The sequence below is a fragment of the Rosa chinensis genome, chromosome 5, assembly GCF_002994745.2.
Source record: "Rosa chinensis cultivar Old Blush chromosome 5, RchiOBHm-V2, whole genome shotgun sequence".
NCBI classification, from domain to species: domain Eukaryota; kingdom Viridiplantae; phylum Streptophyta; class Magnoliopsida; order Rosales; family Rosaceae; genus Rosa; species Rosa chinensis.
The window spans coordinates 35,135,239-35,277,230 of NC_037092.1; the positions used below are offsets into that span (position 1 = coordinate 35,135,239).

At 38.7% G+C, this 141,992-nt stretch overlaps 12 protein-coding genes, 2 long non-coding RNA genes and 2 pseudogenes across 26 annotated transcripts in view; 8 read left to right on the top strand and 8 right to left on the bottom strand.

Moving 5' to 3' along the window:
• Window positions 1-3,946: 3,946 nt before the first annotated feature.
• Window positions 3,947-21,309, bottom strand: LOC112165061 (probable LRR receptor-like serine/threonine-protein kinase At1g53430). Of its 5 annotated transcripts, none has more exons than XM_024301453.2 (29): window positions 21,141-21,309; window positions 19,364-19,517; window positions 19,192-19,263; window positions 18,724-18,795; window positions 18,472-18,540; window positions 18,330-18,374; window positions 18,066-18,131; window positions 17,919-17,954; window positions 17,704-17,778; window positions 17,453-17,524; window positions 17,254-17,325; window positions 16,835-16,906; window positions 16,640-16,711; window positions 14,571-14,642; window positions 14,320-14,403; window positions 13,990-14,061; window positions 13,722-13,790; window positions 13,535-13,603; window positions 13,328-13,387; window positions 13,191-13,238; window positions 13,065-13,105; window positions 6,513-6,874; window positions 6,219-6,396; window positions 5,981-6,112; window positions 5,764-5,876; window positions 5,412-5,619; window positions 5,072-5,306; window positions 4,822-4,972; window positions 3,947-4,709 (listed from the first exon to the last, which is right to left on the bottom strand). In XM_024301453.2, the coding sequence occupies exons 1-29, from the start codon at window positions 21,265-21,267 to the stop codon at window positions 4,143-4,145; spliced, it is 3,465 nt and encodes a 1,154-aa protein (XP_024157221.1). In that variant the 5' UTR covers window positions 21,268-21,309; the 3' UTR covers window positions 3,947-4,142. The 5 variants fall into 5 exon arrangements, with proteins under 5 accessions (XP_024157221.1, XP_024157222.1, XP_024157224.1 ...); XM_024301454.2 differs by having other exon boundaries at window positions 17,254-17,285; window positions 17,915-17,954; XM_024301456.2 differs by lacking the exon at window positions 19,192-19,263.
• A 4,874-nt stretch (window positions 21,310-26,183) lies between these two features.
• LOC112203708 (DNA mismatch repair protein MSH5) lies at window positions 26,184-27,952 on the bottom strand. Its single transcript, XM_024344632.2, has 7 exons — window positions 27,900-27,952; window positions 27,658-27,752; window positions 27,349-27,429; window positions 27,200-27,272; window positions 26,767-26,830; window positions 26,405-26,559; window positions 26,184-26,278 (listed from the first exon to the last, which is right to left on the bottom strand). The coding sequence occupies exons 1-7, from the start codon at window positions 27,935-27,937 to the stop codon at window positions 26,203-26,205; spliced, it is 582 nt and encodes a 193-aa protein (XP_024200400.2). The 5' UTR covers window positions 27,938-27,952; the 3' UTR covers window positions 26,184-26,202.
• A 1,129-nt stretch (window positions 27,953-29,081) lies between these two features.
• Window positions 29,082-47,488, bottom strand: LOC121049587. The gene is made up of 3 exons (XR_005800827.1): window positions 47,436-47,488; window positions 42,976-42,980; window positions 29,082-29,210 (listed from the first exon to the last, which is right to left on the bottom strand). It is a non-coding gene; the product is annotated as an uncharacterized LOC121049587 (long non-coding RNA).
• Window positions 29,257-30,456, top strand: LOC112203709 (receptor kinase-like protein Xa21). Its single transcript, XM_040507370.1, has 2 exons — window positions 29,257-29,914; window positions 30,266-30,456. Exons 1-2 carry the CDS (start codon window positions 29,288-29,290, stop codon window positions 30,440-30,442), a joined length of 804 nt encoding a protein of 267 aa, XP_040363304.1. The 5' UTR covers window positions 29,257-29,287; the 3' UTR covers window positions 30,443-30,456.
• On the top strand, window positions 46,187-48,794 carry LOC112202232 (receptor kinase-like protein Xa21). The gene is made up of 2 exons (XM_024343179.1): window positions 46,187-48,151; window positions 48,292-48,794. Exons 1-2 carry the CDS (start codon window positions 46,243-46,245, stop codon window positions 48,687-48,689), a joined length of 2,307 nt encoding a protein of 768 aa, XP_024198947.1. The 5' UTR covers window positions 46,187-46,242; the 3' UTR covers window positions 48,690-48,794.
• A 5,889-nt stretch (window positions 48,795-54,683) lies between these two features.
• LOC112166694 (rab3 GTPase-activating protein catalytic subunit) lies at window positions 54,684-60,096 on the top strand. Its single transcript, XM_024303576.2, has 14 exons — window positions 54,684-54,946; window positions 55,118-55,185; window positions 55,521-55,742; window positions 56,136-56,230; window positions 56,523-56,713; window positions 56,838-57,016; window positions 57,716-58,057; window positions 58,139-58,203; window positions 58,379-58,427; window positions 58,512-58,665; window positions 58,829-58,913; window positions 59,005-59,074; window positions 59,181-59,321; window positions 59,601-60,096. Exons 1-14 carry the CDS (start codon window positions 54,844-54,846, stop codon window positions 59,928-59,930), a joined length of 2,094 nt encoding a protein of 697 aa, XP_024159344.1. The 5' UTR covers window positions 54,684-54,843; the 3' UTR covers window positions 59,931-60,096.
• Window positions 60,097-60,224: 128 nt separating this feature from the next.
• LOC112201584 lies at window positions 60,225-60,928 on the bottom strand. Its single transcript, XM_024342493.2, has 2 exons — window positions 60,595-60,928; window positions 60,225-60,477 (listed from the first exon to the last, which is right to left on the bottom strand). The coding sequence occupies exons 1-2, from the start codon at window positions 60,840-60,842 to the stop codon at window positions 60,363-60,365; spliced, it is 363 nt and encodes a 120-aa protein (XP_024198261.1). The 5' UTR covers window positions 60,843-60,928; the 3' UTR covers window positions 60,225-60,362.
• Window positions 60,929-63,390: 2,462 nt separating this feature from the next.
• Window positions 63,391-65,780, bottom strand: LOC112166798 (ribonuclease 3-like protein 2). Of its 2 annotated transcripts, XM_024303705.2 has the most exons (4): window positions 64,951-65,780; window positions 64,625-64,780; window positions 64,424-64,467; window positions 63,391-64,369 (listed from the first exon to the last, which is right to left on the bottom strand). In XM_024303705.2, exons 1-4 carry the CDS (start codon window positions 65,440-65,442, stop codon window positions 64,018-64,020), a joined length of 1,044 nt encoding a protein of 347 aa, XP_024159473.1. In that variant the 5' UTR covers window positions 65,443-65,780; the 3' UTR covers window positions 63,391-64,017. The 2 variants fall into 2 exon arrangements, with proteins under 2 accessions (XP_024159473.1, XP_024159472.1); XM_024303704.2 differs by having other exon boundaries at window positions 63,391-64,467.
• A 13,093-nt stretch (window positions 65,781-78,873) lies between these two features.
• Window positions 78,874-90,278, bottom strand: LOC112167186. Of its 7 annotated transcripts, XM_040506791.1 has the most exons (15): window positions 89,745-90,278; window positions 89,459-89,585; window positions 89,177-89,351; window positions 88,736-88,805; window positions 87,924-87,993; window positions 86,976-87,024; window positions 86,618-86,705; window positions 82,964-86,250; window positions 82,562-82,864; window positions 80,987-81,270; window positions 80,558-80,820; window positions 80,230-80,460; window positions 79,961-80,059; window positions 79,595-79,696; window positions 78,874-79,512 (listed from the first exon to the last, which is right to left on the bottom strand). In XM_040506791.1, the coding sequence occupies exons 9-13, from the start codon at window positions 82,762-82,764 to the stop codon at window positions 79,961-79,963; spliced, it is 1,080 nt and encodes a 359-aa protein (XP_040362725.1). In that variant the 5' UTR covers window positions 82,765-82,864; window positions 82,964-86,250; window positions 86,618-86,705; window positions 86,976-87,024; window positions 87,924-87,993; window positions 88,736-88,805; window positions 89,177-89,351; window positions 89,459-89,585; window positions 89,745-90,278; the 3' UTR covers window positions 78,874-79,512; window positions 79,595-79,696. The 7 variants fall into 7 exon arrangements, with proteins under 7 accessions (XP_040362725.1, XP_040362724.1, XP_040362727.1 ...); XM_040506790.1 differs by having other exon boundaries at window positions 82,964-86,705; window positions 89,459-89,581; window positions 89,884-90,278; XM_040506793.1 differs by having other exon boundaries at window positions 82,964-86,705; window positions 89,470-89,585; window positions 89,884-90,278.
• A 337-nt stretch (window positions 90,279-90,615) lies between these two features.
• On the top strand, window positions 90,616-91,871 carry LOC112167071 (annotated as a pseudogene).
• Window positions 91,872-93,327: 1,456 nt separating this feature from the next.
• Window positions 93,328-97,175, top strand: LOC112166144 (dihydrolipoyllysine-residue succinyltransferase component of 2-oxoglutarate dehydrogenase complex 2, mitochondrial). Its single transcript, XM_024302916.2, has 14 exons — window positions 93,328-93,520; window positions 93,615-93,662; window positions 93,842-93,905; window positions 93,996-94,023; window positions 94,326-94,396; window positions 94,479-94,553; window positions 94,650-94,705; window positions 94,821-94,865; window positions 94,987-95,259; window positions 95,397-95,491; window positions 95,737-95,827; window positions 95,916-96,026; window positions 96,290-96,484; window positions 96,622-97,175. Exons 1-14 carry the CDS (start codon window positions 93,470-93,472, stop codon window positions 96,811-96,813), a joined length of 1,395 nt encoding a protein of 464 aa, XP_024158684.1. The 5' UTR covers window positions 93,328-93,469; the 3' UTR covers window positions 96,814-97,175.
• A 1,968-nt stretch (window positions 97,176-99,143) lies between these two features.
• LOC112164996 (probable F-box protein At4g22030) lies at window positions 99,144-100,703 on the top strand. The gene has a single exon (XM_024301374.2). The coding sequence runs from the start codon at window positions 99,298-99,300 to the stop codon at window positions 100,582-100,584; it is 1,287 nt and encodes a 428-aa protein (XP_024157142.1). The 5' UTR covers window positions 99,144-99,297; the 3' UTR covers window positions 100,585-100,703.
• A 1,374-nt stretch (window positions 100,704-102,077) lies between these two features.
• LOC112167655 lies at window positions 102,078-102,360 on the top strand (annotated as a pseudogene).
• Window positions 102,361-104,126: 1,766 nt separating this feature from the next.
• Window positions 104,127-104,966, top strand: LOC112203712. The gene has a single exon (XM_024344636.1). The coding sequence runs from the start codon at window positions 104,127-104,129 to the stop codon at window positions 104,964-104,966; it is 840 nt and encodes a 279-aa protein (XP_024200404.1).
• Window positions 104,967-131,215: 26,249 nt separating this feature from the next.
• Window positions 131,216-134,646, bottom strand: LOC112203976. 2 transcript variants are annotated; one of them, XR_002937635.2, is made up of 4 exons: window positions 133,447-134,646; window positions 133,092-133,202; window positions 132,358-132,643; window positions 131,216-131,511 (listed from the first exon to the last, which is right to left on the bottom strand). It is a non-coding gene; the product is annotated as an uncharacterized LOC112203976 (long non-coding RNA). The 2 variants fall into 2 exon arrangements; XR_002937634.2 differs by having other exon boundaries at window positions 132,358-132,674.
• LOC112203713 (imidazole glycerol phosphate synthase hisHF, chloroplastic) overlaps window positions 132,063-141,992 on the bottom strand; it is a 12,026-nt gene continuing 2,096 nt past the window's right edge. The window contains exons 2-8 of the mRNA XM_024344637.1: window positions 141,112-141,174; window positions 140,896-140,978; window positions 140,639-140,708; window positions 137,894-137,999; window positions 132,569-132,615; window positions 132,358-132,469; window positions 132,063-132,079 (exon numbers count right to left, since the gene is read on the bottom strand). Of these exons, the coding sequence (XP_024200405.1) occupies window positions 132,063-132,079; window positions 132,358-132,469; window positions 132,569-132,615; window positions 137,894-137,999; window positions 140,639-140,708; window positions 140,896-140,978; window positions 141,112-141,174 (498 nt within the window). The remainder of the gene's footprint in view (window positions 132,080-132,357; window positions 132,470-132,568; window positions 132,616-137,893; window positions 138,000-140,638; window positions 140,709-140,895; window positions 140,979-141,111; window positions 141,175-141,992) is intronic.

Sequence of the window (141,992 nt, forward strand, 5' to 3'; positions counted from 1 at the left end):
TATTGTATTGCAAAAGGAATTATAGAGTATGATGATATCAAACCTCGCTCTATTGAAAAATGTCAACGAAGAGCTGATTGGCTTAAATGGAAAGATGCGATCCAAGCTAAATTAGATTCACTAGCAAAGAGACAGGTATTTGGGCCTATAATGCAGACACCCCCAAATGTAAAGCTTATTGGCCATAAATGGGTGTTTGTTAGAAAGCGTAATGAGAAAAATGAGGTTGTTAGATATAAAACTCGCCTTGTAGCACAAGGTTTCTCACAACGCCCTGAAATCGACTACAAGGAGACATATTCTCCCGTAATGGACGTTATAACGTTTCACTACCTTGTCAATTCGGTAGTTTCCTAAAAACTTGACATGCAACTTATGGATGTGGTTACACCATATCTCTATGGGGATCTAGATTCATATATATATATATATATATATATATATATATATATATATATATATATGAAAGTTCCAGATGGACTTTAATTACCCAAATCAAGTGGCTCTAAACCACGAAGCGCGTTTTCAATAAGATTAAAACGCTCACTATATGGATTGAAATAATCCGGACGGATGTGGTATAACCGTCTAAGTGACTACTTGATTGGGAAGGGATATATTAATAATGAAATATGCCCATGCGTGTTCATTAAAAGAACAAGTTCCGGATTTGCAATTGTAGCAGTTTATATCGATGACATGAATAATTGGAACTCTAGATGAGTTAAAGGAAACTAATAAGTATTTAAAATATGAATTTGAGATGAAAGGTCTTGGGAAAACACGATTTTGTCTCGGATTAGAACTCGAGCATTGTAGTGATGGGATTTTAATCCATCAGTCTGCATATACTCAGAAAATTCTAAGGCGCTTTAGTGATGATAAAGCAAAGCTTGTGAGTACTACCATGATTGGCCGTAATCTTGAGCCCGGAAAAGATCTATTTCGTCCAAAGGATGAGGATGAAGAATTATTAGAGGCCGAAGTGCCCTATCTAGGTGTAATAGGCGCATTATTTTACTTAGCTCAATGTACAAGACCGAACATCTCATTCGCAGTGAACTTGTTAGCTCGACATAGTTCTATGCCAACATGCCCCCATTGGATTGGTGTAAAGACAATCTTTCGATACTTAAAAGGTACAATTGATATGAGCTTGTTTTATCCCTACAGAGAGAAAAGAAATGACGGAAGTTTGGGATAGGACCCCAGAAGGCAAGTAGCCACCGTCCATAATACCATGACCGGCCAAGTGGCCGGTGCCACCGTCGTCCAAGGTGGCCGGCGTCTTCCTCCTCTCCTCCATCAAAATGACAATGATGTTTTGATCGATTTTGCTGATGCAGGGTATCTCTCTGACCCTCACAAAGGTCGCTCCCAAATGGGTTATGTCTTTATCATAGGAAGCACTGCGATATCTTGGAGGTCTATAAAACAGACTCTTGTTGATACTTCCTCAAATCATGTAGAGATTATTGCTCTACATGAGGCCGTGCATGAATGCATATGGCTAAGGTCTGTAATTAGACATATTCAAGGAACTTGTGGTTTGAAATCTACCACAGATGAACCTACATGCATTTATGAGGATAATGCAGCTTGTATTGAACAAATGAAGTTAGGTTTCATCAAGGGCGACAACATCAAGCATATATCGCCTAAGTTCTTTTATAATCAGCAACAATCACTTCTAAAGATTAAAGTGAATCAAATCCGATCAGAGGATAATGTAGTGGACTTATTCACTAAGTCGTTACCTAAATCCACCTTCGAAAAACATGTGAAGAGCATCAGATTGAGAAAGTTATCCGAACTCCCATGATTGTAGCAATCAGGGGGAGATATCGACATCAGGGGGAGGTATGATGCATGTCTACATATTCGATCTCGAAGAGTGAAGGATGTGTTGTACTCTTTTTATCCTCCTTGAGATAATTTTTGTCCCACAGGGTTTTTCACTCTAGCAAAGTTTTTAACGAGGCAACAGATGAAGCGTCACCACCAAGTTTGAGTGGCACAAAGGGGAGTGTTGAAGAATGTTGACATTTGTGTGCCTTATCAAACTAGGATTAGTTTGTAATGATTGTAATAGGAGAGAAGATTCTAGAATTCTTAGTCCTATTCGGAATAGTTTTCCTTATATCAATAGAATATGTACTTTGTAATCCCTATATATTGGGCTCCTATTATCAATAGTGGAACACACAATTCTCTCATCAATCTCTCTCAATTCTCATATCCTAAAACACTCTTGGATTTATCCCAAAACAATTTATCTAGGGAGATTCCAAAGTCACTAGAAGCACTCATGCACCTCAGCTATTTGAATCTGTCTTTCAACTGACTCCGCAGAGAAATTTCAACAGGTGGACCTTTCAGAAACTTCTCTGCTCAATCATTTGTCTCAAATGGTGCACTTTGTGGCACACCCCAACTGCATATTGCAGCATGCAAAAACAGAACAATCAAGGCTGAAGGATCCATCTTGAAGTATGTTATTCCAGGGATCATGTCAGTGATACTCCTAGTGACCTCTATATCAATGTTGATACTATGCAGAAAAAGTATGTTCAAGAGTTTGTATAGCTCTTGGGTTAGAGTAATCTTTTAGGTTGAGAGAAGGTGTACAAGGGGTATCCGGTTGGATACAAGGGCTTGGGTTGGGCATAAACTTGAGCGGTGTAATCTTATACTTGTGTAATTCTCTCATTAGTGAAAGTGAAACTCTCCGAGGACGTAGGCAAGGATATTGGCCGAACCTCGTTAAATCTTGTTGTCTTTTTGGCATAGTTATTTCTTCTTTCCATCTCTACTAATAGTACTTGCGTGGCGGGAGATTAATTTCCTAACAGGTGAGGGTAGAGGTAGACTGGAAGGACTTGGAGAAGGATATGCCTGTACTTCACTAATGGAGATCAGTCATTGTTACAACTTGACAGGTTTCCCATGTTCGGTTATGGAACCTGAGGTCTGGAGAAAGAATTAAGGTTAAAGGTATTAATGGCTTTGAGATTCATCCGGAGGTGTGCAATAAAAACTGACATACGTGCAAATGGGGGGATACTACTGGTTTCTTCTTGATGTAGTAGCTATATATTGGAGTGCAATATTTTGTTGTTGTTTTTAAGAGTAAGATCGGAACTGATTGAAATGAACTTTTCGTAGCCATTGTATGGTTTCCCTGTTATCTTCAAAACTTGAAATGGCTTGAAGCATATGCAGATGTAAACTATCTTTTGCTTCAGTTATTTGTATACTGGTGATTATGACTTGAATTGTCTTGCACTGCTCTATATATCACTGGTTACAACCTACATTAAAGCATGCATTCTCAATTATGCTCTCTGTATTGGTGTTTTAGGATCCTCCAAACACACAGCATTTGCATTTTAGGCGTGTTCAGTGGAATGGTTCAAGCAAATTAATCTCAGTTGTATGATATACGTCTGGAACATCTATGGCACATGGGGAAGCTAAGGGGCGCAAAGAATTGTTCGAGCAGTCACTGCCAACTTGTTCAAACAATAAAACTGATATGAATTAATTTCACTCTAAAATAGAACTATATAAGCGTATACAAGGGATCTTTGATGGTGAGAATTAAGAATTTACCATCCATTGATTAATTTGATTATTACTGACTTATAAAACTAAATCTTATTATTGCAGTAGTTTCTTTTTTTCTTTCTAGTTGTAAATGTACATTAAGCTCCCCTGCACCAAGATTCAGTGCTTCATCTTAATGAAATGTACCCCAAGCAGACAGTAGCACTAAAACAGAAACTAGAGATGAAAAGAGAACGAAATGAAGCAGAAATATGTACATATTACGTCAATCCATGTCATTTACTGCATAAACTTCATAATTAATTGCTCTAGATAAGTTTGGCATTTGTTTTCCCTCCTTGTTTCTTTGGCTTTCTCAATTGTACAAATTCGGCCAGAGTTTTAGATTAGAAGAATTTCAAATTCATGTATTAGCATTGGTGGTGATACCTAACATCCAATTTGACAAGACAAAGCCAGGAATCTATTCTGTACATGTTAAATACAGATCGCAGTAGAGTCCATCAAGTCCAAAAACAAGGAAAAAAAATAGACAGAGACATTTGACTAGACTACTGTGTTTCATTTGGAAATCTCTAGGGGGTACTCTCAGAAATGTGTTCTCTTTCATCTTCCCCTTTGATCAAATTGGATGGTGTGGATGCTCTCGAGGTTACTTCCATAGAAACAGAGGAATCAACTTGTGCAATGTGACTATCGAAGGAGAGCAATTCCCTAGTATGCTCCCAAATCCTCTCATACACAACGCCCTCGTACTTAGCCACCGCCGAGTTATCCTTGACGGTGATGACGAGCCGGTAATTCTCACCGGGGACGACCCGAGTCTCACCCTTCACCACGCTCTGTAACTCCAGCTTCTTCCCAGATTTCTTGTTGTACTCCGACACTGCGAACTCTGCGATCTCCTTCACATGGGGGTCGTTGATGTCCTCAATCTGATCAGAGGAACAGATCTCCTCAATTTTTTTGTCGCCAACGAGAACACTCACAACTTCAGACATAGTAGGCCTCAGAGTTGGCGATATATTGATGCACTTTACTGCTAAATTCAAGATGATGATGGCTTGTTTTGCATCATACTTGTTAGACAAGGTTTTATCAACCAAGTCCACCAACTTTCCTTTTCGTTGTAAATCACAAGCCTGCATTGCCACACACAACACAGAAGTCGTGTTAAATGAGATTATAGCTTTACCGCACAGTTTGGACAACAAAAAGAAGGCAGAAAAGCATGGCGATGCCAATTTTGCTTACCGTGTCTAAAAGAAATTCAGTTTCCTGGCTATCTCGCTTGTGTCCTGCATTTTTCCTTCCACTAACAGTTTCAAGTATAACCACCCCAAAACTGTAGACATCAGCTTTAGATGTCACAACTCCTCGAACATACTCGGGTGCCATATATCCCCTGCAGAAACAAGAGGTAACTAATCATTACTAAGTCGAAGATTGAAGTAAGTACATATAAAGTGGCAAGGAGTAGGTACTGTTCTATAGTTTTACTTACTCTGTCACTTCTACTTTGACGAACTTGAATTGATCATCTTCGGTGTAAAGGCTTGCCAATCCAAAGTCTGATATTTTAGCCTTGAGGTTTCCATCGAGAAGAATATTAGCTGATTTAATGTCCCTGTGAACCGTCTTCAGCCTGGGATGCTCATGTAGATACGCCAATCCCCTAGCTATTCCCAAGCAAATGTTAAACCTAGCTTCCCAATCAAGTTTCAATTTGGACTTTGAGTCTGCAACCATATAGTCACCACATCAATATATTTTCTCCTAAATAATTATAATATTAGAACAGAAAAAATATAACAAAAAGAAAAGGGCCTGATAAAATTATTTACCAAATAAAGCGTGTGCGAGGGATTTGTTTTGCATATATTCATAGATGAGCAAATGCAGGCCTTTTGCATTGTAAACGTCCAGTAACTGAACAAGGTTCTCTTGACTCATTGATTTCAAAGCATAAAACTCATTTTTCAACTGATTTATCCTTTCCTCTGAATGAGAGGAAAGTTTCTTCACAGCTACAATTTTTCCTTGCAGTTCAGCCTGCACGCAATTACAACCAAACAAATGAAATACATCATTAACTCCATTTCTCCTGAAGAACTGAATTTGCAAGTTAAAGATCGCTAGTTTGTAGGTTGTAGCTGAAACTCCACAATAAAAACAAGGACAGAGAAAATTAGATACCTTGTAAACGGTCCCAAAACCCCCTTGACCAATCTCGTTCCTCTTGCTAAAATTCCCTGTAGCAACTTTTAATTGTTTGAGGGTGACGGGCTTTTCTAGACCTATATCTATTTCTGTTCCACAAACAAGTGATCAGAGATGTAAGCTAAAATTCAGTAAGAATTCTTGAAAGAGTGAATACTTGTCAAATGTTGCTAGCCAGCGTACATTATGTTACCTTGTAAGTGATCTGTACCCAGCCATCCCATCATCCAGGCAAAAAGCAATAAAAGCAATACGAAAGCTATGATTGAGGCCACAGCAATGAGCGCTATATGCAAAGGAGATAGTTGGTTGTGTAGCTTGTACTCTGATTTCTCAATTTACAATTAGTAATTACGTTAGCTTAGGATCAGATCGGACGTCCAAATAAATATAGGCATGTAAAAGGAGGAAAATAATTAATATTTGTTGACCTGGAGTTACGGATATAGCAGATATGAGAGGTCCCTGAAGAGTCCCTTTTCCAGCCGAGTAGAAGTGTATCTGTAATACACCATCATTTACATTAACCGCTGTGAAATTTTCTTCATGTACTAAATTCGGACCTCCTGCCTTCTCTATAATGTTGAAATCCTTTAGTTTCCTCTCACCCTACACCAACCAATCACCATGTATACATAATTAGTTAAATTGACAAAGCATGCAACAGTACTAACTCAAATAAGTGTTGCTAAGTACCGGTGACAAAGTTAAAAAAAAAACATTACCTGAATATATACATCAAATATGCGTTTATCTGTACTTTTGTACCTCATATCCTCGCAAACAATTTCAGCAAAATGAAGTATTACCCTGTATTTGCCTTTACGTAAACAGAACCCGTAATATTTTAGAGAGACCGGAGAACTGCGAGCACTCTTGTATAAAGTTGCTTCAGAGGATAGCCCACATTTCATGCTTTTTAAGAATTCACTGGAATTGAAGGCATCAACGGTGCTTCCAGCACTACTTCGAGCCCAGTTTCCTTTTGGACTTAGGTAAAACTGTGATGTATCATTATCTTGATCATATACATTTCCATCGACTTTAATCGGTTCCCCACCACCACAATTTATAAACAATGAATGGTCTGAAGAAATTAAACACATTTACTATTAATAATATATATATAAATATAAATATATATATATATATATATATATATATATATATATAATTGTTAGATATAGATAGACTGATAGAGTTCAATATAATAAGGAGATATTTTAACCAATGTCCTATTCATTTTTTTATTGTTAATTGCGGTCCAATCACTTTTATCGTTTTCTATTTTGCCTCGCAAGGTAAATTAAGAAACAAATGAAAATTTCTTAATTGGGTGTTTTTTTTCTTTTTTTCAGTTTAAGTCTTTAAAAATTAAAATCAAATTCCTCAAATCTACTCAAGGAAAATAATTATAACAAACAATATGCACTTAAAGTATGTAAACATATCATGTATACCTACATGAAAAATCACTAATTCTCAAACAATATAATGCATTGATATCAAAAGAGTGAAAAAATAAATAAATAAATAACTAAGACAAACTAATTAGCGACCAAAAGCAAAATAATATAGTGAACCCTACAGTTCAAGAACAGCGACAGCGGTAGAGTTGGGACTGGAGGTTTCAATTAATCTCTCCACCTCGAGTAGAGTTAGGTCCCGCGGGGCACCTCGCTGAGGGCCTGGGCGTTTAGTGCGTCGATTGGTGGAGATTGTGAGACCGAGTGCGATATGGGCTTTGCGTCGACGTCGTACAGGAGAACGGCGCGGCGAGCGGTGCTATGCTGGTTGAATCAGCGTCGGAGCAAGCAATAGCGTTGAAAGGGAGGGAGAGTTTCTTTCTGGCGTACAAAGGGGTAAGGCAGGCTGGGATTTATAGACTCAGACTGATTGGTTGTTGCCCGTCTGATCTGTCCGGTGGTGGAGCAATTTCATTGAATACAAGGAGGCGGCACAAATATGGCCTTCTGGAGAAGACGGCCGCCGGAACATGCAATGGAGGTGGTGTTGCTTAGAGTGGTTTCCTGGGCTTGGAATTGGGCCTGGGGTTCTGAGTCTGATTATGAGTTTGGGCTAGCTGGGTCTAGTTCATGGGAAATCAAGGAAGGTGCTTTGCCACCCTCACTTGTTAGTTGTTACTTAGTGAATTGGGCAGGCCCGACCCAAGAACTTTAGACCCACTTGGGCATGTTTTAGGCCAGCTATGGTTTTCAAGTGTTAATCCATTTAGATCGTGACTTATTCGAGAGTTGGTAATTATCTTGGATCTGATTGGTGTATTTTAAGTGGCTTATGGATAAGGAGCTGCTCCTATTTGTTGGCTAGGAAGTGGCTTTCTGTTGGTGCCACAATTGCGTAATTGGCTAATGGGAGGCTAGTGAATGATTTTTCCCTATAAGACATGAGTTTCTTTGTTTATAAATTCACCATATAATCAGTTTGCTTTACTTAGATTAGGGTTCCGGATTTTCTTGCCGGCTATCTTTTTGTAAGTGCAGCTAGACTCTAACCATTGGAAGTTTGCTGGCTATTGATTCTAATGATATCACTTTCTATTCAAAAAAAAAAAACTAAGTAGCGACTAATGAAAATTGAGACACAACAATACATAGAGCTATTAGCTATAGTAGTATGCTAGTGCATAATCGAGCTTTAAACATTATTTCTAATCAATAGGTAGACAAAGAAACCACCACTACTTACCTTCTTTTAAGATATGCAAAACGCATCTCTATTTCTAGAATATTGCCCTTGTACTCTGTATCAAAAGTGCAAACGTAACTATGCACAAGGTAATGAAAAAAGAGCAAGGTAGTTTCAACATTGTTCCTAATAAAAAGTATGGAAAAAATTATCGTTGCTGCTTATATTTCCCTTAGGATATTCTTGGACTAAATTCAGTTTACTCCCTCAAAATTTAGATTGAAAATCAGTTTAGTCTCCAATCTTTTTAATCACGATGGTCCCTATACTTCTAATTTTCATCACTCGCATCCAAATTTTAAATTTGACTCCAATCATTATGTCACAAGCTGACTTGGCACCGATAGCATGACCAATTTTTAAGATTTTGGACAATATCCAAACTACTCTTTGTTCTGATTTTGCTCCAATCCACACCCTTATTCTTCTTCCTCTTTCAGTAATGGGGTTAAGGACTTAAGGTCGGGTCGGATTCAAGCACAATGTGCAAGTTGTTCCGGCACTGCTCCAATCCCTCCACCTTTCGATCGATCTCAACTTCAACACCTCAATTTGCTTCTTCGTCTTCTTCATCAAATCTCAAGAAACCAATCAGCTTCTTTTTCTTCTTCATCAAAACCCAAATGGTTGAGATAAGTACGGAAGAATCACATATAAAATTAGCCTTATCTTAGGCAACACCAATATATCATCATCTAGTAATTTCAATGTCTGCCACAAACATCTGCTAAGTATTTCAAGAATCAAAGACTCAATAAACTCATAACAAGAAAGAGACATGGTCTAACCACCAACAATCCATCTGCTAGCAGCTCATGCACCAAGTGAATACACCTGGGCAGTGCGCCATCGTTGCGCAACCAAGAGCTTGGCAACACCACCGCTGTCACTATCTTACGACCTGAACGTCCGGCAAGCATCGTCGTCGCCACCCCTTATTGGGTGCCTTAGCCACAGTAGACAGCTCACCCAGCTGGCAAACCCAATTTCGATTGGATCTAGGTTGCCATCTAGACCAAACATCACACAGATCTGTGATTGGCACATCATGACGCCAGCATGTCGACCACCCTACAATCATACCACTGCACCACCACTCATCAAATGTCCTAACAATCATGACCTTCGAACAAACCAAATCCAAAAGGGATCTGGGTTGCTCAACTGCACAACCCAACAACCCCTTGAACATTGCCCTTGCTCGGAGCTTGAGATCAATCCATCTGCAACAACCTGGGACGCCTACCAACCTTTCCTTTCCCCTCTACCACCAAGGAACCCAATCGCTTCCCATCCGGATCCCCTTGACCACTTCTCTATCCAAGCCAAGCAGACTCATTAAGCTGAGAGAGAGGTGCATTTTTTCGGGGTCGGGTGTTTTTTATTTTTTTTATTTGAAAATGTCCATTTTGCCCTTCTTGTAGGCCATGCTGTCGATACAAAGTCAGCTTGTTGCGTCATGATTGGAGCCCAATTTGAAATTTGGATGCGGGTGGTGAAAATAAGAAGTGGAAAGACCATGTGATTAAAAGAAAAAAGATCGGGGACCAAACTGATTTTTGACCCAAAATTTGAGGGAGTAAACTGAATTTAATCATATTTTCTTTGTACTAGGTATCAAAAGTGCAAATACATCTATATATGTACAAGGTAATGGAAAAATAGCAAGGTAGTTTTAAATTTATTCATAATCAAAATGTAGGAAACATTGACTACCAATAAGGCATATAAGTGTGAAATAAATATGTCTAATTAAATTCTAGGACAAAATTTGACTAACACCGTAATCATTTCAACATAGAAGTATGCAAAAAATTCTTAGAAAGTCTATAATAAAGGTAGATGCGAACGGAAGGAGTCATATTAGTAAGACATAAAAAGGAACTAAGAAGGGAGAAGCCATACATTTGGAGAGAAAAATAAAGAAATGAGATTGTATTTTTTTCCAGTCAACAACTCTCGACTTTTCTCTAGTGGTAGTTGCAGCGCGGTCCAAATCGCTTGCAGGTCGACGGTGGTTGGTTGGCAACCAGGCGGGGATGGGATTTCGATGGGGATATCTCAGGCAGCCGACGTGGGGCAGGGCTGGGGCTCTGGGTGTGAGAGCGGTGGCGAGAGTCCCAGATGGTGTCGGTTGGAGTGCAGGCATAGATCGGGTCGGGCATACTATGTGGGGAAGATCTGGAGTAGAGAGGTCGATTGCCGGTCTACTCTATCCTAGGTCGGAGCGTGGGCAGTCCACTTTTGCTCGGGGTACAGCAGATGGAGGGGGAGGTGTCGTCGGTGATGGGATGGCATGGGAGATGCTTTTCGGTGGCATGGCGGCAGCAGGCATTCAATTAGACATGGGCTCGGTGATGATTAGGCCTGGGCTTTGGCTCATGGCCCATGTTGTTTTTAGGATTAATTTCAGTTTACCCCCCTGAGGTTTGGGGGTGAAATCATTTCACCCCCTAAACTTTCAATTTTGAATTTTTACTCCCTAAACTTTTCAATTTCAATCAGCCGTGTCCAATTTTTACTGTTCCGTCCAAATTAGACGTTAAGTTTGACTTTTGAGGGTTAAATGGTCATTTCAACATAAAAAATAAAAAAAATAAAAAAATAATTCTGTTTTTTTTTATTATTTTTTTTCTGCTTTTTAGTTTTTTTTATTTTTTTATTTTTTTTTATAATTTTGTCTCCAACCTATATACCACAAGTTATAATAGGTTTATAAAAACAAAAAAAATACTCTAGGTAGTTGAAAGCCGCTCGCTGGTCTACGATATTTGTGACATATCTCCGATAAAGTGAAGAATTTAGGATATATCCCAAATAAAATGAAGAAATATTTATAAAAAAATTTTACACTTTATCTGTAAATAAATATCTGTATATTCCCAATAAAGTGAAGAAATATTTGTGTAAAATCATTTTTGGTCTGCGATATTTGTGATATATATCCAATATTTATCTGTAAATAAATATCTGTAAAAAATGATTTTACACAGATATTTCTTCACTTTATTGGGGATATACAGATATTTACAGATAAAGTGTAAAATCATTTTTTACAGATATTTCTTCACTTTATTGGGGATATATCCTAAAATTCTTCAATTTATTGGACATATATCACAAATATCGTAGACCAAAAATGATTTTACACAGATATTTCTTCACTTTATTGGGAATATACAGATATTTATTTACAGATAAAGTGTAAAATTATTTTTTACAAATATTTCTTCACTTTATCGGAGATATGTCACAAATATCGTAGACCAGCGAGCGGCTTTCAACTACCTAGAATATTTTTTTTGTTTTTATAAACCTATTATAACTTGTGGTATATAGGTTGGAGACAAAATTATTAAAAAAAAAAAAAAAACAGAATTTTTTTTTATTTTTTTTATATGTTTTTTATGTTGAAATGACCATTTTAACCCTCAAAAGTCAAACTTAACGTCCAATTTGAACGGAACAATAAAAATTGGACACGGCTGATTGAAATTGAAAAGTTTAGGGGGTAAAAATTCAAAATTGAAAGTTTAGGGGGTGAAATCATTTCACCCCCAAACCTCAGGGGAGTAAACTGAAATTAATCCTTGTTTTTATCTTTTATTTTTGTGTTATTGCTTTTTATGTTTAATTACTTATGGCTTTATGCTGGCAATAAATTCCTATTCCTTGTGGATAGGGCGAAGTGGGCTTGGTCTTGGTATGCACTCTCAGAGTGCCTTGTCTGGCCTAGCGGGGCGGCGAGCTATTTGCGTGATCAAATGGACGCAACCTCCTAGTGGTAAGATGAAATTGAGTGTCGCCGGATTTATTTCGGTGCAACAACATAGTGGGAAAGCTGTGCTATTTGTAATGATGCTTATTCGTTATAGAGTTATCTTTCCGGTATGTCACCGCTATACCAAAGCAAATGGAGTAGTCATTCATGCACTCTTTGCTAATTGGTGCTTGTTAGAATACATAGATTTTGTGGAGAGTTCTGATATTATTTCAAGATGGTCTCTTTATGCTTATTGTAATCAATGTAATCTAGGATTCAGGCTCTATGTCCCCCCCCCCCCCCCCCCCCCCCCCCCCCGGCGTATTCTGCAATTTCATTAATCAAAGCATGAGGGCAGCCGCACCAACCCATTTTCAAAAAGAAATGAGATTGTTGGGTGCTTGAACTAATATATATATATATATATATATAGAGAGAGAGAGAGAGAGAGAGAGAGAGAGAGAGAGATTATTTAAATTTAATGCACTAATTATTAACTTGAATTAAACAACAGTAATAATAGGAAACCTCGTTTAGAAAATAAATTGAATTTTTTATTTCATGAAATCTTATTTGACCTTTATTAATTGTGTTAGTTAGGATGACAATCTATTCAATTTATTACAAAATGCTATAATAGGAATGCAGAAACATACAATTAATTGGACAAAATTGAAAAGGAAAAAATCTTACGTGACAAGTGAGTTATAAGACCGCAATTAACAAAAAATTTAGTGTGAATTACATCAAACATAGAAAATAAATTTTAGACTTAAAATAAATTTTGTCTATAAGATGAACTTACAATTAGGCCTTGGACAATACTTCTCCGTGGTTGGGTCCGTTCTGTAAGTATAATCGCCAGAAGTTATTCTAAAAAACTTTATCGTCAAGTTTTTCTAACAGTACAACAGACAAGATATGGTCATACGTATTTGGCAGACAGGTTGAGCAGTTGCAGCAGCAGGAAAACAAATTCCTAGAACAGAGTGATATCATGCAATTAATATTTCAAAAATATTCTGATTCCTTACTAATTGAATAGAAAATGCATTGTTAATTTCTTACCAGTCTAACTTGGACGATTTTTCAAATGTTGGTTTTGAAAAATTATTGTATGAAAGATCACTGGAATAAAAGAAACATATATAGATGAGAATGTTGTACACCGGAGGTACCTAACAAGCTCCTAATTAGAGAAAGTCAATAAAATGTTATCGGTACTAAATACAGAATAGATAGGATGTACAAGGATGTACATATATCGAAACATACATCTTACTCCAGTTTGCATTTTGAATCCAATCAGGAATTTCCCCAGAAAGCATATTGTTTGAAAAAGATCTGAAGAGAACATGCATGCATGAAGTACATTACAGCAAGTATAAATATTCTTGCAATTTGCTAAATTTGTGGTTATGGTTGAACGTATTCATGGGGTGGAGAGTAATATGTCACATACATGTAACTTAAATTTAAGTTTTTCAAAGCATCTGGGATTCTACCCGTTAAGTTGTTGAAGCTCAAGTCTCTGCAACACAAATTTAAAAAGGCATAAGACTCGTTTGGAGGGAGATGAATAAGGGATGAAACAAGAGAAATGTTAGGGAGAGGGAGAAATAAAAGATGACATGGCTGAAACATGTTATGGTATATATGATCAGAGCTTTACTTGATTACATGTGGATATATTTGAAGGTTTATAGAGGAAACTAAACAAAAGAACTTACAGGTTCGATAATGATGACATATTTCCAATGTAAGAAGGAATTTGACCAGTGATTGAGCAGTTTCTTAGTATCCTGCAGATGCACGACAACAATGCACGCCGACTAAGTAGATATGCTAGTACATGTTACTTTGAAGATGGTTGAAACTCATGAGTTAATAAAATTTTGACTTTTAATTATTATTAAAGTTTAAAGAAGTGGGGGACTACCTTGAGTTTCTAATAAATCAACCACTTAACTGGAGAACTTATTATGAGACTCTTTATATATGGTTCGAATTTATTTTTTTTTTCGAAATAATACATTGTGTGCAATAAGCAATTTACTAACAGAATACGATGGATAAAACTTGTCGTCACATGTGTAGATGGTGGGAACTGGAAATTAGAGTCTGCTGCGACGTCACTTATTGCCCTGCAGTAGAAAGAAGCAATTTAGGAAAGGCAGAATAACACATCAGTTGAATAATGTATATCATACATGGGACTGATGGGAGATTTCTATTTCGAAGAAGCTAGACGAGTGGAAAGATAGCTAGCTAGTGCCCGTGGGGCTGTGAATTGGCACACTTGGTCGCTTACAAAATTTGTAGATACGATATATTAAAAATTCCGGCAGGTATCCTTCCGTGGAAATTGTTTCCGTTGAGATAACTGTACAAAATTTAATGAAGTAAGTTAGAGCAATTGACAAATTCAAATAGCTAAAATGTTACACACCGTACTTAAATTTTAGAGTATTCAACACTTTGCTATCTAAAGTTTTAAAACTATCACTTTGGTACCTCAAATTTTTATCTATTTTTTACTTCAATACCTCATGTCAATCACACCGTTAAAAAACAAGTGATGCTGTCATTAGCCCCTTTTTTCAGGGACATCTTCGTAAAATAACCTTTATCAAATTAAAAAATAAAAAATTGGTTATTTTTCCAGTTTTTTTTTTTTCCTGTCTCTCTCTTCGACCATGACGTCTAGATTTCAGATTACTGTAGGCTTGTTTTTATCAAGTAATCTAGATTTTGTGGAAACGAATTGATGACGGTTTCTCGTTTCTCTAACAGCCTGATATTTAGACACTTTGGTATGTCAGATTGCTTCAAATCACCTGTTACACTCTGAAAAAGAACAAATTCAGTTTCCCAGAATAAGGGTAGTTCATCAAAGATACTGTAGGCTTGTTTTTCTTTGATTTGTAGAATTGTGGAGGCAAAGATTTTATAAAATAGGATGCTGAAATATTATCTATTTGTTATGGGCTTTGAATTTTTTGTTCGTTGATGTGGAGAGAGATAGAGAGAGAGACAGAAGAGGTGGAAAAAAAAATTCGTTGGGTGGGAATTCATGAATTGCATGTAAAGAAAGAAAAAATAAGACAAAAATGTCCTTGTAAAATTTAGTTGACACCATTATAAATGAAAACTCATAAATAAAAATAAATTGAGATATCAAAGTGATAATTTTGAAATTTAAGATAGAGAAAATTTTACAAATAGTATCCCAATTAAAAGACATTTATCACTTTGATACATCAATTTCAAAAACTATCAGATTGGTACCCCAATATTTAGATCCACCACAATTTTCATACCTTCCGATTGTAACGGTGTTAAATCTACTACCACACAAACTATTATATGGGCAATCTTGTCTTTTCATTTTCTCAAATATTTATTTTCCTCTTCTTCCCCTCCTAATCACACATATAACTCGTACCAGCGAGTCAAAGAGTCAAACAAGAAAATACATACACATGTCATCCATTCCAACAAACATATCATGGTCCAACACTCAAATATATACAACATAATATCTTGTAATGAGTTTTTGCATCGAATTAAAAGCTCTCTCTCTCTCTCCATGTCATACCAAAACCCAGAAAGCAATATAGCAATTCAAATCAAAGAAACAAAAAGATTAGTCAAATTAACCTCGACCCAAAATTTACACCTATTAGATATTTAGATGGCAATGGAATTTGGTCTCCCTATGAAGGAGAGTGGGCACTAAAACGGCCTCCACCGAAGAAGTAGTTGAGTTAAAGCATCACCGACACCGATAAAGTCAACAGTGGTGCTTGAAACGGCGACGGAGAAGATGGTGTTGAAGACTGAGATTCCCATCAATGGCAGTTTTGGTTGTAGGGTTGCATGGGATGGGGAACTGGGTTTTGGAGTTGGATTGAGAATTTAGATTTTGGATTGAATTGAATTGACGAAGTCATGGAGATATAGAATTTGGACGCTTTGGGATTAAATTTGATGGAATTGTGGATAAGAGAATTGGGGTATCTGGGTGGTGTTGGTGGTTCCGTTGATGAGGGAACTAATTGTGGTTTGGTGGATGATGGGCTTGATGATGGTTCTCTAATTGTTGAGTGGTAGTGGAAGGGAAAAAAAAAAAGAGTTGAAACGTGAAGAGACGAAATTACCCTAAGAACCAATCTGATAGATTTTAAGCTTGATGTACTAAAATGATAAATGATTTTTAGTTTGAGTACTATTTGTAAAATTTTCTATTTTAAGATATCAGTGTCGAGTTGAGTGAAATTGTCTGTGACATTTTCTCATTCAAATATAGCTGCTTGTGTACGTTTTGACAACAGTGCAGTACAAGCTATATATAATTAAATAGAAAACTCAGGTACGTACAGTTCTTCGATTTCAGTCCAGTTGGCTATGAAGTCAGGTAAAGGGCCAGACAAATAGTTACCAGCTACAGAACTGCATGCAACCAAAGTGATTATCTGGGTGAGTACATATTATAATTGGCCAGGTTAAATAATGTAATATATATGCACTGAAAAATCAAGATTGAATGGGAGCAGGGGCATATTAATTACGTACAATGTCGTCAGCGATTGAAGGCTGGCAAAACTTTCTGGTAATGTCCCGGTGATACTGTTGGATCCGACCGTGCTGCGACAACAAATGGATTTATATTTGATACATATTCTACATATAGCTAGCTAGATTAGTAAGATATTCGAGCCTAAATCTAAGTTAAATTTTCCAAACTAGTCCAATCTGATAGATATTTTTTATTTCAAGAATCCAAATTCTCTTTATATATATATATATATATATATATATATATATATTCTTTTTTTACACACAATTATTATGTATGAATTTAAATGATCAATAATTGAAATCATTAAATTATATCATCTATTAATATAAAATAGTAATAATTTTCAAATTCTTAAAGTAAAAAGTTCATTTCTATAACGAATCTTTGTATATGTGTGTACAATGAAACTTACAAGCGTTCAAGGTATGACAAATTTCCAAGCGTCTGTGGGAGAGTACCAAAGATTCCATTGTTATGCAAATCCCTTCAAATAAGGATAATTAAAAAGCTTGCTCGTGATAATATATGTATATATACATACAAAAATAAATTCGTCTAATTTGATCATTGGAATATAGGGGTATTAATACGAGTGTGCAAAGTTTACTTACAGTGTCCAGAGATGAGACAATGCACCCAAAGATGCTGGTATAGAGCCGCTGAGAAAGTTGTCGTACAGATAACTATATATATATATATATATATATGTAATATGGATGGATCAATACATCTAAGTTAACTGAGGTATAAACAATTACTGCAGCTAGCTAGCTTTAATTTCTTCAACGTACGTAATTAATTGTTAGTAGTGAAACATGAAACGACCAAAGGCATGAACGTAAACGTGAAGAGATCGACTTACATATATATGGTCCCAAAAGTCAAATTCCCTAAGCTCTCTGGTATAGGCCCAGTCAATTGATTGTTTGAAAGATCCCTAAATAAATTAATGTATAAAATAATTCCACTTTAAAATAACAAGTAATTTGATCACGACGTACATATTGATAATTAACGTTGCATGATTAATGCCTAGTCGAAAAATAACATTGCACGATTAATGTACTACTCACGTACAGGGAGAGCTGTAGGGGCGATCCGCTGTCGGCAGCCCTGTCACATCCGAAAAGTATCATCAATTTCATTTTCCCAATTCCTAAGTAAGTTTCATCAGATGAAATGAAAACCATTTCCAATAATAGACCTACTTGGTGAGAAACTTACGATGGGACAGCCAACTTCCCTAAAGTGACGGGTATGGATCCACTCAAATAATTGCTTGAAAGATCTCTGAATGTATAAATACCCAGCAGATTAAGTAATTAATATATATTTAATATTTATATCAATAATATAAAAAAAATTTCTACAAAAAGAAACTCTCCAAATCTCCGCACACACATAAAGTGTGAGCCATGCTAGTATACATCTATAAGATCGAATAATGTACTTAATTAGGAAAAGATTATTGATGGGTTCCATACTTACAGATTAAAGTATCCCCGAATCATGTCAACCTTCTTATTGGAGTAGCTGTATTGAAGCAAAGAGAAACTTGAAATCAAAACTTTTTTCCTTTTTTTTTTTTTTTTTTTGTTTTCTCTAAGACAACGTGATATTCAAGACTTACTGCGCTTGAAATTTTATATTCCCCAAACTCTCTGGAATGGACCCGATCAATTGATTGTTTGAAATATCCCTGATACAAGTACACATGCAAACCAGCTTATCAATATAAGTTTTCTCAACAAGTAATTTCACTAATAACCAAAAGATGATTAAATCTTTTCACTAATAACAGTTTCACAACCAAATGTACAGCTATTGATTTAAATATTGCAAGTCGGCCGCAACAATCATAAATCCACAAGTACAGGCTTACAGGTCATTGAGCCAAGATAAATTCCCCAAGCTAGCAGGTATGGAACCAGTCAATTGATTCATACTGAGATCCCTGAAAATTAAACCAGCTTACAAATCCACGTTAATCGCTTAATTGTCTAGATTTTCTAGAACCAGAAAAAAGATATCAACATACACTTTTCTATACAATTTTTTATTTTTTTTCTTCCTTTTTCTGGAAAATTTGTGCAACATACGCTCAGCAAAATTTAAGGAAACTTATTAGCAACTGACAGAAAGACAATACTAATATTATATATGGAATCGACAAAAAAAAAAATTTATTTGACAAATTGGTGTCGGAATTGTACGTAAGAGGTTGGAGGTAACAAATAAGTTGATAAATATTCAAGGCAGCTGATACAGGTACAAAACACAAAATACTAATGATCGAACATGTTAAGAAGGACATTAGATATGTAATGTTGGGGAAAATGAGACAAATTACAGGCTCTCTAGATGTGTGAGATTGGCCAGTTCATCAGGTATAACTCCAGTCAAACCGCTAGCACTCAGTTCACTGTCACTCAAAATGTAGTTAGCTAATTAACAATTTCGATAAGAGATTTAATATATGATTTGCATATATGTATAGTTAAAATCTAAAACTTCAAACTTACATTTTTCTGATATGGCAGATGGTGTCGTTTTGAAAAGTGCAGTTACAGCCGATGCCAAGAAATAAGCTCTGGTTGCAGAATGAGCCATCTAAGAACACTCCAGGATATCCAAGGTTTAACCCCAACTTTTTTGCTACTTGCTTAAAAGCTCTCACTGTCGACCAACATTTTGTTTTATTTTAGCAAAAACACTTGCATTATGGAGGAGAAGGATACCATTAGACTAATAGTTAGCTGCTGTTAACAAGATTGAGAATGAACCAAAAATGTAAACTATTGTAAACTATATATATGTGTGTGTGTGTGTGTGTGTGTCTGTGTGTTTGTTTTGATTTACAACATTGGTGCAACACATGCTAAATACACACACATAATACTTATTATACAATTTGTTTACCTTAGCATTTAAACTAATGAAAATTTTATATACACCCTCCATATCTCTCTTTTCTGAATCATTTTTAATTAGCATCTCAACATTTAACCCAAAAAAAAATAAATCCTCAGAGCGTTTTTAGCAATGTTAGCCATTCTAAGTCAAATTTTAGCCAAAGTAACTAAAAAGTCATTTTGGCTAGCCACTTTTAAAATGCGTCTGTATCAATTCTCTAGATTTTCTTTTTTGATCATATCAAAAACTAGTTTTTTGTGAGTCAACTCACGATCTCTCACTTACAAATGGAAGACTTATGCAACACTACACCAAATCATAATGAACAATTCTCTCTATCTTACCTAAGTTTGAATTTATATTATTAATTTATTAAATGAAGAAAAAATATTTTAAATATATTTATAAATTACATAGAATAACTTAAAGGAAGATGAATGTTTTAATTTAACAAAAATAATAGAGAGTCTCATCTCCCTCTCTATATTTAGGAGTGAGATAGCTAAAAGTCAAAACGGAAAGTCACTCAGGAGTCTGATGCATTTGCTAAAATTGATAAAAACTAAACATGTTACTCATAAAATAGATAAGGAGTCAAGATAGAGAGTCTGCTAAAGATGCTCTTAATGACAGTTGCTTTTTTTAACCTCTAAGGAAAATCCCTCCATGATTGTGGTTAAGGTGAAAACTTAAATGCCATGACTCCATGAATTACTGTATGATTTGTTGCATATTAATTCCAGATTTCTAGTTGCATAAACTGTAGAATTATACACGCAATAGCTTTCATTGATGCATGAATCTTATTTGAGTTGGGTTTAATTAACGAAACTTCTCATATACCTTGTTTCAATTTCATGGCTAGCAACGAGTAACTGAAAGAATTGATCTGATCATAAATACTTTTTAACTTTTTAAATGATAAAAGTTTTGGGGTTTTCTTTTGGAACTCCACAAACAATAACCTATGAACCAGAGAAAATAAGTAGAAGGAATGGGAAAGAAAAGTCAGCTTTCGATATCTATGAAGATTGTTGTTGTATCAGCATCTTTGACATATATATTTCTTTTCATAATTCAAATTTTGCTAGATCTTGAGAGATGTAGAAAGTAGAAACTCGATAGAGCAACCAAAAAATAAAAATTGAACATCTATGTTAGAGAAGAGCCTCTGTCTGTTCAAGCTAAAAGTTTGCTAAATTTTTAAAGGGACGTGTATTAAGAGTTTGAGGTGGTGTATCACGGTTTCTATTAAACTAAACAAACTCGGGCTCTTTCGGTTGAATTAAACTGTATGCATTGGATTTGAATGCTAAGATGTTGTACAGATTTTTATAACATGGTGTTTGGTTCTAAGGAAAAGATATGAAGTGGATGATAAATTACCTTCTTCATCGGGCAACGTTTGAGCTATACTTCGATTTTTGAATTCAGAACCAAGCTGCCAAAGAGTAAAGATGAGGCAGAGAATTATAAATTTACTAACAAGTCTTGCTGAAGCCTCAGTACCCATTTCCCCTTGAATGAATTCTGTGCGTCAGTTATCTCTACTCCTTATAATCTATCAGGCATAACAACTTTATATTCCTCCCTTTTGCCTTTTCCCTTTATTTTTTTTTTGGTTACACCTTTTTCCTTTTCTTTTTGGGCTGTACGTCCCACCGAAAAGTAGTCACCTAAAAAAAGAAAAAGTAATAATCATCTAGTTTAACTGGAAGAATCTGGATCGCTTTCCAATTTTCACACACCAACAATATATAGCAAGTAAATTTGGCCAAAACTGATGTTACTATGACCCGCACCTCACAAAACACAATTTCTACTAAAACAATTCAAACCAAAGCCTATCGTCATCAGGGTGTGTGTGAATATATTTATATATACAAGGCCTTTTTAGTAAGAGATGTTTTTTTTTTGGCAATTTTAAGGGATCAGTTATTAAACCCACTTTTCAATCACATATCCACATCTCAACTATTTAGTTTTTAGGTTTATAAAAGCAGCAAGATCATATTGTTTGAGCTCAAATATACTTGTATCCTGTAGAGGATTAAGCATAGCAGGTCGATGTTAATGGCCCAGGCTACAAGCTCTTGGCAAGTATCATGCGAAGGCCCATAGGAAGCCCATATTACACAAAGCCACCCCGAGTAATCATTAAGATTCCATGCCCACGTGGGGTTCAGAGAATACAATGAAGGTTTTCTCCTACAATGGAGGGGAAGTGCTAGGCGTGTCAAGGGATACAGTTACCATTAATTGCAGAGAAACAGGAATATATCATCATGACTGTTTGGCTCCAGTTTTTTCTTAAGCTGGTCAACAGTCTCTTTTCTTGCGTGGGCGTGCCAGCACCATTCAGGTGCGGTCGTCGGGGGTATCCCTTGACCTGACTTCTTTTCAGCTATTGTGGACGAGGAGATCACCAAACTTGTCACGGGATTCTTTGTGCCTCGTGGTGAGGACTTTTGCTAAGCTTCTTCAAAATCGGACAATCGATACTCGACGTCGTAGATCGAGCAGAGCGAAAATCACTGGGAAGTGGGGAGAACTTGCTAAAGCGTGACTTTAGCTTGGCTGGTTTGCGAAGGCGTTACCCTTGCTTGGCTAGTTCCGTAACTGTTGTGGTCGCGGTACTATAGTCGGCTCTCGAGGAGACTAGGATCGAAGCATGTTGACAGATGGTTTGGTGACACTGACAGTCGGCTCCTAAGGATTCTGGGACTGGAGTGTGATAACCAGTAAGAGAAAGAGAGGGGTTCTCCGGAGAGACTTGAGTAGTCGTAAAGATTAGTTGATGAATTGTGTGTCTTAGGCTACTAAGCCATAGTGGTTGGCCTTAAACAAATCATGATGGGTTAAGCACTTAAGCACTAATGGAATCATGGTGGTTTAAACAATTAAGCACTAATGGAATCATGGTGGTTTAAACACTTAAGCACTAATGGAATCATGATAGGTTTTCCCTAGCCTATTGACCACCATGAAATGTAGTTGAATGCTTCCCCACGTGCATGTCATATTCCTTTATTGAATGGAGTATGAATATTCGCATGGGCGTGCATTTTCTTGCAGCTTGCATAATCTTCCATAATTCTGCAGGTAGGCTTTATTTAGCCTCCTAATAATATATTTCGAACTTGTCGACAATATATAGCTTGAGCCACTGACATTGGCTCAATTTCTCCAAGAAACGCTTTGTCAGGCCAAAATGCTTATTTTGGGTTCAAACAATGACTATATGAGTGTGCCACCATTGTGGAACGATCGCGAAGATAGGTTTAATTATCATATCCTAACTGTTCGCATCCAATAGGCAGTCGACTTTATTCATATTTTAGCTATATCCAGATCGACAGATAATTAACAATTATATGTCTGCCAAGATTCCCAAAGTATTTTGTTGCAGGGCCAATCCTATGGCCCAGAATATAATATTCTTCACCTTTGTGGGGATCCGGAAGTCACAGATTGGCCTATATCCGGGGCCAAAGCGAAGAAAGAAGGACAGCCAATCAATTAATTAATCTTTACAGATTATCAAAGTCTCTCCGGAGCAACTTATCCCTCAACTTCGGTTGAACTAGTCAAGCTTGGGTCGCGCCCTTGCAACCTAGCGAAGCTAAAGATACGCTTTAGCACTGGTGACCACATTCCAGTCAGAGCCTCCTCGAAGCCACTGCCACCAACGTCAGTTGAACCAGCGAAGCAAGGGTAACGCCCTCGCGAACCAGCGAAGCTAGAGGCACACTTTAGCAAAACCCCTGCTTCCCTCCTACTTCCCAATATTTGCTCTGCTCAATCTACAATATTGAGTATCGATTTGGTGATACGAAGAGACCAGGAAAAAGTCCTCACTCACGACGCATAGAGAATAACCCTGTGACCAGGTTGGTGCTCTACTCATCCACAACCGCTCGAGAAGAAGTCAGGTCAAGGGACAACCCCAACGACCGCACCCCACGGTATTGGCACGCTTGCACAACCACGTTTGTAAAAGAGACTGTTGACCAAGTAAAACTAGAGCCAAACACATATCTATAAATTTTCAACCAAATTGATAATCATTAAAGTATTCGTAACTGAGATTTACAATTATAAGCATAAATGGTTCATGTCGGACATATTCAGTTCGTCCATTAATTTAATTTAGTTAGATAGCTTAACGATCATTAATTTGGCTGAAAATTTGCAGAAATGATCTATATATTAGGACCTAAAAATAGAATAGTCGAAATGCTGAAATGCGATTGAAAAGTAGGTCTAATAAGTGGGTTGGAGCAAATTGGTCTGGCACAAAGCCATGCAACCACGTAAGAGTTTGGTGGCATGGAATGTTATTAATAGAAAGATTCTTACTGATGATGTGTTGCAAATGAGAGGTGCTATTCTATGCTCCCAATGTTCTCTTTCTCGCACTCAAGGTGAGACAATCAATCATCTCTTCTTTAATTGTCAGTTTGTCCATGATTTCTGGGGTTGGCTTACTTCTTCTTTTCAAGTACAATTGTTGCCAGGCACATGTCTTCTAGACCTTATCTCCCATGATTTAATTAATAACATGGTCCCCTCTACTAGATTGTTATGGAGTTTTGCTTTTTGCAATGCTTTTATGGTGCCTCTGGATGGAGAGAATTAAAGTTAGGTTTGATGAATCTACTTTTGAATTTTGATTTAACAAGGTTTAAGCATTTCTTTCTCATTTCTTTGAGGGAGTCTGCTTCCATCCATTTCTGTCCATGTGTGGTAACCTCGAGAGTGAATTATATGTTTAGTATGCTTGGGCTCTCGTCTTTGAGTATGAAGGCTCCAAAATTTATTCATGTTCAATGGGTGGCTCCGCATGTTAATTGGTTGAAGGTCAATACGGATAGTTCTTTTCGTGACTCAGGCACAATAGGTTTTGGGGGTATTTTCAGAGACCATGATGGCTTATTTTTAGGAGCTTTTGCCAAGAGAGTGGTGGTCCCAAGTGCTATTGATGCTGAGGTATTGGCAGTAATTGAAGCTTTGCAGATTGCCTGGTCAAAGAGGTGGACTCATATTTGGCTTGAAACTGATTCAGCGCTTGTAGTTCATTACTTCAGAAATTCTTTACTAGTCCCATGGAGGCTTTGGGTAGCTTGGAATAATTGCCTTTTTTTGCGCGCGCGATTTAGTTCAAAGTTAGTCATATATACAGAGAGGGGAATACAGTAGCGGATGCTTTAGCAAACTATGGTGCTTCTAATGTTGGCTCTAGCTGGTGGGATGCTTTACCTGCCTTCATAGCTGGCTCGTATGGGCGTGACCTATCCTCTGCAAATGTTTATAGGTTTCGTTAGGATTTTGTTTTCTCTCAGTTTATTTTCAATTTATTTGTTGGCTTTAGTTGGTTCTTATATTAGTACATTATTGTTTGGGTTTGTGTGCTGTGGAAATGGTTTAGGCCTAGTCCCCCATTTCTTTGTATTTTTTTTCTTATTAATAAAAGTTTGAATGAGGGCGTGGAGTTAGCTCTTATTTTGCTTCCTTCAAAAAAAAAAAAAAAAAACTCTTAGTAAAATGGCCCTCTTTATATATATATATATATATATAACTCCCTCCAAATTTGTTGTTAGTATTCATATATCCAAAATCTATGACGCTAAAATTCAATCATATAGCCCCATCGTGGGACTTGATTTGTTATTAATAGGTTAGTATACTGAATTATTGTATACCGAAGACCATGATCCCCTTCCCGTACTGCAACTATTCCTTTTACGCGGGACTTGCATGCATTTTCTCTCATCGGAATTGTGACCGGCCAGCATTTAGATGCAATAATTGTTCGTGCATATGCCTGCTGAGTGGTGGGCAACTGGAAAGAGAGAAAAAATATCCATCTTTAAAGTGAAAAGTACTCGCGTCATGTCAAGTGTATTGCTATTAACTTATTACCATTCAACATTCATAGATTCAATGATTACATTTGGGTCCTTAATCCTTATCACCTGGGAATCTTGCTTTCTCATCATCATATCTAGTTGGCCTATGCGCCCGTTACCAAATTTAGCAATAATGAAATACAGATGATAAAAGCATATGTATTGTTCGTGTAACGTTAAATGCAAAGCAACAAAGAAAAAAGGTGATGCTGCCTCAATTATAGAAAAAGAGAATTGCTCAACTCAATCAAATAGAAAAGATAAGATTCCGTATCATACAACATGATATGATATGGACGAGTAGGTGCTTGAATACCTAAAAGCTCACCGAATAAAGAAATTGGTAAAATTTTTATATATACATATATATTTATATTACATATAATAAAAATAAAAATAAACAGATAAGGCTACTAAACCTTATTCAACATGCCAAATACAGAAAACCTGAAACTGAATCATGTCAGGTTAATTTCCTGAGAAAATTCAGCAAATAGTTCAGAATTTACCCTTCTTTTGCTCTACCAATGCCCATATGGCTAGCTAGGATGCTTATCTGTTTGGAATATCTGCAACGCCTCATGAGCTGCAGCATCAAGTTTTAGAAAATTGTTTCTATTTTGGTTGTAAAGGAGTGCATTTATCCTAGTATCATACTAGAACCAGTTCAAAACCAGACCCCCATCCCTCACCCCTAATGAAAAGAACAGAGCTCACTCACAAAGACACATAAAAAGATACAATGAAACTTCTATAACAGAATCAATTGCAATAGATGCATTGCTGCATTCCATTTGTTCAAGTGTGTCTACAATCCTTTCATTCTCTAATATGGCAAGAAGGCCTCCACTGGTACGAACTTGAACATCACTTCCCACGTCCATCATAGAACTCAACTGCAGTGGACAATATAAAAAATGGAGTTTATGGTGCATTTCCAGAAAGTCGTCTCCAAACAAAAGAGAGGTATCTAGTTATTCACAAAACAAGAAATCAAAACGATTACCTAAGAGGCTGAATAAACCATTTATATTCAAGGTATAGTATATCAATAGCACCATAAGAACAAATATATACACAAGATAGATAGCTTTCCTACTTACATAACAAATTCTCTCCTTGATGTCTAACCCATCATCCATTCCTGTTACTCGAATGTATATCAATCTGTAAATTTCATATGAAAATAAATAAATAAAACATAATAATGATGATGAGCAAAACCAATAATGGTGTGTAGTTTTTCAACATCTCCCCAGCATGGACATGAAAGAATATAGATTATAATCTATGTTTTATCGATCATGTGAAGTAAATTGCAACTACCTATCTGCATAGCGCGCATTTTTTTTTTTTCATTTAATGGTCAGATCTATCTGCTATAAGCCTAAAAATAATAGTAATGATATTATCGTGGAACGTTATACTAAAGGCATTCATGAGATATAATTTATCTTCAACCTGCTAAATTAAACCAAGTTTACAATACTCCCAATGTTTAAAAATTTAATGCATGTATTGCTGATGCTTCTATACCTGTGCCATGCTTGCTCATAGCTAAATACTGAACTTTTCACAAGCTTCACAGTAAAAGCCTCTGTTGTTCCATCTGCAATACTTTAAAAAGTAATTAAACAACGGCTGACATGCTGAAATCCATAGCCAACCATATAATAGCAACATACCACTTCGTTGTAAAGCAGACAAGAAAGCTTCCTCGCCTTTTGTGCTTGTGTAGATGATCAGTGGCTTAGCTTGATATTTCACTAAAGAAATGTTATAGCCATACAGAAACAGATAAGATGTATTACGTTTTGCTTGCTGAACAGTAACTGAACTGACATGAGGTATAAACTAGAGTAGATTACTTTTTGGTTACAAACACTACATAAGTTGTCTAAGAAGAAAACCAATCAATTTTCATTATCAGGAAGAAGTATCAAACCAATAGGAGTAGAGAAAACAGGCTTCATACAGAAACACGAATCGCATACCCATATCAATTAGGGGGAAGTCCATGCTGCCATCTTCCCAAACTTCCATCACGTGAAGTTGGTGAATACTGGAATCATAATAAGAAACTCCAACTCTGAAAAGTAAGATTTTCAAAGCCATGAATTTAGGACTCTACTGTTTGATTAATAGTAAAAGGCAAAGCATATATAGCAGATAACATAAGCAATATTGGCTATAAGTCATAACAAAGATACGGTAAAGCCAACAACTGAGTACTCACCGATGACCTTGTCGAATGCATGTCATGCACACCTGCATTTAAATTCAGAAAAACAAATCACTTAAACTAGCGAACCACACTAACCAAAGAGAGCAGAATTAATTGCAGTGGCCAGGTTTGTTCTGACCCTGTTAATGATAATGCAATGATTGATAATGATAATATGGCTACTGTTGGTAGCACCTGCATACCCTCTTGTTCTGAGGATATGCCTGAAAACTAATTTGGGTACTCCACCCTCTCTCCTACCTTTTGCAATGATTAAAATCATTTTTTGGAATTCTAGAGGTGCAGGTAGTGAGAAATTTCGATCTACTATTACTGATCTTGTTAAACTTTATTCTATTGATATTTTAGCTATTTGAGCCTAGAGAGTTCAATTTCAAAAAGCAAGTGATACTCTTTTAAATCTTGGGTTCACTAATCACAAAATTGTGGAGACTTCTGGTTTTTCTGGTGGCATATGGCTGTTTTGGAAGGACAGCAAATTCTCTGTTAATGTCATTGATTCTAATAGGCAGTCCATTTCTATCAAAATTGTTCTTGGATTCTCTCTGCTCGAGCTCTATGCAAGTCCTACTCCTTCTGTTCAAAAATCCTTATGGACCAATCAATTAAGTGGACCAATTCAAACTACAATAGGAAGCTTAAAGAATCTCCAAGGGTTGTACTTGAGTGATAACCAACTGCAAGGACACATCCCATATGAACTCTGTGAACTAGAAAACCTAGTCAACTTACTATTGGGTGGTAATCAACTCTCTGGTTCTATACCTTCCTGTTTAGGAAATCTAGCCACTGCACTAAGAACTCTATCATTGAACTCCAATTTGTTAACTTCCACAATACCGTCTACATTGTGGAGACTCCAATATATCCTCCATGTAAATTTATCATCCAATTCTCTAATTGGCCTTCTCTCAGAAGATATTGGTAATTTGAAAGTTGTGACACATTTTGATTTATCAAGCAACCATTTTTCTGGGATTATACCATGAAGCATTGAGGGTCTGCAAGATTTGGTCAATCTCTCCTTGGCAAGTAACAATTTAGAAGGCCCTATTCCTACTTCATTTGGCAACATGCTAAGCCTGGAACTCTTAGATTTATCCCAAAACAATCTATCTGGAGAGATTCCAAAGTCTCTAGAAGCATTGTTGCACCTTAGCTATTTGAATCTGTCTTTCAACAGACTCCGCGGAGAAATTCCAACAGGTGGGCCTTTCAGAAACTTCTCTGCTCAATCATTTGTCTCAAATAGTGCACTTTGTGGCGCACCCCAACTGCATATTGCAGCATGCAAAAACAGAACTAAAGCTAGAAGATCCATCTTGAAGGATGTTATTCCAGGGATCTTGTCAGTGATACTCTTAGTGACCTCTATATCGATGTTGATACTACGCAGAAAAAGGCATGTGGAAGTTGCAAGAGAGACTACCTTGTGGCCTCAACTTCAATGGAGAAGAGTTTCATATCAAGAGCTACTAACTGTGACTAATGGATTAAATGAAAGCAACTTGCTTGGCAGTGGGGGGTTTGGCTCGGTGTATAAAGGAACACTATCAGATGGGATAAATGTTGTGATAAAGGTTTTCAATTTACAGCTAGAAGGGGCATTCACGAGTTTTGATACTGAATGTGAAATGCTACGCAATATTCGGCATAGAAACCTTATCAAAATCATCAGTTGTTGCAGCCAAATTGATTTCAAAGCCGTGGTACTGGACTACATGCCTAATGGGAGCCTAGAGAAATGGTTGTATGCTCAAAACTTTTCTTTGAACATCCTGCAGAGGTTGAGTATAATGATAGATGTTGCATCGGCATTGGAATACCTTCATCATGGTACTGAAATACCAATTGTCCATTGTGATTTGAAGCCCAACAATATATTGTTAGATGCTGATATGGTTGGACATGTTGCTGACTTTGGTATTGCAAGTCTCTTGGGTAAAGGAGATTCCATGACTCAAACCATGACGCTAGCCACAATCGGATATATGGCTCCAGGTGATGTACTTGATAGTTTTTTTTTGGTTGACTTTATATGTTTATTTCCTGAACTATGAAGAAAGTTTATTTAGAAGTTATATATTTTCATGAAATATAGGCTAATTTATATGACATACTAATGCAGAGTATGGAACGGAAGGAATAGTTACCAGAAGAGGAGATGTGTACAGTTTTGGTGTTGTACTTACGGAAACTTTCATAAAAAGGAAGCCGACAGATGAAATGTTTGTTGGGGAAACAAGTTTAAAGCAATGGGTTGCAAATTCCATACTTTCGGGTGCAATAGATGAAGACATGAAGTTGTGGATACCAATTTACTTGGGGCAGAGAATGATTTTTCTTTTGTGAGCAAGAGAGATTGTTTATCATCCATAATGAGATTAGCTCTAAGCTGTTGTGCAGAGTCACCAGAAGGAAGGATAAATATGCAAGATGTTGTAGTCACACTTAATAAAATCATGATCAAGTTTTTGAAGGACGCTGCAGGAGGTGTGGTTTTACGCCGCCATCTTGCTCAACAGCCCCTTTAGTTGATGGATTCTAATGCATATCATGGCCTTTGATTCAGTCCTCAACAGACATAACCTCCCCTGGGCTTCAACATTGTCTTTACACTTCTAGCCTAGCAGTTAAATCAGGTAATGTGTTTAATCATATTCTGTATAGACTGTCTTTGGTGCAATATATGTCTATTTAAAACACAAATGTCGTTTTATCTATAAGATTACAAACAGCTGAATAGACCACTATTACATATGAAAGGATTTTCTGCTGTGTGGTGTTTTTTTTTTTCAAAGGGCTGGTGGGGCTACACTTAAATCTTGATTCATGAAACTGTTGAATACAATGGAAGACATTGAGCCTAAACCCCTGATTACAATAAGCATCTAGAGAACATCCTAAAATAAAGTGAATTGAATTATTTTTATTGAAATTATAATTCACTAAATGTTATTATTAAATTGCAAACAGTTTAAATATGTACATGTGATTAATTATATATAGCTGAAATTCGCACTTTAACCTTTCGAATCAATCAAGTATTCTTAAGAATGAAGCAGATGCTTATTCAAAAAATAAAATAAAATAAAATAAATGAAGCAGATGCAAAAGGGCAAATCTTAGAATGCTTACAGCTTGGGGTTCTCCATTTTTGCTTTCCCATAGTTGTGGAAATGAGGTGGCTAGTTGGATTGTTACCATATACTCCCAGGGCCTGCATAACGCATCAAGTTAGTAGTTGAAAGGTTACAAGAACAGCAAGGTATGTGAAATTTGCATTGGAATTGACGATTAGCAGCGACCAGTGACACACAATAAGCCAAAACCACGACTAAAAATATATAGTCAATAAAGGCTACCAAAAGAGCCTTCTCACTTCCAAAGGTAGCACGAGTAAGGCCACTGTTCAGAAAAGTGGTGGCTTAGGAAGGAGCAAATGGCTCTACGTTTGTAGGACATTTGGGTTAGATTACATTAATCTATATAGTTATATATAGAGAGAGAGGTGTTCACCTGATCAGTTGCTGATCAAAGAATTTATGCTCAATAACCATTTGATTTACATTTCAGAATACTAAGAAAGAATTCTAAAATTAGACAAAATTTCAATTTTTTTTTTTGAAAATTTTCTCGAAAGACAAAGTTTAAGTTACTAAAAATGAAAATATAGAATATGGATTGTAAAATGGGAAATGCGAATTTCACTCCTCAAAATTGTTGATCTAAACACTATTTTGTTGCAGTTGGTGCCTATATATAGTTAGCAAGTTTATTTGCTATCATATTTCATTTTCTAAAAAATATGATCACAACTAATTTAACTGACATTCTAACTGAGATACTTGATGTCATGAATAATTACCACAACTCGCTAAGGTACCTTTTTCGGGATGATCAAAGCTAATGTGGTTCCTTTTTTTTGGGATCTGCTGTTTTCAAACCCCAAATCTTGTGCCATGATTCCTTTAGTTTGTTTGGAGCTGTGATGAATTTCACCCATCAAGGTTGTCGGGCAACATATTATCTCATGCTGCCCAAAATCGGTTAAAGTGGCAGCTCTCACTTGAGCAATCTTTGATTATTTGGGGATGTAAACTAGTCAAATTTAACGTGTTTATAACTAGCCAACTCGAAGCCCCGATAATACTAAAGGATAAGCCATTAACGTGTTTAGTAATAATATATGTTTTCGTTGTCACTTAAGAGATAAGTCAATATATATAAATCCAACTTTCTAATAAATTTGACATCTCCACTTAAAAACTCAGTAATCGAACCTCAATTCCCACCTTGTTCTTCCCCATTGGAACCGACCTATATATACATGCCTATTTTCATACATGGGTGAACGGCCTCACTATTTAAGTCCAAGTTCTCCTGCTCTTTATGGAAACCAGTTGGAGAAAACAGAACACTAAAGTTTGCACGAAGACCATGTAAATTTTCTATTCTAGTGTAACGTACTTGAATGAGTCCCCCATTAATGTAAGGAAACAATCTGACTTTAGTAGGAACAAATAAATTAGTTAGACTTGGACCAATTAGGCAATTAGTCATAATGTACACCCTACTAAACACGGACCCGTTGATAACGGACCGAATGGCCCTATCTTGAGTAGCATCTTCCCTAATTCAACACTATCTTTCAATCAAAATAAATCAAAACAAAAGATTGTTTGAATCCGAGATAGTATTACTGACGTATCTTTTCCCTTATGCTATATATTTTCTTTTAAAATTTATTACCGGATTGGCTTAGTCAGCTTCTAGTACTCGAAAAATGATTTGTAATAAGAATATGATACTCTTTTTTTAGTTCTTTACTTGTATCAGATTGAAGTATTAACTCATTCACATAGGCATGAGTTACTTGACTTTTTAAATTAATAAAAAAAAGCTGCTCTAGGGTTTGAGCAGAGTGCGGCGGCGACCATTGCGGTCTTGCCAGACTGACGGATATAGTGCTGTGAGGTTTCACGTCGTCACGGGTATTGTGGCAGTGGCAGCTGTCAAGATTAGAGCTGTTTTCTCTAGCTAGTGACTTTGGCGGCGTCTTCATGCATGTGCCTCTTCGAATCAGATCTGGTGTAGAAGCGACAACAGGTTCTTTAGAGGCGGGGTTGGGCTAAACCTACTTGGTGCGGCCGGTTGTGAATCATGGTTTCATTTGAAGCAACGAAGTCGGCGACGATCTATGTTTCAGAGGAAAGTTGATCGACGAGGTCGACTTGGGAGGCAGATCGGGGTCTCGTGTTCGGATTCTACCGGTTTCCAGCCGGTCTGTTCTTGCGGGTGGACCGGTTTGCTTGGATACAGAAGGGCGGGTATGGCCCTCTGGAGAAGACAGCCGCTGGAACTTGCAGTGGTGGTGGTGTTGCTCAGACCAGTTTCCTGGGCTTTGAGTTGGGCCTGGGCTTCTGGGTTTGAATCTAAGCTTGGGCTAGCTGGGCCTAGTTCATGGGCTATCAAGGAGGCTGCCTGGCCACCCTCATTTGTTACTTAGTGACTTGGGTAGGCCCGGCCCAAGAGTTTGAACTACATTGTCGCTGAGGATGAATCGCCGGGGGAGTCGAGGGTGAGGTTTTTGTTTTATGTGTTCTATGTTTGTTAGAGAATCAGTTTCGGTTGACTCGATGATTTGCTTTTGTCTTTTTTGTGGAATTGGAAATGTAGGATCGTTTAGGTTGAATTTCAGTTTTGCGTATCACATAAAATCATTTCCTGGAAATGAATTGTAGTTATGTGTGACATGAAATCAGGTTGACTTGAGTTGAGCTACATTGTCGAATCAGGCTTAGTTGAGTACATGTTTTCAGTGTGCGGAATGTGTTAATTTGAAGGTCGGATCATTTACAGTATGCGGAATGCGTTGATTTCAGTTTTTTTTTTTATGAATGAAATGGTGCAGGGTTTCCATGAATCAAAGGCTTTGAGGTGGAGACCTCCGAATATAGGGACAAAGCAGGAATGGCAGGACAGGAAGCAAGAATGGCAGGATAAGTTGAGGAATATTGGAAAAGGAAAGAAAGGAGTTGAAGATACAGAGAAGGCCGAGTATTCGTCCATGGCTGTTCCTTGTTATGATGAAAATTTGTACATTCTGAACATGAAAAATGATATGGAAGCAAAGGTAATTTTGTTTCTTTACATCTTTTTTTTTTCTTCCTCTGCATTATGAATGGTTTAGATGGTACAAATTACATCAAAAGGTAACTCCATCTTTTAGTTCTCCAACATTTTGTTATACATTTTTATTTTCACTATATAATTACATCATATTCACGGATCAGAGAGTAGAGCCTAGTGGGTTGGCTTGTCATTTTCTTAGGAAATATAATTTTTTTTCTTTTATTTTTTTAACTTAGAAATACTTGGTGGTCCATATTAGGAAATTTGGTGATATTTGTAATTGTGAACGAGATGAATGTAACCGGTAGGGACCAAAAAACCAGCCTGGAATACTAGAATCGCATACCCATATCTAAGGATTAAAATATTGATTTTTACATCATACCAATATATTAATTTTTTATTAGAAATTTCATTGAGCTAGTGATTTAATTCACTCATATGGGCATCCCTAATGAAATCGGAAGCATACAGATACCAAGAATGAGTTAAACCCGAATACAAAGAATTTTGGGCAAGTCGGTGAGCAACAGAGTTTGCTTGCCGGTTAATATGAGTCAGGCTATAGTTGGGGTATTGTTGCAACTAAAACCGGACCTTCTCTATAACATTTCCAGCAACCGACCCATCTTCCTCTCAGAATTGATGGCTTGTACTAATTGAAGACAATCAGTTTCGAAAATCACCTTATGATGCCCCATAGAAATAATAAATAGGACAGCAGCCTTAGCGTTGATAACTCTGCCTGAAATGCCGAAGAAACCGTGCTTACCGGTCTGGCTGATGCTACTTGGAACTTGTCTTGGCTGTCACAGAGCACACAACCCGCTCCTCGTCGCAAAGAAACAGGATCAAAGCTTCCATTTAATGAAGTCCTCCACCGGGCAGGACCATTTCTGCACCGTTTTGGCCTGCAAACTTACAGCATTGTGCAACAACTTGTACTCTTCAAACCAGCCCAGTGTGACAATAGCTATGTCTTTTGGCATCTTAGGCTTATCCTCCCATAACGCTGCATTTCTGTTATTCCTTAAAGCCCACTGAAACATCATAAACTTTTCAAACTGTTGGAGAGAAGTCTTGGTTGAACATTCCAACATCCATTCCTTAAAGATATATACCGGAGACAAGGGCATCGTGAGCTGCAATGAGATGGAACCCAGCACTTCATTTGCAACTGGACACTCTGCTAATACATGGCCTACAGATTCAAGGGGGCAGTTGCTCCCCTCCATAACCTTTAGCTAGAAGTCTCTCTGTAGTGGGAAGAATATTTTGACAAGCTTTCCACACCCTGATTGCCACTTTCTTGGGAACTTTAGCTTTCCAAAGACCTTGAAAACCATCATTTGGAGGGGGTGCAAAACTCTATTAAGAGAAATATCATAGCCACAAAATTGGCACTATTGATAGTAATTATACCTTTCTTGTGGGGTGACCACATAGGGATCATCATTTGGCCATTCGGCTCTAAGCCCGCCCCGTCCGTATGGCCGAAGTCTGACCCGGCTCTTGCATTAGGGCGGGCCGGCTCGACCTTTTTTCAAACAGGATAGGGTATGGGCCATGCAAATGAATCTCAGCCCGACCCTTTAAGCCCGTCCAATTAAGCCCTAATAATTTTCTATTTTTTAAATATGTTTCTCTTTTTTCTATAACATACAACTTATCTCTTTTTTTGTAATTGATTTCCTAAGTTTTATTTTCTTTAATTTTTGTTTCCTTTGTTAAATAACAATTAATTTTGGGAGATTTAGAGAGATAATTAATTGAATATAACCACCTTAACTAATATTTATATTTGTTATAACTTATAAGTTAATTCCAATATATATATATATATATATATATATATATATATATATAGATTTTATCCAGAGCGGAGCTCCACTTTGAAATTAACGTGTGAAGTTCGAGTTTTGGATAACTTTTCGGTCGCATATCAACATCTCGACCGTTCAGTTTTTAGGTATTAGTGTATAGATCATCTCTGCAAATTTTCAGTCAAATTGATGATCATAAATGTATCTAACTCGATTAAACCAATGGATAGACTGTATCTGTCAACTTGAACCGTACTAACTTTAAGGCAAATATCAATGTCTTAACAATCATCATTTCGGCTGAAAATTTGCAGAAACGATCTATATACTAGTACCTAAAAACTGAACGGTCGAGATATGGATCTGCGACCAAAAAGTGACCAAAAACTCGAACTTCACACGTTAATTTTCAAAGCGGAGCTCCGCTCTAGATAGGATATGTGTATATATATATATATATATATATATATATAATATGATCAACAAAAAAAAATGAGTCTTGTATTGCCTATATAACCATTGAGTCACATTTTGAGGTAAAAAAATAAAAATAATGTATTTATTTTTGTTAAACAAATTAAGGCCCATTTCTACCATATTTGGCTCTATTCGGAAGGCCGGCTCTAGTGGCTCATGTGAGCCCCCAAATTTTTTTTTAAATTTTAAGAAGGTAATTTTTCGCCAATAAGATTTTCGCAAGGTGATTTAAGTGAAGGAAATTGATTTTGGAAATTGTTTTAGGTATCGAGACTACCAATTGGGCTATTTGAATTAAGTTTGAGCCGAAAACTAAAGTTTGGGCCAATGTCCTTCCAATTGGGCCTAAGAATTACTAAGGTTTGTTGAAGCAAAACATTGTCGGGATTATTATGGAAGGATACAAATTGAGTTTTTAGTAATTCAAGTTTTGGGCATACGACGGAGTCGACTAAGAACATTAGTGACGAAAAACGAATAAAGAAGCGAGCTCAAAACCCGACTCAATTATTGGTTGAATTCGTCGCAGGGCTATATTTGTCATTTCACATGTACAAGTATAAATAGGAACAAAAACCCTAAAATCCCAAAACACTCTCTCCCTCACTCTCAGCCGTTCTCTTCTCTCCCCCTCTCCCCGTGTTCTCTCTTCTCCTTCCCTCCTCCACCATCGGAGACCCCAGCTCCGGCCACCATCTCACCACACCGCCTCCACTGGTCGACGTCGCATTAAAACTCGACCAAAACCCACCTGGCATCACCAACATGCACCGCCGGCAACTCGACAACCCATGACTGCGAAGCCACTGTTCCTCAAGCCTCACCGGCGATTTCCTCGCCCTTCCGCCACTGTCATTCTACTCAGCAAGCAAAGCGGAGAAAAACCCAGAGACTCCTCTTCGCCGCCGATGCCTGATGACGAATTACGAGCTTTGCCGGAAACCCGTATCTCTGCATGCCTACGTTATCTTGTTCCCAGCTCGAATCAGGCCAAACCACCTCCGTAGTTGGAATCAGCACCTCCCCTTTGACCATAACCCCATGGCTCCGACTTCTGTCACCAACCACAGACGCCGCACGCGCCGCCGCTGGAGCGTGAGCCACCGCTGCTTCGCCGCTCATGGATGCTGGATTTCCACATAGTTTCGATTAGGTGATTATCGTACCCTCTTTTGGTTAAACCCCGAATATCGATTTAGATGGAGAAATCCCTAACCCACTGCAGTTTAATTTGGAAATTGAGGTTTGAGGAGTTCTGCGTTTTGGGGTTTGAAGACTATAGCACGAAGCTGGGGTTAGAACCTCTGCGTTTTGGTTGATCCACAGTTGAAGAAGATGGGTTTTGAAGGCTATGAAGAAATCGAGTTGGTGTCAAAGGGCTATCGAAGAACAGAATTGATTGTGGAAAAGAAGAATGGACTCGAGCGTGTGCACATAGATTTGGACAAATGATCGAAAGTCAGGAACGAACCTAAATGTGGACGAGCACTCCAATTCCAGGTAGGGTGAGATGTCACTTCCTTGTTAGAGGCTTTCCTATATGTGGAATGCTCTAGTATAATAATATGTTGCCTGCAAGTACGTTTTTTGTTGTTCATTAGTCGATGCCTCGTGATATCCGTGTTTCCATAACTAATAATTGTTTATTGCGAAAACCGAGGCTAGACTCGCATGTTGAGATACTGTACCCATCGTATGTTTGTACTTGTGACCTGAAAGTGAATGAGACCTAGACGCGTAGATTCCTAGGGATCCCACAGTGTCGATAATCGTGAACCTCCGAAGAGGGCCGTGCTCCTATGTTTGTCGAGGAAGAGTGAGTACATATAGTGAACCAGTCATAGGAGACTCAGGGCCAGGAAATGGACACTTTCGCTACTTGTAGTTACAAGGACTATAAAGTAGTTGGCCGGCTCTCGAAGGATGACGAACCAGGTCGGTCACCGATTTGTTTGAGTTTAGCCGGCAGGTAAGTATCTCGGAGCTCTAAATTGTGTGAAGCATACTGCATATGCTTTATAAAAGAAATAAATGTTTGTGGTTGCCTCTTTTTAAAGTATTTTCAATAAATGTGCACAATATTATGTAGTAAATATTTATTATTATTATTATTATTTTTCAAACCTAGCATGGTTGGGTCGGCCCCTACTGGGCATGCGAGGAAGAAAGCTCACCCCTACAACAGTATGCAGGTTTTGAGCATGTGGTCGGGGAGCGTACAGAGGAGGCACATGGCCCGGCTTGGAGCATTCCTCTTTGATTTTACTAAAATAAGGTTTTGGGTCCATTGTCAGATTTTGAAGTAACTTATTTATTTTCCTTTTTAGTTATTTATTAATTTGTTTTCTACTCGCTTATTTACAAACCTTCGGGAGACCAGTAACCCTGGGGCGCGTCTCTCATACTTGTTTTTTACTTAGTGATTTGTTATTTTCCAAATTGGGCTCCTATTGTAAGCCCAAATCTTTTAGCCCACTTTAAATTCTGCTTTTGAAAATATGTTGTTCGGTTGCTAGAATGATTTGTCCAAGGAAGTGTTTTGTAAACCAACAGTCTAGACCCAAAAGGCCTTGAGATTTCGGGTTGATGAGTTATCAGGATGTCATTCGTGACATGTCGGTTTCTCATTGGCTCAAGGTCACCGCGCTGTGGGACCCCCCTCTCGGGTCACCACAGCTCGGGCCTTTCGGGGGGGGGGGGGGGGGGGGGGGGGGTAAGGGTTAGCATATTTAAGCCCCGGTCTGACCCTACCCGGCCCTAAATTTTATTGACTTTGACTAGGCCCGGCCCGGCCCTAGTCCGGCTTATGATGACTCCTAGTGCCATACGAACTTCTCTGCCGGCAAAAGATGGCTAAGAGGAATAGCCAAAATCAACTCCACTTCTCTTGGAGAAAACAGTTGTTGTAGCAAGCCCACCTTCCATTATGCCATAGCCGGGTTAATTAGCTCTGACACAAATTGAGGAGCATCTCTACTTGGTGTAGGCCAAGTCTTCACACATATCTTTCCATGGGAATCCATTGATGATTCCAGATTTCCATCTTAGCACCAATATTCCCCACCATCCACCAGGAGCCAATACTCAATATATTGCGGGCCTCCAACACACTTCTCCAAGGAAAAGAAGGTTGTTGCCCTAACTCAGCTGCCCAAAAAGAAGTGGTTGGAAAATACAAAGCTTTGTACAAACGTGCAATCAACGAATTTGGATTTTTAAGAAGCCTCCAGCCCTATTTAGGAAGCATAGTTAGGTTGAACAAATGTAAATCTTTGAATCCCATACCTCCTTCATTTTTTGGAATATAAAGACGCTCCCAAGATTGCCAATGAATTTCTTCTTATCTGACGAATCTCCCTACCAAAATTGAGCACACAATTGGTGAATATCATAACAAAGGTCCTGAAATAGCAGGTAACAATTCATCACTAATAGGAGCATTTTAATATGATGTTTTAATAGTTATTTCCTTATATTTTACTTAGTTATTTCCTTAAATAAATCAGTTTTAATGTAGTTTCTATTTTTAGGTGCACTGGAGCAAATGAAGAGGAAATGATGCAGAAATGAAGAGAAGTTGGAAACAATAAAGGGAAGGTACAAGGATGCAGAAATGAGCTGACATGAAGAAATGAAGTTTTCCTGGTCCAGCTAGGAGGTCAGGATTTCCTGGTTTGACTAGGAAACTCAAACAAATTATTCCTGGGTCAACTAGGAAACATGTTTGGAGAAATGAAGAAAAATGGGGACTAGGAAACCTACTCATGTTAGGAAAATGAATCCTAATGACACAAGGAGTCTTAGTTGAACTAAGAAAGCAAAAGAAGATTCTGGAAGGTTCAAGAACATTTCATGTGAAAATTCCTCGTTGGACTAGGAGTCCTGATGACAATAGGATACCTGGGTAGACTAGGAGAGCCCAAGAACAAGCTCAAAACATCCTCTACGAAAGTGATATGGATTGGGAGTCATTTTTGACAAGAAAAGATGGTTAAAAATCAAATTTAGAGTCCGTATTAGACATAGATTGATTTTGGCTAAATTTCAAGTATATATCTGGATAATGACATCTCAATTAAATCTTAAATGCATCTAGACATGATTGTGGCCAAAGGGAGACTTCTACAGATAATGAAGGAGAATTTCAAGGGATTACAACATGCAGAAAGGTTGAAAACAGGTCCAAATACATTCCTTGAAGTCCACATTTCATTCTTGGCAGAAATTGAAGAGATAAAAATAAGAAAAATCCATGGAATTTCGGCAAAACTAATCTCCCTTAAATCAATGTGTTATTTTGGAGGCTTCCAATTGGTTGGATGACATGTAATTATCTCATTGACTAATGTTGTGTGGATCAATCAGATAATTCGTAGAAATTAAAAGAAGGATCCAGAAGCCCTTGTCGTCTCCTATATATAGATGCACCTTGCAAGCCTCATTCATTCATTATTTCATTCTTTTCCACTTCAGAAAAACTCTCTCCATTCTCTAGTTCTTAGTTCTGCGTCTTCAAGCCAAGGAGGAGGAGGAGGAGGAGCCGTGAGCATCATCTTGCCTAGCCATCATCCACCTTGTGCTGTAGCCTTGAGGAGACTTGCTTTCAAGATCTTCAAAGTTCAACGTCGCAAGTGTTCATCTCATCCCCTGCACGGTGTAATTTTACCTTTTTCCTTACGAACTTCTTTAAGTTTGCTTGGTTTCATTTCGTGAACTATGTAATTAGTTAACATATAAAATTAAGAGAAATGTTTAACGCTCATCTCTATGTTTGAATAAAAGTTGTGATTTCTGTAGTTGTGATATCTATGTTGCTTATGGGAGATTGCTTGATTGGTTTTGCTTTACAAAAAACTTTTACATGTTTATCTTAATTGGGTCGACACTTATAGGATTTGTATGTAATTGGAGCTAGATTTAGGTAAATAATTCACCTAATAGTTTTGTAAACCTAAATCATAAATAGTAAAGGCTTTAGACGAAAGTCGAAACCAATTAAGGAGGATTGCAAATAGATGAATTTTTTCATACTAGGTTGTTCACTTTTGTTGACTTCCTTTCTTTGTTCTTTATGCATTGAATGTGTTCTTGAGTAGCTAGCTTTCTAAACTATGATTGCATGTTCAATTGGTTTAATTTAGGTGCTTTCACTTAGATTAAATATTTAAGGAAAGTAAAAAATGGAAAATCGTTTGCTTATTAACATTTCACATGGTCAACTTCTTTCTCATGGCATAGAAGATCAACTATAGGATTTGTGATTGGATTTCATTCGTATGGATGTGGTTTTAATCTTTGTTCCTTGTGTTTCACCCTTGTATATGTGTTTTTACAATTTTTTTGATTTTATAATCCTAAAACCCCTAATTTCGATCTCATGTAATTTTGTTTATTTTTGTAAATAATAATTCATACTTTTTAGTAATTCTTTATTAGTTTATGCAATTACAGGTGTATCTTCAATCCCCGGCTTGAACGATATCTACTTATTTTATACTAACAACTACATTTTGCAAGGTTAAATTATGCGCTACCTACTGCATGTCAATCACATACATAGGTACTGCCTGCGGCACAGCCTTAATTAGAATTTCCTTACCGCCTCCACTAAGCAACTTGGATTTCCAACTGATAATTTTCTTTGAGAGCTTCTCTTTCAAGTAATCAAAAGCTTCTGTTTTAGATCTTCCCACATGTGTAGGGAACCCTAGATGCCTCTCATGCTTATCAACACATTGGACACCCAAAACTGCCGCTAGAGTCTCCTGAGTCTACAAGTGAACATTTTTAGAAAAAGCAACACTACGTACTCTTCTTCAGATTTACCTTTTTCCTTGAAGCAAGTTCAAAGGTATACAAAATATTTCTAATTTGCTGACATTCCTCTAGAGTAGCCATACCAAATAAGAAGCTATCATCTGCAAATAGCAGATGATGAAGTTTGGGGGCTATAGGAGCCAGATTAACCCCCTGCAACCACCCTTGCTCAACAAATTGAGAAATCAAAGCAGACAAGCCTTCCACACACAAAATAAATAAGTACGGAGAGAGCAGATCCCCTTGCCTTGTACCTCAGTGAGGAGAGACATAACCCCTTGCGTCTCCATTCAAATTAAAAGAGTACCTGACAGTTGATAGATAAGACATTGCCAATTTCATTCATACATCGCAAAACCTAATCTTAGGAGAACACTCTTCAAAAAATCCCACTCAAGCCTGTCATAGGCCTTATTGATATCTAATTTTAAAGCAAAAGTTTCATCACATGTTCTCCTGTTAATGTGCATATGATGTGCAACCTCATTTGCAACTAATGTATTTTCTTAAATTAACTTGCTTGGAACAACGACACTCTATAGAGGAGCGACCACCACATTCAGACCCGCTTCAATCTGTTTGCTAGAACTTTGGAGTAGATTTTATAAATAACATTGCACAAGGCTATAGGTCGTAGCTGTGTCATATCAATTGGGGTCTCCACCTTGGGGATAAGAGTCACATGTGTATAATTTATTTCTCGCCTCATTGCATAAGATTTTAATGCTTCCCGAACTGCAAAGCACACATCCTGTACCACTGTATTCCAATACTTGTAGTAGAAAAACAGTGACATTCCATCCAGACCCAGAGACCAATTCTCATTTACTTGGACAAAAGAAATATAATTACAAAGGAGATTAGTTATGATAATTTGTAAAAATAATAATAATAATAATAATTAAAGTAATAGAAAAATAAAGGGACAGTGTGAATAGAAAAAGACTAATGTGTGAATAACACTACCAAAGAAAATCACTACTTTTCCATTGGGATTTACATTTAAACAATTGATTTCTTCGCAATCATGAAATTCTCACATAGACTTGAACGACTTGACTAATAAAAGCAGTCGGCAATTCTGTTCGATTATCAACAACAACCCACTAAAGATTTTCCATGTCTATTAGTCATTCTTAATTGGACGTCTTGTCAGGTTCAATAGACCTGAAAAGTCAGCGAGTTGAAATCTGATGGGTCGGTCCCTCCTTAATTGGAGCCTTGGAGGACGAAATCAATGTGGTGGCTTACAACATGAGGAAAACATTATTTGCTGTAGCCTTGGTGAATGGTGACCCACTGAATAGAAGAAAGCTAGCTAGTTGCTATATGAATAGCAAAGTTGGAGCAGCTGTAGTTGAAATTGAGAAACAAAAGTAGTGCAAGACGGTGGTTGGAGTCTCTGTCATGAGTTGATGAAGGAAAACATGCAATTAACTTAATCATGCAAACATAGAACGTAAGAAATGAAAAGCTTTTCATTTCTTCGCCATGGAACAATGCCTATATAAATGCAGAACAAAGGCGTCTAAGCTTGTCTAAGTTCGAAATCCTGGTATTCAAAACATTCGAGCATTTGAGAGAGTCCGGAGTCCGGGGAGTCCATCCTTGTGAGCAAAGACAATTACTACACTTGGTGAGAGAGTTCCTTATTCGAGAGATTGAGAGAAAAAGTGCCTCAATTAAGTGAGAGAGAGTACTGAGAGAGAGTTTTAACACTTTGGTGAAGTTTAGTCACTATTGTGAGATTGTGTTTTGTAATTCCATTATTTTACATAGTGGAAGAAATAAGTATTGCTGCCCCGAGTACATAGGCACATTTGCTGAACCTCGTTAAATATTGTGTCATCTTTTCTTTATCTCTTGCTGCTTCCGCAAATCATACAAGAGATTGAAAAAGCTAGATCATGGGATAACCAATTCCCAAAAAAATTAACCACAAGCAGCAACTCATAGAAATAATAAAAAATACAAATAGAGAGCCAGGGAAGCAATACCTCGATACATCTCCAGCCGCATGCAAGCAATGTTGAGAAATCGGATCCTATTGTCGATAGTGTTGTTGCTGATACAATACTGGTCCACGGCAGCACAAACAAGCATCAGCACAGACCATTCTGCTCTTCTTGCTCTCAAATCTCATATCACCAATGACCCTCAAAACATGATCTTGACCAAGTGGTCAACCCCCAGCTCCATTTGCAACTGGATTGGAGTTACTTGTGGTGCACGGCATCTTCGAGTTACTGCCTTGAATCTCTCTTACATGGATGTCACAGGCACCATTCCTCCGGAGCTAGGCAACCTATCATTTCTTGTTGAGCTGCACTTCAGAAATAACAGTTTCCATGGTACCATTCCCCAAGAATTGTCTCGTTTGCGCCGCCTGAAGATTCTTAATTTCGGATTCAACAACTTCAAAGGAACCATTCCCTCATGGTTAGGTGCCGTATCCAAACTTCAAATCGTCAGTTTGTATGGTAATCAATTTTCAGGTTTAATACCTACCAACATCTTCAACTTATCTGCAATGCAACAAATTGATCTTAGGTTCAATGATCTATCAGGTACGTGCTGCAATCTATCTAAACCTAAACCACTTGGTGATAATCGATCATAATGTTTTTACCGCGCCAAGGGGACTTCTCTACTGCACATTAGTTAATAATATTGTTCTTACTTATTGGAAATTTGATGCGAAATTATGTTTCAATAGCTTGAATTATGTAGCCATCTATTTGCAAAAAATTCTCTGGAAATATTATGCTGTTCTTTAAAATATTGATAATTTTTTGGCCTCAGTTTGGGGGTATTCCAATTTAAGTTGATGCTACGTTTTGTTCTTCTTATACTTCATTAAAGAAAGGAAACGAAAGAAGAGAAGGTGCATTCTCTTTAAGTTTCCTTTTTTCTTCTCCATGTGTCTTCTCATGTCTCTTGTTAAACTAAAAGTAACTATAAAAAGTATTATAGACGAATCATGAATCTCTTCCACTTTCCCTTTTTGTTTTGTACGTGTGTGTTTTATCATGTTTTGTACACCTAAGAAGTTACTATCAAGTGTTAGACTAATTAAGACAACAATAGACAGAGTTTTACCAAAGTTATCCCTGACTACGAACGTATCCACCTGGTTCTGCCCTGTGATAATCTGTAAGAGAAAATGTCTCTGTTAGTCATATTTTCCTTCTTTTTCTGTGGAACATATATTAACAGGTAGCATACCAAGAGAAATTGGAAACTTAACAATGCTGAAGTCGATTGGCCTTGACTCTAATAATCTCAAAGGTATGGCTCAAACTTTGTTGCAGGGCATTCAATGAATGAATAATGGCCTATGTAGAGCAGGGAATGGATGATGAGTTTAGTATATATGTCTGTTGATTTTTCAGAATTTCCAAATGAAATTGGCACATTAGATCAGCTGGAAGAGATAAGTGTACAAGACAATGCCCTAGAAGGGCATCTTCCTGGGGCTATCTTCAACATGTCTTCTTTGACTGCATTGGCTCTGACAGGAAACAGCTTGAATGGCAGACTTCCAGACAATATATGTCAGCATCTTCCTAGTATTCAAAAGTTGTATTTGTCACACAACCAGTTTGTCGGTCCTCTTCCATCCAAATTATGGCAATGCAAAGAGCTTGCTGCATTATCATGGGGGTATAATAATTTCAGTGGAAGCATACCCAAAAATATAGGGAATTTGACCCAGATAAAGTATATTCATCTCGGCTACAACAATTTGACAGGTACCTAGTTTCCAATATATCAACTCCATTTTCTCTTCTATTACTTTGTTGTCCCTATTTTTTTATGTCATCATTATTTGTTTCTTAAATATCTAGGGAGATAATTAATCATGAGTTCAAAAGGTACCTAACATACCATACCAATAGATTTAGCATCTAATAGATTCAACGAAATAGATAAAAATGATACGGCTCTAGAGTTAAACTTCGGTTCTGACATTAATTGTGGCAGGTACTATACCAAATGAGATTGGTGATCTTCCAAAATTGGAGTTTTGAGCACTCAATTTAAACAATCTCTATGGCCTCATCCCATCCAGAGTCTTCAATATGTCCACAATACAAACACTCTCACTTACTCTTAATCACCTCTCGGGTAGTCTCCCTGCAAACATCGGACTTGGGGTTCCAAACTTGCAAGGCTTTTTTGTATCAATGAATGAACTTAGCGGACTAATCCCCAACTTCATATCTAATGCTTCCAAGATCACAAAGCTAGGCATGGCCGTTAACTCATTTTCAGGGTTTATACCTAGCACAGTTTGTGCCTTAGAAAACCTTCAGTCGCTTAACTTACATGAAAACCATTTGACCATCGATACTTCTAGTGCAGAAGTAAACTTTCTCTCTTGTTTGGATACTCTTAGAGATCTGAGGAGATTACAGTTGTCCAACAATCCATTAAACACCAGCCTTCCCGCTTCCAATAGGAATCTCACTAGACTAGAATATATGGATTTAAGCAATTGCAATATGAGGGGTAGCATTCCCAGTGATATTGGTAATATGAGCAGCTTGATAGCCTTATACCTGAGATACAATCAATTAAGTGGACCAATTCAAACTACAATGGGAAGCCTAAAGAATCTCCAACGGTTGTACTTGAATGATAACCAACTGCAAGGATACATCCCCAATGAACTCTGTCAACTAGAAAACCTAGTCGATTTACAATTGGGTGGTAATCAACTCTCTGGTTCTATACCTTCCTGTTTAGGAGATCTAGCCACAGCACTAAGAACTCTATCATTGAACTCCAATTTGTTAAATTCCACTATACCATCTACCTTGTGGAGACTCCAATATATCCTCCATGTAAATTTATCATCCAATACTCTAATTGGCCATCTCTCCGAAGATATTGGTAATTTGAAAGTTGTGACAGATATGGATTTATCAAGCAACCATTTATCTGGGATTGCACCAGGAAGCATTGGGGGCCTTCAAGATTTGGTCAAACTCTCCTTGGCAAATAACAGTTTTGAAGGCCCTATTCCTACTTCATTTGGCAACATGCTAAGCCTGGAACTCTTGGATTTATCCCAAAACAATCTATCTGGGGAGATTCCGAAGTCTCTAGAAGCACTCTTGCGCCTCAGCTATTTGAATCTGTCTTTCAACAGACTCCTAGGAGAAATTCCAACAGGTGGGCCTTTCAGAAACTTCTCTGCTCAATCATTTGTCTCAAATGGTGCACTTTGTGGCGCACCCCAACTGCATATTGCAGCATGCAAAAACAGAACAATCAAGCTGCATTCAACTAAAGCTAGAGGATCCATCTTGAAGTATGTTATTCCAGGGATCATGTCAGTGGTACTCCTAGTGACCTCAATGTCGATGTTTATACTTTGCAGAAAAAGGCATGTGGAAGTTGCAAGAGAGACTACCTTGTGGCCTCAACTTCAATGGAGAAGAGTTTCATATCAAGAGCTTCTGAATGTGACTAATGGATTAAATGAAAGCAACTTGCTTGGCAGTGGGGGGTTTGGCTCGGTGTATAAAGGAACACTATCAGATGGGATAAATGTTGCGATAAAGGTTTTCAATTTACAGCTAGAAGGGGCATTCACGAGTTTTGATACCGAATGTGAAATACTAAGCAATATTCGTCATAGAAACCTTATCAAAATCATCAGTTGTTGCAGCCAAATTGATTTCAAAGCTGTGGTACTGGAATACATGCCTAATGGGAGCCTAGAGAAATGGTTATATTCTCAAAACTTTTGTTTGAACATCCTGCAGAGGTTGAATATAATGATAGATGTTGCATCGGCATTGGAATACCTTCATCATGGTACTGAAATACCAATTGTCCATTGCGATTTGAAGCCCAGCAATATATTGTTAGATGGTGATATGGTTGGACATGTTGCTGACTTTGGTATTGCAAGACTCTTGGGTGGAGGAGATTCCATGACTCAAACCATGACGCTAGCCACAATCGGATATATGGCTCCAGGTGATGTAATTGCAAGGTTTTTTTTTTTTTTTTTTTTTTTTTTTTACTTTATATGATTCTTTCCTGAACTATGAATAAGAAATTTTATTTTAAGTTATTTTCATGAATTATAGAATAATTTACATGAGATACTAATGCAGAGTATGGAACGGAAGGAATAGTTACTAGAAGAGGAGATGTGTACAGTTTTGGTGTTGTACTTATGGAAACTTTCACAAAAAGGAAGCCGACAGATGAAATGTTTGTTGGGGAAACAGGTTTAAAGCAATGGGTTGCAAATTCCTTACTTTCGGATGCAATAGTTGAAGTTGTGGATGCCAATTTACTTGGGGCAGAGAATGATTTTTCTTTTGTGAGCAAGACAGATTGTTTATCATCCATAATGAGATTAGCTCTAAGCTGTTGTGCAGGGTCACCAGAAGGAAGGATAAATATGCAAGATGTTGTAGTCACACTTAATAAAATCATGATCAAGTTTTTGAAGGACGCTGCAGGAGGTGTGGTTTTACGCCGCCATCTTGCTCAACAGCCCCTTTAGTTGATGGATTCTGATGCATATCATGGCCTTTGATTCAGTCCTCAACAGACATAATCTGCCCTGGGCTTCAACATTGTCTTTACACTTCTAGCCTAGCAGTTAAATCAGGTCACATATTCTGTATAGACTGTCTTTGGTGCAATGTCTATTTAAAACACAAATGTCGTTTTATCTATAAGATTACAAACAGCTGAATAGACCACTATTACATATGAAAGGATTTTCTACTGTGCGGTGTTTTTCTTTGTCCACAAAAAAAAGTGAATTGAATTATTTTTATTGAAATTATAATTCACTAAATGTTATTATTAAATTGCTACAGTTTAAATATATACATGTGATTAATTATATATAGCTGAAATTCACACTTTAACCTTTCGAATCAATCAAGTATTCTTAAGAATGAAGCAGATGCTTATTCAAAACAAAATAAAAATAAAAATGAAGCAGATGCAAAAGGGCAAGTCTTAGAATGCTTACAGCTTGGGGTTCTCCATTTTTGCTTTCCCATAGTTGTGGAAATGAGGTGGCTAGTTGGATTGTTACCATATACTCCCAGGGCCTGCATAACGCATCAAGTTAGTAGTTGAAAGGTTACAAGAACAGCAAGGTATGTGAAATTTGCATTGGAATTCACGATTAGCAGCGACCAGTAACACACAATAAGCCAAAACCACAACTAAAAATATATAGTCAATAAAGGCTACCAAAAGAGCCTTCTCACTTCCAAAGGTAGCACGAGTAAGGCCATTGTTCAGAGAAGTGGTGGCTTAGGAAGGAGCAAATGGCTCTACGTTTGTAGAAGGACATTTGGGTTAGATTACATTAATCTATATAGTTATATATACAGTAATACAGAGAGAGGTGTTCACCTGGTCAGTTGCTGATCAAAGAATTTATGTTCAATAACTCTTTGATTTACATTTTAGAATACTAAGAAAGAATTCTAAAATTAGACAAAATTTCAATTTTTTTTTTTAAAATTTTTCTAGAAAGACAAAGTTTAAGTTACTAAAAATGAAAACATAGAATATGGATTATAAAATGGGAAATGCGAATTTCACTCCTCAAAATTGTTGATCTAAACACTATTTTGTTGCAGTTGGTGCCTATATATAGTTAGCAAGTTTATTTGCTATCATATTTCATTTTCTAAAAAATATGATCACAACTAATTTAGCTGACATTCTAACTGAGATACTTGATGTCATGAATAATTACCACAACTCGCTAAGGTACCTTTTTCGGGATGATCAAAGCTAATGTGGTTCCTTTTTTTTGGGATCTGCTGTTTTAAAACCCCAAATCTTGTGCCATGATTCCTTTAGTTTGTTTGGAGCTGTGATGAATTTCACCCATCAAGGTTGTCGGGCAATATATTATCTCATGCTGCCCAAAATCGGTTAAAGTGGCAGCTCTCACTTGAGCAATCTTTGATTATTTTGGGATGTAAACTAGTCAAATTTAACATTTTGGGGATCGGGTGCTGGCCTTCGTGGATGACGACGTTCGATGGTTCTCTCGGGCTTTGGAAAGCTTTGACTGGTGGCTAGCATCTGGTGGCTGGGCGGCGGCGGCAGCAGGTGTCGCCCTAGTTTCTGTTGATGGAATCCGAGGCTGGTCATTCTTGGGCTAGGTCAATGTTGGGCCTGTTTTTTAGTTTTTTGTTTAGATTTATTTTGTTTTGTCAATAAAGCTCTTCCTTGTTGGAGGTTGTAGTGGGCTTGGCCCTGTTTATATTGTGATCTTTTTGTCGTAACAGTGTGTTCATTCCAATGACCAGTATTGATGTACACCAAGATGGTCTTAGGCGGATATACTGTTTTATTGGTTGAATTTTGTTGCTTCAATTTGATTACGACGTAGTAGTCTAGGGACTCTAGCTAGTAGTCATTTTATATGTGCAGTCAGTGCACTACTTGAGCAATGTATGTAATGGGTGATTTTCGGATCCCCTAACTTGACCTCGTATGGTCGTTATGATCTTTTTTATCACTGGAATACAATCCATTTCCCTTAAAAAAAAAAAAAGCTACTAAAAATGAAAACATAAAGTGTGAATTGTAAAATGGGAAATGCGAATTTTAGTCCTCAAAATTGTTGATCTAAACACTATTTTGTTGCGGTTGGTGCCTATATATAGTTAGCAGGTTTATTTGCTCTCATATTTCATTTTCTGAAAAATATGATCACAGGTAATTTAGTTGACATTCCAACTGAGATACTTGATGTCATGAATAATTACCACAACTCGCTAAGGTACTTTTTTCAAGATGATGAAAGCTAATGTGGTTCCTTTTTTTTTGGGATCTGCTGTTTTCAAACCCCAAATCTTGTGCCATGATTCCTTCAGTTTGTTTGGAGCTGTGATGAATTTCACCCATCAAGGTTGGCGGGCAACATATTATCTCATGCTGCCCAAAATCGGTTAAAGTGGCAGCTCTCACTTGAGCAATATTTGATTATTTTGGGATGTAAACTAATCAAATTTAACGTGTTTATAACTAGCCAACTCGAAGCCCCGATAATACTAAAGGAAGCCATTATGTGCTACAATTTAATAATAATATCTATTTTCGTTGTCACTTAAGAGATAAGTCAATATATATAATTCCAACTTTCTAATGAATTTGACATCTCCACTTAAAAACTCAGTAATCGAACCTCAATTCCCACCTTTGTTCTTCCCCATTCGAACCGACCTATATATACATGCCTATTTTCCGTACATGGGTGAACGGCCTTACTATTTAAGTCCAAGTTCTCCTGCTCTTTATGGAAACCAGTTGGAGAAAACAGAACACTAAAGTTTGCACGAAGACCATGTAAATTTTCTATTCTAGTGTAACGTACTTGAATGAGTCCCCCATTAATGTAAGGAAACAATCTGACTTTAGTAGGAACAAATAAATTAGTTAGACTTGGACCAATTAGGCAATTAGTCATAACGTACACCCTACTAAACACGCACCCGTTGATAACGGACCGAATGGCCCTATCTTGAGTAGCATCTTCCCTAATTCAACACTATCTTTCAATCAAAATAAAGCAAAACAAAAGATTGTTCGAATCCGTACTAGTTAAGACAACTTTTTCTTTTCCCTTATGCTATATATTTTCTTTTAAAATTTATTACTGGATTGGCTTAGTCAGCTTCTAGTGCTCGAAAAATGATTTGTAATCAGAATATGATACTCTTTTTTAGTTCTTTACTCGTATTAGATTGAAATATTAACTCATTCACACAGGCATGAGTTGCTTAACTTTTTAAATTAGAGAAAATATTTCCAACAGTATCCGAACTTAGGCCGACTCTTAACTTCAGTACCCGACTATGCAAAACTATCATTTTGGTACCCCAAGTTTGAAGCCCAACCCAAGAACGGTACATGCCGTTATTAACGGTGTTAAGTCTTGTGCCACCTAGCACATTTTGAGGGATATTTTGGTCACTCCGTGTTTTAACCCAGATTTTTTGTTTTATTTTTTTAATACATTGCAACTTTGTTTCTCTCTCTCTCAAACTAATCAGAAAGAAGAGAGACATCGAAATTGGGAATCCATTTCAATTTCAATTTCTAAAGTTTGGATTTTCGGTTTTGTGGACTGAAGAGAAATGATGTCGTCGACGACCACCAACAAAGCCAGACTACCATATGTCCAACAAGCCCTGCAGAGCAATGTGAAGCCAGTGTTCATCAAGGTCAACGATCTCAAGCCCAGATCGGTGTCTCAACACCTCCCCCAGACCCAAATCTCTGAGTCCCTCACTGTTCACCTCTCTCTCTCTCTCTCTCTCTCTCTCTCTCTCTCTCTCTCTCTCTCTCTCTCTCTCTCTCTCTCTCTCTCTCTCTCTCTCTCTCTCTCTCTCTCTCTCTCTCTCTCTCTTCTCCAGTGCAGAGTCCTTGCACTCGTCAATCTCCTCCGTTATCTGAGAAGAGTTTTCATCAATTTCCCTGAAAACAACAAATCGTGACTTCAAAATTCGCAGCAGAATCAAAATCAAATAGTTTCTTCAACACTTAATTCAAACTGACCTGATCGACTTGAGCATGTCCTCCATTTCTGTTTGAACATGTTGCGAAATCTCTACAAGAATTGTGAGTGAATCAATTTCGGATTTGATTGTTTAGAATAAAAAACGATAGTAGAGGTAAGAGAAAAGTGAAACTTACTGTAAAGGAGGGATGAGATCTAAGAGTCAGATTCCGGTGGAGGATGAGGGTGGAGAGTCAGCTGAGCATCGAACTGAGGCGATGAGGCAGCCATTTAGTCACTGATATGTGTTTGTGTGATACGAAGCTTTACCAGAATAAAAAAGGACTCTCTCTCTCTCTCTCTCTCTTTGTGCAACAGGGTTTACAAATTTCACAGAGAAATTGATAAAGCCATGAAGGATTTGGTTGTGTATTATGTTTGTGAACTGCGATTCCATGGATGTTGGGATTTCTTGGGTTATGGTTTGAGTTAGTGGTGGTGGAGGAGGCAGAGGGAGTGGAGGAGTTGGGTTTGACTGAGAGAGTGAGAGTGAATTTGGGTTGAAATGACCCAATTAACCTTCAGGTATTGCCACGTGGCTGGGCTCTTAACACTGTTATGGACGGCGTGTACCATTCTTGGGTCGAGCTTCAAACTTGGGGTACCAAAGTGATAGTTTTGCATAGTCGGTTACTGAAGTTAAGAGTCGGCCTAAGTTCAGGTACTGTTTGAAATATTTTCTCATTAGAAATTAATAAAAAAAAGCTGCTCTAGGGTTTGAGCAGAGTGCGGCGGTGACCATTGCTGTCTTACCAGACCGACAGATATAGTGCGGCGAGGTTTCACGTCGTCGCGGGTATTGTGGCAGCGGCAGCCGTCAAGATCAGAGCCGTTTCTCCAGCTAGTGACTTTGGCAGCGTCTTCGTGCATCATGGTTTGGAGGCGAGGCTGGGCTAAACCTACTTGGTATGCCCCGTTGTGAATCATGGTTTCGTTTGAAGCAACAAAGTCGGCGACAATCTAGGTTTCAGAGCAAAGTTGATCGACGAGGTCGACTTGGGAGGCAGATTGGGGTCTCGCGTTAGGATTCTACCAGTTTCCAGCCGGTTTGATCTTGTGGGTGGACCGGTTTGCTTGGATATGGAAGGACGGGTATGGCCCTCTGGAGAAGACAGCCGCTGGAACTTGCAGTGGTGGTGGTGGTGTTGCTCAGAGCAGTTTCGTGGGCTTTGAGTTGGGCTTAGGGTTCTGGGTTTGAATCTAAGCTTGGGCTAGGGCCTAGTTCATGGGCTATCATAGAGGGTGCCTGGCCACCCTCATTTGGTACTTGGTGACTTGGGCAGGCCCGGCCCAAGGGTTTGACCTACTTGGGCAAATTTGGGGCAAGCTATGGTCTTCATGTGTCAATCTATTCGGATCATGACTTCTTTGAAAGTTGGCAATTATCTCTGATGTGATTGGTGTATTTCTAGCGGCTTATGGATAAGGAGGTATTCCTATTTGTTGGCTAGGAAGTGGCTTTCTGTTGGTACCACAATTGCGTAAATGATTAATGGGAGGCTAGTGAATGATTTTGCCCTAAAAGATAGGAAGTTTTTTTTGTTTATAAGTTCGCTAACTATAGCGAGCTTATTATTGACTTGTAATGAGTTTGCTTCGCTTAGATTAAGATTTCCTAATTTTCTTACCAGCTATCTTTTTGTAAGTGCAGCTAGACTCTAGCTATTGGCTGAATGTCGGCTATTGATTCTAATGATATCAATTTCTATTAAAAAAAAAAATTGAAATATGTTAACTTTTTAACGAGACACCCTTTTTTGGATGTACAATCCTCCCGCTTTAAATGAATATTTCCAATAAATAAAGGATTTAATACATCAAATTTCACGTAAGTTGACATTCAAAAGTAGTTTTAAATTATTCAGCACTATGGGGAAGAAAAAAAATAAAATGAACAAAATAAATTTGAAAAAAAATATATAGAAAATGAAAGCTGTCTGTGTCTAAGCCTCTGTATCCAGACTAAACTGAACGCCATGGTGCTTCTCCACTTCTCCCTCTAAAAAGAAAACCAAACATGTCCATTATATTCTGACCCCCTTTTTGCCCACAGTGTGAGAGAGAGAGAGAGAGAGAGAGCAGCCTCTTAACGTGCGCAACCCTGCGGGCGTAGGATATGGAGTCCCCCTCCTTCGTATCCAAAGCAAGGACAGCCTTCCATTCCGCCGCGGCTAAAGCGGAGCGAGTTCTCTCTGACTTGAAGCAACCCGATCGCCCAGGTCACCCTTTTTTCCTTCTCTCTATTTCAAATTTAGTCTCCTCCAATTTCAGTTTCCCTTTTACTGCCTCAGACTTGCATTTGACTTTTCCCCTATATATCCTATTTTTCGTTTTGCGGAGATTTAAATTACTCCAATTTTTGGTTATTTTTTTTGTTTTGATCGGTGTAGATTCCGATAGGACGTCGCCGAGGATTTTGATCCAGCAAGCCGAGGATGAATCGCCGGGGGAGTCGAGGGTGAGGTTTTTGTTTTATGTGTTCTATGTTTGTTAGAGAATCAGTTTCGGTTGACTCGATGATTTGCTTTTGTCTTTTTTGTGGAATTGGAAATGTAGGATCGTTTAGGTTGAATTTCAGTTTTGCGTATTACATAAAATCATTTCCTGGAAATGAATTGTAGTTATGTGTGACATGAAATCGGGTTGACTTGAGTTGAGCTACATTGTCGAATCAGGCTTAGTTGAGTACATGTTTTCAGTGTGCGGAATGTGTTAATTTGAAGGTCGGATCATTTACAGTATGCGGAATGCGTTGATTTCAGTTTTTTTTTTTTTATGAATGAAATGGTGCAGGGTTTCCATGAATCAAAGGCTTTGAGGTGGAGACCTCCGAATATAGGGACAAAGCAGGAATGGCAGGACAGGAAGCAAGAATGGCAGGATAAGTTGAGGAATATTGGAAAAGGAAAGAAAGGAGTTGAAGATACAGAGAAGGCCGAGTATTCATCCATGGCTGTTCCTTATTATGATGAAAATTTGTACATTCTGAACATGAAAAATGATATGGAAGCAAAGGTAATTTTGTTTCTTTACATCTTTTTTTTTTTCCTTCCTCTGCATTATGAATGGTTTAGATGGTACAAATTACATCAAAAGGTAACTCCATCTTTTAGTTCTCCAACCTTTTTGTTATACATTTTTATTTTCAGCTATATAATATGGTCCATATTAAGAAATTTGGTCCATATTTTGAGTGAGGTTTTTAATATGGTCCATATTAAGAAATTTGGTGATATAAATCCTTTTCTAGTTGTAATTGTGAATGAGATGAATGTAACCAGTAGGGACCAAAAAACCAGCCTGGAATTTTGTGATGTTTAACTAGTTTAATCAACCTATATGTCCTTTTGCATCAATTAATTCTTTTTTCTTTCCATTAATGATAAATTGATATTTGATATTTGCAAGGGGGCAGAATTAATTCCCTCAGTTGAAAGCTTAGCTGCGGACAACATAGTGATTCCGCCATTATCTGTTATGAGGCAATTGGCCACAGCTGTTGAGTAAGTCTTTGTATTCTGGTCATTGCTTGAACTGTACACTCTCTCGGATAAAATCTTTACAACTGTTTCAGTCCACTTCTGTAGGAAATTATCTAATTGCAACCATTCATCATTGCGAATACCTATATTATCTTAATGCAGAACAATAGTCGTTCTTCTTTTAGGTGGAAATGAATGTGTTTTCTTACTTTGTATAATTGGAAACAATCTTGAAATTTAATGTAATTAACATTGCAGTTTATACATGATTACCTAACTTTCTGGCCCTAAAGATTTTGCAACCTTTATCCAGGGCTGGAAAGAAGTCTAAATCAATGAAAGATCTTTTGGCATCATCAGGAAATTCCTCACCAGTCAGAGAGAGGGGGGGTCTGAGTCTCTCTGCTGTAAAGTCATTAGTGCTTCGTGAAAAGGAGGAAAAGCCATCTGATTTTGGTCATAATGAGAAAGTCCTATCATTGATTCACTCTTTATTTGATGCAGGTAGATGCATACGTTAGGTGACCTCATGGAAGTAACTTCCTCTTTATTGTTTTGTCTTTAAGCTTTATATATTATCTTGTTATGATCTTTCACTTCCGTTGTAATATGTGCAAGATATTCGCAGAGGGAAATTTTCTAAGGCGGAAGATCGATTCTGGTTCAGACACGATTACCATGGCATCTATACCAAAAGATATTCATGGTGCTCCTCCTGAAAGCCTTGTAGTTAAGTTAGCGGAAGTCATTGGGAGCTTCAGAACCCTTAAGAAAATGACACTGTTTTGGTGTAGTGTTGTTTCCGAAGTAAGTTCTGTACAAAGTTTGAGGTATTTAAAATTATGAAGTAAATTATGATATGAAAAGGAGAAATACAATGCTACACTTCTAGCTGCTTGTTTAATAACCAGAACACTTTATATATTTTCTGGAACTGAACACTGTGAATATATTTGTGTCTAGCTCTAGCTTATAGTATCTTTGTGATAATGTGTTGAAACTTATTATTTAAACTTCTTTTTTATTTTTATAGAGTTTTAGTTTCAGTGGTGAACTGTGATATGGATGATTTCTGTGATGCTTTAGTGCATTCTAGTGAGTGAAAAGAAAAGGAAAACGAGAAATATAAGCTGGCAGTTCTACTCGCTTGTTTAACAGCCAATACACCTATATTTTGGAAAGTCACCTTTTCTTTGAACAAGTGTTTATATTTAGCTTTCAGCATTTGTAAATCCTGAGCTGAAACACATTATACTGGGCCAATAAATTCATAGATATAGTTTCAGGTGCAAAGGGAATGAGCAAAAGTTATGTCCAGATTTAATATGTTTAAGTGCAAGATTCTCCTACCTTGTAGAATTTGAGTCAGAAAATTTCTCATTCTGTTAAATTTAAAGGTTCTTCAATGTTTAGTAATTTCCTCAACTGGATTTGAATATATAATTTCCTGTTTTATCAAATAATATTATGTTGACCTAGTATGCTTTGAATTTTCTTCACATGCAGCTTAGAAGACTTTGGTCTGAAGAAGCATATGTACCTAGCATTCCTGTGGATGAGATTCCAGATCTGAATTCTTGTCTTTTGTACCAGCGGTTGCAAGTTATCAATTGTTGTGTTTCCAGGAAAAGGCGACGTGATATTGCCACTGAAACACTAGAGTTTGTAATTAGAGAAGCCAGTCCAAACGCTGAAGAATCATCCGTTTCTACAGACAATGCTGTGGGCCCTGTTTTGTATGCTCGTATAAGCACTGGGGAACTGGTTCTCCGATTAGGTGCTGATCGCCCATACGGTAACCTAAAAATGTTGGAAACTGGTGAACCTATGTATACCCCTGTAACTCAGGTATGTATAACAGTTTCTGCTCGAAAGATAGCTATTTTAACTTGCTCCCGTAATGAGGTCTATGTGCACTGTCACATGTAGGAAGGACCTTTACTTACTGAAGATCTGATCAAGGAAACAGAGGAGTTTGTGCTTCGAACGGGAAGGTTTGTGTCTGAATTACTTAGTAGCCAGTTTTTCAGTTCCAGGTCATTTCACATAGGCAAGTCTATTTTCAGAAGTTCACTGACATAAAGATGTATATATATAGAAAATATGCATATTTGATAATCTAATCCATCTAGACACTGTTTGACAAATGGCCTTATCTTTTCTGCTCAGTGTTGGTGCTGGATGTTCTCAACTCCTCTCTGACATGCAGGCTTTCAAGGTTTCCCCTATTGAATAAAATTTACAGATCCACTGAATGTTTCATTGGTTAAGTCAACTAAGTTCTGCTTATTATCATATGTAGGCTGCAAATCCTGGTTGTATTTTGGAAGATTTTGTTAGATGGCATTCTCCTCCTGACTGGACAGAGGCTGAGCCAAGTACCGAGGCTGAATCTCTGGATGGTAATGACGTATCATCTGCAAGAGGCCAATTAAGTAGCCGAATGCAAAAAGCAGGTGCTGCCTCTTTCTGTCTTTCATTGCTATATGTTATCTTGCATCAGAGATATGTATATCCATTGTTAACAGTTGTAGGACGATGGTTTATACATCTAGCAGTTGCAAATGCAACCACATTTGAATTTCATTAAAATTTCCTATGGTTATGCTTCAATGCTAGGCAATCTCTGGCATGAGCTATGGGATACATCCAAACCAGTTCCAGCAGTAAAACAAGTACCCCTCTTTGATGAGGACTTAGCTGTGTAAGTTGGAAGTATTGCTAGTTTTGTTTTACCTGTTTTTGATTTTACTAAAGACTACAGGCTGACAATAATATTATCATGCATCCTGTAGGGAAGGTATTCTGGATGGTTTTGAGGACATATCACCTTCTGAGCTTTTTGAGCAGCTGTTTATTTCTTTGGTAAGTTCATTTCGTATTATATTATTTGTGCTCTTTCTATATGGATAAGTACATTTCGGTCCTGATATTCTATGCTAATGATGCCCCCTTGTTATGCAATCTTCAGCTTGGTTTAGGGTTTGTAATTGCTGAGGCCAAATTGTCCACTAACAGCGATTTTTCAAAGCTGTTCTATGAATGCAAGGACTTTGTGGTATCCACTTGTCAAGGCAAAATGTGGACAGAGAAGGTTGAAGAGCTTTGTCAGGTATGGATCCACATGATTAAACCAGGGTTGATAGTTATAATGCAAATCATTTGGATTTGAAATGAGATCCTTCCTACGCTGTTTAAATTTAACCTTGATAAGCTTATACTTTGATTATGGATTCCATGCCTGATGGGAGTATTTTGTCCATGTTTTCTGTCAACGTCCAATTTTTTACGATGGAGACTCAATCGTATGTTGAGGCTATGATACTCAATCCAATATGTTCACTATTGAGATCTAGATCTTCTGAAACTATTTAGTCTATCTGTGGTGCAGGTATTTGAAACAGTTGAGGCTATGATACTCAATCCAGAGGAAGTCCTAAGAATAATGAAGCAGCCGGAAGAAACCATGACCCCTTCTCCTTCTAGTGAACCAAAAAGTCGTTTCAGGCGACTGACCCTCAACTTCGGTGGCAAAGATAGACAGTTGAAAAAATCAGCCTCTAAGGACCAGAAGAACTCACAAAGCCCTGGTAGCCAACCATTTTCAAGTTTCTTTGACAACAAGTCATCATTATTTTCAAAAAAGCCTCCTAAGCCTGAAAGTGCATCCCCTGTTGAAAAACCGTCAATTACGGAAGACAATGATTGGACAGTTGTTTAGATATAACTCCTTTTATTTTTATTTTTTCATTTTTTTTCCCGGTTGCTTTTGCTGGAAAATGTAAATTGTTTTAAGCAAAACGAGCTAATGGGGATTACCATTAGCCACATCCAAAATTAATTTCTTGTTTGATTACAGAGGAATGAAGAATGAAATAGAAGTTTTCTTGGCCTGCATTGTCTTATAATCTGTTCAATTTTTTTTTTTTTGGTTAAACAAGTTTATTCAAGGCCTGAAAGAACGCACAACAGCATAAGAATTATTTCAGAATCCGGTAAACTAAAGTTCAAAATTTTGGGTGTGTTAAAATTAGCTTATCAAGGACAAGTATTACATGTTGCACCTCAAACTAGTTAAAAAAGTAAAAAGCAAAAAAAAATTTAGAAGATTAAAACCTACGTCTTCATGAGGTTGTGCTTGCTTCCCTCATCTTTATATAAGATCCTCATCTTCCTCATCCTCACTCGACTTATTGAACCGAAAATATTCAGAAATGAGATTCGGCACAATGAAATTTGAAAACACGTAGGCGAAAAGAAGAATCCCACTGTGATACAAAGGAAATAAAAAGAAAAATATATCAGATTAGAATCAATGTGGTTGGTTATGTGTATGAAAATGTGTTACAACAGTAAATGACGTTGATGGAGGTGAAAGAACCAACCCGACTTGAAGGAGGACCGAGATGTCGCCGGACTTGGCAGGGGGAGTGACACCAAGAACAATCGCATTGTAATTGTGCATGGCCCTGCAACTGGTTCCTAGTGAGAGATGGAGTTGTTGGCTCTGTGAAGCAAGCTTGATAGGTTCATTGGTGGAAAGCCAAAGCAGCTTAGTACTTCCCAGAAAGTGTTTATGTTTTAGCCTAGTATGCAAGGGAAGCAATGCAGAGCGAGACTGAATGGACCTCATTGTGTTTAGCAGAGAGAGAGAGAGTTTCTTTTGCAGCTTTGTTTATTGTTAATTTGTTATGGTTTTCCATAGTTGTAATGGAGACCTCGGATAACGTTTTTGGTGGGATTGGTCTCGGCTGAAGAAGGGGAGATATTGATTATTTCCTCACCTGCTTTTGAGGAGAGTGGTTCCACGCGCTAGATGTGTGGAATGTGGGTTCTATTGAACAAGGCAAGCCATGAGGTTAGAGCATACGCCCACAATTAATAATTTTTTTTTTTTGGTGAAATACGCCCACAAATTTTGAAATTCTTAACAGCCAATTGCAAATAATAAGATGAGAATGAAAAACCGAGGCCACAACCTGGGACAACCAATCAAACAACCGAGGCCCAATAATATATATAAAAGTCGGCATTAGATTTTTTGGGCCCATGAATGGAGGGCCATAGGCAGGCCTATTGGGCTTGTACCCAGAGTTGGCCCTGGGTGCCGTCTCTGTGTGTGTGTATTATTTATTCATTCAGAGATGACGTCTTCTTTGTATTAAAAAGAGAACATCCTCCCCATTCAAAAAAAGAACAGAAAAGGAGGACCTCTTTATTTAGATGATGAACTCGTCAATATTTTAGGTCCTCCTGCTAGGATCATTTTGACAAAAGATATTAAAATTATTAAAATATTAACAATTTAATTTGAGTTTTTCTATTGGAATCTTCAAATTTACTCATTTGACCTCTATGCTTTTTACACCTCTTATCAAATTTTCAAATACTAAATTTACTCACTAAACTTCCTTAAATAACCTCACTCATATAATTTGCAAACAAATTATTATCTTTAAAATAAAAAATTTAGTCATTTCAATGATTTAATCACTCTATAAATCTTAACTAAATATACATTTCTCAATCAAACTTGAGTTTCAAAAATTAATGTCTAATCAATAAGAAAATGTCATGAACTATTATGTTTTTTTTTCTTTTTATTTTAGTTGTGCAAAAAAAAATCATTTGTTTTTATTCTAAAAAAAAAAACATTTTTTTTTATTCTAAAAAAAAAAACATTTTTTTTTTGCATATATAATGGATTGATTTAAATTTAGGTCATAAATCATAAGAGGATTTATTTTGTTTTCCCTCACCAATATGCGTTCAACATATACTAGTCTCTTAACACACGCTTACGCGTGCATCAATTGGCTTTGTTTTACGTTTTTTTTTTTTTTTAAATATTGGTTTAGATAATTTCATTCTTCCTCAAACTGCAATAAAAAATAAAAGTAATACAGTTGGTGGACTTGTGGTAAATAGCAATTGGTGATCCATTGCTCACACGTCTAGTAAAAGTCCTACGTTGAGATTAACAGTTTCTTCTCTCTCTCTCTCTCTCTCTCTCTCTCTCTCTCTCTCTCTTTCTTTTTCTCTTTCATATTTTTAATTTACTGTTTTATCCATTATCTAATAAAGTTTATAGTCTTGGAGTTTTAATTAACCAAGGGCAATTGCAGGGTTTTTGAAAATTTAACCTTAAGCCTTATTGGCTTAATTAATACTGATATCATACATTTTTATGTCACATGATCTTAATCATATTTTTAATTCTTATTAAATATATATGAATGCTTTAATGAGTATGTGGTGAAATTGGAAAATGAAAATAGATAAGGAATACAATCTAAAATTATTGAATTGGAAAGTCTACATAAAATAAATATAATATTTTTTTGGTATTATTATTGTCCTTAATAGTCATTTTATAGTAGGTTATATGTGTCATTTAATAATTCATAATAGAGTGAGGTCCAGTGAACAGATTTAGAGGTCCCAATAGAAACTCTCATTTGATTTCCATATACATCGTTTCAGCTTTATCTAGCGAACTATATTTATTTATAAACTACACAACAAACAAATGACCGAATGATTTAAACTAATGAATCATTACATATTGATCACATGTGTGCTAGTATTCACATAACCTTATACATAAGGAGTGCTTTATTAAAAAGAAAAACAAGACGAAGGGATATTTATCACTAAGATTGTATCTGGGCGTACATATTCTCTCAGTAAGGTCATCTTTTAAAGGAAAACACTAAAAATGGCAAATTAAATAAGAGTAATGACTCCTATGCCTTATGTTGACATAAGCAAAAATTCAAAATTTGCCATTTTTTGGAAAACAGTTTTAAACATTGAAATTTAAAAAAATAAAAATAAAACTAGTCTTCAACATGCCGCAGGTTAACCTAATGACCTCATGCTAAAGCAGATACTAAAAAAGGCTGAATCACTGGTATTTATTTTAAAACAATGAATAAAGAAGATTTTCCTTGAACCGAAAATCTGAATTTTTACTTGAGAACATAAGAGAAAAATTAACTAAAACTTTAAAAATACAAACAATAAAATAAAGATTGACAATTTATTTATTTAAAAATATTTATGCAAACTAAACCCAAAGCCTCTACTCTTGGGTAAACAACTAATGGTTGTTAGTTACTCATAATTACGATTACAAATACTTACTTTGAAGAGAAAACACATTACACACAATCTCTACAAGAAGGATAAAGTACACAACTTCTTTGGATTTCTTGCTCTTTGAGATAGTATTTCTCTCTCAATTTTCTAATGCCAAACTAAAACAACTTGAGAGCCTTATATAGGCTTCGGACTTTGAAACTTAATTCAAAATAACCTAAAGGAGTAAGGATTTATAAAGTATCATTTTTAGAAAACTACTGCGTTTCAGGCACATGGTAATATCAAGTATCATTTTTAGAAAACTTATGAGTGAACTTATGAGTACTAAATCTCATATTCAGCTGTTAAAGAAAAAGCTTGCACAAAAAAAATGGGGCATTTTGCAATCTCTCGAGCCCTTTCAATTAACAGGACAGGGCTGAAGCTCTTTGCATCTTGCACTCTTGCAGCTTGAACCAAAACTCAGCCATTAACTACCAACTTACGATTTATAAAGAGTGCAAAACCAATTGCCAAACCCTTAATTAATTCTGTTTTATTATGTTTTCAGTATGGTTATTCTGTGCATCAGCTACAATATGTATCTTCGCCACTAGGATATACGTACGTATATAGGGGTTATATGGGGCTGGCAAAGTAAATGTAATAGACCTTGGGAGACTCAACAAAAGAAAGAAATAAGCATATCGTAAACTCAAATTTCTTCAATTAAGTAAAGATTCATACGTGTAAATTGGTTGAGGCCACCTCTTCTCGGCACAAATCTTATGCAACTCATCTTTTGCTTTTTTAACAGAAAATGGCTGATCGATTTCAGCAATAACTTCAACCAGCGCATCATAAATCAACTTCCTCAGAGCCATCTCAGCAGCATTGACCTTAACACTTCCTTTCTGTTCAGCCGAACCCAAGGCAACACACTTCCCATCAATATTACTCTTCATCTTACGTCTCCCGTACTCGATACTGACATTCTTCCCCTGCTTCTGGCAAAGTTGATGCAACTCTGTCACAGGATGAGGTTGTTGAACAGGATAAGGTTGTTGCTGCAACTCTGTCACAGGACGAGCTTGTTGCTGCAACTCTGTCACAGGATGAGGTTGTTGCTGCAACTCTTCAAGAGTAACTATAGGCTCCAAAACATGCTTAAATTTCTGCACATGTACACCAATAACAAGAACTAATAGCTTCTACACAAAGATTCTGTAACTAATAGCTTCTATACAAAGATTCTTTTTTTTTTTCAAACCCAATTCCAAGGCTTTGAAACTAATTTTTGTGTATATAAAAGAAGCTCAAGTACGTAAGTACCATCCAAAGTAGTTCCAGATCAAAATTCAAGTCAAAATAAATAGCACCAGCCACAGACTCCACAATATCTGCAAGAACTTTAGGGGCTTCTACAGACCGTCCAAATACAGGCGTCTTCTCCTCTTCTCGTCTTATAGCTTCAGTAAACTCCCTAACCTAATAAAAGTTTATCAAATTTATCCAGGAAAGCAAAATCCAAAATTCTAAACAAGGTTTATACAGAAAATTAAACTGTATTTTCAAAGTGACCACTGACCAACAAAAACCAAAACGACTCAACACTCGTGAGCTCCCTGTTATTCATTTTCAAATATGCACATATATACCTGATTATCGAGAGCATGAGTTGCAGTGCTTCGAAGGTAGTTATAAAGCCCATGTCTCACAGCCACACGTGCGAACTTCTCGTTGCTGACGTTAGCGGAGCGTAGCCGAGTGAGGTCGCCTTGGTCAATTACAGGGTAAGCAAGGAAGAGGTCTTTACTTACAGCGAGGTCAAGAACGGTGTCGCCGAGGAACGCGAGCCGCTGATACGAAACGGCGTCGCTTATTCTGAAGGAGGGGTGGATGAGAGCTTCCTCTAGAAGCCTCTTGTTCTTGAAGTCATAGTCTAGGATCCGCTCCACGGCGTCCACCGATTCTTTCATTTCCGGCAGGCGGAGTGGTGCCACGGTGGTAATTTTCTCGTTCGATCGGGGGTTTATCTTGCAAAAGATTCTGGTGGAAAAGTTTTGGAGAATCAGTAGGAACATTGTTAAACCAAATACAACTTTGAGAGTATCATTGTCCTGAGCTAGCAAAATGATCTGCGACCACATTAGCTTCCCTGAAGATATGACTAAGTGGTGACTTGGAAGGAGTTGCTAAGAGGATGGATGTCTTATACAAGAGTAGAAATGCGCCAAGGAACTTTGACTACGTGAAGGAAAGAATCAGTGAATCACCTTCGACTTGAGCTTCTGTAGATGAAGTCTTTTGGCCGAAATTAAGCCTACTTTAAGACCCATGGCTTCAGCTTGAAGAACTATAAAGAACTTGGTGGGAATAGGAATTTAGAAGATGCTCTAATTCTTTGCACACGATTCTTTGTAGATGAAGGTGGCACAAAACTTGAGTGCTAGCTTATCAGCTTTAGACTTTAGTGTACTGCCCTCTTGTTTCCTCTGTTTGTTTGTTCGAAATGTTTTGAGTCTGGCCTGGTGTTATAATTCATTTTACAAGGATTCCTCCTTGTTTGTTTATGCCTACTCAAATGAAGTGCCTTAGCTGATAGAAACGTTTTGTTTTAACTATTCAAGGCAACAAATGATTTGCATAGTTGTCAAGGCAATAGTATTACTTTAGTAGAATTTGGTTCCTCTAAAATGAGGAGAATGTGAATTTATTTCAAGTTCATAAAATTTAGATTCTCGGTTTAATCTAAGGGTCCTAAGTCCTAACAATTGATCCATCATTCTTTTATTAATTTTTAATTTTTTTGTTTGTCTAAAACTTGTTAATTTACCGTCAACTCTAGAACAAAAAAAATTGGGGATTTCTCGTCGTCCCTTCCAATTGGATTGACATTATAATCGAAAAGTAAGAACTAGGTCGCACGTTCAAGAATTCGGAATCATATAATTCAGATCTTCGATCTTTCTTCCTCACTTTCTCTTAAGAACCAGGATTAGGGTGTTATACTGTTTCTTCTCCACAAAAGATTGTTGGTCGGCCTAATTGCTATTTGAGATCTTCAATCTTACGATCACTTTCTAATTGCCTCCATTTTGTTTCCTTCCTACCCCAGCCCTAGTTTGCCCTTGTCAGATTTTCTTCATGTTTCTTTAGAAATAATGGATTTCTAGGATTTTCCTTGTAATCTGGTTGCCTGAATTTGATTCAGAGTTGTTACATATATAATGGGTTTTATGTTTAAATGAATAATGGGCTATTCAATTGTAATTAAGAGATAAATTGAGTAAGAGAAAAAAAAGGTTCATATTCCCACACTGAAAAATTCCAGTTCATGAGCATCATCCATTTTATTTTATCGTCTAAGTTAACGGAGAGATAGCCACTTTAATGTCAGTTTAGCAGGAAAAAAAACCAATAATTGTATTAGATGACTTGGCAAATGTAACAACTGTGGGATTACTTTAAGGATGCAAATTTGATGAAATTCACAAGTGCAGTACTTCAGAGGATCTCAATCCAACTTTGTTATTTGTATGTCATAAAAAAAATAATTAAAAATAAAAAAAAACAAATTGTTATTTGTAACTCTTCAAGGCAATTATAAATAAAGTTTTAGTTATTACTATTTTGTTTTTGAGTCTAGAATGCAATTTCATCCTAAAGTATGTATTTGTCATTTTTAGTTTTTTCCTTTAAATTATGACCTTATTGGAAAAATACTCGAAATAAGCTCAAATTGTTGTAGAGAAACTGAAATTGAGAGGAATTTGCTGTGTATTCTCATTGATAATAGAGGCCTCTTTATATAGAGGATTACAATGCATGGAATCTAAATCATACAAGGAAAGTAATCATACATTGAATAGGAATCTAGATCCTTCTAATGTAACCCTATTACCACTAGGTCAAGTAACCTAGAGTTTGGGCTAAACACAAAATAGAGATTTACTTAAACACTCCCCCTTGTGTTGTCCAAACGCGGTGCTTCTCTCATTGCCTCGCTAAAAACCTTGCCGAGTAACAAAAACCAGTGGGACAAAAATAACCTCGGTCGAAGGGGAAAAAGAGTACAACACACCCTTCACGCTTCGAGACGAACATGTAGACACCTCCCCCTGATGTCTGCGCCTCCCCCCGATGACTATGATCCTGGGAGTTCAGATAATTTCTGCAAGTCAATTCTTGCCACATGTTTCTCGAACGTGGATTTAGGCAATGACTTAGTAAACAAGTCTGCCACATTGTCCTTAGATTGAACCTGGTTTACTCTGATCTTGAGGAGCTTCTGTTGTTGCTGATTGTAGAAGAATTTGGGCGATATATGCTTGGTGTTATCGCCTTTGATATAGCCTTGCTTCATTTGTTCAATGCAAGCAGCGTTATCCTCATAAATGCTCGTTGGCTCATCTGTGGTAGACTTCAGACCACAATTACTTCGAACATGCGTAACTATGGATCGAAGCCATATACATTCACGAACTGCTTTGTGAAAGCAATAATCTCTGCATGATTCGAAGAGGTAGCGACTAAGGTCTGCTTTGTAGACCTCCAAGATATCGCAGTGTTTCCCATAGTCAATACATAACCAGTTTGGGAACGACCTTTGTGCGGGTCAGAGAGGTACCCAGCATAAGCAAAACCTTCCAAAACACTTATATAGTTTAGGGATGGGGAGAGGGAACGGAATCCACTGTGTGTGGCGTCCTTGGCATTTGATGGGTCCGAATCCATCAACTCTCTATAGGGATAGAACAAGCCCATATCGATCGTACCACTTAGCTATCGAAAGATATCTTTACACTAGTCCAATGGCGTCGTATTGGCGCAGAGCTATATCTAGCTAGCAAGTTCACAGCAAATGAGATGTCTGGTCTTGTTCATTGTGCTAAGTACAATAATGCGCCTATTGCACTTAGGTAGGGCACTTCTGCCTCTAGCACTTCTTCGTCGTCATGTTTCGGAAGGAATGGATCCTTCTTTGGATCAAGACTACGGATGACCATTGGGGTGCTTGAAGGCTTAATCTTGTCAGTATTAAAACGCCTAAGCATCTTTTGGGTATAAGCTGATTGATGAATCAGGATACCATCTTTACGGTGCTCAAGTTCCAAACCGAGGAAAAACCGCGTTTTCCCAAGATCTTTCATCTCAAACTCGGATTTCAAGTGTTCAGCGGTTTCCCTTAACTCTTTAAGGGTGCCAATTATATTCATGTCATCGACATAAACCACTGCTATTGCAAATCCAGAACTTGTCCTTTTTATGAACACACATGGGCATAGTTCATTGTTGACATATCCCTTACCAATCAAGTAGTCACTTAGAAGGTTATATCACATCCGTCCGGATTTTTTCAATCCATATAGTGAGCATTTCAATCTAATCGCAAACGCGATGCGTGGTTTAGAGCCACTTGATTTGGATAACTGAATTCCATCTGAAACTTTCATGTATATTTCCGTATCTAGATCCCCATATAGATACGTTGTAATCACATCCATAAGCTGCATGTTCAGTTTTTCAGAAACTACCAAACTGACAAGGTAGCGGAACGTAATGACGTCCATTATGGGAGAATAAGTCTCCTCGTAGTCGATTCCAGGGTGTTGTGAGAAGCCTTGGGCCACAAGGCGAGCTTTGTACCTTACAATCTCGTTTAGCATAAGCAGCATTGCGAGAGGACAACAGTGCGACATGTGACCAGTGTGTCGATGCATCAACCAATACCATAAAGTATTTAAAAGGTCCGCATGATGGTTAAATTGGTCCATAGATATCCCCTTGGATTATTTGTAAGAACGGAATGAGTATTTTGGGATCCTTTGCGTAGGACTGTCTAGGTCCTAGTTTCCCGAAGGAACCAGCTTTGCAAAATGAGAGAGGGGCCTTAGAAGCAACCAATGAGGATTTTGGTTGGGCTTGAGCGTCTGTAGTGCTATTAGAAGCAAAATGTGTGACTACATCTCCCATCATGGCGTTGGAGCCATAGAAATTGTTGTTTATGGCGTCATGGCCAGGAGGAGGAACAATCATGGCGTTATGCTCATGATTGGCCCTATGGCCCCCAAGATGGCTGCAGCGCCAGATGCTGCAATTGTTGCGGTCTTGGTAAGTCCAGGAATCAATTTTCGATTCTTGCTTCTTCTCACTCTAAAGAATGGATGTCCGTGTGAAGTCTTTAGTATACAGAGTATCATATCACGACCAGGATGTTCTATTCGGTCATGCCAAAGCCAATATGTGTCTGAATCCAAGAGATCTTCTCTTATGACATTATTGGATTCAATAGGTCGAATTGTAGTGACATAAAGTCCACTAGATTGACACATAAGCTTTTCTAAGATGCGCTTTTGTCCGCAATCATTAGAGGTAATGCAAAGGAACTCTTTTCCTTTCTCATTATGCGTTTCCGCATGGAATCCGTTGGCTCTTATATCTTTAAAGCTCAATAAGGTTCTATTCGCCTTAGGAGCGTAGAGAGCTTCAGTGACTCTAATCAAGGTGCCATTTGGCAATAGGAATTGGGCCATTTCATGTCCTTGAACTAAACCTGATGGCCCAGCCATCGTAGTCATAGAGGAATGTGTAGGCAACATCTCTAAATATAATTGCCTATGGCGTAGAATGGTGTGCGTAGTCGCACTATCCGCAAGACATTGAAGTTCATCCATTCCTAGAAGAAAAGCTCGTAATTAAAAAGGAGTCATAAAGAAAAGAACTCAACTTTTATTAATAAGCCAAACGGAATTACATCATTGTTTCTTTGACCAAAGAAAATCTAATCCAATAAACTAGCTAATGCAAAAAAATGGTAGTCGTCTAACTCCTTTCAGTAATTCCAATGCAAATGTGACTAGGTGAGTAGAGAGATGTCAGTGGAGCAAGACTACCACTTATCTCAAAACCTTTTTAGACATCACGCTTACATTGAGTACGCCTACTTTGAAGAAAGACTAATACCATTGGCATCTACTACAAAAAATAATATGGCAATTGCCTACATCTCTTGGAAAATAAAAAGACTTAATCAAAATCGCCAATTTCTAGGTCTTGATCCTTGTAGTCTTCCACCCTTAGATCCAGATCGCCATCTTGATCTTCTTGTTCCATGTAGTTTGCTTCCCTTGCTTTGCGATACGTCTTGTATGCGTTTGCAACATTCTGGGATGGTTTACATGCTTTGGCCCAATGTCCAGTTGATCCATATCGAAGACAAACATCATTATGGTCAGGCGCCTTTGGGGTGCGATTTGGACGACCATTGCTCTTGGTGGCGTTACCACCATGGTCGGAGGCTCCACCTCTCTCTCTCTTCACACGTTGACCTCCAAGGTTCCGTGCACGCCTCTCTTGGCGATTTTCTTACTCTTTAGGGAGAGAATATGACCAGAACGTCCAGAATTGTCCCTACTCTTAGGGTTTCGCTCCTTACGTCCTCCCTTGGGGGCGCGACTATAGTTAGACTCCAGAATAGACTTAGTTTCCACGGGTCTAGTATTATAGTTCTTCACAAGGATATTGTTGTGCTTTTCAACTACATTCATGGCGCTATTAAGCTCATAAAACCTTGTGATTCGTCCTGCATTCACATCAATCCGATAATTCTATGAAATCATCAGGGCAGAGACGGGGAAGGTAGAGAGAGTCTTCTCGATCAACATCATATCAGTTATGGTTTTGCCACAAAACTCCATCAAAGACTTGATACAAAGAGCTTCCGAGTTATAATCAAGCTCAGACTTGAAATCACAAAAGCGGAGGCTATGCCATCTCACTTCTAAATCAGGAAGCAGGGAGTCATGAAAGTTGCCAAATCGCTGCTCAAGTTCCACCCATAGTTTTCTGGGGTCTTCCTCATTGAGGTATTTACTTTGGAGCGCGTCATTCATGTGCCTTGTCATGAGAATTATGGCTTTAGCTTGATCTGCTTCAAAAGCAGTAGCTTGTTCAATGGAGAGCATGTTCTAACTAGGCTCTTGGATGGCTTCCAGAAGTCCATCAGCCTTAAGATGTTGGCGCACATCTCAGACCCACCTATGGTATCCTGCGCTAATTGTCTCCAGTTGAACAAAGTTCAACTTGTTCAGGTTACTCATCCTGAAAGACAACACAAGATTAGGGTTAGTTTCGGAGTGAAAAAAAGGCTACCACGAAAAACTATTAAATTTCTAAGCGTAGTCGCTTCTAAGAAAATCCGATTCCAATAGGGGTTTTTGGATTAGATCGAAACAACGATGTATGTGGTCGATCGTTTTCTTCTCAACAAACTCTAAGTTTGGATGACTCTACAAGCTCCAAACTTGGAGTTAGCACGAACCCCCACAGTTCGGCTTTTGGTCTCCCCTATGAAGAAGAAAAGGGGGGTAGAAGAAGGGATGTTGGAAGTCCCCGATAAAAGAAGAGAAAAGAAGAAAAAACTTCAAAAGCGGGAACCTTTAGTAAAACATACCTCTTAAGATTGCAGAGTGATGGATGCGGTGCTTTGTAAGCGGTCGCGGGGGTTGCGGATGTCGCAGAGTTGCCAGCGTCGCTGGCGTCGCGAGGTACGCAGTGTTGTAGGTATGCAGAGTCGCAAGACTGCGGGGTTGAAGAGTCGCGGGCAAGTCACTGGGGTCGTGGTATCGCAGGTTTGTTGGCGTCGCGGTATCGCTGGGTCGCACGAGGGGAGAAGGCAAGCAAGGCTTGTGGGCGCTGCCATCTGGTAGGATTAGCGTTGAGTTGCGACACTGGGGCTACGGGGGCAGTAGTAGCGTAGGCGAGGCTAATCCGGTGAAGCTTGATCAATTTCTGGGGTTTTGATTTGTAAAGCTAAGGTTAGGGCTCGTGCTGATAACGTGTTGTAGAGAAACTGAAATTGAGAGGAATTTTCTGTGTATTCTCATTGATAATAGGGGCCTCTTTATATAGAGGATTACAATGCAAGGAATCTAAATCATACAAAGAAAGTAATCGTACATTGAATAGGAATCTAGATCCTTCTAATGTAACCCTATTACCACTAGGTCAAGTAACCTAGAGTTTTGGCCAAACACAAAATAGAAATTTACTTAAACACAAATACGATTTTAGTGGGGTAATTATTCTATTCACAATGAAAGTGGAAGTAAAAGGTAAAAATAACAGTAACTTAGGTAAAAGGGTAGTAGTGGAATATTTAAACAAGATATATGTAGCCGGTGGTAAAGGGAGGATTGTATTTGTACGTGGTGGTAATTTACTGTACTTTCTACACGGACACTCAATATTTGGATTTTGGAAGTGGTACAATCGAATTTGCGCGCAGTTTGAGTTTCTGGAATTTTTCATAAACAAATCATGTAGGCTGTGGAACCATGAAGCGAGATAACAAAATCATCCAATTGCAAATATAAATACTCACTTAGTAGAGCAACAACTTAGCTACATAACTGCAGAGTAAGTAACTAGACAATGCTGTTGATGTTCTAATTCAATCCTAATACATATGTAGATACAGTTTATTCTATGGCCAGTAGTGATATCATAAGGAACCCTATATGTACAAATAGATAAATTAGACCTAATAATAATAGGACTAGTAAGCCTTTATAGGAAGGTGGCTAGTATTATTTGCCTACATAAGTAGACCTTGGTCCCTACTCTAGCCATCATCAAGCATACATTGCTCTGTCCATTAGAGAAAGCCTATAGAATAGCTCAGAGGAGAAGCACCAAGATCGACTATATCTGCACGGGGTCAGTACTAAGTTCCACATTCTTCAATATTCCTTATGTTTGAGTAAGTTCGTATTCTTAATTTTGAGTACATTGTATACATGTTCATATAAAACGCACAGTTTTGGGTAGCATCCGATTATATACCAAGGGAACAAGACCAAGTATGCAAGCTCAAATTAATCAGCAAGTAGCTAGGAAAGAATATTTACACAATTGGGCTCTCGTTTCGCTCCTGATATCATAATTTTTCCTCAGATAACGGATGTAATCATACCCATAGCTGTCACGCTTCTCATCATAGAATGACTTGCCTTCGGCTTCATCTGAATTGACATCTCCTTGAAGCCCATATACCAGCAGCTCACATTTTTTTTTTTGGGTGCAAGCACTTCACTAATTTATCAATTAGAAGAGAAAATAGATTGGATTTTAGTTGTTTACCCCGATAATCCGATTATAATCCCAATTCACAAATTTTTTGCTTATTAGATCGATATAACATTTTAGGCATAGTACATTTTCATTACAATTTTCTATCACATTTAGCTATTACCTCACACAAAGTTTTAAAAAAAGTTAAGTGTACGTCATTTTCTGTCTAAAATTATAGTTCATGATCACGATGGAAACAATAATATTTTAGATCCTTTTTGATAATGTATTACATAATTAGAATGCTTGGTGAACGATTTTTTTTTTTTTTTTTGGGATCAGTCAAATTGTTGATATCATTATCCATATCCGTGACAAATGATTGTGTGTTTGTTTGCATATTTGGGTGAGGCAGAGAGTGGGATACCAGCCATAAGCCATTCAATTCAAATTGATTGGACGTGCAGCTACTGTTTATTCATCAACTTGAGCTTAGTTTCAATCTGGCTCATGCATCCTGTGGGGTCACATCTTCTAACATATTTTATGTTACCAACCAACGAGCCTATCCAATTTCCACATCTTCATTAATCTAATCCAACAACGAATCCAACTTTTGATCACATTTGTCAACGACATTATTGCATGTACGTGTAGTATCAAATACTTTGGCTTCAATTTGTCCATGGAACATGCAAGATAACGAAGCAGGGTAGTTTAATTTTTACGTTGAAATGGAGAGCTTTTATTGGACCTCTCAATTTACTTTGAAGACTTTTCACACCTTTTTTTTTTTTTATTTACACAACAAATTTACTCATTAGACCTCTCTTAAATTACTAACATAGCTTTATTCCTATAGTTTATATATAAAATATAGAAGCTTTGTAATATAAAAATCTTGAGGTGTATTTACTCACCATAACTCCATTCATTAATTTTTCTTTACAAATATTCTTTCTTCCTCTTTTTTTTTTCGGCCAATCCTCCACTTTTGTTAAACCTCCATGACTTTTTATTTTTGATGCAAAATTACTAGTTACCTACAAACCCAATTCGATGTTCCTAATGAGACATGCAAACTTCTTCAAAGATGTCGCCTTTCTTTCTTATGTGCTTAGTATAGTTTTTCTTAGACTAATTGCATTATTAACTGGTCAGTGTTCTATATATTACGAATGTTTAAATTTAGTATTCTCTTCAATAGCAGATAACAAAATACCGAAAAAAACTATGAGAGCAGCGGTGCTCTCTCTTAACCCTAGCCCTCCTAGGATGGGCAATCTATTTTCGGCCATTGATAGTCGACCTCTAAGCCAGCCATGGATCTGGCCATCACACAATCTGGTAAACAACATATGGAGGGCGGTGCGAGTTCCGACTCACCACCAATCTTTATCTGATCTTGAAATCTCTGCTCTCTCTGGCGAAGATTGGAACGAAATCGTTCTGGCACTCCTTGTCAATCTGATCATGTTCATAAATTCCTTGTGGTTTGATCTGTTCGGACCACAGACCTATGTGATGGTTGAAGGCGCGCCATTACACATTGGCGATGATGTTGTCGTGGGGAGGCTTATGAGTTCGGTGATGATGGCTGCTGGTGGTGAATTTTCATGGGCCCGAGTACATAACTGGATCTGGGTTTCTAGATCGGTGGGACGGGCGTGCCGCTTTTTGGCTCCTTTCCGAGCCCCTCTCTCGGTGGCGTTGATGGCGGAGAAGTCTGCGACTGTAGTGGCGGAGGAAGCCTGCTGGAGGGTCTTTGGGCTCCTTGGGCCGCGAGTCGCGACTGCAGCAATGAAATCCAGTTTTGGGCCAGTCTCTTGGGTCCAGAATGAGTATTGGGTCTTTGGACCCATTTTTATTTAGTTTTGTTGTAACTAGCCTATTACTATGCGATTAGTTCATAGTTCTAGGCTCACTTTTAAATAAATGAGCGGTAAGTTCGAATATAGTTGGTCTATCCTATGTACCACTGTGGCCCCTCCACGAATTTTTGTCTGGCCATTGTTATGTGTCAGCGGATGGGTATGTAATGGCTTTCTTGGCATGCGCTATTATTATCAATGGAATTCCATTATTTCAAAAAAAAAAAAGTATTCTCCTCAATAAATATTACTCTTTCTATATTATTAATTAATATTCTTTTAATAAACTTTGTTCGTGATCACATGTTTAGAATCTTGAATTTGAAAAGTGATCGTCGTATTAATTAGATAACGATATGAAAATATGGTTTATTTATTTATAGATTAGGAGATGTAGATAAATTAATTTTGTCTATGATTTGTTGTCCACAATAGTAATTTAGCATTCAGATAAATAGATAATTTAATAATTCAAATGAGAAAATAAAATAAAACATTATTATATCATGTTGGTCGGAATTAAGTTTTCGTACTTTTTTGAACAAAACTTGGAACTAGCCTAATTTGGAGGTTCAACCCCACCAGATGTTAGCCAAACAGTCACCCTCAAGTTTAAGGGATACAAGTAATAGTATAGGGATTTAATAAAGGTTGTCGAATCCACGAGGATTGGATTCTTTTCACTAGCTAGGGTGTCAACATAAGGAGAGCTAGAATATGCAAATGTACAATCACAAACCTAAATTCACAAGGAAATCTAGACTCATGGTGAGTATGTGCATTGTGGTGGTAGTGCAATTAATTGTTTGTTGGATAGAGTGGTGAACCAAATTAAAATAAATGCTCAAATGTAAACTAAACTACTCTAAACTAAACTAGTGATCAAATGAAGGAACGTTAGGACTTGGATTGTCTACCACTAACCTCCCTTGAATGTATTGATGCATTTCAATATGAATGATGCTAAATTAATTAACCAATTTCTCTCCTTGCATTCCTCTCGGGTATGACAAGGGACATGCTCCTTTTGTGATATCAAGCAACCTCTCTTGGGTGTAATATTTAACTATTCAAGTTATGCATTTCAATCTAGTTATGTATATCTAGTGCATTACCCTAAGTGCATAAAGTTTGGAGATGAAGAAATTATGCAAACCAACCAAGCTTATCTATAAGTGATTGTAATTCACAACCCCTACATGCACACCTAGTGTGCTTTCATGCTTTAACATTCAAAGGTTATCAATCTCTAAACATTATATCATGATATGGCAAACACTTATACTCAAAGTGGTAAAGTCTAAACATATGCATTCAACTCTTGAACTAGCATGTGGACATGCATGTTAAAGAAAATTGCATCACATCATATTATAGCATCAATCCATACAAGATTGGCTAGGGCTTTCAACCCTAGCCCCAACAAAGTAAAACTCACTCATAATCATAAAAATTAGCATCAAATCTATAATATACATCAAGGTAAATTAAGGAGTTAAAGGAAAAAATGAACTAGTTGAAGCTTGACAAATTGATAGCTAGCTCCTCCTTGTCCTCCTTGATTGCTCCTTGAATCCTCTTTGATGGTGGAATGGATGGATGATGGACTTCTTGATGATGGTGGATGAATGGAATGGTGATAAAGATATGATGCTTCTTTAGCTAACTTTGAGTGGTAGTGAGGGAGTAGTAGTGGTGGTGATGGAGTTTATGGTGGAAGATGGTAATTGTGGTGGTGATGATGGAGGAGATGGAGTAGTAAAGGGAGTATGGTATTATGGGTTTGGATTTTGGGAGGTGGAGATGGAGCTTTTGTAGTGGAAATAGAGAGAAAGAAGATGTAATGGGGTGGTGTGGGTGATGGTTTAGGAGTGTAATGAAGAGATGCTTATATAGAGAAGAGAGAGGAGTAAAATGACGAATGGAAGCAAAATGGAGCAGCTCAATCATTGTAAGAAGCATGGAGGTGAAGTATGAGAGTGGTAATAGATCCCAAAAATAAGGAAAAAATATATGGAAAAGATGGAGTAAAAAGAGGAAAGTAATGATGAACTATTAAAGAGAGTAGAATAGAAAAATATGGCTATAGGGAGAAGAGAGGAGCAGCTAGCTCTCTTTTTTGTGCATGGGAAGCATGAAAATGAAGAGTGTTGGAGTGGTTTTTGGGTCACTAAAGTAAAGCTGACAAGCATAGGAGAGAAAGTGCATGAGGATGCCTATTATCTAAAAGATAATTTGATGGTTTAATCTTGCTATAATCGTATAGGATTCTTCTAGGAATTAATATCCTTGATAATTTCAGTATCATATATCTTCCAAAAATGCACAAGAAATCTTTCCAAAGAAGATTCTTGGCCAAACTACCCTGTTTTGGCTAGGATACGTTATCTTTCTCGAAAGCTTCTTTCTTGGACAAGGATTGACTTGATATTAATTGCTGTGATTCTGGAAGGTTCTTGACTTATTCATGATCTATGACATCATATCTTCAAGAATCATCAATAAGCTTCTAGAAAAACTCCAAGTAAGTCGCCGACAAAGATCTTCCAAAAATCTTCGTGAAAAGCTGATAGTTTCTACCTTATCGATAAGCCTATTTTGCACTTGATTTACTGCTGCCTCATTGATGATTATGACCGGTTCTTTGGCTCATGTACGTTGAATTACAACATCATATCTTGAAGGAATGCTAGCTCTTTCGGTAAAGGTGCAGCTGGAAGAATGCAAGAAATGCTCTCCAAAACTATTCCCGAAAAGCTGATTCTGAAATTGCAGTTTTCTGCTTTGCAGCAACTGTTTTGCATAATGATTTCCGTGGACTTCCCTTGTAATTTTTGGCCAAAGGAGTGATCAAACTTAGTCCTTTGCATCAGTAATTCATGGTCCATGGCTTCATTGCTTAATTTAAACTCCTATTGTCCTGAGATTGCTTCACGAAGTACTTGTGTCGTCAAAAGTGGCGGTGCATGAAAAATTTGCCGGAATTTCTCTTTTTCCTCCTCTTGTCAAGATTTTCTACAAAATATATAATTAGATTAATAGTCAACACTAAATTGGACTTTTAGAACAAATAATTTCCATATTTTATGGCACAAATATAAACACTACTAGAATTTACCCAATGAGTGACAAGCCACTTTTGTCACCCATTCTTCAAATTTCGTCACCCAAAATCATGAGTGATGAAAAAGGTTCGTCACCAATTTCGTCACCTATAGTGCGTGACCGATTCTATTGAGTGACGAAATGCTAAGTTCGTCACCAAAATAGGTTTAGGTGACGAAATAAGCTTGTCACCCAATCATTGATATTTTGTCACCCATTCTTTTTCAAATCTTATAATTTTTTGTTTTTGCGCCAAATTTGTTTTTACCGCCAAATTTGACTTTATTGGTGACGAAAAAAGTTCGTCACTATTTAAATCATTTTTAAAATGTGGCGCCAAAATTCTTTTTACCGGTCAAATGCAATATTGTTGGTGACAAATTAATTTCGTGTCTGTTTATAATGTATTAATTTTTAGTTTTGGGATTGGGTGACGAACATATGGTTTTGTGACTAATTTATAGTATGAAGATTAATTTTAAATCAATAGCTATAATTAGCAACACTTTACCACAAGAAGCTAGTACTACGTAGCAATGGTAGCATAAATATATATTCACATGCTTATCAGCCAGTACTTTACAAAAAAGAACTTGAAAAGTTATAGGTCAAGTGTTGGATGCATTTTAAATCTGCAGGCATCATTTTACATTCAACATGTATCCTGCCAAAAGCTAATAAGGATATCAAAGACCTAAAAACCTGCAAAAGCCCTAAACTAAGGGATCTATAGGCATCTGAAAGTATCATGCCTTCATTTGTGCATCCAAAATATAACTTGCAAAAAACTAATGAGGGTATCGAGACCTAAAGCACATCCAAATCCTCATCCTCATCCACATTACCATCCTCGACTCCCTCTTCATCCACATCATGTGTAGAATGTTGTCTCTCACCCTCAAGCAAAGCAAGTCGCTCTTCTAATAAAACAATGTACCTCATAAGTTGAGCATTTGTTAAGTTTGAAGTGGATGCAGGGACTGAAGGACAGAATGTGTCTTTTCTAAGACCATAACCCACACCTCGAATGGTCTTACCCTTCATAGTCCCGAGCTCTTTAGCCAAGATATATAATTGCATTGGGATAGGCACTATAACATCTTCAAGTGGGGTACCCTCAGAATCAGCCATCTGTTGGTTGGTTTTGATCAACTCTACAATCAGACTTTTCTACATATAATGAAAAATTTATTAGATATTTAATCTATGATGTTAGTGTTTCAATACAAAAACTATTACATATAACTCTTACCCCTGTCTTCTCTGCTTCTTCATTGATCCAAACACCACCATTGTTGCCTCTATGTTGATGCATGAGACTCCAATTCTCAATAAAGGTCACGTTTTTACCCTTCTACATTTGCCATAATAAAGCAATTCAAAGCCAATATAATTAATGGTATATGAGAAAAAGTCTAGTATGTAAATAAGAACTGCACAAAAATAGTCCGCCATTTGTTCTGAAGCTCCTCATCATATTTCTATATTATTGTTTATATGTCACCAAGATTGAACAAATTAATGGATAAGTTTTCACAGCAAATGAAACAAATTAATTCGACAGATATATCTAATAATGGAGTTCAGCAACTAAATTTAAAGAATACCAGATATTTACCTATTCTTCGGCTTCCATATGTTTTGTGAAAGGGCGTGAACCACCACAATGATTATAAATTTTCTTGTTCCTATTAATAGTATTGATCCTACAACGGTTCTGCATGTGTGTGAAAAGAACCAATCATTAGAATATCATTTCATTCTTAAAATTCACCTGACGTTAGTCTTCTTGAACTTTTAAGCATATGGTCCTAACAGAAAATACATTTGAATAATATACACTATGCAAGCAACTTCAACAATACAAATCAGTGTACATTTTAATACCTGATACGCTTGATCCGTGTACAAATTATCACACAACCACTCCCAATCACTTATGTCCCTGTCACCAAACACTTTCTCAGTAGGGGGGTGAGCCCTTGCAAAATCAATGTCATCAGCATATTTTTTGAAGTGCTTGTGCAATTTTCCCTTCCATGATCTGAATGTGTTATTCATCTTGTCTTCAACAAATTTTGCAATGCCAGGTTCTTTGAAATTGACATCAAATTTATGCTAAAATTACAGTAAATCAAGAAGAGCTTAGTCTAATAAAATAATTGTAAATGTAACATTATAATCAATTCCAAGTTAAGTAAATTATATCACTCACCAACAACCCCTTTTTGATTTCGTCTTTAACTTCTAGTGTAACCTCCTTCCAGATTTTGACATGAAGTGGGGCTAAGGAACGTGTTCGAGACTCAATTTCTGAAACAAACCTAGAATTAGCTTGGACACCATTTGGGAGCTTTTGATCCTCATTCATCTGAATCAGAATCCTCTCATTAGAAGCAGTGACAATATCATGAGTTCCTATCCCCTTTGTAACGCCACGTGTCTTTTTCCCCTTAGAGGACATGTCATGATCAGCACCTAGTGGTATTGTTAAGAAAATAAAGTTTAGTCAGAAGATCATACAATGAATAGACCTATATTCCAATTCATATATCTAAAATATGAATCATGACTCATAGACAAGCTATGTAGATTTATTTATATTAAATGTGTTGTTAGTGTTACCACAATCCAAGTAACTTACTTTCACTAGAATGTAATGGTGGCTGTGGTTGTCGCTGCTGTGATGGCTCAGGTTGTTGCAACTGTGGTGGTTGTGGCTGCCTCTTTCCTAGTTGTTGTGGCTGTCTATTTGCTGGTTGTTGTGGCAGTCTCTTTGCTGGTTGTTGTGGCAGTCTCTTTCCTGATTGTTGTGGCTGCTTTTTCTGTTGTTGCGGGGGATGCTCTAGTTGCAACTCTGTTGTAACATTTTTGGCAGATGGCTTATTCCCAATCTTCTTCATCAATAATGATTTCGGTTTCAACATCCTGAGACAAATTAATAAATTATCAGAACAAGTTAGAATAATTCATAATGCAAAACTGAATAGTCATAATAAAGAATGAAGAAGATAATATGTACAAGACAACAATAGAACGAAAACATAAATTTTGACTGAAACTCATATATAATACAAAAGTAGAACTTGTCATACAACAATATTCAAAAAGTTTAAACCTCCCTTAACATCTTAATCTAAGTCACTATCAACATCACTCTGAACACTGTTTTCCTCATCCTCAGATTGCAATTCCTCTACGTAATCATCATCAATGAAATCATCATTAGTTGTGGACATCCTTTGTCCAATATCCTTGTTGGAAAGGATGACAGTTTCAGGTTGAACACCATCTCTACGTAAATGTATACTGGAATACACAATATTTTCTTGAACATTCATTGCAGTTCCAACTTCGTCTTCTTGGTCTATACCATCATCGTAGTTTGATTCCACATTGAATGCCTCTTCATTTTCAGGAACATCCCAAACGTGTCTATGTTGTATCTTCTGAATCACTTTCCAAGCACCACCCAACATAGGGTCATCAAGATAAAAAATTTGTTTTGCTTGTGCTGCTAAGACATAAGGATCCTCGCTATACCATTGAATGTCAGTGTTCAAAGACATGAGATGGTAATCTCGAATAATGCCTTCTCTTTTTCTCTTCTTAGGACTTGTATTGTACCACTGACCTTTGAAAAGAATAACAGAATAGCCACATATAAAGCTTACTTTAACAACGCTGACCAAAGAACCGTAAAAGTCACTTGCCCTGTCACCTTGTAAACCTGGCATCATAATCCAGCTGTTCTGAACAGATTTGGTCTCTTCTATTTGTTTGATGTGCCAACGGATCCCATTCACAGTACAACCTGTAAATGTACTAACAGTATCAACCGGACCAAATGACAATGCATACAACTCATCGTTCACTTCACTTGAACCTTCCTTATGCAATGCATTAACACGAGCCTTAAACCATGTAGGAAAAGAATTTCTCTATCTATCTCTAAATCCAAATAACTCTCTCTCTTTAATATTTCTTTATGCTCACTACACAAACAAAAATCACAAGTAATAATCAACAAGTCAAACATTTCATTAAGAGATACTGCCCCTACCCCTTTCTTAATTTGTTTTCATATACTGATTACTTTTCTAGATATTCAAATAGATAATAAAATGACAACTTAGCAAACAAAATAAGTTCAAACTTAAATATAAGAAAGGGGAGTGCAGTAAGTCATTCTACTACACAATTTAGTTAAGTTACTCACGCTTTGAAGGGTTCAACTTCATCACAGTTATTCAATATGTACCAAAAAGCTGTGTCCTTGTCTTTTTTTGACCACTGGGCTGTTTTACGGTCTTGCAACATACGTGCACTACAAGAAAAAACAGAGAGAGTCACACTAGTTTCACCCCCATCATAGTTCCGCTCTGGTCGTGAGAAACTTGTCTCAACATCTTTGAGATACATGGAACAAAAGGTTAATGATTCTTCTGCAATATATCCTTCAACGATGGAGCCTTCAGGATGTGCTTTATTACGTACATAATCCTTCAGATTTCCCAACTTCCTACAAAGTACAGGATATTACATATTATTAATAATGTACTAATTAAAAAAGTAATCATATTCATGATTAAAAAAGAAAGAAAGATATATTGACACTTACCTCTCAATTGGGAAACATTCATCTCATAGGAACTGGCCCACCAAGTAATGCCTCATGCGGTAGATGCACAGCCAAATGCACCATAACATCAAAAAAAGCAGGTGGGAAGATTTGCTCAAGTTTACATAGTATCACCACAATATCAGTCTGCAACCTTTTCAAATCTTCTACAAGTAAGGTTTTTGCACAAATCTGTTGAAAAAAGCTTGACAGCTCTATAATGGCATCACACACCTCTCTACTTAAGTAAGGTCGAATTACCACCGGAAGAAGTCTTTGCAACAACACATGACAATCATGAGTCTTGAGACCGGAGATCTTTCCATCTTTAACACATCGAGAAATATTAGAAGCAAACCCCTCAGGAAATTTGACAGTTTTGAACCATTGCTAAAAAGGGCGACGTTGCTGTGGTACTACTGTATAATACGGAGTATGCTTCTTAAAATCAGACCCATCTTTTTCAATATGCAGATTATCTCTTATACCAATGTCTTGTAAATCCAATATTGCCTTGACTGTGTCTTTGGTTTTCCCAGCAATGCCTAATAATGTGCCCACAACGCTGTCACATATGTTTTTTTCAATGTGCATTACGTCCAGGTTATGTCTAATTTTCAGCTTACTCCAATACTCCAACTTAAAGAAGATACTCTTCTTTGTCCAGTTAAGTTCAAAGTCTACTCGCTTCCTTTTCTTATCAGGATTATCATCATGTTTACCAGGCTTATAAGGTCTGAGGCGATTGACTTGGCATAAGATGTCATCACCAGAAAGTAGTTTAGGAGGAGGTCTCAACTCAAATTCATTGTTGAATAGCTCCTTGTTTTTACGCCATGAATGATTACTTCTCAAATTGCGCCGATGTGCCATAAAACAAATCTTACTCCTCAAGCCATAAGATGATGTATCCTCATTACAAACATGGCATGCCATATATCCCTTCGTGCTCCAACCCAACAAATTGCCATACGCTGGAAAGTCATTAATTGTCCACAATATAGCAGCTGGAAGGTTGAAAAAAGAATTAGTTGATTTATCATAAGTTGGAACACCAAACTCCCACAACTCTTTCAATTCATCAATGAAGGGGCGTAGATACACATCAAGATCCTTGCCTGGTGCTACTAGCCCTGGAATCAGCAAAGTCATCATCGAGAACTGTTTCTTCATACACATCCAAGGTGGGAGATTATATGGAACCACTATGACCGGCCACATACTATAGGAAAGGCTCATATTTCCAAATGGATTGAACCCATTTGTTGCAAGGCCTAACCATACATTCCATGGCTCTTGAGAAAACTCGGGATATCTACCATCAAAATCTTTCCAAACGGGTGAGTCAGCTGGATTAGGGTTGGGATTTTAGCCAGGAACCCGACCCGGAACCGGCCCGAACGGTCCGGGCCCTTCAAAATTTTTTTGTCAGTTTTATAAAACCCGGCCCGAAATCATTATATAACAGGCCGGGCTCGGGCCTTATATTTAGAAGAAAAAAAAGCCCGAAGGCCCGAATCATGTATAATTGCATAGATTATTTTATCATTTTTTTTTTGTTACAACTATTTTATTCTTTTCTCTCTTCTTTCTTCTCCGTTCAGACACTCTCCTCTTCTTTCTCTTCTTTCAAGAGAATCCTGTCTCTTCTTGTTCCCTTTCTCCCCCTTTTTTTATTTTTTTCTTCTCTCTTCTTATCTTCTTCTTCTTCTTCTTTTCCCATACGCCTCCTTTCTCTTTTCTTTTTCTTTTCCCTTCTCTTCCTAGTCCTCCTTCTCCATCAGATCAATTGTAGATCATTAAAGACCCAGTACCCCTCTCGTGCTCCCTCCCTTTGTAATTAAATGGTTCTTGGCCGGTTTTTTCACTTGGTCTGCCACCTTCTCTCTGCATATGTTGAGATTCCTTTTCAACTGGTTTCATCCATCTCTCTTCTTGCTCCCGGCTTTTGGATTCTCCTCCTTGAGTAGTCTCAGAACCCTTGTTCACATCAAGCAATAAACTGATTATTTTGTATACTAATTGCTTATCAATACGGATAAACCCCGACTTTGGAATTTGGATGGTGGTGGTTAGGCGGCTTTGGGGGGGGGAGGAATTTGGGTTTGGAGCAGATCTGAGAAGAATTTGGGTTTGGAGCAGATCTGTTCTCAGATCTGCTATTTTTTTTTTAGCCTTTTGGGCCCGAAAAACCCAAAAACCCGGCCCCAAAAAACGGTCCGGGCCCAACTCGGTCCCAAAATTGAAAAAATGTTATTTAGGCCCGGCCCGAAAATTTCGGTCCTGGTCCGGGCTCTATAAATTTTCCACAGGCCAGGCCCAATCCCAGCCCTAAGTTGGATGCCTCATCTTGCCTTCTTCATCAGCTCGCTTATCATGATGCCACCTCATATTAGCAGCTGTATCGTTTGACATAAATAGTCTTTTCAGCCTCGGTTTTAGTGGGAAATACCGTAGAACTTTTTGAGGAATCTTCTTCTTTTTACCCAGATCAGAATTAGAACCTCTATATTTATACCTTGGTTCACTACATTCTGGACATAACTGTTTATCCTGATGCTCTTTGTAAAACAGAGCACAATCATACTTGCAAGCATCTATCTTCTCATAACCTAAGCCCAAACCTTTCAACATCTTGTTCGCAGCGTAAAATGAGGAGGGAATGTTATTAGGCTTAGGACACACTCGATTCATCACCTCTAGAAACATATCAAAAGACTTGTTAGTCCAATGATTAAGGACTTTGATATGCATGAACAAAACCATGGCAGTTAAAACTGAAAATCCATCACAACCAGGGAAAAACTCTCGCTCAGCTTCAGCCATTAGTTTCTTATACTGATCAGCATCGCTTCTCATCCCATTAGATCCATGATTATCCATCACATCTTCATTGCCTCCTTGTATCTTATCCTCCTCTAGATCTTGAGCTATATCATCCATGTCAGTAGGTGGGAATGCATCATTCAAAATATCATGCACAACATCATTGGCTCCAACAATCTGTTCAGCCATTGGGGGAGAAAGAATTTGTGATCGCTGTTGCACTGTTTCTCCATGAGATGTCTATATGTCATAACTCGAAGATATGCCATAGTTTCTCAAATGTATCTTCACAACTGGTATAGTTTGACGATCATGGTTTAGGCACTTGATGCAAGGACATCTAGTTCTGCCTTTAACATCCACATGCTTGCTTGCAACTTCAAGAAATGACTGAACACCGCGCTTGTACTCATCACTCAACTTGTTCAGATTTTTTATCCATTTTCTATCCATGATCAGTCCTATATTTAACAAGTATACATGCAAAAGAAAAAATTGCAGCAAGATAACTAATTGCAGAAAAAAATTATAAGTTACATGCAAAAAAAAAAAAAAATAATAATAATAATTGCAGCAGGATAACTAAAATAATGTTCAAGAAAAGAACAATCTATATGTAACTTGGGAAAAAGAAAAGAGTTGTGATCAATCACTACATGCCTACTTATTTAAATTCTTAAGTTTCTAAATGGATGCAAAAAAAACAACGTACTATTTCACAATATAATAAGAAGGGATTGTAGAACAATCTCGAATATCACTTAATAATTCAATCTGAAACAAAAACAAAATGGTAAAAAGGGAACATATAACAACCATGTAACATACCTTGAAATTGTGACCAGATCCTTCTAAATTTTACAATTGGTAACTTCCCTTTCTAGCTAATGGAAAACCACACAGAATGATTCAAGAACTGCAATGAAAACGGGAGAAATATATTTACTGCATATTGTTGATAGATAATGATTCAATAAAAACTAACTGCAACTACACTCACATGCATAATATAAGCTGCATATATTATGAACTACTTAGAACTTCACAATAAAATCAACTACTTGTGCGCAATACTAGAAAGTGCCACATAATTATAAGTTAAAATCTAAATTATATCTCCACTCAGTTCTAACACTCCAACCAAAGTGTACACTCAAATGAATGAATCAATAGATCGAGGACGTACCTGATGAGGAAGAAGAGCTAAAAGAGCATTCCAGATATCATATTTACCCCTACAAGACAATCATGTCTGTTAACAAAGCTATGCATAATTAAACTCAAAAAGATATCAGACCAAAAAAAAGGGAAAACAAAAGAAAATTGTAATTTTGACTTTTGACAGCTTGAGCATACAACAACAAGATCAATATATCTATTACAGTCCAAGTAAAGAATAGAGACTACACATATCACTAACAAGTTGCCTCTCTTAATGCTAAAATTCCACCACAGTACATAACTTGTGCTAATTGTCACTTGAAAGTATATAATGTTCTAAATGGAAAGGAGACTTTTACAATTAATTGCTTAAAAGGCCTATATGTCTTCACCGTTAACACCTAAGTGCCTAATACTTATTAATTGCTTGATTTATGTAGATAGAAATATAATAGAAGTTATAGAGCACACTTACTTTTTATAAACATAGACTTCTGTGAAAGGCATGTTGTGTTGAACATATATTGAAAACCAGTAAACAAAAACATATAAACAATTGTAACCAAAAAAAAAAAAAACATATAAACAATGACATTGACCAAATGGATTTGATCAGACATAACATACATTGAAATGCAGTTTCCAGCCTTTGATTATATCATGAAAGGTAGACACACTCCCATGTTTGGCTTTTACTATTATTAGTTATTACCTTGATGCTTTCAAATAATAATTACTCTGCTTTTTATCAAATAGATTATATATAGACTAAGTTCTAAATACATTGCCATAGTAAGAACGCTAAAAACATAGAAAGTGAACACTAACAAGGGGTTCCCCTCACTCATGCTATAATAATCCATGCTCAGTAACTTCCATGAAGCAACAAGGAAAGACTTCCCTCACTCTGACCAACCATATACATGTGTAAATAAAAAGAAGAGCTACCACACACAAGATAACAAATAAGTACCTGTGGTGGCCGAGCTTTGGACGCGAGGTAAACAAAGAACCAGTGAAACCCACACCAAGAACTGGGGAACCTATTTCAAAGACAAATATAAGCCACATCAAATTCCAAATTGCATTCAAATGCAACCAATTTTGGTTACAGATAGCACTAGTAATCACTAGATCAAACAAATTAATACAAAAACTAAAGCACCAAAATTTTGAAATTTGAGAACAGGCAGACTCAAAGCTTTGCACCAAAACTGTAAATGATTACAAGCCTGAGATTTGGTGGGAAAAAGATGAGAGCCATGAGCTAAAAGACACATCATTGGACTCAATATGGTTAGAAGAGAGGAGATATTACAAAGTCAAAGGGCACATCAGAGCTTAAATTAGAGAAAAGAGTTGGGTTACTTTTTCCGTTGCATGCATAATTCTAATGCAAACCTGCAGAACACATAAAACTCTTGCAGATTAATCATTCTTCTACTCAAATGATACCGTGAAATATGCTGATTAACAAAAGACGCACAACTCTATTTCTATGCAATTTCATTTTTGAGGTGTCGTTGTTGAAAGTGAAACTTTTTGGGACTAAATATTGCCTCTTACATGCATTGTAAGTTCTCAATATATTTTCAAATGTTCTATGTTCAGTGATGACGCCAATTTGTTTTATTTCTGAACCTTAATTGTGAACTTAAAAAGAAAAATGGTCCAAAAGGAATAGCAAATATGCAGCTATAAGCATTATGAAGCAAATATACAACTGTTGGAGATTGAGCAGAAATAAAAAGAAGAGCTACCACACACAAGATAACAAATAAGTACCTGTGGTGGCTGAGCTTTGGATGCGACGTAAACAAAGAACCAGTGAAACCCACACCAAGAACTAGGGAACCTATTTCAAAGACAAATATAAGCCACATCAAATTCCAAATTGCATTCAAATGCAACCAATTTTGGTTACAGATAGCACTAGTAATCACTTGATCAAACAATTACAAAAACTAAAGCACCAAAATTTTGAAATTTGAGAAAGTAAAACTGAGCCCTAAATTACAATACTTTAGCTATTGAGCAATCATATAAGCATTTCTAACAATTCTTCCCGCAATTTCCATGAAACAATAAAAAATTAAATATGATCCAAATTTCTTAATCAGTAAAAATGTAAGCTTGACTCGGATTTTGCAGTCCCAAATCAAATGAGCTATTGGGTTTTAAATTGGGATTGAATTAAAATTCATGGTGTGCCCTAAATCTAAATACCTGAGATGGATGAAGCCCTTAAGCTTCTGGAATCTTGTTCGTCTCCTTCTGTTTTCTGCAAAGCTCAATCCAGTTGCAAAGTGTCTGTGACTAATGAGAAGCCAAAATGGTGCTAAAGCACAAAGTTGCAAGCTTGGGAAATCGATTAAAGCACCATTCTAGAGTATCCGAATACCTGAAAGAAATTGTGAATTAAACCACAAACCCACAAAAGCCAACCCTTTAATCATCGGTTAGGAAAAACTGGTAAAAAAAAAAAAACACGAATTGAAAAACAATTACCCAGATATTACCCATATACATCTTCATCCCCCTCTTCCCGGCCCCTTGTTCTTCCTTTGTCTCAGACCATTCTCCTGATGAAGAGATCCACCTCTCTCTCTCTCTCTCTCTCTCTCTCTCTCTCTCTCTGTGTTCAACTCAAGCAAAGAAGCAAAATTACAAGTCGAGAAAAGCCCCCGTTCAGCAATAGAGTATATAGAAAGTCGAACTTCTCAAATACCAATAACAACAACAACAAAGATCTACAAATAGTTTAATTTCAGAAACTTTTTGAAGGCTAGCTTACCAAGAGGGAACAAGATTGATTTCTCAATGCCATTAACGAAAATTGAAGACCCATTAACAATTATAAGGAAAATTTCACATGTAGTTCACACATAGGAGAGAAATTGAGATTTAGAGTTTATGGGTTGAAAGTTACTAACTTGGAATTTGAGATTATGAGTTGAAAGTAATGGAGATGGAGGGTGAAAAGGTTTATGACTGAGATCAATCTCACGCTTTCTGGGTTCCAATTTACTTTCTTCTTTTTTCTCCTTTCATAAGCGATAATATGAATTATAATCCAACACTAAATTATTTTCATTGATTAAATACAGCTTTAACCTTATCTCTCTAACCAATTTTTCTCTAATCATCGATAGTGATGAGTATTGAAATCTCGCAGTTGCCTCTATTTACATACATGCATCAAACTATATAATAATCAATGGCAATTAATTTGAATCAAAAGGGAGGAATAAAGGAGTTGAACTTCGAGAACCCTAGGTTGCTAGCAATAATTTGTTGGAGACAATAGACCAAATACTAGTTAGAGATCGATATAATGTCTGTACACAATTATGGCACATAGGCCAGTTAACTCTTGGCAAATGGATGGGGAAAAGATGATGTTTCTATTAATAATCAGTTAACTAGTCACACACTCAAGCTAAACGTTCAACCCCATTGTCATCGTCCCTCAATTATTTTCTCTAGTAATTAAAAGCATGCCTAATAATTGTCCCTTCATGACATAGATATCTACTACAACATATAGACGTATCCTTCTTAGCTACGAGTAAATTGTCTGTAGAACCGTACAGTAGAGATACTGTAGATTGGGATCGATCTATATAGCTTCAAGTAGTGGTGGCCTGCGATTATACATCTAGCTAGCTGTCGGTGCTAAGCGGGAGACATGTGGTCATCCCAAAGAAACTCATGAAAGAGAGACAGAGAGAGAGAGAGTGGCAGCAGCTGAATCTCATGCATACAAAGAGAAAGAAGTCCAGTAGTAGTGTCGAAGTTGGATGGAAGACGAGCAACGTGAAAATCCAGTAGAACTAGATCGGTCAGGAGTGGGGCCGGGCCTTCATGCATGTTGGATCATACAGTTGAATTCCAATGAACAGAGAGACGTTTCCTTTTTTCAAAGAAACAGTTGGGATTGCATTAACTGTATGTCCCAACACGCTAATTTATAGATGAGAAGATGAGCAAAATTTAAGATCGACCAACCGTACTGTTAATTTCCATGCCTTTATAATCCCACTCTCGCATTCTCCTGCTTCACAACTCAAACAAAGTCATCGATCGTCTTAACTAGTATTGTATCCACTTTGGCTAGTTAAGATGAGTACTACTGCTACTTCTAGTTTTAGGCTTCTTCTTCTTGTGCTTTTTGGTGCTTTCATTTTCACCACTGGTGAAAGCAGGAAGCTTGGAAGTGATCAAAAAGGTACCTTTGGCGATGAGAAAAATTTATATCGCCACCCAGGTCTTGGAGGAGGCGGTGGGGGTCTGGGTGGTGGAGGCGGTGGTGGGCTTGGAGGAGGAGGAGGGCTAGGCGGTGGTGGCGGAGCTGGTGCAGGAGGAGGAGCTGGCTTCGGAGGTGGTGCTGGAGCGGGAGCTGGTGGGGTCTTGGTGGAGGCGGTGGGGGAGGCTTTGGTGGTGGAGGTGGCGGAGGAGTGGGCGGTGGATCTGGTTTTGGAGGAGGAGCTGGTGGAGGCTTTGGAGCGGGGGTGGTGCCGGTGGTGGAGCTGGAGGTGGTGGCGGAGGAGGGTTCGGAGGTGGTGGCGGTGGAGGACTTGGGGCGGAGCAGGAGGAGGCTTCGGTGGAGGAGCTGGTGCCGGTGGTGGGTTTGGAGGTGGATTGCCTTGAAGACGTGCATGAATGATGATATAGCTGCATGCATGTCAAATCAATCAATAATTGATAAATGTGATTTAGTTTCTATCAAATTCTATGTTACAATTGATCGAGTCTTTGTTGTGTCAACTGTAAGTGTCCGATCTTGTTATCGTTGCTTAATTTGGTGATAAATTAGTGTTTTCATTTCTATTAATTTGTGCATTATGATCTATTAATGATTGATGGAAGACAGCAAATTGTTGATCTTCATATTAATGATTATCAGCTCTTATGATTTCCATATTTGTGAAAAGATTACATTTTCAGTTTTTGAGACACTGTAAGATATACCTATGTACTAGTGCATGTGATTTGACAACCACGGAAAAAATGATTGTTAGAAGATTTCGAAGAGGGAGGTTGTAAATTTGTAATACCCCAAATTTCATTCCACTACTAATTATATACTTGATTCGTCTATTTTCGTGCCATTTGGTCTTTTATTCCCTAGTTACACATGAGTACGTAGTGATGAGTTGAGCACATCGATGATTTTTGTAGACAGGTCATGATGAGGTCTTGGATAAAATAATGATAAAAGACTTGTAAACTCATTACTATATGTTCTCTCTTGAAAAATATAGAATTCCATTTTACATTTTGAGATGAGGGCTTGAATTGTTATAAATTCTATCAAAGTTTATAAGTTTATGGTCCCCTTGGTTTTTCTTCTTCACCTCCAACGTCTTCTTATCAATCATTTTCACCTTTCTCCGTCCCTTTTCTGGTTGTTCCACACACTTCTTTTGATTTCGATTCTTTGCTTATTCAGATCCCCTTCCTCTCACTTATAGTGGTTTCCCGCAATTAATCAACAATTAGTTTGCTGTTTGATCTATCACGATATAAAATTTTATGTTTTATGGTTCGATTTTGGTGGTTATTAGCCCTATCCTTCCCAGTGATAGTTGGAGGGACAAGGTAGGTGCATCTCAGTGTTGAGATATGAGATTATCGTGCTGATTGTTGTGTTTTTCTCGCAATGCCTGATGCTTTCTGGGCTTTAATTTGGTTGGCTATCGAATTGGATTTTGTGTGTTTCTTGTTCATTTTGTCTTGTTTGTTGTCTATAGCCCATGTTTCTTGTTTCTTTTTGTCTCTAAGCTCTGTTGTACGTATTTACATCTTGACATCTGATGTAATTCCTTTATTCTATTAATGAATGTTTGTTCTTGGCAAAAAAAAAAAAAAAACATTATTGTACTTTTGGTTAGAACTAGTGAGGAGGATTAAAATTTTATAACCATATGGTGTGTTAAGGTTGGTCGAGCAGCCTAGCATAAAACCCTTAAGTCTAGCGTTATAGTTTCAACTTCCATAAGTTTGTAACCAGTAGGTTTGAGGAAACTCTGATTTCGTACGCTTACTGCGGGAGATTAATCCGGCTTTACTGAAACACCCTTGTGAGTCTCAATTCTAATACTAACTAAATGAATGTGTTACTAACTCATTAACATAACTAAAAATTTTTACTACCTCACCCCTATAAAGAAAACAATAAAAAAAAAGTTATCAAATAGTAAATAATAAGTGGAATCCGTCACGTGGTAACACGCTTTCTCATAAAGCAGAGGAGTCGTGGATGAATGGAACGACACGTCGTGGGAATATGGAATTTGAGCGCCGCTCCATCCAAAAATTTAAGCTTCGTCTAGAAGCTCTGTCTTGTCGTAATTAATACTTTCCACACTGAGTGAGCCTCACCAAGATTTTACAGAATAAATGCGGAGGGATTCTAATTCCTTCCTTCCTTCCTTCCCATATAAAAACAACTCTCGCCGTCTCTGAAAGCGAAACCCAAATCCAAACCCTACCTACTTTTCTCAAACCCACGCCAACATGCTTGGCGCTATAAGGCGAAGACTCGTCTCTGGAGCCTCCTCTCCTTCGGTAACTAATTCATTCTTTTTCTACTCTAATTTGAACAAGTAGGCATTAGAGGTCTATTTTTCTCAACATTTTTGTGCTTTTTTTTTTTCCTCAGATTTTGGGCCGCTCATTGTCTTCAATCCGACCTATTGCAAACAAGGAGGTCATACTCAAGTCCTTTTTTTTTCTTTTTAATTAATTGATGAAAGTATATATGAAGTGTCCCTTTCTGATGCTACAGAATGTGCATGGCTGTATGTATTACATGAATTTAGTTTCATATCAACGTCGAAATGTGACTTTGGTTTATTGCGTTTTGATTTTCATGTGCTTGGGGAACAGATTTTACCTCAAATCGGAGGAGGATTGGGTCATGTGCGCAATTATTCTCACCTCATTTTAGCCGGTAACTTTTTTTAGCACTAGATATGTAAACAAGGTTGTGTTGTTGTCTTTAATGTACAGTGATGATGTTATATCTGTTTTCTCATTACAGGTTCATCGCATTGTATCAGAACTCCGAGGTTAGCGACTCGATTTTTGCTGCTTCTGTCATTTTTGCTGCATCTGTTAGAAATTTCTAGTGCATTTGTTATGAACCAGAGTTTTGATCACTTTCTTCACCCAGTGAGGATTGAACTATTTGATTGCCTGTTACGTTCTCCCATCTGTGTATATATATGCAAAATCCCTTTTTTTTTTTTATAAACCTTGGTCTGAATCAAATTGAATGGACTTACATGAAACAGTTTTTAGTGAAAGAGGCGTAAATTAATGTTATTCTTTACCGTTTATCTTGTTAAGTTCTCATGGCTTTGGTGTGCAGGGATGTTGGAAGCTCTATTCAGCCAGAGCCTATCAGGCAAATGTGGAGCAGGCCCTTTTCTTCTGAGACTGGTGTGCTACTTCTCCCGTGTTTAACTGACTTATAGTTATAGTTGTCTTGTATGTTTAACTTGTGAATGCCTGTGCGATGAAGGGGATTTGGTTGATGCTGTTGTGCCTTTTATGGGTGAATCTATTACTGATGGAACTTTGGCGACATTCTTGAAGAGTATGCTAGACCAACTTTGAGACTTTTTTTTTTTTTCCAAATCGTCACAATAATTTGGTATAATTGATAATGTCTGCATTTGGTATTTTGTGACAGAGCCTGGAGACTGGGTGGAAGTTGATGAACCAATTGCTCAAATTGAAACAGATAAGGTGATATCACAAAGCTCTATTTAAACCTATTATGGAAGCGTAGTTGCAAATCATACTGTTACACCCGGTCAGGAATCAGGAGTATGAACTTAATTCTGTATTACTCTTTCATCAGGTCACGATCGATGTTGCTAGTCCTGAATCCGGTGTAATTGAGAAGGTAACAGATTTTGCAGTGCCCTCCTCCTCTTTCAAGATTAATGAATCTCAGTTATGTTGATGCCCTTTTCTGGAAATGGATAGGTTTCTGAATTCTATTATGTTGCGTTCATATTTGGCAGTTTGTAGCCAATGAAGGGGATACTGTGGAACCAGGCACCAAGATTGCTATCATACTAAAGTCCGGTGAAGGTGTATCCCATGTGGGTCCATCTGAGAAAACACTGGAGGAAGCTATTCCACAACCAGCTTCCCCTGTAGAAACAATTAGCAAGAATGAAACATCTAAAGTTGAAACAACTCCAGTTACCGATAAGCCTAAAGGACCCTCCCCACCATCTCCCAAACCCTCAGCTCAAGAACCTCAGCTCCCCCCTAAGGAACGAGAAAGACGAGTAAGTCTTCTAAGGTTTCTTATATTCATTTTACTGTACTTTTTTCTGTGCCCTTTTAAAAAAATTTCCTGCAATAACTTTCTGTGATTTAGTCTTTTATGGTCTTTCTTTAATCATATGAAACCTCATAATTGTAGATTCCTATGACAACGCTTCGGAAACGAATTGCTAAAAGATTGAAAGATTCACAGAACACATATGCAATGCTTACAACATTCAATGAAGTTGATATGTAAGTTCAAACGAACTATCTGTCAGCTTGTGCACTTTCTTTTGTTTTCATATTTGCTTATTGATTTCCAGAGTTTTTGGTTGTGCCTGGTCTTGAATTCAACTGACAGTTGTGGTACTGAGTAAATCTACTGCTTCAGTATGCCTGTTATAGGGGACTAGTTGCGTAAACTCTGCCTCTTAGTTGTACCAACGGTCATATCTCCGTTCTCTTTTCTTACCTCAGTGATCTTTTGCTTGTGACAGGACAAATTTGATGAATCTTCGTTCTGACTTCAAGGATGCATTTGTTGAGAAGCATGGGGTCAAGTTGGGGCTTATGTCGGGATTCATCAAGGTACATGGTGCTAAATGATACATGTACAATTGCTATGAAGTGTAATGCAGTGTACAGTATACTTATATATTTGTTTTTTTGTTCACAGGCTGCTGTCAGTGGGCTCCAAAATCAGCCTACTATTAATGCAGTCATTGATGGGGATGATATCATATATAGAGATTACATAGATATAAGTGTAGCCGTGGGTACTCCAAAGGTATGCCAGAATTCTTTCGAGTAATATCAGATGTTCTTCTGGAAAACTCACACAATTAAACTTCACAGTAGCTGCTTCATTGTAGAAGGATTTGTCACAATTTTCAGATCTTTTATCTGGCATTTCCATGTGGAACTTTTGGTTTAACAATCTTCTGTTTATACTGTCCAAAACTTTTTGCAATGTATGCATTCGTCATGGCTATTGAGTTTTCTTAGAGTTCTTGTGAACTGAGAATGCATCTTCAATGTATTTCCTTGCAGGGCCTTGTTGTGCCAGTTATTCGTAATGCTGATAAGATGAATTGTGCTGAGATAGAGAAGGAGATCAATTTCCTCGCAAAGAAGGCAAATGAGGGACGTCTTTCAATCGATGAGATGGCTGGAGGTTCATTTACAATATCCAATGGTGGAGTTTATGGAAGCCTTATAAGTACCCCCATCATCAACCCTCCTCAGGTCTGATTCTTTATCTGACCGAATTGACTTGGACTTTGATCGTCTTATGGCAACAAATGGAACTCACATATCTAATTATAGTAAATTTACAAAAATATAAAGTGAAAAGGAATCTCACATTAGTGCACTATTTGCAGTCGGCAATCTTGGGTATGCACTCAATAGTGACCCGGCCAATGGTTGTTGGGGGTGAGATTGTCCCGCGGCCGATGATGTACATTGCTCTTACCTATGACCATAGGCTGATTGATGGAAGAGAGGCAGTTTACTTCTTGCGTCGTGTTAAAGATGTTGTGGAGGACCCAAGGAGGCTTCTCCTTGATGTATGAGGCCAATCAGGAGTTGAAGTCGTACAAGGTATCTCTCTGGTATTCAAGAATACAGTATACTTTGAATACGTAAACATCAATTTTTGTAGGGGTTATTTTGTTGATTGAGACCTTAGGTGGAACTTCAAGTGCGGCCGGTGGTTGTTATATCTGAAATGATAACTTTGGCAGGGTGTGTCAAAATTAGTTGCTTGACCCAATTCTAGTTGTTTTGTGCTTTAATGAATCTCTTGGAAGGGATTTTGTCTCCAAGTGACACAAGTTTGTTCAAATCTTGCCTTCTATGTGATTCTGCAATGGCATATTGACTTGGACTGTAATCAACCGTGTGTCTCATGTTTTGAATGGGTTGTTTTGTTTGATTTTGGGGGGGGGCTCTGCTTATACTACTACAATTTAACAGTTTCTTCCTGCTTATACTACTACAATTTAACAGTTTCTTCCTAATCTGTTTTTGGCATTGCAATGAGAACGTAACGTCGTTTAATAGAAATGATTTTCAGGTTTTGCACATCACAATTTGAAAGTTTTGTAAATATTGGAGAAAAGTTCTGTGATTGATACATAATGTTTTTCTATCTAGTATCATTGTGTATTTTTACAATTTGATTGCAAGCGCGTAATATTGGTGACTACGTACTAGTCGAACGTTTTTGTCCATTTTGATAGTTTCAGCTTGCTGACACGGGCTATTAAAAATGTCCATATATGGCCTGACATTACATTTGCTGACATTTTTGGTCAGAAGATCAAAAGCTCAATTTTTGTTGTTTTGGTCTTAACGAGTAAATATTCTTTAAGGTCCAACCTCTGATTATAGGCCAATAAAAACACAAAAAAAATAATAATAATAAATAAAATAAATAAAAAATAAAAAAGAGAAAGAACCCTTTTTTTTTTATTAACAGAGAGAACCTTAATGCTCTCTATACCTCTCTCGCCTGTGTCGTTCGGCTTCCGGTTGGTCGAGTTTTGAGACGATTTCCCACTGATCATCTGATACCGAACATGGCAGTGCTCACTGGCTTCTTCGACCAGGTCTTCATATTGGATTGGTGTTGCAATTGATATTCCGGCTCTTCTCAAGTGGCTTCTCACTGTATGGGTTGTCTTCAGTCAAGTCGAGCTTGATAGATCATCTTATATCCCAGTGAGCTTCGGGCCATTATTTGCGATTTTCTTGATTGACCAAATTCGGAAGTTCCCCCCTCATTAACGAGCCAAGTACACCCTCGGGACCTATGTTCATCTTGAGCTTGTCTATTACATTAATTCACCACGGCTCGTTGGGACAGTTTTTTGTATTAGCCTGGGTATTATACCTGCGGAAGGTCTAGCCCACTTCTACGTTTGGGTGAACCGATACTCAAAGCTTCCAGTTCCGAGTTCATAATATTTGATTATCAGTTTTATGACACAAAAAGAAATTAGAAAATGAGTGAAATTACTTAGGTCCTGCCTTTTATTGTTGTGCTAAAAAAAAGATCAAATATCATATGTAATCCTCGCTTTAAAAATATAGTCGTATTTCCATAGAAAAAAATTACAGGCGAGTAACAATTCAAACAAATAGTATAAAACTTAGTGAATTTTATTTTAGAAAATCGGATCAAATGCGTGGTGCCCATAAAACATACCAACAATGAATCAGTCCATGTCCATGACCATTGAACCAAAGTCTCTCTGTAAATGAAATGTTGTCGTTTAATACCATTATAATGAGGAGGACGAGCTCATCGAAAGTTACTCTTTAGCAAAGTAAATATTTGTTGTGTTTTGTTCGGGGCTAATATTATAATGAGGCGGAGAATTTCGATAATATTTCAGAATTTATAAAAAAAAAAAATGAACATTACAATAAAAAAACATAATAATCTAGTAGAAAATAAAATTTAGCAAAACTTAAACAATTACTCTAAATATAAGGGAAATGAACCTAGTCCCACTAAACCAAAGCCGTAACGGTAAGACTATGATTTACCAAATCATTTGCACGTAATTGCCTTCGTGAAAATCATGTGAAGATGACAAAGCCAATATTGATTTTACATGGAAAACATAATTTTACGGTGGATTTGTATATATTTTGATAGTGTCAAATTTTTGTTAGAGCTCAATCACAATTTGAATTGGTTTTTCCTGTGCAGTCACAATTAGAAACTAGTGACAGACTGTGTCCAAAGCAAGGTTCAAAATTTGACCCCCTCCAAATTGTAGTTGAAAGTCATCTAGTCAAATATCAATGTTTGTTTTGGTAAATGGTCAAACACTCGTATTGAGTTCCTTTTAAGGCTTTATATGTTAAAAGCAAAAAAACACAACCCCACAACCATTTCCTGGCTCTCTCCCTCTCCCTTCTACATATATATTGACCCAACTCTCACTCATCTCACCACAACACCTTCAATCTCAAGTTTCAAACAGACCACACTAAAAATCTGTTTGAATCAAAGCCACTCTTCAAGCTTCTTTTTGTTCTTGTTCATGGCCTCTATTCAAGCTTCTTTTTGTTCTGCTTCATTTTCTTCAGCTTCCTCTAGAAAAATCAAAGCTACTCTCCACTCCCAAAACATTGAATCATCCCGTCTTTCAGTTCCCAGGCTCCTGGTTAATGAACTGAATCAAAGGAATGGATCACTCAACCTAACAGCCACTTCATCTGAAATAGAAGTGAAACCATTATTTGACAACAGAAAAAGGTCAAATCTCGGTGACTCAGTTTCAGATTCAAACTTTGTCCAAGAGCTCTATGCAATAATGGAAATTGTGGCAGATAGAATAGAAATGCACAACAACATAAAGGCTCAGAGGGACAACTGGAATGGTCTGCTTCTCAACTCTGTGAATGGGATGACAGCCACAGCTGCAATCATGGCGGGACTTGCATCTGTCTCTGGATCTGGACCGTCCATTTTGTCTCTCAAGATCTCATCAAGTCTCCTATACATGGCTGTGACTGGGATTGTTCTAGTGATGAACAAGATCCAACCTTCACAGCTAGCAGAGGAACAAAGAAATGCTTCAAGGCTGTTCAAGAAGCTTCATGAAGAAATCAAAACCACTTTGGCTCTCAAAAACCCAGTTACTTCTTATGATGTGAAAGTCACAATGGAAAAGGTTTTGGCTTTGGATAAGGCATACCCACTTCCCTTACTTGGAACCATGATTGAGAAGTTTCCACAAATTGTGGAGCCAGCTGTGTGGTGGCCTGAGGAAGAACCCAAGTGCCATGATCATAACATGAGTGACAAGTTTGAGAGGAATGGGTGGAATGAGAATCTTGAAGAGGAACTGAAGGAGGTTTTGTGCGTAATGAAGGGAAGGGACTCCGCAGAATATGCAAGGCTAAGCAACATGGTGTTGAAGGTCAACAAGGTCTTGGCTTTCTGTGGTCCTTTGCTTACTGGGTCTGCTGCAATTGGGTCAGGTCTTATTGGGTTGCCTGGTTTTGGGTCATGGGGTGCTGTTTTGGGTGTGGTTTTGGGGGCTTTGGGCACTGTGGTTAACAGTTTGGAGCACGGAGGGCAAGTTGGAATGGTGTTTGAGATGTATAGGAGCTCTGCTGGGTTCTTCAAGCTCATGGAGGAGACCATTGAGTCAACTTTGAAGGAAAGAGAGGTTGGGGATAGAGAAAATGGGGAGCTCTTTGAAGTGAAGGTGGCTCTTCAGCTTGGTAGGAGTTTGTCTGAGCTCAGAGACCTTGCAAGTGCTTCATCTTTGTCTTCAAGAATTCAACAGGCCAAAGAAGAATTTGCAAGCAAGCTTTTTTGATTAGTTTTGTGTATGGATTAATTTGTTAAGAGACTGAAATGTAAATTTAGGAAGCACAGATCATGTTGAGTTAGAGTGTATCTCCTTTTTGATATGACAACAAGTCTTTAGTCACTCAACCATTAAACTGGTCATCAAACTCATTGTCCAGTGTTGATATTTCAATGAAAACAAGCCACTGGTTTTTTCTGCAAGCCTAGAGTTGATTCATGGATCATTGAACACTCGAGTTGGACATGAAACCCGGTAAGCCGTTTTGGTGGCGGTTGGTCTGTCATTGAACCTTCACTGGCGGTTAACTGAATATGCTCCGAAGTATAATATAATAGGCTAAATTATTTAGATGCAACTGCACTCATTTTTATACATATGCATTAAGAGTTCCAAGTCAACCTTTTCATTAAAAACGTTTAATTAAAAAGGTTGAAATTGATTCTTCTTGATGAACTACTCGACCAATAATAAGACCAAGGAGTCGCTGCATGCATGTGCCTTGATTTCTTGTTTTCATTTGTTCTTATTTATTTCTTTTTGTTGTTTCTATTTTCTAGTTAGCATGCATGAGCTAATAACTATACCAAAAAAATATAGACACACACACACAACGTTGGTTTGTAGTTTACAAAAAATAAAATAACTTTAGCAACTACTATTCGCTGAGGGGTTGTGCTTGTATAGTTGTATGCCATCCATCACCTAGCCATGCCAGCTTATAGCAACCAATCTTTTGTCGCCTCGGGTGAACTCTTTTTATTTTTATATGTGAGGTTTTTATCGATGATAATCAAAAGCGTGTGCATTATCTTTTTTATGACGGATTTTTCAGGACAAACCGTTTAACGGTTAAAGAGTGTTTCATTATATTTTAATTTTTTACGAGGTTTTTACCGACAAAAAATTCAATGACATAAATGTGTTCCTCTTTATTTTGTTATCTTTTTCATATAGGTGGCTTTTAGGATGTACAATTCAATGCATAAGTTACTTAGAGGAATTTTTTATTTTAATTTCTTTTGTGGAAAGCTTTTTTACTGATGAATAATTCATTGAGAAAAATCTCCTAAAGAGATACTTTTTGATGATAATTTTCATAGGTAAAAGTGCATACTTTTTTATATAAAGAAATTTTATTCACACATTGCAAAATAATGAAGTACTAGATGATGTTTATTAATACACCACCTATTAACATATTTAGTTTAATATTGACTAGAAACACAACTCCAGACTATCTAAACTATCCTCATTCACGATCCATCATACCCATTCACTAAATACACATCCTTTTTTATATATATACCATCTTAATTTTTAACCTTAATGTTAAAAAGATTCAATTCTCATAATCTTTGTCAATCTTTTGAATATACGAAATCGAATTCTATTCCATCAATCTCTCTATTCCAAACCATTAATCCTTGACAAAATTCAATTAATTCAAATCGAACTGCGTATTCATCAAGTTGAGATTTATGAAATAAGGATTCACAGCAATGTCTATCACGGAATCTCCGACTGCTGCTAAGAAAGTGGTTATTCATCTTAGAGCTACTAGTGATGCCCCTGAAGCAAGCGAAATTCAATATACCTGTAACGAACAAATTTGCTAAAGTGATTGATTTTTTAAGGAGGCAACTTCACCGGGATACGTTGTTTGCGTATGTCAACAGTGCATTCTCTCCAAACCCAAATAAATTGGTTATGAATCTGTATAATAATTTTGGTTTTGATGGTAGACTGACGGTCAATTATGCTTATACCATGGCATGGGGCTAACTATCAGTGTGGGGTTGGCAAACATACAACTATTGATAATGAGGTCATCAAATTTTGCTTTCCACAACAACGTGGAACATGAGTTGCTATGGAGATATGAAGAAATTTTGGACTCCTTTTTTGTACATATTTCTTTCAATTGGTGGCCATATAACTTTTCAACAAGTCTAGATGTAAAGCCAAACATTGATATATGATGAGGTTTACCTTTATTCACAATTAAAGAAAAAAAAAAACACTCACTAGGGTTCTAAGTTTGCATCTTCATTCACGTCATTCACATAGAGGAGAAGAAAATACTAAATTAGGTATAATTATGTTTCCTTATCTTATATAAATGTCTCTTTTGATAATTTAACGTATCCATAAAATCTGATTTTAGGTATGCTAAAAAAGATATGTGCATACCCCTTTCAAAAAAAAAAAAAAAAAAGATATGCGCATTTGGTATTTAGAGGTGTGAAATATGTTTTTATGATATATAGGTTTGGTCAAACATGTGCAGTTTCAATATAGAAAATTGTTTAAGGTTTCCCTTTTTTTTTTTTTTTTTTCAAAGAGGATCAGATGATTTCACTCTTACTCCTATAGTGACTCGAACTCAGCACTTTAATCTTAGGTAGTGAGTGCTCTAACTATTGAGCTAACACCACATCGTCAAAAAATTGTTTAAGGGTCATTAGCTGTAAACCCACACCTAACCCGCATGTGCCAAGGGCTTGACTGGCTCTTCAGCACGAAAAGTACTCTTCAGCACGAAAGGTACAAGCCTCATCTTTCCATTTCTTGTTTTAAAAAGAGCTTAGAAGATTGGCGCTTTTCCTTGTCATCTTATCCCACGAGTTTGCAGAATTTCCAACCATTTGCTTAAGATAAGGGTTTCGTGTATCACTATTATTAGAAGGGAAATAATTGGTGCTCTATATGAACAAACATGTGAGAATGATACTATATAATGTAATAATAAAACAATATTCAGATGTCGAGTAAAATAACCTGTTTCTTTGTCCTAATAAGCTATCAACCCCAACAGCAATTGGCGTTTCTGCAACTAGGCATTATGTTTCCCTCAAGAAACCCTGATTTCTGAGTCACACTACCCTAATAATTGAGTAAGATAATCATACTAATTGACTCAAGTGAAGACGCTAAGCAGCTTGACCATGACAGATCCTAAAATGCCGAAAAGAAATCAGCACAAGTCATACAATGGTATAAGATTGAACGTTGGCAAGAAAAAAAATTACTAGGTTGAACAATAGAAAACTTTGAAAATCTCATTTACCAAAATCATTTATGTTAGCGTGAGTCAATGTATCTTATTTAGAATATTCTTATTCTATTAGGAATGTACTTATTGTATGCAATTAGGAATGTAATTATCCCTTTAATTGTAATTAGCACTTACCTAGTTAGTATATGTAACCCTAGTATATAAATACCTCCTTGTGAGAAGAATAAAATTATCTCATCATTCTCTCAAATACATTCTTATTCTCAAGTTGGTATCAGAGCAAAGATCCGTATTGGACTTTGTCTCTTTGTTCTTTCATTGCTCTCAATTCTCTCAATTTAATTTCTCTTAAATTTTCTTCTATCCAGTAATCGGGATTTGTTTGTCTGTGTTCTTGTGATTGAGAGTATTCAAACCTTTAAACCTAGAATTTGGGTTTTAGGTTTTTTTTTTTTTTCCTTCAAGCCTCTATTGTTCGTTTTTTCGGCCTACCCAATTTTATCTTTTTATTCCGCTGTGCTCTGTTACTGCAATGGGAGGACAAGGGTCAGGCAAGGATGATGATGTCGCTGTTCAAAAGGTGGAGGTATCTCTGAATCAAGACTCTTCTGGGGGTTTTGGTGGTGCTAAGTTGAATGGCACCAATTACCGTACTTGGAGGAAGATGATGACTGCCCATTTGTGTGGGCTTGACAAGATGGGATATGTGAATGGCACAATTGAAGTACCAGATGAGAAGGACCTAGGGTTCGGAAAGTGGGAGAACTCAAATGGGTCTGTGATGTCCATCCTCTACAAATCAATGACCGATGAGGTAGTTCAATTGATCATTGGATGTGAGACAGCTGCTGAGATATGGAAGACTTTGAAAGAGTTGTATCTCAATGATTCTGACTTTGCTCAGATTCATGAACTCCACACCAAGGCATTCAAGATGACTCAGAATGGACAATGTGTATCCCTTTATTTTGCTGCTTTGAAGAACATCTGGTTGGAGATTGATCAGAGGCGCCCCAATAAGATGAAGAATGCTGATGATATCAAGCTGCACAATGAGGAGAAAGATTTGTTGCGGGTGCATATATTTCTGAATGGACTTGATTCCAAGCATGCTAGTGCCAAAGGTGAGTTGTTAAGGCTTGCTACTCCTCCTTCCCTTGATGGAGCCTTTGCTTATATTCGCAAGGATGAGGCTCAACTAGAGAGTGCTAAGGCAATTCATTCTGAATTGTCTAGTCTCACAGTTCAGTCTAATCCTACACCACCTAAATATGTGCCACCACATACTCAACAGTTGCGTCCTCAGTCTAGCTTTACATCACCTACTGGCAATCGTCCTCTGCAACTACTGCAAACAGTTAGGGCACATTAAAGCTAAATGTCACAAGCTAAATGGATATCCTGCATCTTGGGGAAAACCAGCATCTAATCATCAAGGACGTGCTCATTTAGTCCAAAATCCTGATTACTATGGTGTGGAGGGGCGAGATCACACAACTGCTGCTGGTAATCCTTCTGTATCCATGGTTGGACGTGGTAAGATTGGTGTTGCTTTACATATTTCTGATTTTGTTGGGGAAGATACCTGGATAATTGATTCTGGGGCATCGGACCATATGACTTATGATAAATCCTATTTTACCCACTTGTCACCACCACCTGTGTCTAAAGTTACCAATGCAAATGGTGAAGCCTTTCCTGTGTTAGGAACTGGTTCAGTTAGACTTACACCTACATTAGAGCTCCATAATGTCTTATATGTTCCTGCTTTATCTCACCACTTGATATCTGTACCACAATTAAATGCTGAAGCTAAGTGCTCTGTGACCTTTTTTCCTATGTATGTTGTGTTTCAGGATCTTCTTACCAGGGAGACTATTGGTCGGGGAGATCTGAGGGGGAGGTTGTTCCATCTGGACCAGATGTATGCAGGGGAGAAACCAGGGAAGATGGCCCCAGTCGCTTTGATTTCGAGTTCTGAGCAGTTGAGTGAGCTGTGGTTATGGCATCGTCGCTTAGGACATCCTTCATTTAGTAACATGAAAAAGTCTATGCCTTCTTTGTTTTTGGGCATTAATGATTCTTCTCTTAGATGTGAAACTTGTGTCTTGGCCAAGAGTCATCGTGTCAGTTATCCTTTAAGTATTTCCAATAAAAGTACTACCCTTTTGAGTTGATTCATTCAGATGTTTGGGGACCTTCCCGTGATCTTACTCCTACTGGCATGTGTTGGTTTGTTTTATTTATTGATGATTGTACTCTAGTTTCCTGGGTGGTTTTACTTAAGTCTAAATCTGCTGTCTTCTCAGCTTTCCAAGCCTTTCAAGCCATGATTCAAACTCAATATAATGGTCAAATTAAGGTCTTTCGTTCAGATAATGGGGGGGGGGGGGGGGGGGAATACATGAGTCATGAGTTTCAAGATTATCTCCAGGCACAAGGCATTGTCCACCAAACAACTTGCCCACAAACACCTGAGCAAAATGGCGTGTCTGAGCGTAAAAACCGTCATCTCCTGGATGTTGCCCGCTCCATCCTCTTTAGTGCCCATATGCCCAAGTACTTGTGGGGAGAAGCTGTTCTAACTGCTTCTCATCTTATCAATCGTATGCCTTCTAGTGTCCTTCAGGGCCAAATCCCATTTGAGATACTCTCCACACATGTCTCCCTTCCTTCTTTTCATAATCTACCTGCTAGAGTCTTTGGGTGTGTAGCCTTTGTTCATGTTCCCAAGAACCAACGATCTAAGTTGGAGGCTCGTGCCTTAAAATGTGTCTTTGTCGGGTATGGGACTCATCAAAAAGGGTATAAGTGTTTTCATCCTCCCACAAAAAAGTTTTATGTTACTATGGATGTTACTTTCTTCGAGGATGCCTGCTATTTTTCTCCCACTGACACTTCTCTTCAGGGGGAGAAGTTTAGCTATTTTGAAGAGATGGTTAGTGGAAGCCAAGATGATGAAAAAGATGAAGAACGGGATGCAAAAGTTGAAGAACGATCGGTCGTTCCAAATGTTTATGAAGAACGGTCGGTCGTTCCTGAAGAACAGTTAAGCGTTCCTCTCATTCCTGAAGAACGTTTGACCGTTCGGTCGAGCATTCCTGAAGAACGTTCGATCGTTCCTATCATTCCTGAAGAACGGTCGATCGTTCCTATAATTCCTGAAGAACGGTCGAGCGTTTCTTTCGTTCCTGTACCTCCTGAAGAACGGTCAAGCGTTCCTGTCATTCCTGAAGAACGAGTTAACGTTCCTTTTGATCAATCGAATGAAGAGGTTTCTACAGCAACTCCCCTTCCTCCATTACCCCACTCTGACCAAGGTTCCCAAGGTTTTGAAGATCATTCTGAGGTAAACCCTGAACATGTGTCTAATCCTCTTAATGTTGTTAATCAAGATGAAGAGTCTGAACCTACCAAATACACTTTGCCTAATCGAGTCAATTGTGGTAAACCTTCAAAAAGATAGATTGGTGGCCAAGGGGTTCACACAGACTTATGGTGTGGACTATGATGAGACGTTTGCCCCTGTAGCAAAGATCAATACCATCAGGGTGCTATTATCTTTGGCTGCAAACCTAGATTGGCCACTTCGGCAGTTTGATGTGAAGAATGCATTCCTTCATGGGGATTTAGCTGAAGAAGTTTACATGAGCCTTCCTCCTGGATATGAAACTACTGCAAATATTGATGTGGTTTACAGATTGAAAAAGTCCTTGTATGGTTTGAAGCAATCACCTCGTGCATGGTTTGGGAGGTTTACTCAATCAATGCGCCGCTTTGGTTATAAACAAAGCAACTCAGATCACACTCTTTTTCTCAAGCATCAGAAGGGTAAGATAACTGTGTTGATAATCTATGTGGATGATATGGTGATTACAGGTGATGATAGTGATGAGATTGGAAGACTGCAACTCCAATTGGCTTCTGAGTTTGAGATGAAAGATCTTGGAGACCTAAAGTATTTTTTGGGCATTGAGGTAGCAAGGGGGAGAAGTGGAATCTTCTTATGCCAACGGAAGTATGTTCTGGACCTTCTGACTGAAACAGGTTTGTTAGATTGCAGACCGATTGACACACCTATTGAGCAAAATCACAAGTTGGCAGAGTATCCTGATCAAATTTCTACAGATAGGGCTAGATATCAAAGATTGGTTGGAAGATTAATTTACTTGTCTCATACCAGACCAGATGTAGCATATGCAGTCAGTGTAGTGAGTCAGTTCATGCACAATCTAAGTGAGGCTCATATGGATGCCGTTGTGAGAATTTTAAGATACTTAAAGACTGCACCAGGGAAAGGTCTGATGTTTTCTAAACATAATCACCTGGAGGTGAGTGGCTTTACTGATGCAGATTGGGCCGGTTGTGTTATTGACCGGAGATCTACTTCAGGGTACTTTACATTTGTAGGAGGAAACTTGGTTACTTGGAGAAGTAAGAAGCAAAAGGTGGTAGCAAGGTCTAGTGCTGAAGCAGAGTATAGAGGGATGGCTCATGGAGTTTGTGAGCTACTATGGCTGCGTAATTTATTGCGTGACTTAGGGTTCAAACCTAAGCAAGCCATGAAGTTATACTGTGACAATAAGGCAGCAATCGATATATCACAGAATCCGGTACAACATGATCGTACCAAGCATGTGGAAGTTGATAGGCACTTTATTAAGGAGAAGCTAGACGCGAAGTTGATTGACTTTCCATTTGTTCCAACTGAAGAGCAATTAGCAGATGTGTTGACTAAAGGAGTTTCCACCAAGGTGTTCCATGACTCACTTGACAAGTTGGGCATCCGTGACTTGTATGCTCCAACTTGAGGGGGAGTGTTAGCGTGAGTCAATGTATCTTATTTAGAATATTCTTATTCTATTAGGAATGTACTTATTGTATGCAATTAGGAATGTAATTATCCCTTTAATTGTAATTAGCACTTACCTACTTAGTATATGTAACCCTAGTATATAAATACCTCCTTGTGAGAAGAATAAAATTATCTCATCATTCTCTCAAATACATTCTTATTCTCAAGTATTTACTGGAATCATACAGGAACGAACAGAAGTTACATTCCAAGCGTTCTGTCTCAGGCAATAAACTAAGGTTACCACAACCAAATAACTTGAAGGACTTTTTCACTACACCAATTTCGGAATTAGACAACACATATCAGACGACAGCAAACATTTTAACTGTCGTCTGATTTAATCAGACGACAGCAAGAAATATTGTGTCGTCTGAGTTTTCGAATTAGACAACAGTTTTTTCTTGGCTCTTGTGCAATAGCATTTCAGACAATGGTTTATTTTTTTGATGTTGTCTGAATGAATTAATTCAGACAACAGTTATTATGTGATGTTGTCCAAGGTTCATTTATACAATGGTTGATTTTTGCTATTGTCTGATTATTTTCAGTCACACAACTGTTATTAGGTGTCTGTTGTCTGATATCTTGTAAGTCAATGGCTACTGAAAGATGTTGTTTGATTTAAGTGGTTCAGACAATGGTTTTTAATTTGTCTGTTGTTACATGAGTTTCAGACAATGCACTTTATTTGATGTTGTCTGAGTTTTAGATTTTTTTTTTTTGGATACAATGAATAGCTGACTTTAGTTAGGGTTTGACTTATACTTTTAACACTTAAACTCTTTCAACTCGTTCCCTCTCCATTCCATCGAGCAAAACACCCAGTCCGCCTCCAGCTGAAAATCACTCTCTCTCACTCTCATCCCTCATTCCCGCTCTCAGCCCAGCCCTCAGCCCCGCCCTCAGCCCGCTCTCAGACCACGAACCCGTCTCTCTCAGCCCCGCCTCAGCCCGCTCTCAGACCACGAACCCTTCTCTCTCGATCAGCCCCGCCCCCATTCCATCGAGCAAAACACCCAGTCCGCCTCCAGCTGAAAATCACTTTCTCTCACTCTCATCCCTCAGTCCCGCTCTCAGTCCCGCCCTCAGCCCGCTCTCAGACCACGAACCCGTCTCTACTAAGCAGTTTGAAGGCAGATCCTCTCAAACTTAACCTTCATCAACAACAGCTTCATGGTCTGGAACCCGCCGGAGTTCGTCAGGGATTGTATGGATGATGGGGAAACCATGAGAAAAGAGAAGAAAAATTAGTGTGAATCCTGAAATCCTGTTCGATATCATGTCCCAGTAGGTTGTTAAGAGATTTCAGGCAAATAGGCTTGAAGTGCGAAGTGTTGGATGTGTTTTTTTTTTGGGTTGCCCAAGCTCGATCTGCTCCGACTCATTCACCCTGCTCCCTCTGAACTTTAGGTACTCAACTTTGTTTGATTTTACTCTCTGGGTATTGTTGAATAGCCATTTGTGTGATTAAAGTCTGAAGCTTTTGATAAACTTTAGAAGAAAGATTGAAACTTTGGTTGCTGTCATTCAAATTTTGCATATTCTTTAGTTATATGCTTAGCTTTTGATAAACCCATTTGATATATTAAAGAAAGAATGAAATTTCTGAAGGCTTGGGGAAAATTTGGGTTTGTCTTCGAAGAGGTTGCTGGGTTTTCGAAGAGTTGTGAGTTTAATTTGGGTATATCTTTGGTAACATGAAAGAAGATGTCAAAATTGTTTGAACTTTAAACATTTAGTATTGAAAAAGATAAAATTTGAAAGGAAGCTATTTCTGCAATTTTGGTTTTAGTTTTGAGTTTAGGATCATTTTCTGGACTTTGCCCTCAAACTAAATCTGTGAATTTCAACTGGTGAGTTTTCTCTCCAAACTATTTTGCCAGTTTGGATGCCGTGGTGTTTATGCGCATTTTCATCTTCAGGTTAGTGATGGATGGACTAGTAGTGTTAAAGGGTATATTGGATTTGAGTTTGATTTTTGAAGTTGGGTTTTTTTGTTTGTGCAGTTTGAAGGTGTTTGGGTTTGGTGGGATTATTGGGGTTTTTGTTCTTCTGCCAATAAATTTTCTGGGGACCCAGCTGGAGGTGGATTTTTCGGATTTGCCCAACAAGTCTTTGGACTCGTTTAGTATTTCGAATGTGGATGATGGCTCAAACTGGTATGTATGTGGTTCTTATGGGAGGGTGGTTGAAAATTGTGGGAAATACTGAGATGAAATTGTAATGTTAAACACTAGGTGTTGTAGTTTTTGATAGTTGCATTAGCTACACTGGGTTGAGGGTCATTTATAACATCTATCATATTTCCACACGTTGTTTCCCAGTTTCCATTCTATTGCTTTCAATTTTATCAAATTTATGGCATTTATAAGCCGTATAAGTCGGTGTGTCCTTCGGTTAAGTTAGAGTTGGTTGATTAATGAGAGGTGAGGGCAGCTTGATCTTAGGTTGAGATTTGGGTTTAGGTCTGTGGTGAATATTCTAATTCCCCCTGGCAGATTATGATAGCTAATATAAATAGGATCTGTTCCTCCGTGTTTGGCACCTGACTTAGAATTTTCACTTACCTATTGTGTCTGAACATTCATAGACTCGGAGGATATTGAATTACCTGCTTGCAGATTAGTTTAATCTTTACTTCAGCGTGTTCCTCTTAATGGAGTTGTGGCCAGATATTTCCAAGTTCATTTATGTTTATCATATTTATGGTAGGCATATGGTAAAACCTATTATGAGGAGACCCTGACTGTTAATTTTGGTTTCAAAGGTTATGGGTTCATTTTTGTGCAGAGGTTATGGGTTCATTTTTGTGCAGCATATATTTTCAGTGCAGTCGTCTGCTATCTTCTTTACAATGTAAGTTATATTTTGTTTCTTTTCTATGGCTTTGTTTCATCAGATTTTGGTGGTTCATTTAGAACAATAGAATCAACAGTATTCAACTTAATCACTATGCAGGAGTACAGTTATATCTCATCAAGAAGAATTGCTCACTTCTATTCATCCAAACCTCAGCCTAATCAGTTCACAGTATTGGTTCGTGCAGCTGCAGTGAAACCGTTGAAAAATTCTTTACAGAATATTACTCTTATACTTATCTTTCACACTCGTTGGTTCGTCGAACTAGCAAACTCCAACGTCTCACTGTAAGCCTCAGCATGATAATTTCATAGTTATTTTTGAAGGCTTGGGGATTTTTGTAATTTCTGTGTTTGTTGTTAGTTTCTCTCTTATATTATCACCTCAATTTGGTGCTTGCCTACCTAAATTTACTTTTAATGTGCCGACAGAGGAGAAAAAGCTAGTTCTTGTTTCAGATGCTTTGGTCTCCTATTCTTCTCAATACCCATTATTGATTCTTGAATTCTCGACCTGTTGCTGTTCTGGGTTCTTGATCGGATTCGGTTCCAAACAGAAATCGCTTTCTGGGTATTAAAGATTTATGCTTTATAGTTTGTTAACCTCTAAATTTGGGCTAATCTTATGATTGCTTGTGTGCTCTTTGTTGGGTGTCATTTCTATATGATTGTTCTTGTTCTGGGTTTATGTCTGTCGTTATCTTGTGTTGTTTTTGGGTTCAGATTTCATTTTTTGATTTGTTTTCTATTGCTTAGTATAGTTGGATTACCAAGTTTTGACTGTTTCTGATATGGGTTGATCGCCAAGGATTTTATCATGATTTGCTTAGATTTCTTGCGTTTACACTAACATATACGATTGATTTTGACGTCTACAGAGGCCATGAGTTCAAAAACGAGGGTTTTGGTCCTGGCACAGTTATTTTATGTGATCAGGTACTATGATTGCCTACTGATCTTGACCTTCCTAAATATTGACTTTGAAATTTTTGCTTCTTAAAATGCTCTCTTTTTGGCTGGTCAGTTTATCTATTTGTATATGTACGTGTTTAATAGCTGTAGGTTTACATTTGTTGGTATGTTCTGTTCTACCATTGTTGGTCTGTGGCATTTCACATTTGTATGATTGGTCCGGTTAAATACTGTGCTCTATATAGAAACAATGAACTATAAAGTAGTAAGAAGATTTAAAAGTGTACATAAGAAGATTTAAATTCCATAAACTTATGCTTTGCTAGTTGATGTTGTAAATAGGACTATCTTAGCAGGTACAACGGAGTAAATTCTTGTAAGAACTGTAATTTGCATTTGATTAATTGAACGCCTTTATCTCTAATATTTCTACAATCTCTTTACAGCTTTTTAAGATATATAATACTAATATATAATGTATTCACTCATCTCTACATTATTATATGCAGGTTCTTACTGAGGGTAAACAAAAAGATGTACTTAAAGTTGCCGGTGCATTGTTTTCACATATTTGTGAGGTTTAGGCAAGGTTAATGTGCATCACATTTATGGACAAGCTAGTATCGTGGGGGTTAATGTTGGGATAGAATGACTTTGTTGGATATATGGATGAATGTATCGAATCTTTACATAAATAAATGTGTTTTGGGTTGTCATTTGGATCCCATATATGCATAATGTAGGTCTTTTGAATGTCTCTCGGACCATTCTATTCCAGCTAAAAACTATTGTCCAATAATTGATCATCATAAAATGCCTAACAAAAACTGTTGTATGAGTCATCTAACTATAATACTTTAAGGACTAAAAGAACGAGAAAGCCATTGTCCAGCAAAACAACAGACAATGGTTTTTTTTAGAAATCTATAGTATCAATAATAGATAGACAATGGGATTTGCAAGTACATATTGTCTGATCAAGCCTTTAGACAACAGCAAGCATATAAGCCCCTGTTGTCTGCCACAGCCTTCAGACAACAGTAAGTATATAAGCTGCTGTTGTTCTTCGTGGTATTCAGACAACAGACATGATAGTAGCTGCTATTGTACTAAACTTTATTAGACAACAGTAAGTATATAAGTTGCTGTTGTTCTTCGTGGTATTCAGACAACAGACATCATAGTAGTTGCTGTTGTACTAAACTTTATCAGACGACAGTTTTTTGGTATTGTCTGATTATGTATCAGACGGCATTGAGATAGACAACAGCAATGCCTATAATCAGACGACAGTGAAAAACTATCGTCTGATTGAAAAATTGGTGTTGTGTTTGAAATCAATGCTTGTTACAAAATTGATTTAATCATACAGTACACGCTCTGGTCAAAGAGTTTAACATCTCTCATCTCTCTCTATCTTCTTCCTTTTCAGATACACAGTCTCGAGTCCAGACTACAGATTGACAGCATTAGGAGAGACGATGCTGTTTCAGATTCTGACTTCTATGCCTTCCTTTAGCAAGTGCTCCTTTACAGAATGAATTGGCACCTGCAAGAATCATAGTCGATCAGCGTGTTCATATCAATATAATCATCAGCACTAGGAATAGTATAAGTCGTGTAAAAGACTACAATATTACCTCCTTGCGATGGAATATGCGAACAGCAAGGGCAGCAGATGCATTTGTTTTCGTGAAAACCTCTGAGAAGTGTTTAACAACACCAGAACCACTACTTGCAATCACGGGAATGGTCACAGCATCAGAGATGAGCTTTACTAATGTTGAAGAATATTGACATTTAGTGTGCCTTGTCAAACTAGGATTAGTTCTACGATTGCAATAAGAGAGAAGGTTCTAGAATTCCTAGTCCTATTAGGATTAGTTTTCCTTGTATCATAAGAATATGTACTTTGTAATCCTTATATATAGGGCTCCTATTATCAATAGTGTAACACATCTATTCTCCCAATTCTCTTTGCTGTCAATATCCTAAAACACGTTATCAGCACGAGGCCTAACTCTGAAATCAGAAGCCAAAATTTTTCTGCAAAGCATCCTGTTGCACAACACCAAACCCTAGAACCCCAAAACCCTAGGAACCCATACGCACCGTCCTTGGCCGTGCACACCACTTCCATCGCTGCAAGTCCTCCTTCTCCTACATCATCTTCAAGTTCAAGATCAAGACCAAGAAGAAGAACAAGAAAAGAAATCCAAGTAAGTATTTTCATTAAAGTTCCTGCTTTCCGCACTTTAATTTTATCTTCTTTTTCTTCGGGGACTTGCAACCTCCCTTCTTCTACATCCCACCTTTCTGTAACATAGGTTTGATTCTATAAAAGCGGAATCATGGGGATTCACGCTATACGAACTAAGAGCATTCGTAGACTTCGAACTAAGAGCGTCCGTAAGCATCGATTTATACAAACTAATAGCGTTCGTAGACTTCGGACTAAGAGCGTCTGTAAGCATCGATTTTGACCATACAAACATCATTGTTTTGGTCTAATCCAAATTTCTTAGAAATCGATTTCATGGTAGCATTAAGGCTCGAAAATCTTAATATTAGTTTTCATGGAAGCATTGACTCTGAAACTAATCCGTTCTTGTTTCTCCTTTTTTAGGATGTCAAACTTGAACATGCTTGATTTTGCTCTATTGGATTCTACGGGCACGGGATATTTCATGTGGGCTCATAATGTTGAGCTCCAACTAATTGCCCTTGATTTATTGCCTACAATCCAAGAGCCCTGTTCTGAAGGAACTGCTCAAGACTATCAAACTAAGATAGATATATAATTCCAGGGTACTTACCCTGATGAAGCACCACATAGAGATGGCACTCCAGTTTGAGTACATGAATGAGGATAGAGTTAGAAACCTTTGGGTAGCACTTCGTGAACGTTTTAGTAAACATTCACCATCTTCAGAACTTAGAAGCACAATGGAATAATCTCCGCTTCTCTAAACTTTGAAATAGTTATGGAATATTATTCAGAAGCTCTCTGCATCAGATCATTGATACATGCCTGTTGAAAAACTATCACAGAAGAATAGTTGATTGAGAAAACCCTAACTACCTTCCCCATCACTGAATTAAGATTCTCTGAATTCTATTGAATCTTAATCAAACGAATGACGGATCACAAATCTCCATCAGCTAATTGGAGCTATGGCTTGTGTTGAAAGGCACAACCACGAATTTGTGAATAGAGAATATGGTAGGCCTCAAGATGGTTACCATGAGCACCGTTCAATGGCTAGAAAAAGTCACCATGGACGATATGATCCATATGATCAACATGCTCAAGAAGGTAATCGCCAAAGTTAGTGAATACATGACCAAAGGAATCATGACTTTGAGGGTATAGGGGTTGGACACTATGGCGCATTGGCGCCTGTACATACATGTACATTTGCAAGCATAATTAGCTATAACGGGCCACGCTCAGTGTACCGCCAAGGGTACTAATTCCAACCAAAGGAATGACATACAGATACACCGCCAGGCGGGCTACAACCTCAGCGGCGGATCACCCCCAGATCACCGCTGACGCGCCGCCACGCGCCGCACCAAAGCAGCATCAGAAGCTCCTGAAGCTGGGAACTGAAGCACTTCAGTCCCACATCAAAAGAAAGGAAGAGATCAGCCTCCTCCTCACCTATAAAAGGTTCTTTCCTCTCTCCTCATTAAGGGGGCATTCAATACTTACCTACTGTTACTTTGTCAACATAAGTACATTGACTAACTTAGGCATCAGAGAGTTGAAGACCGCTCAGCGCGGTCTCCCTCTGACACCCTTTGTATTTTATTTGATAGGTAGCGGAGGCTTTGGGAACACCACAAATGTCGATCCACCCACCGGATCGGCGTTAACAAAGGTTCAGCTACCGCCGAACTTTCAAACGTTAACATTGGCGTCGTCTGTGGGAATCCTTGAACAAAAGGTCATCCCACCACAATCACCATGACTAACGGTAGCGGGGGAAACGCTGAAGAGCAGGCAGACCATTCCACCATCCCCCAACCCTCCGACCCAGCTGTAGGCGTTAACCGCGCACTATTCACAACCCCGGCCAACCCCGGCTTCGAGGCAAATCTAAGTAGCAGCCGCCCGCCGGGCCAAGATCTCATCACTATGTACGAGCTGGCACTGGCGGATCTTCATAAGGCAAACAGAGAACGCGAAAAGGAGCGTAAGGAGAAGGCTGAGGCCCAAAGGCAGTTGGCTACGCTGACGTCACGTTTTGATGAATTAAAGAGGACGCTGGGAGCTACCGCCAATCCAGCACAAAGCGAACAGTCACATAGCACCAGGCGTAGTCGACCCGGCGCTGGCGCACTGGTACCAGGGCCAGCCATACCGATGCAAGTACCGCTGGAACCACCTGAGTTATTGGGGATGGGACCACCGCCCATCCCCCAACTAATGCCAGAGCAGGAAGGGGAATCACTGCCGCACACCAACCGCTCGGAAGCTAGGACAAGGACTGAAGGCAGTCCGCCTGCGCCAGGGCGCAGGGGTGTCCAGCGGAGTGCTCGGGCTGATTTCGCCGGCGATGCAGCCACCCAGATATTGGAAAGGATGCAACAACTGGAGCAGAGGCTGATACGGGCGGAGTTGGGCGCCCCAGCGCCAACTCAGAATCCACTTTTCGCTTCCAGACCTGGGCCTTTCACCGCTGCGATTCTGCAAGCTATCAGACCAGCATATGCAAAAACCCCGAAGATGTCGCATTACGGCGGAATGTCTGTCGTTCACTTGGACACCTTCAAAAAAGTCACCAACAACAAGGGATTTGACGACGCCACCCTGTGCCACTTATTCAGCCAAACATTGGACGGTGAGGCGATGAGTTGGTTTTTCGAGTGTCCGCCAGGGTCCATTGACTCATTCCATGCACTATCACACGCCTTCCTCTCTCGGTTCATCCTATTGTCCGCCGGACATCACAACACAGGTCAGCTGTTCGGCGTCAAGCAAGGGGAGGACGAATCACTAAAGGCCTTCGTCACAAGGTGGCGGGCGGCAGCGTCTCAGTGCCGTGACCTAGACAAAACAATGGCATTAGCGGCCTTCAGGTAGGGACTCCTCAAAGGGCCATTCCTCTATCACCTCAACTACAATCATCCTAATGCGGTATATGACCGCGTCATGAGTGAGGCGGTCATCCATCCCCAGGCGGAATTCCTCACATATGGAGAAACCCCGCCGCCACCAGCAACTCCAACAAAGTCAACACAGCCATCCCCCAGTCGTCAGGAAACTACTAACAAGACCCCATCAGCACCTCCAACTGACAAGAAGAGGGAGTGGCAGCAGGGCCACCACCAGAACAAGCGGCAGAGGGACCAGCATTACAACAAGGGCAATCGCCCAACCCATGGGGATAACCGCAACAAGCAGGCGGAGTCCTCGCAGCGGTATGCAGTGTTCACGGTCCTCACGGCCTCATATGAGGACATCTACAATCAGTGCAAGGATCAGATCCCACCGCCACCCCCTCCAAAGTACCCAAAAAGGGGCAAACCCAGGAACACCGGCAAGTGGTGCAAATACCACGGAGACAGCGGCCACAATACCAATAGCTGCAATGCTCTCAAAAAGGCTATTGAGACCTTGTACCGTGACGGCAAGTTGGAGCAGTTCAAGGTGTGCCAACCGCCACCTGTGATCGCCAATATTGAAACTTTAGGTCGTATCAACACCATCGACGGCGGTGCCCCAATCACTAGCATGTCTCATAGGGCGAGGAAGCGCTATGCACGTGCTAATCACCCAAAGGAAGTCTGCAACATCCTCTACGAAAGATCCGCCAAACTCCCAAGATCAGGTTGGGAACCTATTACCTTCTCAGAGGAGGAGGAGCGTGGAGTGCACTTACCCCATGACGACCCGTTCTTGGTCGACGCCATTCTGGGCAAATTTTCTGTGGGGAGAATCTTGGTGGATAGCGGGTCCGCTGTCAACGTCATCTTCAGCAGTTGCTATGACCATCTCAAGCGAAACAAGAAACTACTCCAGGATCACGAGCCACTGCTCAGCTTTTCTGGCGACGTCACACAACCGCTGGGGTCGGATTACATGCGATTGGTTATCGGCACTAGCCCATGCATGGCGGAGGTGCATACGGAATTCATTATTGTCGATTGCTTCAGTTCGTACAATGCCATCATTGGATGACCAGCGCTTAACAAGCTCAAGTGCATCATTGCCGGATACATGCTTCTCATGAAATTCCCCACACCCAACGACACCGGCTGTGTGAGAGGAAGTCAACAGTTGGCTCGGGAATGCTATTCAACTACTATAGCGCGCTCGGCGCGCCGCCAGGAGATCCTGACAGTGGGCAACCAGGCACCCCCCTCACATCCCCACATATTTTCGAGGACCCTAGAGATGAGGAGAAAAAATATGTAAAGAAAGAACCGGTCAACCCGGAGACGTCGTTGAGGGTGATTTGCATCTCGGACGAACACCCTGAACGGACAGTCCGCATAGGCGCCCAGCTAGACCCAGAGGTGGCGGCAGAGCTCACTCAATTCCTGCGTGATAACGCCGCCGTCTTTGCATGTTCCTACGCGGATATGCCAGGGATCTCTCCTGAAATCATCACTCATAAGCTAACCATCAAACCCTCCTTTTATCCCATCAAGCAGAAGCGGAGGGCCTTTGATGAGGAGAAGTACCAGGCAATAGGAGAAGAGGTCGCCAAGCTATAGGGCATTGGATTCATCCGCTAGGTCGTCTATCCCCAGTGGATCTCCAATTTGGTAATGGTCAAGAAGCCCAGCGGCAAGTGGCGGATGTGTGTCGACTTCAAAAATCTCAACAAGGCATGCCCAAAGGATAGTTTCCCGCTACCTCGCATCGATCAGCTAGTCGATGCAACCGCCGGCCATGAGCTCCTCAGCATGATGGATGCGTTCTCCGGATACAATCAGATCAAGATGCACCCCGACGACCAAGAATGCACCACCGACAAAGGCCTCTACTGCTACAATGTCATGCCTTTCGGTCTGAAGAACGCCGGTGCAACTTATCAGCGGTTGATGAAGGCCATGTTCGCTGAGCATCTGGGAAAAATCATCGAGGTCTATGTGGATGACATGCTGGTTAAGAGCATAAAGGCCGGCGGCCATGTCGCAAACCTCAGGATCATAGTAACCATTCTCCTGGCCTATGGTATGCGCCTCAACCCAGAAAAATGTTTCTTTGGGGTCACCGCTAGCAAATTTCTAGGTTACATCGTCAGCGAGCAAGGCATCGAGGCTAACCCAGACAAGGTACAGGCCATCCTTAACCTGGCGGACCCCGAGTATAAGGTGGACGTCCAGTGCCTCTAGGGCAAGTTAACCGCCCTTTCTCGATTCATTTCCAGACTCACCGATAGGTGTGCCCCATTCTTCAAGCTCCTCAAAACAACTCACAAGAAAATCATCAATTGGAACCCAGAGTGTCAGGCGGCGTTCCAGGGCCTGAAGGAGTACCTAGCAACAATCCCTCTCCTTTCTGTCCCTGTGCAAGGAGAGACACTGTTCATATACCTAGCGGTCTCAGTATCGGTAGTAAGCTGCGCCATTGTCCGGCGAGAGGGCCAAGACGAGCTCCCGGTGTTCTACCCCGGCAGGGGCATGAACGGAGCAGAAACAAGATATCCTCACTTAGAACAACTAGCCCTCGCACTCATCGTTGCCGCCAGGCGCCTCCGCCAATACTTCCAGGCTCACACAATCCATGTGTTAACCAATCAACCGCTGAGGCAAGTGATGCAAAACCCTGAACACTCAGGGCGCCTCAGCAAGTGGGCCATTGAGCTCAGCGAGTTCGACATAGACTACAAGCCAAGAACCACCATGAAGGGCCAGGCAGTGGCGGACTTTATCGTTGAACTCACCGAGCGTCAACCAGACCCCGGTACCGAGACTGGGCCTCGAACGGAAATGGTAACCGCTGAGGAAACAACTCCCCTACACTCGGATTGGAACCTGCATGTGGATGGCTCCGCTTGGGCCAAAGCCAGCGGCGCTGGAGTCATCTTGACAGGACCAGGGGGACTAAACGAGGAGTACGCATTGAAATTCAACTTCAAAGCTTCAAACAATATGGCGGAGTACGAAGCACTCATTGCCGGCCTACTCCTTGCCATCGACTGGGGTGCTGACAGCGTCAACATATTCAGCGACTCTCAATTAGTCGTTAACCAGGTCAACGATAGCTTCCAAGCCAAGGACAAACAGTTAGCGGCATATTTGAGGTACGTCAAAACGCTGCTTAAAAAGTTCAAATTTCACACCATCACACAAATCCCCAGGGAAAGGAACGCCAAAGCTGATTCACTGGCGAGACTGGCAACCGCCCAGCCACATCAAAGTCCAACATACACAAGAGTGGAATGCCTTGACAGGCCAAGTATCACAAAGACACTGGCGGAGATCTTCAGCATTGAAGTCGATCCTAGCTGGATGGACGAGATCATCGCATACAAGCGCAGCGGCACATTACCGGAGGATAAAGTCTAGGCGAGATAGCTGAAACGGCGAGCAACCCGCTATAACATCCATAGTGGCAGGCTTTACCGCCAGGGATTCACCCATCCCAACCTCCGCTGCCTAACCCAAGAGGAGGGACAGGCCGTCCTAGAGGAAATCCATGCCGGAGAATGTGGAAACCACTCGGGCGCCAGATCCTTGGCCAACCGCACAATGCGACAGGGCTACTTCTGGCCCACACTTGGTGATGACGCCCGGTGGATCTCGAGGTCTTGCCACAAATGCCAACAGTTTGCGGACCTCCCACATGCACCGGCAGAGCTGCTGTCAATCATCATCGGCCCATGGATTCACTCCACGTGGGGCCTTGATTTGATGGGAAAATTCCAAACCGCCAAGGACCAGTTCAAGTACATTATTGTTGCCATCGACTACAGCAGCAAGTGGATAGAGGCGGAGCCACTGACGGCAATAACTACCGCCAAGGTAATTCACTTCCTCTGGAAGAACATCTACTGCCGCTATGGTGTCCCACATACAATCATTACAGACAATGACACGCAGTTCAACAACAAGGAACTTATCTCCTTCACCGCCAACTTGGGCACCAAATTGAGTTTTGCATCTGTCGCCCATCCCCAAACCAACGGCCAGGTTGAAGCAGCAAACAAGATAATTAAGAAATTGCTAAAAAAGAAGCTCGACGACGCCAAGGGTCTGTGGGCGGAGAAACTTCCAGAAGTTCTATGGGCCATCCGGACAACTCCAACCTCCGCCACCGGCGAAACACCCTTTTGTATGATGTTCGGAACAGAGGCTGTCCTACCTGTTGAGGTAACTCAACCTACCGCTAGGGTCGAAGGTTACCGCCCAGAGACCAACAGCGACGGCATCAACCTGGACCGAGACCTCCTAGAAGAGAGAAGACACAAGGCTCACTTGCATAACTTGCAAAACAAACAGCGAGTATCGCGTTTCTACAACGCCAGAGTCAAGGCCCGGAACCTCCAATTGGGGGACTGGGTAATGAAGCAAGTCATTCCACCGCCAACAAAACTCCGCCCAACATGGGAAGGTCCATACAAAATTGCGGAAGTCGTTAGCCCAAGCACCTTCTACTTAATGGACAAGGATGGCGTCACGTCGACCCACCCTTGGAATACCGAACATCTTCGGTATTACTACAAATAATCATGCCGCTACCCAAGAGCATCTTGACTTAGCTAAATTCTTGTTCAATATTTAGCTAAGGGAAGCTACCCAACGGGTACATCCTCGCTTTTGTAAAACGCTGATAAGTCGGCTATCAATGAAACGAGGAATTATTCAAACCATTGTTACCAAGTCTAGCACTGAGGGCAACTGGCGACGCCAGCAAGCATCAGCGGACCACGTCCGCCACGTAGTGCGCTTGGACCAATCGTAATTCCTTTAATGTTTCATTGATTGCAAAAGAAAATTCCAAGTTATAAGGCCATATCATAAACCACCAAAATTCGAACCTTCATTTCATACATAAACGGGCTGGGATTTCCCACCCAAAAATGTTTTTTACATCAAAAACTTTAAGCCTCAGCAGCTACATACAAAAAAAGAGAGAAGTACAGCATCTCAGGGATTGGCTCCAACCTCTTCATTTTCGGCGTGCGGCGGCGGGTGTGCGCGGCTCTTTTGGTCAGACCCCCGGGCAGTTGGATTCGGAGTCTCCATTGTGCCATCTGCTCGAGTGTGTGCCGCCAGGAAAACAGCACGGGACACCTCCGACTGGGTAGGAGGAGTCCGCTGGGAATCACCCGCCGGTCGAGAACCACTCTCTCCGCTCCCCGAGCGAACACCAACTTGGGAAGGGGCCGTACTCTTTGCCGGCGGGATATTCTTCGCTGGCGGGGTCTGCTGAGACGGAGGCACCTCGGGCTGGGACGCCTTCACCCAGTCAATAACGCCTTTCTTTCCCAGCATCTCTACGTTGGCTAGGGCCCCAGCCTTCGCTGCCTCATTCATCGCTTTCTTGTAATCCGCCGACTGTTTGAATGCTTCAACAGCGGCGGTTGAGGCACGGTCCCCCTCAGCTCTCAGGCTGCCAATCTCACCTTCCAATTTCTTCACCTCCTCTTTCCCGGCTGCAGACTCCCGCTGCAGGATATCGATCTTTTTGTCCTTAGCGGCCACCTGTTCCTCCAGCAGGGACATGCTTTGCTTCAGCTTGGAGACATGGTTATTTCGTTCCACGTCCCGCTGAATGGCCACTTGCAGCTTGCCACGTGCATCTGCAGCATCAGTATCCGCCTTTGTCAGGTGGCGCTCCACCTCCAACAATTTATCCCTCGCCTCCGCCAACTCTCTCTCAAGTCCCTGGACCTCCTCCCTCAATTCCAACTCAACCAGGGGCTGCTTAGACGCCGCCAGGAACATTTCGTGTAATCCGACAGACAAGTGACCGAACGTCGAGCTGAAGGGCGACTGGTCAATGGCAGTTGGGCGCGAAATCCCCGCTAGGCCGCCAAACCCTAGCCGCTCACAGAGGTGGAAAAGAAATTCCCGTTCACTGTCTGTCATGAACTCTGAGTACGTGGCGAACGAATCTAGGTCGCTCGCGGGAACCTCTCTCCCCTCGACAGCGGGAACCTTGAGCGGACCTTTCGCGCCTTCTTCTGTTGGCGGGCCCCAATGGTCTCCACATCATCCTCCTCTTCCTCATCGGCGGAGTCGGGTTGACGACGCTTTCGCTGAAGCACCCGTGTGCTTCCAGCAGCACTAGGCCTCGACTCCCTTGCCGGCTGCTTCGTCCTAGCGGCAGTGCTGGTCCCCACTCGCTTCCTCTGAGGCCCGCGACGAGTGGCGGGCTCCCTCTCTTTCTGTGGCGCGGCGGTAGTAGACCTCTTCTCCCTGCCTGCCACGCTGCCCCTAGCTTGGGCGACGGGCAGGCCGTCATCGCCAAGGTGGGAGTGATGCGGCATTGGCAGCGTCACCGGAACCTCGGACTGACTTAACTCTAGCATTTCCGGATTCACCACCGTCTGCTGAGCCGCCAGCCCGGCTGCATACATCGTCTCCAGGAAATTGTCGATCTCCGCACGGTCCATAGCTTTGGCAAAGGCGTCGCGGCTTCGCGTGTTACCCGGCGGCGTTTCTAAAAAAAAAAAAACAAAAAAAACAACAGGTTAGCCTGAGACTATGATTGAAGATACAGTGTGATGGGGACTCCTTACCAACGGCACGGGTCAGGCATAGGTCGACCAGCAACTCCCAACCGGTGAGGAGGCGAAAGTCCAGCAGGTTGCGGTTCTGCCAACAGCCTCTGATATGAGTCACGTGGCACTCTTCTGCACGCGTCAAGTTGTAGCGCAAGCCCGCTGCTCAAACAAATTGTAATCGTTAGAAGAATACCAAAGATATGGCCAAATGGAAATCGCCAGTTATGTTCGACGAACAACCTCGAATAGGTTGAAACTCCGACTTAATCCTAAACGTCGGCTCCCCCTCGTTGGACCCGACCTGGTATTCCCACCCTGCCGTGGCCACGCAGAAGGTCCCCCGCCAATAGGACATAGAGTCCCTCAAATTCTCGATCAGCTTCGGCGCTCCCACACGCCGACTCAAATTCACCTGCCCCTTACAGCCTTGGCGCTTCACATATACCAGTTCGTAGAAGTACAGCACTTCCGCCACGGTTGGCCCTTCACAACCAGACAGCCGCCATAACGAGTTCAGCGCTAACATCAACCGCCACATGTTGGGACAAATTTGCCCGAACGCAAGGCCGAACTCGCACACCAAAATTTGTAGGTTGGGCACCAGTGGGAGTGTCACTCCTTGGCGGAATATCGCCTCGTGCACGGCGGCAGATCCCTTTGGCAGCATCGATGCCTTCTCGTCCACTGTCGGCGGACGCAGCTTTACCACTCCCGGCAAGCGGTACATCCCTTTCAACCAATTGACGGCGACGGCGTTCATCCGCCCACATGCCTCGTCAACAAAGGTACCATCGGAAAGAACCCACGCTGACTCGGTATTCTCTCCCGCCACATCTCCCCCGTCAGCGGAACCACTGGCGGCACTGTTACTCGCTAGCCGCTCGTCACGCCTATTTTTCGCAACGGCTGTCTCCCCTGCCTTAGAACTCTCAGGATGCGAAACACGACCCATGGCTACGCCCCAAGGTATTGTTTGTAACGGCTCAACTTCTAGCGGTTCTGGCAGTGAGGTTCCTGCATGGGCAGACGAACGCAACAAGTCAATAAATATTCTATCCGCCGCGCTGAACGACACGTCAGACCCGGAATCCTCACTACTCGAAATCTCTATGATGTTAGCCATCCCAAACCCTAAAACCCACACCAGTTAGCACAACCACAGATCTAGCTTATTCTTACATCAGTTATAGCCAAGAACATCAAGAACAATTACCCATAAAAAGCCAAAACAACAACAACCACACTCAACCCAGATTCGACCATCTAGAAAATCCCTAAACACAAACCCTCTGCCAAACACCATAACCCACCCCCAAATCTCACTTTACACCCTCAGAGCACACCAGAAAAGAACAGATAACACCCCAAACATAGAACCAATGAAACAGGGAAGAAAATCAAGATACCAACCTCAAAGGCGAAAACTCCGGTGCGGTGATGAACAATAAATCTTAGATGACGGAAACTTTGGTCTTTTCTGGCGCGAGAACTCCACAAAATCCCCGCAGCCTCTTGCTGAAGTCTCGGATGAGCAGAGCTTGAAGACGACGAGCAGAGTTTCAAGTTTTAGCAAACTGTCCAATCTCGCTGGTTTCCCCCCTTTTTATGTCAACGTCAAAGAATTCTAAACCATCCATTGAAAAACGGCATCTCACGCCAGCCGTACACGTGTCCCACGTCTCCACTTACGCCTCGGTTACAAAATCCATAATTACTATCATTTATGGCGAGAAGACGGCCAGGATTAGGAAGCAAACCTCCGCATGCTAACCCTTTACGGGTTGGACACGTATCAGCAGCCACCAGACGAAGCGTCTGGTGGAAGTAACCACTTGGATGACTTCACCAACCGTCCGAACTCTCCGCTGAGCGAAACCTCGCCAGCGGAACTTCTCACTTGTCATCTTCCAAGTGACGAAGTCTCCGCTAAGCGAAACCCCGCCAGCAGAACTTCTCACTTGTCATCTTCCAAGTGACGAAGTCTCCGCCGAGCAAAACCCCGCCAGCAGAACTTCTCACTTGTCATCTTCCAAGTGACGAAGTCTCCGCCGAGCGAAACCCCGCCGGCGGAACTTCTCACTTGTCATCTTTCAAGTGACGAAGTCTCCGCCGAGCGAAACCCCGCCCGCGGAACTTCTCACTTGTCATCTTCCAAGTGACGAAGTCTCCGCCGAGCGAAACCCCGCCAGCGGAACTTCTCACTTGTCATCTTTCAAGTGACGAAGTCTCTGCTGAGCGAAACCTCGCCAGCGGAACTTCTCACTTGTCATCTTCCAAGTGACGAAGTCTCCGCTGAACGAAACTCTGCCAGCAGAACCTCTCCCTAGCCATCATGCAAGCGGCGTGCCTTCTGCTACACACCTCTGGCGGAACCCCCTTTCATCTTGCAAACTACGTGCTTTGTTCAACACAATATCGCTCAATAAAGTACCGCCACGCACGTCTACTGGACGCTGTTTCCTGCTGCAATCAGCGGGGGGAAATCCGCCAGCTGCGTATCCCAAGGCCACGCCTCACTTTGACAACGACCGCCACGCGGCGTTACGGTCAGATCGTCCCTACGGGACACGGGGACTTATCAACAGTCTACGACGGCCCTGATCAGGCACGTTGACCCCCGTCACTCGGGTGCTAAGATTGGGTTCGCTACCCAACACCCTCTGCTCCGTGCAGCTCCCCCTAAACGAACAATTTGCCGGCCATCCGGAGGTCTATCTTAGCCGGGGAGTGGGGGACTCCCTGGGGGGCCTAGCAGGGACCCACCCGAAAGGGTGTAAAGCGTTTGCTCACAAAATCCATGGTTGACAACGCACTGACGCTAATTATGCTCCTGCAAAGTCTAGCGGAAGAGAACGCTTCAAACCGCCAAGCAACTCCCCAACCAAGATTGCCCTCCTTGACTGGGGACTTGGGGGACTTGTACATACATGTACATTTGCAAGCATAATTAGCTATAACGGGCCACGCTCAGTGTACCGCCAAGGGTACTAATTCCAACCAAAGGAATGACATACAGATACACCGCCAGGCGGGCTACAACCTCAGCGGCGGATCACCCCCAGATCACCGCCGACGCGCCGCCACGCACCGCGCCAAAGCAGCATCAGAAGCTCCTGAAGCTGGGAACTGAAGCACTTCAGTCCCACATCGAAAGCAAGGAAGAGATCAGCCTCCTCCTCACCTATAAAAGGTTCTTTCCTCTCTCCTCATTAAGGGGGCATTCAATACTTACCTACTGTTACTTTGTCAACATAAGTACATTGACTAACTTAGGCATCGGAGAGTTGAAGACCGCTCAGCGCGGTCTCCCTCTGACGCCCTTTGTATTTTATTTGACAGGTAGCGGAGGCTTTAGGAACACCACAAAAGTCGATCCACCCACCGGATCGGCGTTAACAAAGGTTCAGCTACCGCCGAACTTTCAAACGTTAACAGCGCCACTTTTGGCCATGGTAACACTATTCCAACGCCAATGGTCCTAGGGACCATGTATATTGTGTCAATACGCCTCAATCAAGAGAGTATCCTCTACGTTATGTTTTATGGAGTATCTGATCAATGGTGATCAAGACATCGAGTTATAAAAGACTTTAAATCTGGCGATGAAGATAAAATGCCATAGATTTTTCATACAGTCTTTTATTTTTCAAGAATTATGTAATGGCAATTATGCCTTAAATCAATAAATGACAATTATTTTAACTCTTTCTCACTAGGCTCACCCAATTAAGTATGATGTCTAGGAAACTAGTTGAGATTAGTGGTACGTAAGCGAGCTTTGCTCCACCGACATCTCTTCTTACTTTCCTGGTCATGTTTAATTGGAGTTACCGAAAGGATTGAGTAACTACGATTTGTCTAAAGTTTGATTTTTATTTTGGATCAGATTTTGGTCCAGAAACTTTGATGTAATCATTGGCTATTATTAATAAAGTATCGATTATTCTATTTCATGTCTTGGATATATCTTAAATTCAAACTTTATTATTTCAAAGATATAAGAGCCAATGGTTTTCATGTGGAAACACATTGTGAGAATGGACAAGAGTTCCTTTGCATCACCTCTTATGACTACGGACATAAATGAGTATAAGAGAAACTTAGGTGTCGTTCTAGTGGGTTGTATGCAACCACTATTCTTATCATTGAATCCAATCATGTCATGAGAGATGACTTATGGGATTTTGACACATTTAGGCTTTGGCATGACCGTTTGGAACACCTAGGTCATGACGTGATGATCCGTATATTAAAGACTTCACACGGACATTCTTTCTTCAGAACGAAGAGAAGTACGAATCAAAAGTCGATTCAAAAAGAGCATTGCACCGCCGCCACTACTCGGAGCGCCGCCACCGTGCACCACTGGCCGTGATCCCCCTGTGGAAAAATGATGGCTTTGACGCCATGTATGGAGATTTGGCTCCCCACTCTACTTTCAAGTTATTTGTGACTTCATGGCTCAACCAAAATCCTCATTGGTTGCTTCTAAAGCCCCTCTTTCGTTCTGCAAAGCTGGCTCTTTAGCAAAATTAGGATCGAGACCATCCTATGTAAAGGACACTAAAGTAAATATTCCATTCTTACATAGCATCCAAGGGGATTCTGTGGATCGATTCAACCAACTTGCGGACTGCTTGGATGTTTTATGGTGTTGGTTGATGTGTGGACACGCTGGTCACGTGTCGCGCTATCATCCACTTGTCATACTGCTTATGATAAACTCCTAGCCCAGATCATATGGCTATGGGTTCACTACCCGGATCATCCCATTCAGTCAATTTGACTTGATAATGCTAGAGAGTTTACATCGAAAATTTTCGATGATATTTGCATATCATTGAGGATTGATATTAGGTATCACATTCCCATATACACACCCCAATGGTCTCGCTGAAAAGCCACCATTAAACGATTACGATGGTAGCTCGGATATTGGTAATGCGCACCAATATTTCCGCTTGTGTTTACTTGTATATATTTCTTTTCTTTGTTTTATTTTTGTAAATAATACTTTATACTTTTTATTGATTCTTTATTTGTTTATGCAAGTACATGTGTACCCTCAATCCCAGGCTATAACGATCCCTACTTATTCTATACTGACAACTACAATTTGCAGGGTTAAATTGTGCGCTTGTTTTTAGCGTATCAGTGATTTATGTGCCACTCGCGCCGCCACAGCGCATCAAAATGGGTCATTACAACGAATGCATATATATATATATATGTGTGTGTGTGTGTGTGTTGGATATAAATCTCCAACTATAAGTCCGCTATGTAGAACCCTTGATAGACGATCTCTTAACCGCTAGATTTATGGATTGTCACTTTGATGAGACAGTCTTCCCGTCGTTAGGGGGAGATTAGAATGTCAACATTCAACAGGAACGACAGGAATTGTCGTGGTCTGTCCCCACTATGTCTCATCTTGATCCCCCTAAAAGTGATGAGATCACATATACCTGCTGTAAACATGCCTACAAGGATTGATGTCCCCACAAAAGGACATGACGCCACCCAGAGGAGATGGGCACAGCACCACCATCATGGATGGTGGTATTGTGACACCATAAGGTGGCATAATGGCGTCATCAGCCGTGCGTTCCGCTAGAGAACGTAGGAGACCCATAGGTTCGATGGATTCTCGCCCTAGGAAGAGAGCGAGTTTGGCACAACTTGATTCATTGATCATTGATACTAAAAATTACTGTCATGAGAATATTTTGGATTATGGTTATGTCCAAGAGACATCATTGGGGGACGCCTCAATGTTAGAACCAATTTCTCATAATATAGAGATCTCTACAAACTAATGAGACCAATAGTGTACATGAGGACGTGGGATTATTGAGACCAATGACATCAGACCTTGCTCCGTTGAAGAATATTAACGTAGAAAAAATTGGCCTAAAAGGAAAGATGTGATTCAGATTGAATTGCATTCACTAATGAAGAGGAAGGATTTCGGGCCTGATATGCCAACACCTCCTAACATAAAACCTGTTGACAGTAATAGATCTTCGTTAGATAACATGATGAGAAAAAGATATGATAATCTCATCTTATGGTTCAAGACTTCTCACAAAACTGCCTAGAATCGACTACGAGAAGACATATTCTCTCGTAATGGATGTCATTGCACTCAACTTCTTTGTCAGTTTCCGAATAACTGAACATGCAGCTTACGAATGTGGTCACTACATATCTTTATAGGGATCTAGATACATAATATAATGAAGGTTCTTGTAGACTTCATTTTCCCAAATCAAGTGGCTCTAGACCACAGAGTGCATTTGCAATGAAGCTGACACTACAAGAGAAAATGTCATCGGCGACAACCCAAAATTGTCGTAAAAAGTCTAAATTTCTCGCTGAATTAAAAATGCGACGACTTTGGGTTGTCGCAACCAGTTGTCGCCTTATGTGTTTTACTGATTGTCAAAAGAGACGAAATTACACGGTTGTCGCATTTTCAATATGCGACGCATTTGGTTCCTCGCATATAACAAATTGTGAGACACACAAGTGTGTTACTAAAAACTATATGCGAGACTTTATATTTGTTGCTATTTTTAATATATGAGACTTCGTTTACGTCGCATATTCCATATGCAGGGCTTGGATATTTGTTGCATTTTCAATAAGAGACGCAATTTGTTCCTCGCGTATGACATATTGCGAGACAAGTGAGTGTGTTACAGAATGCTATAAGCGAGACTTTATGTTTGCTACAATTTCTAATATACGAGACCTCGTTTAAGTTGCATATTCCGTCTGCGAGGCTTATATATTTGATCAAAAATTTATATGCGGGACTTTTTTTGTTGCAAAAAGTAACTGCGAGGTTTCATTTTTGTTGCATATATTAATATGTGACACATATGTTTTTGTTGTAGAAACTTATAAGCGAGGCTTCTTGTTTGTCTCATATAATTTTGTTAAGGAACTAATTGTGTTGCATATTGAAAATATGACAACCCTGTAATTTCGTTGCTTTTGACAATCAGTAAAACACATAAGGCGACAACTTGTTGCGACGACCCAGAGTCATCACATTTTCAATTTAGCGAGAAATTTAGACCTTTTACGACAACTTTATATAGATATGCAACATCGACATAGTAGTCGGAAATATAAAATGCAAGATTAAATGTTTGTTGTAAAAAATTACACGCGAGACTTCTTATTTGTCATGTATAAAGATATGCAACATCAGCATAGTTGTCAAAAACAACGACATTTTGTCGCTGTAGCATTTTCGTATGTGTTCATTTTTGTAGCTTTTGATAGATAGTAAAGATGAGCCGACAAAGTAAGAATATATTAACCCAAAGTATTCTTTACAATCAATACCAATTCAAAACAGTCTATAGATCCTTGTGTACTAAATCCAACATACTACTAACCAAATTATTGGTTGTTGGTTTGCTCGAAAGTGTTGCAATTAATGAACTCCTCATGTTCCAAGATCACTTCCCCAAATCTTGGAATATTTGTCTACTTGCTCTTGCACTTTGAACTCATCACTGGAGACTCATTTGCCACACTGAAAGTTTTTTTTTTTTTTTTTTGAGGTTTTGTAGAGGCATGTGGCACCTGCAGGGTAAAACAATGATTCAGTTCTAAGAAATAATAAGTGCTTGACAATGAATGGATATCTAACATACAACAACAAAAAATTGTTAGAGGAATACAAGGGAAATATGTTTCAAATGCGTGTATTGATTGTTTGAGAGGGTGGTCTAAATTCTAAAACACTAGACAATTAATGAAAAACAACGAACACCGAAAGATACAAGTCACACAACAAGGAGTCAAGAATTGAAACTCCACAAAGTTAACACCAGAAAATGAATAAAAAAAGACATAACATCAATACATCAATTTGCATGCCTTACGAAATGTTATTGAACTTCTGCTCTAAATATATTATACTTCCAAAATACAAAATATACATGCACTAGACTTTCCATTTTTCATTCATGACTTGCATCCTCCAGATAATAGAACTAGAGAGGGAAGAAATTTAATCAAAATAGGAAAAAAAAATGAAGAAGAAGAAATTAACGAAGGAAAAAATTGTAAAGCAATGTGAAATTAGATCAGCACCAAAAAGTTGCTGGAACTTGGATATGCTCTGTATCCAATCATTCAACATCAACCCCTGCAAACTATAATTAATTAATTTAACCAGATCAACAAAGTCCTCACAGAAAAGCTCAATAATCTATTAATCCTGCATTACTAGCATTTATTTTCAGGGTAATATAAGACATTTATTAGGAATGCAAATTAAACTCATATATACCAAATAGAAGAAGGTAGTAGTACACAAACTAAAGACAAATAAACAAATGATAGATTCTAATAACTTTTACCTTTCCAACGATTGCATTCAAAATAGATAACAATTGTAAACTTGAATATAACAGCAAAAGATACCTGAAGTTCCAGATTTTGCTATAGTTTCCAAGTTCTTGATCAAGTCCTCCTTTGTCATACCTATACCCCAATCAAGTATGGACATGATTCTCTCTCTTTTGTCTAATTTAATCTGCATTTTGTTATTGCAAATAAATAGACAATGCTGAATAACATGTCATCTAGTAGCACACTTCATACTATTAAAGCAAAGCAAGGAACATCAACTAACCTGAATTTTGAGCTTAGTGTTATCATCTTCACCCAAAACTTGGTAATCTGTAGGCCAGAGCCAACATAAAGCAATCTGGTACATTGATTTAATTTAAGGCCCCTTACTATTGAAAACAGAAAGTTAATAAAAACACAAAATTAATCATTCACAGAAAGTCAATGAAAACAAAGATGAGGAGAATAATGTCAAAGACACCTAATTCCTGATTAATCATTTACAAGGATTTGTAGCCTTAACATGACAAATAACACAGTAGTCATTAGATGAACAGAAATGCTTTTAAGATCCAAACATAGAAAGAGCTTGCAACATAGAAGTTATGAAACTGCCAGTAAACTAAGATTATTATTATTAATATTCTCAATGGTTGTGCAACATAACAGAATTTGCTTGTTTTTACAAACTCAAAGCATGAAGTTGAAGCAGTTGAAGAAAATGGAACAAGTAATTGCAATCTTTTACCATAAACACCAAATATAATAGGAGCAAACGATCATAAGGGAAGGAAGGGACTACTCACCGAATACAAGTGTCTGTCTGGCTCGGCTTCACCAAACACCAACTGCCTCTGCTTCAATCAGAGCTTTTCTCGAATTGGTTTTTTACTTCAATTTGGGGTTTTGACACCTAACTGAATACAGGGCATCCTCAAGGTTAGTATAGTCTGAATAGATGAACAACATATATAATTGAAACAACCAACATTGAATTCAAATTGGCAACCTGAACAATACCCGCCATTTTAAACCCACATCTAATTTACATACCTAAGTAATTGTCCAAATTGGCAACCATATATTTTCATAAAACTGGACTCCGATTTGAACCCAAAACCGATTTGATCAATAGGATTGAAGAGAGTCCATAGTCCATACCTTGGAAATAATAGAAGCAACGAGCTCATGGGCATCGGTCCGTAATTCCGGTTAGAGATTGAGACAGTACCCGAGATTCTCAACGTTTTGTGGTGACAAGAAAAAGAGTGAGGCGAAACAGATAAACCCAAATTTGTGGGTTTTGTACAAAGATTAGGGAACATGGGTTTTGAGGCTAGTGAAGAAGCGAAAGTAGCAGCCATGGAATTGATGATGCAGAGGCAATCATGTCATGGCCTTGCTGTCATTGATTTAGAGTTGGGGACAAAGATAGTGAGACTTTCAGGGACGCAAACGAAGTCTGGGATTGGAAGAATATGGCCGTCAGCCTCCCTCTCTCTCTCTAGCAGACTCTTTGAAGTCGTAAGTCGTAACTACTAACTAGGTTTTTATTCTCTCTATATATATATATAATTTTTTTTTATATTTATCGGATTGAAACCCTCTCATTTTTATAATTTGAACCTTTTTTTTTTTTTAATTCAGATGGCTCCTTTTTTAAAAACAAAAACAATTATTTTCATCCAAAATCTATATTTCGTATTATTTAGAATTTAAAATATAAGATTTTAGAAACCATTGTCAAATTTTTTTTAACAAATTTCATTGGAAAGCGAGCTTGTGGTGTATGGATTGTAGCCTGACGATCCGAGTAAGGTTCTTGCCTTGTTAGTAAAAGTCGTATTTCTTTAAAAAAAAAACAGATAACTATTAAGGCGCCGATTTGGTACCTTGTATAAGGCGACGATCTCTAAATTAATTCAAAAGTACACACAAAGCATATAGAAATCAAAGAGCTTAAAATAAAAGCTATTTTCCTCTCTCAGTGAGATTATTCTTTCTCAAGCTTGTTACTTAGATTACTCAATCGATTCTCTGCTCTGTCAGGCTCATCCTTCGTTGGATTTAAATCAAATGGTGGAGAATAACAAGCTAATTGTGTTCACCTACTCATTCACTCTTCTTTGTGGTTAAAATTTAAATGTTGACTATGCATTTTCATGATATAAGTACGTAATGTTTTAAAACATAATATCGTCAAGTTCATTTGGTAAAGAATAAATCAAATTAGAGATTTTTTAGGTAACCAAGTGTGTCATGTTGATACAGTAAAATGACCCTAAGGCTGAGTTGATAACAAAAGGCCTAGGTTGAACTTGATAGGGAATTCGAAGTGGAAATGGGGTTAGAGTCCTTAAGGACCTGAATTCATATGTTACATGGAGAACAAATGTAACATAATTCAAGAATGTTATTGAAGCTTACTTCTACAAAAAGACAATGATCTGATACCTCTATGAATATCTTATGTTCTATATGTTCTTTCATAGTTTATGATGTAAATTTCACCTCGACAAGAAAGGAGAAACCAAGTTATGAAGTTCTAATAGTTGCACAAACAATAAATGACAATTCATATAAGTCACCGCCTAATTGGTTTTCGACGAGGAAGTTCAAGTTCTCACATAATCATTAAGCGACAATCCATAGAAGTTGTCGACTAAGAGGTTTTTAATGAGGAAGTTCAAGTTGTCACATTAACATAAAGCAACAACCTGTTGCCTAATTAGTTTTTTTGCGTGAAATTTAAAGTTGTCACATAAACATTGAATGACAACTTGTAGCAGTCGTCGCCTAATTGGTTTTCAGTGAGGAAATTCAAGTTGTCACATAAACATTGAGCGTTAATCTGTAAAAGTCATCACCTAATTGGTCTTTTGCGAGAAAATTAAAGTTGTCACATAGACATTAACCGACAACTCATAGAAGTCGTTGCCTAATTGGCTTTCAATGAAGAAGTTCAAGTTGTCACATAAACATTAAGCGACAACGTGTAGAAGTCGTCACCTAATTGGTCTTTTGCGAGAAAATCAAAGTTGTCACATACACATTAAGCGACAACGTGTAGAAGTCGTCGCCTAATTGGTCTTTTGCGAGAAAATCAAAGTTGTCACATACACATTAAGCGACAACGTGTAGAAGTCGTCACCTAATTGGTCTTTTGTGAGAAAATCGAAGTTGTCACATACACATTAACCGACAACTCATAAAAGTCATCGCTTAATTGGTTTTTAGCGAGGAAGTTCAAGTTGTCAAATAAACATTAAGTGACAATCCGTAAAAGTTGTCGCCTAATTGATTTTCAGTGAGGAAGTTAAGATTGTCATATAAACATTAATCGATAACTCAAAGAAGTTGTCACTAAATCAGTCTTCAGTGACGAAAATCTAGTTGTCACATAAACATTAACCAACAACTCAAAGAAGTTGTTGCTAAATCAGTCTTCAGTGACAAAAATATAGTTGTCACATAAACATTAACTGACAATTTGTAGAAATCGTCACCCAATTGACAATATGCAAGGACATAGGTGTCGCATAATGTCACATGGGCGACAACTGTCAATTTCTTGCAAATACCTACTTTATGCGACAAATTGGTTGTCGCTGATGGCATCATGTGCGACAACTGAAATTTCCTCGTATTTGCCAAGCTTTTGTGACAAATTTTGGGTTGTCACAATGAAATTCCTCGCTTTTACTATTTTCTCTTGTAGTGTGAAACGCTCACTAAAATGACTACTTAATTGGGAAGGGATATGATGAACTATGCTCGTGCGTTTCCATGACAAGTTCTGGATTTACAATTGTTGCGGTTTATGTTGATAAACATTATTGGAACTTGAGAGTTAAGGGAAACCGCTGAACACTTGAAATCCAAGTTTGAGATGAAGGACCTTGGGAGAACACGGTTTTGTCCAAATTTAGAACTTGCATACCCTGTCAATGAATGCTTTGTCATTTTGATAAAGTCAAGATGCACTCCCATGGCCATCTGTAGTCTTGACCCTAAGAGGGTTACGTTTCCTCCCAGGGATGATGACGAAGACATGTTAATTGGCAGAAATGTCTTACCTAAGTGCAATAGGTGCATTATTGTACTTAACACAATACAAGACCGGACATCTCATTTGTTATGAACTTGTTGGTTTGATGTAGCTCTGCGCCAATGCGATGTCATTGAATTGATGTAAAGACAATTTTTCGATACTTAAAGGGTACAATCGATATGGGCTTGTTTTATCCTTACAGAGAGAAAAGGAATGATAGAAGAATGAGATCGGACCTCATTAGCCAAAGTGGCGCCGTCCATAAAATGGCCACCGGTCATGTCCCCTCCGCCTTCCATGGTGTCTAGCGTTCTCCTCATCCCCTCCATCAAAACGATGGTGATGTTTTGATGGGTTTAGCTGATGCAGGCTATCTCTTTGACCCCCACAAAGGTCGCTCCTAAACGGGTTATGTCTTTACATGGGAAGCACTGCGATATCTTGAAAGTCTACAAAACAGACCCTTATTGCTACTTCCTCGAATCATGCAGATATTATTGCTCTACATGAATCAATGCGTGAATGCATATGGTTAAAGTCCATAGTTGGATATATTCGAGGAACTTGTGGTTTGAAGTCTACCACAGATGAACCTACATGCATTTATGAGGATAATGCAGCTTGTATTGAACAAATAAAGTTAGGTTTCATCAAGGGCGACAACACCAAGCATATATCGCCTAAGTTCTTTTATTATCAGCAACAACATACACTTCTAAAGATTGAAGTAAATCAAATCCGATCAAAGGATAATGTAGCGGACTTATTCACTAAGTCGTTACTTAAATCCACCTTCGAGAAACATGTGAAGAGCATCAGATTGAGAAAGTTATCTCCTATGATCATAGCAATTATGGGGAGATGTTGACATCAGGGGGAGGTATGATGTCTAAATGTTTGATCTTGAAGAGTGAACGACATGTTGTACTCTTTTTCTCCTCCTCGAGATAGTTTTTTGTCCCACAAGGTTTTTCACTCGAGCAAGGTTTTTAACGAGGCAACGATTGAAGTGTCACCACCAAGTTTGAGCGTCACAAGGGGGAGTGTTGAAGAATGTTGACATTCAGTGTGCCTTGTCAAACTAGGATTAGTTCTATGATTGTAATAGGAGAGAAAGTTCTAGAATTCCTTGTCCTATTCGGATTAGTTTCCTTGTATCATAAAAATATGTACTTTGTAATCCTTATATATAGGGCTCCTATTATCAATAGTGGAACACATCTATTCTCCCAATTCTCTTTGCTTTCAATATCCTAAAACAACTAAATCTATATCAAATCCTTTCCCTTGACCTGAAAATCATCAAAGAGTTAATATACAATTGGCAGAGACGAACTAGTTTAAATGAGTATGGAGAACACAAAAAAGAATAGCAATGCCTTCCTGAACACATGTAGATAACTTCAAACATTTTGGCATCATCTCAAACTACGCTGAGTGATATAAACTAAAGATATGTGGGAGGATAATAAGAAGCATAACATGCAATTGGTTAAATGTATTGACAACTTTCTCTTTGCATATGCAAGCATAAGGAGTGCAAAAAGTGAACTTTACCATAGCAATCAATGCAGTTTAGCAGAATTTCTCCAGCTCGGAGCTCCTTAACTGCTTTTGCAAGCTCATAAGCTCCAATTGGTCTGCCTTCCCAGCCACAGTTAACCTTAAGAACAAACATCAGATAAGATGTTAGTATACGATAAGAAAAACCTTGAAATGGAAACATCTCAAGTTCAGTTGCATCAGAGAGAGAGAGAGAGTTGATTGGCTCATTCAACAAATTATTTTATTTATTGCACACATCAAAAAAGGGCAGGAAGATCTGCTTACATAATAGATATAGGTTAAATTTGAGAAATGAGATAAGCAAGGTGTGACGTGAATGTGTATTGTGTTTATGTGGATGGCATAAGTTTCTCTTAGCTCAATTCTTCCTTCTAAGGAATTGAAACTCTTTACCCACGTGGTAATGTTCTGGTGAATTGAAAACACTTGATGGAACTAGGAAAATAATTAAAACAAACAACACAGGAATTGCTAACGCAGTGTAAACCTCTCACTGAGGAAACTTCACTGCGAGGCTTGTAACGTAGCCTACACGACGATCAAATCCACTATTTCGGAAGAGAATACAATTACAAGTAGTGATATTGAACACAATCACTTTACTAGCCTCATGCTAACTTGTTTACAAATGAAAGACCTACACTACTCACTTAGATGAATAAATGTAGACTTTATATGATCGATCTCCCCCGCAGTCGCTTGTATCAGGATCTCACTGATCTCAAGTATGATGTAAGAGATGAATGTAGTGAGCAAGCAAAGTGACTAATAATCAAAGAGAGTTTTTCTGGAAAACAGTTTGTGAAGATTATCCAACACACAATGGAACATCAACTCAAAAATGAAAAACCCTACATACTCAAACCAGTCTCGGAACATTTTACAGGAGTCCAAGACTCCCCCTTTCCCAAATCTCTTTAACCACAAAATAAGATAAACAAGGAAAGATTTTCAAAACAGATTTTGATATCCAATCAATCTTCACTAACTATGTGCAATTACAATCTTTATCCCATATGAGTTTTGAAAATGCTTTTAATACAAATAAGATCTCCAAATCAGTTTCAGTAAAAGCACATCAATCTAGATCCACGATCCACGCAAATATGAATGAAATGCAGACTACCTTTCTTAAGAGATCAGTGAGTCTGATCAAAAGGCCAAGAATCCGATCCTTCAATCTTCATGGAGCACCGGGAAAATAGGAGAGAATTATTCTCCTAATCTTTTGCGGACATGGAGAATGCATGTTTTCCCTATGGGCACGAGCCGCACAAATTGCACAAAGCTAACCCATTTCATGAGCATGCTCCAAATTCAAATATATGTGATCTTATACAGATGTATTCTCTCTTTTTTTTTTTTTTTTTAAGATCCAGAAAAAAAAAAACAATATATAGATGTTTTACTTTGAACCGTAAACATAAAGAACACAAGAATACTTACTGTACACTGATATAAACATTCTTTGCCATTTGGACCTGAAATTAATAATACATACCAAATTCAAAACTTTCCATGAAAGACAGAAGCCAGAAAGAATATTTTACATGCATAAAAAGAACAACGGCCAATCCAAGCAACAAAAAGGAGAACAAAATCAAAATTGTCTCCTTACCTGGATTTGTTACTCTTATAGTCTTGAACTTTACATCATTTTGATTTTTAACACACTATGTGAGGATCAATGCTTACAACCACAGCCTGCAACACATAGTACAATAAACTTAGAAAGAATTAATCTCATTTCTTGCAAAAACAGAGACACCTTGGCAGATTGAAAATTTTCAGCCATCTAAGCAGAAAAACATCACAAGTGAAGAAAAACACAAACGGATGGTTCCAATTTTCTTTGAATTGAATTGTGTTTATTTAACCTTTACATGAAAGAGTAAATATATAGACATAGAAAAGAAAAAGAAGACTAAGAAGATTCACACTACAAAGGAAAAAGAAAGAAGACTAAGATAATTCACACTACTTGAATCCTACCTAAACTGATTACAATAGAAGAAAGTCAATAAGAAAGGACACCATGCTTAGACTTGCTTCACCATCCTTTAAACTCCATTGAATGAGAAAGGACTATTTATTTGTGCCATGCTGCAGTAGCACCACCATGCTTGCTTTGAAATAATAGAGGATTCACCACATGCACAAATGTAAATTGCAAGTTAACCATCTCTTGACCATATCACCAAATCTTCAATAACAAGCAACAGTAGAGTTTGAGATCCTCAACAAATGCTCTCGAGTAAAAAAACTGAAAACACGAAAGTTGGAAATTTCAAGGCTACAGTTAAGCAAATAAAGATCTTTTTATTTTGTTCTAGTTTCCAAGTCATGTTACTAGCCAGAACTAGAATGAATTCTTGAAATAGTACAACAACCAGAAGCCAAGGTAATGATCAACAAGGAAACCAATGAACATAAATTGAACAAATATGAACTATTATGACTAATTGGAACCACAAAATGTTACCATGTCGTGAAACTGTGCAGATCATCTCAACAGAATATAAAGGAATTGAAGCATTATGGGTATGCATGCATTGACAACTAGACAAAGATTGAAAGATATAACCTGATTTCCAAAAACCCTAGATATCTACTCTAAGCTAGTTTTCCCACTTTTCACCTAAAAAACCAGTTGAGAACTATCAGAGCAGGCGTCCCACAGATTAATTTGTGCATACTTGCAGATCTGAATATGAGAAAATGACAATCATTGCATACTCCATTTCTTAAATATTCTTCTACAGCATAAACTGCATCACTTCCAATGGAGATCTTATCAGGCCCACATCTAAAATATTATGAAGCAACTTCCAAGCTAGAATAGTGCCTGAAAAGAAGAACGAACATATAAAATCCATGTCCATACCACGCTACATTTGACTGGTCATAAAACTTTTGAGTGGAAGCTATGGAATTATCACTGGAGAAAAACAATAGAAGATCCAAATTGGAGCACCCATGGGCCATGACAATACTTGCCAGTTGCATTGGTAAAATCTCTAATACCACCTCCAACTGTAAATGGCACGAAAATATTTTCCGATGCATATCTCAATACCTAGAAAACATGGAAAGTAAACAGTAAATAGGAAAATACTTAACGTGCAATGTCGCAACATCAACATTTCAATATTCTCTCCGGTAGACATTGAAAACTTTAGGTTAAACATTTACGAATACTGAATATAAACCTGTAGCATAGGCAAGTCACCCAAAGGGAAGTCCCGGAAACCGGTAATATTCAGAAAGTTGACCTGCAATTTCAAACCAAGACTTCAAGCACAGTACAAAAGCTTTTATTATTTATTATTATTATCACTCGTTTGGTGTAAAAGTGACAGGACCCGCCTCGGATTTCACCCTGAAATCCTAAGTGGCCATGCGGGGCCCACCTTAGAAGAAATTCTTCCAAAAATTTGGCAGAATTTCCCCTAAAATGGACTACCCAAAACCTGTAGAAATGAAATTTACACTTCTAAATCATTCATCCATATTCTCCCGGAGCCACCCTGCTCCCCAAATCACAACGTTCTCCAATTCACAAAACACAAATCTCAACTTAACAACATTAGTTCCATAGGTAATCAGAGCAATTCAACAGAAAGGTAAATAAGGAAAACATAATTCAAAAGCAAACACGGAAGCCATGCTGTTGACTATGCCTCAACTCTATGTATGCCCGACCTCAACTAATTTCGCCTGCAAACTGGGCATTTGAAACCGAAGGGCTCAGGGGAAAGTAATTGAAAACACGTTAGTGTGAGTGGACAAAAAAAAAACAATTTTAAACAAAAGGGATTTTATACTTTCCCACATTTATTTCTTTAAAAACTCCCGATGCATGCAATGATTAAGGAAACCAAAACGAGAGAAGTTCTGCTCAAGAAAACCGACTAGCCCCGCTAGTCACAAACAACTGAAAAAAAAGATTGAAACTCCGATACTCAACAAAACGAGACCAGCGCCGCTGGTTAAAAGGAAATCGGACTAGCCCCGCTAGTCAAAATAGTATAAAGAGTAGGGGAAGATGATAGCCACCCAGGCTCGGGTGATAGCCTCCCAGGTTAAAGTA

Bases quoted from the DNA above. Each gene is read 5' to 3' on its own strand.
- LOC112203709 (XM_040507370.1), top strand. From the start codon at position 29,288: ATGTTGATACTACGCAGAAAAAGGCATGTGGAAGTTGCAAGAGAGACT. The intron at 29,915-30,265 runs GTACTTGATAGT...TTTGTGAGCAAG, and splicing joins GATATATGGCTCCAGGTGAT to AGAGATTGTTTATCATCCAT.
- LOC112166144 (XM_024302916.2), top strand. From the start codon at position 93,470: ATGCTTGGCGCTATAAGGCGAAGACTCGTCTCTGGAGCCTCCTCTCCT. The intron at 95,492-95,736 runs GTAAGTTCAAAC...TGCTTGTGACAG, and splicing joins ACATTCAATGAAGTTGATAT to GACAAATTTGATGAATCTTC. The intron at 95,828-95,915 runs GTACATGGTGCT...TTTTGTTCACAG, and splicing joins TTATGTCGGGATTCATCAAG to GCTGCTGTCAGTGGGCTCCA.
- LOC112203708 (XM_024344632.2), bottom strand. From the start codon at position 27,937: ATGCAGGTGTGCATGACATGCATTCGACAAGGTCATCG. The intron at 27,753-27,899 runs GTGAGTACTCAG...CTTACTTTTCAG, and splicing joins TGCATTCGACAAGGTCATCG to AGTTGGAGTTTCTTATTATG. The intron at 27,273-27,348 runs GTATGTTGCTAT...AAAGTATTGCAG, and splicing joins GTCTGCTTTACAACGAAGTG to ATGGAACAACAGAGGCTTTT.
- LOC112201584 (XM_024342493.2), bottom strand. From the start codon at position 60,842: ATGAGGTCCATTCAGTCTCGCTCTGCATTGCTTCCCTTGCATACTAGG. The intron at 60,478-60,594 runs GTTGGTTCTTTC...TTTGTATCACAG, and splicing joins TCGGTCCTCCTTCAAGTCGG to TGGGATTCTTCTTTTCGCCT.
- LOC112202232 (XM_024343179.1), top strand. From the start codon at position 46,243: ATGTCCACAATACAAACACTCTCACTTACTCTTAATCACCTCTCGGGT. The intron at 48,152-48,291 runs GTGATGTAATTG...ATACTAATGCAG, and splicing joins AATCGGATATATGGCTCCAG to AGTATGGAACGGAAGGAATA.
- LOC112166694 (XM_024303576.2), top strand. From the start codon at position 54,844: ATGGAGTCCCCCTCCTTCGTATCCAAAGCAAGGACAGCCTTCCATTCC. The intron at 55,743-56,135 runs GTAATTTTGTTT...GATATTTGCAAG, and splicing joins AAAATGATATGGAAGCAAAG to GGGGCAGAATTAATTCCCTC. The intron at 58,428-58,511 runs GTTTCCCCTATT...TATCATATGTAG, and splicing joins CTGACATGCAGGCTTTCAAG to GCTGCAAATCCTGGTTGTAT.
- LOC112166798 (XM_024303704.2), bottom strand. From the start codon at position 65,442: ATGTGGTCGCAGATCATTTTGCTAGCTCAGGACAATGATACTCTCAAA. The intron at 64,781-64,950 runs GTATATATGTGC...AACTTTTATTAG, and splicing joins CTCATGCTCTCGATAATCAG to GTTAGGGAGTTTACTGAAGC. The intron at 64,468-64,624 runs GTACTTACGTAC...GTACATGTGCAG, and splicing joins ATCTGGAACTACTTTGGATG to AAATTTAAGCATGTTTTGGA.
- LOC112203712 (XM_024344636.1), top strand. From the start codon at position 104,127: ATGGGAGGACAAGGGTCAGGCAAGGATGATGATGTCGCTGTTCAAAAG.
- LOC112165061 (XM_024301453.2), bottom strand. From the start codon at position 21,267: ATGGGTACTGAGGCTTCAGCAAGACTTGTTAGTAAATTTATAATTCTC. The intron at 19,264-19,363 runs GTAAGTTTGAAG...TTTGAGTGACAG, and splicing joins ATCTGCCATATCAGAAAAAT to TGAACTGAGTGCTAGCGGTT. The intron at 18,541-18,723 runs GTAAGCCTGTAC...TACTTGTATCAG, and splicing joins TTATCTTGGCTCAATGACCT to GGATATTTCAAACAATCAAT.
- LOC112167186 (XM_040506790.1), bottom strand. From the start codon at position 82,764: ATGTATCTCAAAGATGTTGAGACAAGTTTCTCACGACCAGAGCGGAAC. The intron at 80,821-80,986 runs GTAAGTTACTTG...CAATACCACTAG, and splicing joins ACCATTACATTCTAGTGAAA to GTGCTGATCATGACATGTCC. The intron at 80,461-80,557 runs GTGAGTGATATA...CTGTAATTTTAG, and splicing joins AAATCAAAAAGGGGTTGTTG to CATAAATTTGATGTCAATTT.
- LOC112164996 (XM_024301374.2), top strand. From the start codon at position 99,298: ATGGCCTCTATTCAAGCTTCTTTTTGTTCTGCTTCATTTTCTTCAGCT.